Genomic DNA, 144,179 nt, shown 5'->3' with positions numbered 1-144,179 from the left:
AGTTGTGTATAAATTACTGAATGGAAAACTAATTTGCTTTGTAAACTTTCACCTAAACAACAATAAAATGTTCAAAAAAAACAGCTGATGACCAAGTCAGGCAGGCCAATGGTCATCATATCAGATGCTGGCTTGGAGAGTTGAAGAGTAAAGCCTGACGCCTCCTTCATGTACCCCCACCAATAAGCCACCTGGCAACGAGGGCAACCTGGAGGGAATGAGGGGGATGCCTCAATTGATGAAAGCTAAGTTTCCTTCACTTGGCAGAATGAATGCTTTAAAAAATAAGTTGATCAATAGAATAATAAATAAATCAGCTACATTTCCCTTGCTCCTGAGCAGGTGGACCTAGATTTCTGCCCTTCTCATTACGTTTCTATGATGGGGTATAGTGATGGTTAAGGTTGTGCATCAATTTGGCTGGGCAGTGATTCTCAGTGGTTTGGCAGTTATGATGTAGTTTGGCAGTCGTATGATGATGTGATCACCTCCAAGATGAGATCTGATATAATGTAATCACCTCTATGATGAGATCTGCTGTGAGCAGCCAATCAGTTAAAAAGGAGTTTCCTTGAGGGTATGGTCTGCATCCAATATATGTGGACTTTCAGGCAAAGCTTGCTGGCTTTTGCTCTACTCTGGGTCCTGAGTTCAGCTCGTCAGCATCTGACCTCTAGTTCTTGGGACTTGGGCCAGCAGCCTGCCCTCTGACCTGTGGATCTTGGGTTCATCAGCCCCTACAGCTATGTGAGTCAGCAGAAGTCTTCAGCCTGACACCTGGCCCATGGACTTGGGACTTGCCCACTTCTACAACCACGAGAGCCATTTCCTTGAGATAAACCTCTCTGTATATAAATAGAAAGAAGTACAACCAGAATGCTCCTTAGAAGCAAGGCTGATGAGACTACGTCTTACATACTTTGGACATGTTATCACGAGGGATCGGTCCCTAGAGAAGGACATCATGCTTGGTAAAGTAGCGTGTCAGCTAGAAAGAGGAAGACCCTCAAAGAGATGGATTGACACAGTGGCTACAACAATGGTCTCAAGCATAATAACAATTGTGAGGATGGAGCAGGACCAGACAGTGTTTCGTTTTGTTGTATGTGGAGTTGCTATGAGTCGGAACCGACTGAATGCCACCTAATGGCAACAATATATATATAAAACTGATAACCCATTGTTGATGAGTCAAATCCAACTTATAACAACCCTATAGGACAGAGTAGAATTGCCCCATAGGGTTTCCAGGGAGTGGCTGTTGCATTCAAACTGCCGAACTTTTCGTTAGCAGCCAACTGCTTAACCACTGCACCATATATATATTCATGCTTCACTGGTTTTGCTTCTCTAGAGAACCCAGCCTAAGATGAGTATCCTGGTGCCACATACCACATCCACATGTACTTCACATTGTAGCTACACTAAAGATTCCACTCTTCCCTGGGCTTGCTTCTTTCCACTTCCACACCTCTCTGTGTACACGCTGCTTCCTCTGCTTGGAAGTCTCTTCCCCACTCTCCCTAGGCAAATCCCACCAAGCTTCTCTGTGCTGCCTCTTCCGACTTTCCTTGTCAAACCCCATCATCCCTCTCCTACACTCCACTAAAAAAAAAAAAAAAATTATATATGGCCACTAAACCCTTATCACACCGTGTGGTAGTTAGGAGTGTGTCTGTCCCCTCCACTAACTGAAGCCAGCATCGTGTCTCACTCATCTTTGTACTCCAACCTCTCGTACACAGTAGGTGTTCAGCAGTTTGCTGAATGAATGAATAAAAAAACTAACTAGTGTGATACATAGTTAACATGCACAGGTCACAGTGCTACTCCTTCAAAATAAGAGAAAATTTTCCAGAATCTTTTGAAAAGATCACTCATAATATCCCTAAAATGTATAAGGAATAGATTGTTCTCCCCATTGTCACCATTCCTTATCATGTAGACTACATCCACTTAATCAGAATAGATGGACTAGCTGGACAACCAAAACCCAAGAAAATTATTTGTCTGGCTCTTTAAACCAAAAATCCAAACCCGTTGCCATTGAGTCAATTCCAACTCATAGTGACCCTACAGAACAGAGTAAAACTGCCCCAAAGGGTTTCCAAGGAGTGGCTGATGGGTTAGAACTGCCAAGTGTTTGGTTAGTAGCCAAGCTCTCAACCACTGTGCCACCAGGGCTCTTTAGACACAGGTTATTTCTATGTTTCTATATGATGCAACTGCTTTTGAACAGTTATTGTTGTTAGGTGCCATTGAGTTGGTTCCAACTCATAGTGACCCTGTGTACAACAGAATGAAACACTGCCCGGTCCTGTGCCATCCTCACAATTGTTGCTATGCTTGAGCCCACTGTTGCAGCCACTGTGTCAATCCATCCCACTGAGGGTCTTCCTCTTTTTCACTAACCCTCTACTTAACCAAGCACGATGTCTTCTCCAGGGACTGGTTCCTCCTAATTAACATGTCCAAAGTAAGTGAGACCAAATCTCACCACCCTTGCTTCTAAGGAGCATTCTGGCTGTGCTTCTTCCAATACAGGTTTGTTCGTTCTTCTGACAGTCCAAGGTATATTCAATATTCTTCCCCAACACCATAATCCAAAGGCATCAGTTCTTCTTTGGTCTTCCTTATTCATTGTCCAGCTCTTGCATGCATATGAGGTGACTGAAAGTACCATGGTTTGGGTCAGGCGCACCTTAGTCCTCATGGTGACATCAATCAGTAGAATGCCAATTAAGCAACTGACCATAACCATGGGATTCCAAAGTGGCAGCGGCCAAATTTGCATCTGGTAACAAACAAATCTGCTCATGGAGCAGCCATACCGTGGCCATCTACTCTCAAAACTACTGACTTGCTTAACAGCTGTAGTGTCCTGTCTTATATCTTAATTTCAAGAAATTAGCCAAAGGGATACAAATGACCATCAGGTACACAAGAACAAACTACACACTCAACAAAGTAAATAAAATCGAAACAGAGAAAATTAAATCAGCTTCACGGGGAAAATGCCTATTCATTTGACAAGTCAGTGGTTGGCAACGTGGTATGTGCATAAGAGCTGAATGAGTCGTCCTTTATGACAGGTTACCACAAAGTGAGTTCATTGGATCATCTACCTTTAGGCATAGGTATCTCCGAGATAATCCACATAACTGTGTGTTTGTTGTAATGCAGACACAATTATAGGCTCCAATTCCCAATAGTGCCTTCTTTCATCCCCAGCTGGTCCCGAATTCTACCCTCTCCTTCAAGATGAAGACCTCACCTCTATGACTCACCCTGGTCATCCCTCTGGCCTGGGAAGTGTCAGTTCTAATGAGCAGGAGGAGAAGGACTGAGATTCTTCAATGAGCCTAGAAGAATGCAGGGACGCCTGCTAAACGCCATTCACAGCTTTAAATGGCCATTGAGTATAGGAGACGTGGTTCCTAAATGACAGATCCCACAGTGATGTGTGTGCAGACTCCTTTCGAGGTCAGTGATCCATGCAACTCGAGTGGTAATGGGATCAGACCCTTAGTGTCGAAACCTGCACCTGTTAGGCTGGGAACAATGGGTCATTCTGAAGTCAGCCACTGCAACTTGCTCTTTTCCAGACCAGTGAAAAGAATATCCCATTTCTCTTGGAACTTGGTGACCACCAGGCAAAATACTTTGGCGCTAGATGCAAAACAGCATACAAGCCATGAAAGTGATGCTATTACAGATGTAAGCAGAGACCTGCTGGCCTCCCGTTTTGAGAATAATGGGCATTAATCGTGTCTTCCCTCACTTGAGTGGGCTGTAAATTAAGCTCACGTGAACGGCTGGGCTGAGGAGCACGAACACATACATGCGTGCAGAGGTTTGTTATTATTATTGTTTAAACATATGTGAAGAGCATGTTACCTCGTAATTTGAAGCTCAGGATCCCAGTCTCCCTTATCTCACTGGCTGTGTGACCTGTGGTAAGTCAGGTCCTTACACCTCTCCATGAAATGTACAAGAGCACCCACCTCCGAGGGTATTGTAGAGGCTCAGGAAACCCACCTTCCCTTTATTTTCTGTTTCATCACTTATAAACGCTTTGGGTTAAATAATTCCTAAGGTTTCTTCTAGCTCTAAGATTCTATTATTCCATTTAGTTCTTCATTTAAACCATTTTTATGATTCAACGTAAAAGGCCAAGCCACCCACTCCTTCCTTCCAACAGAATTGTACCAATATCTTATACCACCGAACAAAATGTATATCAAGCAGTCGCTTGAATCTCTACGTTCTAATTTTTCCAAAATGAACATTGGTTTTTGTGTTGTTTTTGTATAATTGGTTTAAGAAGATGACACTGTCAACTGTCTTGGCTCAAGGTAAATAAACAGAATAATTTTGCAATACATTTTGAGGGCGGAAGACTTCACACCCTCCTTGTCTAGTTTGTGTTAGTTTGTAGTCACACTCCAAAAGAGACTGGCTGATAGTACACACTCCCGGTTCCTTTTTCTGCCCCATTACACAGCTGGACTACATTTCCAAGGCTCCCTTGTGTTGGGCACAATCACCTGACTCAGTTTTAGCCAACAGAATGTGGGCAGAAGTGATGAAGTACTAGGGCGCTACTTTAGTTCTGACCCATAAAATCCTCCCACATGGGATACTCCACTCTCCCTGTGTGCTCAAGGAGTTGAAGAAGGGTGCGGTCACAGATGGAAGATTCCTGTGTCCCCAAGTCACAGCTTTGAGGACAGCTGCCCAGAAGAGCTGCCTGGCAAGGAATCCCCATGTTGGGTTATTATTTGAACAACAATAACAACAAAACCCAAACACTTTGTTGTTGCTGTTGGGTGCCGTGGAGTTGATTCTGACTCTTAGCGAACCCATGTGACAGAATATAGCTGCAATTGGCTGGGTTTGAACTGCCAACATTTTGGTTAGCAGCTGAGCGCTTAACCATTGCGCCACCAGTGCTCCTTAAAACTCTGTCAAACCTCTTAAATTTGGGTTATTATTACAAGAGTTAAATAACCCTGGGTAATAATGCTATGTGGAAAACTACCTGGATGCAGTGGTAGCCCTCAGGTACCCTACCAGTCAAACTACCTCAGAGATCACTGGACAGAAAGGCTCACAGAGCAAGTTACAATGCTCCAATCACCTGGTTTATTTAATTAATTTAAAACACACAGTAAGAAGCAAGAGGAAAAGAGAAGGGGTAAGAAAACACACCCCGGAGAGGGTGCAAGAACAATGGAAGGACCATGCTCCCTAAACCTCCGGTGCATGACGTTCTCGTCCTGCCTCTCTTCTCTGACAAGCTTCCCTGGTGATGGTGGGGTCATGAGACCAGAGTTGGGGTTCAAGCAGCACAGAGGCTCCAGGATCTCACAGAGCCCTGTCTGGAGCCCCCATGGTGCCCTAGGGATTCTCTTTGCAGCCTAGTCCTCTGGAATCACTTGATCCACCAAAGCCAAGAATAGGAAAATTCTAGGCCCATATTTTGCCACCCCCAAAAGTGGGAGATACAAGAAATGAAGGCCCCTAAGTCATTTCAAATTTCCTTCATTTCTCCCCACCCTGAAGAAAGGACTCAGAGGGTGTGCCATGTAGTCCTTTTGTCCTCGTGGTTGGTGTTCCAACAAATGACGAGGAGGCAGTGGTTTACATCATGAAACCTGAGAGATCATTCTCTTCCCATTATGTAGCATGGCTAGACCCTCTAGGAACTCTTCAGTCACCTGCAGCTATTTTCCTAAAGACAAATCAAAGCGAAATAAATGGTGTTCTACATACCGAGAGGATAATGGCAACTGTCCAAAAATTCCCCTTCTAAATTATTCTACCGCCACTTGTCAGTCAGCTTGTCATACTGTGGTGGCTTATATGTTGCTATGATGCTGAAAGCTATGCCACTGTTTTTTCAAATACCAGCAGGGTCACCCATGGTGGACAGATTTCAGGGGAGCTTTTTTCCAGACTAAGACATACTAGGAAGAAGGACCCAGCAGTCTACTTCCGAAAAGTAGCCAATGAAAACCCTATGGGACACAACAGAATATTCTCCAAAATGGTGCTGGAAGTTGAAACCCGGGTGGGCAGTTACTCTAAACACAGTGGCAGCAACCGTGGACTCCACCACACCAACGATCAGACGAGAAGACAGCACAGGACTGGGCAATGTTTTGTCCTGTTGTTCTTGCAGTCACCGTGACTCAGAGCTGACTCGATGGCAACTAACAACAACGTATTATTCTAAATTAACCTAATTTATGTTCTTTCATTAAGACGGAGATTGGCAGCCTGTAAGAAATTCCTTATCAGGCTGTAAGACTTTGCTCAGGGGCCTAAAGCTTATACAATTGATGGCCTTCTTTGAGAAAATCGATATTAAAGACTTTATTTTCCAAATTTAACACAAATATGTGACCATGTGCATACACTGCTAGGCCCTTTCCCAGGGCCTTAAAAGCAGCCTATGAGAGTGGAAGCTCTGACGTTTAAGTTTCATCCATTTATGCTAAGTCCACCTCTGAGGGAGGCTATTCTTAATTTGCAGATTTATTCCAAAAGTATTTGGATCTAGTTCCACAAAGGAAATCTGAAGCGAAAGTGCAGGGAGAGATGATGTCAGTAAATTTAAAAACTGAATTTCTACATTTCCAAATAATTAAAATGACAGCTGAAAACTGATTATTTCAATAGCACTCAGTTCACAGCTCTTCTTTGTCCCTCAGAAGTTATCAAATAACCAGGTGATACATGAAATGCCTTAAGCAAAAATAATGGTGGTGGGGTGACCACTACTGTCCAACTAATCCAAACCCATTGCCATCAAGTCATTTCTGACTCGTAATGACCCTATACAGCTTACTGGAAAAGTCCTTGTGCTCCACTTTATGACCCTGGCTGTGGTATCAGGGGCACCCACACCCACTGCACCTAATAAATCAGCCTGAGAGGGAAATTCAGAGTCTGCAGAGGTATCTACATCTTTCAGCATGAGTCCTTCCCAAGCACACCCCCACCCCCACCCTGGTCTAGTCACAGATGCTGGGTGTTTGGGAAAAAGGCCAGGCTCAGAGCAGACCAGGTCATTTTCCTGGTGCTTTGTCCCTGGCTTTTATTTTCTGGGAATCCCACAGAGTCAGCACAGCTAGGATAAGCTGAGCTCAAGTGCAGACAAAGAGCAGGCTAAGTCCCCTCAGCACGGCGCTTACCCACCTCCTTTACAGAGCTCATGGTGGGGATGAGGGGAAGTGGGGGGTAAACATTAGGGAGCAAAGCTTGGGTGTCTTCTGGCTTAGATCAGTTCTTCACATGGAAAAGAAATTTTGATGGAACAAACCAGTTTCTCCAAGACAATCAGATGAAAACTACAACATTCAGTCCATTGCTTTGTTTTCCCAACAACAAATATCTGTGTCCTTGGAAATATCTGGAAAGCTGACTGAACTCAGTTTTAAGCCAGATGGTAAACATGCCATAGACATGGCCTCTGCCACCATCCACCATTTCCGTATCCAACAACTTACCAGCCCCTTCAGGGAGACCTTGTAAAAGAGGCTTAGTTTGCTAGAGCTGCCACACAAAAACTCCACAAGTGGGTGACTTTAAAGAACAGGAATTTGTTGTCTCACAGTTTTGGAGGCTAGAAGTCCAAATTAGGGTATGAGCTCTAGGGGAGGGTCCTTCCTTGCCAGCAGCTCCAGGGCATTCCTGGGCCTTCCTTGGCATTCCTCGGCATCTGTCTCCCTGCTGTGTCCGCCTCTGTGTCTATTCTGCTCCTTTCATAAGACATCACTAAGAAACAATTAGGCTTAGGACCCACCCTGCTCTGGTCTAACCTCAGTAACATAGCAAAAGAAAGCCTTTATTTCCAAAAAGGGTCACACTTATAAGTACAAGGATTAGGACTTCAACACATATTTTGGTGGACATAATTTAGTCCATAACAGAGCCCCAGTGTGCCACCAGTCCTGACCAACAGTGTGGGCTGTGAGGGTAGTGAAATGTACATCAGTCCCTCACGTGGTCCTGCTGCAAGCTCTGTCACACCTGAGCCTGGTGCTGGGTCAACACAGCACGCTTTCTCTTTTATTCCCAAAACAAAAACCAAACCCGTTGCCATCAATTCTGACTCATAAAGACCCTAAAAAACAGAGTGGAACTGCCCCATAGGGTTTCCAAGGAGCGGCTGGTGGATTGAACTACTGATCTTCTGGCTAGCAGACAAGCTGTTAACTACTACGTCACCAGGGCTCCTTTGGACAATGTAAAAATGACAGCATTATGCTTTCTTAATAGCATCAGTCCTTCACTCAGGGAAGGGATCTACCGTCAGGACAACTTAGCAACATCAATGGTTTGTGAGTTTCTGCAGTTGAAGTCTGCTTCCTACGTGTGAAATGCCGGTCAGCACTGGGATCCCAAGCAAACTGGCTCAGCTCCTCAGAGCTCCCCTGGCCAAGGAGTCCCTGCGTTAGAGCCAGAGGAACACAATTACCTCTTATCCACCTTTAAACAGCCTCTTCCCTTGCAAATATCTCCTAATAAGCACAGCTTATCTTTATTTACCAGGTAGTTCAGCTCTTTTCTGAGATACCAGAAGGCCCAATGAAAGGAAACAGAGAGAAAAGCGTTTTCTATAAAATGACAAGGAGACAGCACTTTTCTATCTAAAAATACCCAGATGTCCTTCTCCTTAGTGGATGCTGACTTGTTATAGTTTAGTGACAGCTTTTTTAAAAAAAAAAAAATTCTTAAGAGAACTCTGTGTAGCCTGTAATTGATGGCAATTCCCACTTAATCACTCAGTGTTCTGGTCATCCTTCCACTAAATGAGCTAAACACCGCAATGCAAAAGAAACTTTAGTCAGCTCGTCCGGACTCTACCTCTGAGCAGAGTTACACTAAAACATCCAAAATTGTTAGATAAAAGGAGCTCAATGAGCAATCGTGTGCTTTTCTTTCTTCCACAAATCAGTGTTGCTGTTGTCAGGTGCCGACTCATAGCGACCCCATGTACAACAGAACAAGCCATTGCCCAACTCTGTGCCATCCTCACAATCATTGTGTATTTGAGCCCATTGTTGCAGCCACTGTGTCAATCCATCTCATAGAGGGTCTTCCTCTCTTTTGCTGACCCTCTGCTTTACCAAGCACAATGTCCTTCTCCAGAGACTGGTCCCTCCTGATAATGTGTCCGAAGTATGTGAGACAAAGTCTCGCCGTCCTCCCTTCTAAGGGGCACTCTGATTGTATTTCCTCCAATACTGATTTGTTCATTCTTCTGGCAGTCCATGGTATATTCAACATTCCTCACCAACACCATAATTCAAGCAAGAAAGCCCTTATTCTGAGTTCAGATATTAGGAACTCCCAATATCTGAACCAGGAGCCCGAATCTGTAAGGCTGCCATTTGCGTAATCATCAAGACTGAGCAGGGTAAGTTTCAGTCCTGTAACAGCCAGCAGGCCTAATACTGCAAAGTCCAAAGCCCTGTCCCAGGTTCATAAGAGGTCCAAAGTGGGTGTGGCTAGGTGACAGCAGACACTCTCCTGCCTGGATCACCTGCCAAAGGCTTCATCCCTGAATCTACTGAGCTGTAGGTACTTCTGGGCAGGGATGTATCTTACTCACTTTATAAATCCCTGGTACCAAGCACAGGGACCAGTGGTGATGATGGTCATCATGACAACAGTAGCAACCACGATTTGTTAAGTGTGCCAGGCACTTTGCTAAACCCTTTATTCACATCGATTCATTTATTTCTCACAACGACCTATGAGACAAGTGCCGCTAACAGCATCATATTACAGAAAGGAAACTTAGTAACAAACTCAGAGAGTAGTTGAGTAAGTAACTGTCCAAAGTCACTCCTCTCATAAGTGGCAGAGATGGGATTCAAGTCCAGATCCTTCTGACTCCAGAATCTGACCACTTAACTCAAAAAACAAACAAACAAACCAAACCCATTGCCATCGAGTTGATTCCAGTCACAGGACAGAGTAGAACTGCCTCATGGAGTTTCCAAGGTGCGCCTGGGGGACTTGAACTGCCTCCTCTTTGGTTAGCAGCTGTAGCACTTAACCACTACACTACCAGGGTTTCTGACCACTTAACTACTATGTTAATACAGCCTGGTAGATGGACAGCAGGGAAAGGACAGGCTATCACACCCTTAATCTGGTCTGGCTGTCTGGTTTCATTTGCTTGGATGGGCTACAGAAAATCAGTGGTAGGATGGGGGTAGGTTGGAGGGTCTGTGTATGTGAGAAGGCTGGATGCAGGAGGAAATCCTTCTCTTACACTGTCCCTAGGGCTGGCACCATCCACTGCTGGCAGGGCTGACGGTGTCCCACAGAGCCTCTGTGCCTAGGGTGCCCTTCAGGTAAGCAGTCAATCTCTCCAGCAGCCACTGCTCCCAGAGTGTCTCCTAGCTTCTGACACAGTCTTGAGCTCCCTGAGCTTCTGGGGCCAGGGTGTACCCGACGATGCAACCATGTTTTACACCTCCTGGCTGTCCAGTTGCACTTCCCTACAAGCTGGAAGTAAGGGATCTGGCACAAGGGACGGGTGTTTTTTGAAATACTCCTGTTAAGAGGTAACAATTTTAACTTCAACTAGGAACCTTCTCCTTGGGGCAAATCAGTAGCTGGGGGTGTGGGAAAGGGTTACCTTTCCTTGGCACTTGGTCCTCTTTTATGAAAGAATGCAAGAGTGAACCTAACAACAATTAAGACCAGAAACAGGGATACATTCCTCGGCCATTCAGCCCTTCCATTTCTGAAATCATCCGAAGAGATCGGTCTGAAAAAAAGATATTTGAATTGTCTCTCCAGAGACCTGCATGAAATGCACCTAAATTAAACCCTCATACTTACTGACACCTCTTGCTCATATGCTCAAGTACCCAGTCCATGTTTACACCCAATAGGATACACACACAGACACATGTGCACACACACATACACACATGCATGTACACACACACGTCATTGCTCTCAGGACTTTTCACATGGCTGTGAGGGAGAGGGAGGCCCTATCTTCCCTGTGGCCCCAGCACAGCGTCTAGCCCACAGTGGGTGCTCAATAAGCATTTGCTGAATGAACGTTGAAAGTCACTGACAGTGCCTCATTTGGCAGCGGACTTCAGGAGCCAAGTACAAACAAGTAACAGAAAACAACTGAGTAGAGAGGCCCGCAAGGTCCAGGTTTTCAATAGAGCTAGAATCTATGTATCTATTAAAAGGTCAAGGGCTGTTCTGATGGGACTCTGTGGCCCCTCAACAACGACTAAGGAATATGGGGAACACATATTTTCATATCGAGACCCCAAGTATTAGCCATTTCAGAACAAGCGAGACCGACAGTAAAAGCTGGGACGGCAGAAATGAGGAACTTACCATCAGGCTGTAAGAATGAAGCTAAATGAGACCTGGCTCGAGGCAGGGACCAGCTTCAGACCTTTCCTCCTGGCTCGAGGCAGGGACCAGCTTCAGACCTTTCTTCCTGGCTCGAGGCAGGGACCAGCTTCAGACCTTTCTTCCTGGCTCACCAAATTAGTCTTCAGCAGGTGGCTCCATTGCTTATGAGCTGAGGGTGAGTCTTGCTCCGCTAGTTGTTTCCCTTTATTATCCTTCATGCATACCCTCGGCAGGTCACAACACCCCTAGCCTTGAATTCTAGTCCCAGCTGTACCATGACATTTAACTTGGTGCAAGCCATCTATATAAAGAGAAAAATTCATCTCTTCTCTACCTGACTCAGGATTCCTGGGAGGGTCAAATGAGATTTTCATTCATTCCTTCAACAAATATGTATTGTTGTTGTTGCTGAGTAGGTGTTGTTAAGTCAGTTCCAACTCATGGCGGCCCTGTCTACAGAAGAAGGAAACACTTTCCAATCCTGTGCCATCCTCACAAGCGTTATGCTTGAGTCCATTGTTCTGGCCGCTGTGTCTCCTCTTTGAGGATCTTCCTCTTTTTCACAGACCCTCCACTTTCCCAGCATGAAGTCCTTCTCCAGGGACTGGTCCAATCCTGATAACATGTCCAGAGTACGTGAGACATGGTTCCTAAATAACATCACATTGTGAGAGACACTATGAGAGAAACAGTAATGACTCAGTCTGGTTCTTACCCTCAGGGACCCAGGCAGTGCACAAAGTGAGACGGGTACCCAGATGTCTATATTCCAAGGTAAAAATCGTCAGTCCAGGAGAGGCCAGACATTGTGGGAGCTCAGAGGGGAGATGGACTATTCCAGAAGGAGGTACCAAGGAAGGCTCCATGGCAAAAGCTGCTGCTTTTGAGCTGTCTTGAGAGGTAAAACGGACACAGTTTGGAAACAAAATTGCTCTATAAGCATTGGGCATAGATTGATTATAAATAATAACTAAGTTATGGAACACTCTGTTTTCAAAGTAATGCCTGCCTAAAATCACAACATTTATTAAGGGTTTATGAGGTGCTCAGTGCTGTTGTACACACTTTACGTATGAGAACTCGTGTAACCCCAGCCAACACCACCCTGTAAGGCAAGGTCTAGTACTATCCTCATGTTATAAATAAGGAAACGGAGCGTATCAGTCAGGATTCTCCAGAGAAACAGAACCAGTGGGATACACACACACCTTTACATATGACATACATCTATATATACATTTATAAATATATGTATGTGTGTATATATATATAAATATATATTTTTTTAAGGAATTAGCTCATGCAATTGTGGGGACCGGCAAGTCAGGAATCTGTAGGATGGGCTGGCAGGCTGGAAACTCAAGCAGGATTTGACAGCGCAGTCTTGAGTTCAAAATCTGTAGGGTACTTCAGCAGGCTGGCAACTCAGCCAGGATTTCTATTACAGGCTTGGGGCAGAATTCCTCCTTCTCCCCGAAACTTGGTTTTGCTCTTGAGGCCATCAGCTGACGGGAGGCTCACCCACATTACAGAAAGCAATCTCATTATCTTAAAGTCACCTGATGGCAAATGCTAACCACGCCTACAGAGCACCCTCACAGCAACACCTAGACTAGTGTTCGGCCAAACAGCTGGGCACCATGGCCTCGCCAAGCTGACGCATGAAATTTACCATCACACAGAGCTCAGAGGAGTTGAGTTTCTTGCCCATAGTCACAAAGACAGTAAGTTGTAGAGCCAAAATTTAAACTCAGGTGGTCTGAGTTCAAATACTGCCTCGCAGATAAGAGAACGAAAACCCACGAGGCCGTTAGCCAGATACCTCAGTGCTCTCAGAGGTGTGATTTAGAGAGAAGTAAATTTTGAATCCTGGTGAATTAGAGCACAACTTATCTGGGAAATGTCATTGGAGTTTTTCCTCATAGGCACAAAAAAAGAAAAAAATTCAAGAGTAATTTGTGCTGTGGCCGGCAGATGGCAGAAAGTGACAAGAAAAGCCTGGAAACAACAGCGGGACCCCAGCTCCCAGCTTGCAGGACAAAATGCATTTTATCTACAACAAGGTTGGTTTAAAACAACAAATCCTTACTTAAAGCAAGCTCCGGGTAGAACCTGTAATCTCGTGCTTGGTAATCTCCAGCCAGAAAGCCCCGTAAGATGCAAAGTGACAGCGTCATCCGTGAGGCGTTTCCTCAATAAAGCTGTCGTCGGCTCTGGACGCTGCTGACCAAGTCACCTGGGCCCGTCCCCAGCCTCTTTCTGCAGGAAAGCTTGGGGCTGAACAGCGATAAGGTCTGGAAAGTACTTGGCAGCCTATGAAGGGCAGCGGCGGAAGCTATTCACTCACTCCTTCCCTCACTCCCTCCCTCACTCCCTCACTCACTCCCTCAGTTACTCACTCACTCACTCGTGCATTCCTCCAGCGAGGGTTGGTCAGCACCTGCCGTGAGCTGGGCTCTGGGCTCACTCGAGCTCCCCCGTGTTCACCAGCAGCCCACTGTCGCAGAACAAGCTGGGAAAGGAGAGGTTCCACAGATTTGTTTCCTGAGTAGTTCTGCCACTACATCAGAAGAAAGGAAGGATACACTAGACACTGTAAGAGAATTACAGGAAAATCTGAGAGAATCCTACCATCATCTTAGATTATAGATAGATGATAGATAGATAGGCAGGCAGGCAGGCAGATAGATAGATAATGACAGATGGTAAATAGATAGGTAGGAAGATAGGTAGATAGATGAAAGGTAAGTAGGTAGATGATAGACAGATGATAGATCAATAGATAATGATAGATGATAAATAGACAGGTAGGTAGGTAGCTAGATAGGTAGATAAATGATAGGTAGGTAGGTAGGTAGATAGATGATAGAGAGAGATAATGATAGATGATAAATAGGTAGGTAGGTAGATAGATTGAAGATGATAGATAGAGGTAGCTGCCTTCGAGTCAGCTCCAACTCATGGCCACCTTATGTACAACAGAACAAACGCTGCCTGGTCCTGCGTCACCTTCCCGATTGCCAGCATGTCCAAGTCCATCGCTCGCTAAGGCTATTGTGTAAATATCTCCCACTGAGGGTCTCCTTTGCCCTCGCAGACCCTCTACTTCACTAATCATGATGTCCTCCTCCAGCAGCTGATCCCTCCTAATGACATGTCCAGAGCAAGCAAATGGGACAATGTTCAGTTGTGATCCACAAGGCTTTCATAAACTAATTTTTGGCAGTAGATCTCCAGACCTTTCTTCCTAGTCCATCTTAGTCTGGAAGCTCCACTGAAAGCTGCCTGCTACGGGTGACCCTACCGGTATTTGAAATACCAGTGGCATAGCTTCCATAATTATAGCAACACACAAGTTACCTGAGTACGACAGACTGACAGATGGGTGGTGGATCTTAGATTATAAACGACCTTAAAGAAAATTCATAAGCTATAAAGGAAAAAATATTATTAAACTTGACTACATAAAACTTTTAATCTTCTGAATTGCAAAAAAAAAACACTTTAAAAATATCAAAAGGAAAAATTTACAAGAGCAAAACATCATAAAGTGCTGATTCTTAAATACTAGTATTTTAAGAACTCGTAAGTCAATAAAATTTATATATCAATAAATCTTGGAAGCCCCGATGGTGTAGTGGTTAAGAGCTACAGCTGCTAACCAAAAGGTCAGCAGTTTGAATCCACCAGGTGCCCCTTGGAAACTCTATGGGGCAGTTCTACCCTGCCCTAAAGAGTTGCTATGAGTAGGGATCGGCTCGACTCGACGGCAAGGGTTTTTTGTTATCAGTAAATCCTATAAATCAATAAAATAGGCAAAGGATCTGAACAGGCAGGTCACAGGTTAAACACATGCAAAGTGTCAATAAAGCACTGGCCACCTGATCAATTTCATTCATAATTAAATAAATGCAAATTTAAATAGAATAATAGTTTGTTTGTGGGTATGGGAGCCCAGGCCCCTCGTGCGGTATTGTTACGCATAAGTTGGCAAAGCTCTTTCAAGAGCAACCTGACCACATTTGGAAATAGGCTTTTGCCTTTCTTTGACTCAGAAAGGTCGCTGGTCTTGGCTTCCTTCTCTTGCTGGGCGGGCTCAAGCAGTCCCATACCTTTAAATGTCTCCTACAGGCCAACGAAATCCCTGCGGGGTAAAAAAACGGTCACACTACTAACCACAAGGTTTACAGTTTGCATCTACCCAGAGACACCTCAGAAAAAAAGGCCCAATGACCTGTTTCTGAAAACCCTACGCAGCACAATTCTGGCTTTAAACACACAGGGGTTGCCGTGAGTTGGAGCGGACTTCCCGGCTGTTGGTTTGGACTTTTTGGTGTAGCCTGGGATCCCCAGCTAGGTCTCCAGGCCTGACCTCTCTTTTGCACTCCCACAAACCTCAGTCTACAGCTGGACTCATTACCATTCCCCACCTTCTTAAGCTTGCTCCTCCCCCAAGGCCCCCCTCAGGAGAGGGCATCACCACTCACTAGGCTAACACAGGTCCCAAACCGTGGAGTCTTCCTCCATACCTCTTCCTCACTTTAAAAATTCCGGGCACATTTCCATCTCAGGGCCTTTGCACTTGTTCTCTCTGTCTAGAATGTTCTTTCCCCTGTTCACCTGGGTCTCTGACCAGAGAAGCCTTCCCTGACCACCCTTTCTGAAGTAGCAACCCTATCACCCTGTATCCCGTCGCCCTGTTTTATTGCTCATCAGTCCATATCACTTCCTGACATCATGACACATATTTGCCTGCTCCTTGTCTGTCTACCCACTAGCATGTATTCACCATTTAAGCAGGATCCATGTCTGTCTTTGGAGCCCTGGTGGTGCAGTGATTAAGAGCTTGGCTGCTAACCAAAAGGTCAGCAGTTCCAATCCACCAGCTGCTCCTTGGAAACCCTATGGGACAGCTCTACTCTGTCCTATAGGGTTGCTATGGGTCAGGATCGGCTTGATGGTAACAGGTTTGATTTTGGTTTATATCTGTCTTCTACAGTAGTTCCAGTGCCTGGGACATTTCCTAGAGTCCCCACATGGCAGAAATGGTTAAAACGCTCGACTACTAGCCGAAAGGTTGGTGATTCAAACCCACCCAGAGTTGCCTCTGAAGACAGGCCTGCTTCCAAAAGGTCACACGTGTAGTCACCGTGGGTCAGAATCGACTTAACAGCAACTGACAACAACGACAACAGAGCATTTCCTGGCACAAAGCGGTTCTCACACACAGGTGGTCATAAACGGATCTGGGACTTTATCCTGCAGATGCCAACTGCAAAATGTGTACATATTATCCCAGAGTCGCTACGAGTTGGAATCCACTCAACGGCAATATTTGTAATAGATACAAGACATATATATATATATATATATATATATATAATATATTCAATTAAATATGTCTTAATCACAGACTCATTAAACAAATTATGATGAAAGGACTCAATTTCCTCCTATAAAAAAATAGAGAGGAAAAAAGTACCTACCTCACATGGTTTTTGTGAAAATAAAATGTAAAATACTACTCAGTATTTAGTATATAAAAATCCATTGCTGTTGAGTCAATTTCAACTCATTGTGACCCTGTAGGACAGAGTAACACTACCCTATATGGTTTCCGTGGAGTGGCTGGTAGATTCGAACTGCCGGCCTTTTGGTTAGAAGCTAAGTTCTTAATCTATAGACGCACTCAAAGTGTTAACTGCTGGCTGCTGGTCACTGCTTTGCAGCCATTAAAAAGGATAAGGTAAATGAAATGAACTGCCATGAAAGATGCCTACAACACATCACCAAATAATGATTTTTAAAAAGGTATAAGGTAATAGGAATAAAGTGATCCTAGAAAAATGTCTGGAAGAACACGCTAAACTGAAGGCTGTGGCAGCTGCCTATGGGAATAGAGTCCACAGAGGCGACCTTGGGAAATGGTGTCGCTTTTTCACTTAAATGTACTTCTGTACTGTTTGAATGTTTCCCAAAACATCTTCCTTACTTTCACATTAAAAAATTATTTGTAAACTTTGAAAGAAGATAGGCCACAGAAGCTAGAGGATTCCCAGGCTATCTGGGAACTATTTTGTCATTGGGCTGCAAGAGAGAAATGTGTTGAGCGTCCAGAAAGTTGAAGTCAAGCTGCTAAAGGAATTTTTGCACCAACCTGCCCTGAGTTTTCACAGCCAAAACCTGATGCTATAATAAAAGTTCCAGACACGTTAGCAAACGCAGTCTTACTCCAGTCTGGTGAGAAAATTCTTGTTGTTAGATTTGAATTTAGAAGCAAACATAGTCTTACTCATGTGTAGTAAGAAAATCCTTGTTAGATTTGAATTTATAGCTGCACTCCCATGGCGGCTATGAGAGTCAAATGAGTTAACAAATGTGAAATGCAGAGCCTTGTACATAACCAAAAAACACCAAACCAGTTGCCTTTGCGCCAATTCTGACCCTGTTGACACTGTGTGTGCAGAGTAGAAATGCTCCTTAGGGTTTTTCAGGCTGTGACCTTTAAGAAGTAGATGGCTAGGCATTTCTTCTGAAGCCCCTCCGGGTGGGTCTGAGTCACCAGTCTCTCAGTTAGCAGCCAAGCACTTAGCCATGTGTGCCACCCAAGGACCCCTTGTACAAAAAAAAAAAAAAAAAAAAAAACCAAACCCGTTGCTGTCCAGTCGATTCCAACCCCCACAGCAACCCTGTAGGACACAGCAGAGCTGCCCCATGGGGTTTCCAAGGAGCAGCTGGTGGAGCCAAACTGCTGACCTTTTGGTGTGCAGCCGTATCACTTAACCATTGCCATCGAGTCAGTTCTGACTCATAGGGACCTTGTGTCTTTCTCCTGTGGCGTGGCTGGTAGGTTCATACTGCCAACCTTTCAGTTAGCAGCCAAGCACTTAACCATTGTGCCACCAGAGCTCCATAGAATCTGATGCAGAGATGGACATTTTTAAGGATTGGGGAGAGTTATTCAATTGCATGTACTGTTCACTTTCCTTCATTGAAAAGCTATCTACTGAGTGCCTGCTATGTGCAAGGCACGGAGCCAGCCCTGGGGTACGCCAGGCCAGGTGGGCGTCCTCTTCCCCTGGCGATAGCGCCCTCCCTTAGCGCAAGTCCAGCGATCACTTCCAGAGTCAGCCAGGACCCCTGGCAGCCTGGCGACTCTGGTGTCCCGCTTATCTGCAGCACAGCATTTTTTGTCTACAATTAAACACGTAAAGTGAAGAAAACATCATGGCTATCACATCTTTATGTCAGGAAACTTAGCCAGTACCACAAGTGCTTTCTTGAGCCATGAAATGGCCTGAGAGCAGCCCTCAAACACCAGTATTCCAGAAGGGTAATGCGGATGAAATCACAGACCTCGCCGTGTCAGCACTCTCACGGCTCCGCTCGTGTGTCAGGGAAGGAGACACTGTGGGCTCCCAGGAGAAAAGTCTGCACCTTTGGAGTGAAGAGATTCTCTCCAAGTAAGATGAGAAGTCTCACGTCACTATCCTCCTTCATGAGAGTCTCCTGGAACATTATCTACTTGAAGAGAGACATGTGTCCCAAGCAGCAGCCAAGAGAGGAGGTATAAATGGGGAACGGAGGACTGGGATACGATTTCAACATAATCCGTTGAGCAGCTTCCTAGGTCCAAGGTTGGAGGACCCCCGTGGCAACAGCTTGGTTCATACAGAAATGGGCACATCTGCGACCATCTGCTCACACACAAGACATACATTTACAACAGACGCGATATATTCAATTAAATGCTCACAGGGGTTTGCTGTGTTTGTCTCCATTCATTCATCTTACAAGCACTTTTCATAATCACCACCAGTCTCATGAGGAACAGCCTGATGCCTGGCCTGGAGTTAGTGCTTCTAAAACATCTGTAGACGTTGCAGACAAAACAAGTGGACGTGAAAATACCTAACCCCCTAAAACTGCAGGAAGCATTGCTAGAGCCTGCGCTGTTTCCTCCTGCTCCCTTGTGCTCAAGCAAAGCCCTGAGTGGAGGAGACAGTGACCACAAGGCTGGCCATGTGTCACAGCACCACACATCTTCTCCCCAGAGCTGCGGCGCCTCAACGCAGCCACTGCGTCTTTTGCACACACAGTGTGCTCTCTGCAGTATCCAATACACAGCTGAACATAAAATATGTGCTTGTTAACATCTGTGAAAGGGACTGTTATGGATTGAATTGTGTCCCCCAAAAGATATGTTGAAGTTCTAACCCCACCCCGGTACCTGTGAATGTGACCCTGTTTGGAAATAGAATTTTCCTTTTGTTTTGTTAATGACATTATATCAGAATAGGTTGGTCCTAAACCTAATGCCTTCTGCGTGCTGTTTTATAAAAAGGGAGTACAAACACGGAGAGACACACACAAAGGGGAAGATGCAATGTGAGTATCTGTCCACAGCCAAGGAATTCCCAGGGTTGCCAAAAGCTGAAAGAGACCAGGTAGACTCTTCCCGTAGAGCTGACAGAGAGAGCAAGGCTCAGCCAACGCCCTGAAATCAGACTTCTAGTCTCCAAAACTGTGACATAATAAATCCCTGTTCCTTAAAGCATCCCACTTGTACTGTTGTTAAGGAAGCACTAGGTGACTGGACTCACCGACACCCATCATTCTGTGACGGCTTCTGTGGAAACAGGAGACAGGCAGGAAAACATCAACTCAAGGTCATCTGCCTTCTACAATCCTGTGGGACTATGAAGTGGTGTTTTTACCTAAGGTTTTAACTAACCCAGATCTCCCAAAAAGTTGGTTTTGTTTTCAATGTTGTTCTTCCGTTTGAGGGTCTGTTGTTGTTAGGTGTAGCCGAGTCAGTTCTGACTCACAGTGATCCTGTGTACAACAAAATGAAACGTTGCCCAGTCCTGATTGAGCCCACTATTGCAGCCACTGTGTCAATCCATCTCGTTGAGGGTCTTCCTCTTCTTCGATGACCCTCTACCAAGCATGATGTCCTTCTCTGGGGACTGGTCCCTCCTGACAACATGTCCAAAGTATGTGAGATATAGTCTTGCCATCCTTGCTTCTAAGGAGCATTCTGGTTATACTTCTTCCAAGGTAGATTTGTTCGTTCTTCTGGCAGTCCATGGTACATCCAATATTGTTGCTAACACAATAATTCAAAGGCATCAGTTCTTCTTTGGTCTTCCTTATTCATTGTTCAGCTTTTGCATGCATATGAGGCAACTGAAAATCCTGTGGCTTGAGTCAGGAGCACCTTAGTCCTCAAAGTGACATCTTTGCTTTTGAACACTTTTTTTTTTTTTTGCAGCAGATTTGCCCAATGCAATATGTGATTTGATTTCTCGACTGCTGCTTCCATGGGTGTTGATTGTGCATCCAACTGAGAGTCTAGATCTAAGTAATGAGTCCAGCCCATATTATCTCACATAAGGAGTTGCCACAAAGACACTGGAGGGAAAAGTCTATGGTTGGCGACAGTAACCAGAGAAAAGAGAATGAGAGACAAGCCCTCAACTGTCTCTTTAAAAAAAAACAAAATACTTTGCAAAGCAGAGCCTGCTGTTCATTTGCAGGAAAGTCTGCTTAGCTCCTAAAAGTCTTCAAAAATGCTTCTGTTCAGTTCCACTCAGGCATCTTACTTATTACTTACTCTAAAATTCAGTGCCGAGTTTTGGGGATGAGAATATTTCTGTTCATTTTTTTGAAAGATGATGTTTGAATATTCCTCTTTTCCATAACCATAAAGCTTTCAAGCTTCAATCTTGGGATAAAAGATAAACTACCCCTGAAAAGAATCACAATGGGTTTCCATTTAAATTCAGCAGTTCCTACACTTCCTCCTCCTTTCTTTGGATTTTCCTGACAGGTCTGTGCATCCTTTCCGGCCGTTCCCTCAACCCCAGCCTTTCCCAGCCATCAATATGTGCCTTAGCAGCAGTTCTTTCCAAGGGCAGGTCAGACAGGAAAAGGCTTCCATCAACTGAGCAGGAAACTAGTGGACTCATCTCCACCGCCTTCTTCCTTGAGCACCCCCCATGGAAAATCCAGCATCGTGTGGGAAGAGACAGGGGATGACGAGTTAGCTGAGGAGGAATAACTCAAGGGAAAGCTATGGGTGGTTTGGGAGCACTGATGTTAACAGGGAATCATTCTGAAATCGAGCTGGAGCAAACCCTCTGATGAAATAAGGGGTCACCAGGAGAGCCGTTCTCTCAATGCTTTGAGCGTTTTGTACCTTTGATGAGAAATGTGACAATTGTGGCCATAAATCTAAACCCGAGATTTAAAGTGGGCAAGAAGCTTATCTCCATTCTGTTCTGCTTAACAGCAATTGTTGAGCACCAATTATGCCCAGTGCTATACAAGGTGCTAGTGATAAAAAAGTGATATGAAGATGTATATTTCTTAATGTTTTGCCCCAAGGGCACTAAGAGGCTCCATTCCACCATCCAAAGAATCATTCTTCCCAGAGGAACTCATCATAGAAACAATTGAGAAAATTTCCTACAATTAAAGGATATAAAGAGCCCTATAGGGTGCAGGTCAGTGGAAGACTTTAAACCAACACGAGGTATAATCTGGTAAAATTTCAGAACACTGGGGACTAGGAGAAGATCTGAAAAGCTTCCAGAGAAGAGAAAAACAAAGTACGTACTTATTAAAAAGATTTGGGAATCGATTTAACATTGTAAAACAATGGTGCAATGCTTCAAAATTGCGAAGGAAAAAATATTTCTAACCCAGCTTTCTATACCCAGTGAACCTACTGAATGTATTTTGAGGGTCTCTTTGTTTCTACAACTTAGCCTACACTCCAACTCAAGCTGAATCAGATCAGTTTTACCACTGGACCTTATGTGGCTTCTCACTCCAGTTCCAGTAACCCTTGCCTTGTTCCAGTGAGATTATTAAAATTCTTAAGCCATACTTTCTCACAGATCCCCAAAGTGTTCCCTATAAATGACCTCTACTTCTCTCCCACCCCCAGGCATCTCAGGAGCCATAATCCTGCCCTTAAACGCTAGTCACCCAGAGCTGCGTCCCTGCTCCATGGCCAGGCTTCCTTAATATTGACTTCCATTCTTCTAGTACTTTTTATCTCTGCTATTACGACTTCATGACTGGTTCACTCCAGTTGTTTTCTCTTCTTTCCCTGGCTACCCAAAGCTAATCTTGTCCCACCTTTGAACCTTTGACTGAGCTGTTTTGACATACCACTTCTGGCTGTCAGGGCCAGTTGTGATGGTGCCAATCTATTGAGAAGATGAGCAATTCCACGGGAAGTGGGCACCTGACTGGTGCTGCTGGGGGCTTCTAGATGGAGCCCAGTCTTGATGCTTGCCCCCAATGATGTTAGATAAATGCCCTTTGGAAGTTTATGGCCAAATCCAATAATCCAGGTGACTTTTGCCCGAAGTACAACTACACAATCAGATTCTTTGATTCTTTTACCGGTTTATTTATTGTAAAAACTCATTTCTGAAATTTATTTTAAAACACGCTAGTTGTCAAGGACGGCTTTAATGAATTCTCTTCCTCACTTCAAATTTGTGAGCCATCTCTACCTACCAACTCATGCCTCTGGTATTGTTTAGTATAGCCATTGTAGTAAAGGTGATAGAACAGATAAGAATGACAAAATGGACCATTGCCATGGGAAACTATGAAAAAAATAAAGCTTTCTGTTAGGTGGGAAAATCACTTTAGATCAAAGCCAATATCTATCAAGCTTATCCACAACAAACCAAAGATAGAAGCTGTAACAAAAAGGCTGCTGACTCTTGTCATTAATGACTTTCAGATGATCAGTTCTATTGATTACCCATCTTCCCCATTAAATAATTTGGATTCATCAACACATGGAGAAGGAAGAGGATGTTTCACTCACGGGAAGCAGGGAGAAGACCGTGAACATTAATTAGGATGGGGAAGTTCATAGTCTGTGTGACAAATGGCCAGAAGTGGCATACCTAAAACATCAGGTGCCTGAGGAAGAAGGAATCCTGTAGGGGGTGGTTTGTAAGCAGATTCTGGAAGATGAAGAACTAGAATACGAGTTTTTAGACAGAGTGGCAAAAAAAACTCAAATGTTTGTGAGGAGCAGGGAGTTGACATAAATTAATCCCAGTAGAAGGTGATGTAAGTGAATGCTGCACCTCAGATGCGATGGCGAGGGTGGCGGACCAGCAGCTCGTGGACAGGCTGTGTCCTTTCTAAGTGGTTCTAAATGCATCAAGAGCTACCGGCTCCAAGTAGGCTCACTGGCACCCATCTCGTTGTAACCATCTTGATATTCTTCCAAAGAAGCCAAATCCAGTCTTTTATGTCACCCTTCAGATGTTTAAACGATAGCCTGAATTTTTAAAAAATACAATCAAGTCAATCAACACTCATTTCCTGACCGAGTTTGGACCCCAGATCATGAGTTTTTAACCTCGCTTTAGATGTTGGGTTGCCTGTCCTTGTTTCTGAGCTAGAAAGTAACGCCAGGGAAGGAAACAAATATTCATATTGATTGATTGCATACACTTAGCACTGCCCAGGTACTGAACAAAGTTTATTTTAATTAAGTCTTATCATCCTAAGAGGAAGGCATTATTATCGCCTGTTTTAATGGATGAGAAAACTGGGGGCTCCGATAGCAAGCAGCACACACAAGGTCAGGGTGGGCTTCCAATCCAGCCTGTTCCAGCTACAAGGCCCACACGACCGTTCTCCTCTGTCAGTTGTTCTCAACCTTGGCTGGCACGCTGGGATCACGTGGAGAGCTCTTAAAACTCTCGATGCCCAGGCTACACCCAAACCAGTTACATCAGGATCTCGGAGGGTGGGATCCAGGTATCTGTGTTTTTAAAGCTCCCCCAGGTGGTTCAAGGGGAACCTTGCTCTTCTAAATATGCTCCAAGGACCAGCAGCATCAGCATCACCTGGAAGCTTGCTGGAAATGCAGAAGCTCAGGCCCCCCCCTCCAGACTTACGAAATTGGAATCTGCATTGTAACAAGATCCCCAGGTGATCCGAATGCATGTAAAAATCTGTGATCGAACTGTGTTCCCCAAAAAATATGTACCGATAAGTAACCTCTGTTCCTGTAAATATGGAAAGAGCAGATTTCTTTTATCATGTGAATGAGGTCATACCAGAATAGGGTGGGTCCTAAACCCAATCACTTCTGAGTGGCATCACATAAAAACAGCAGCCTAGACACAGAGGCACACACACGGGGTAGAAGCAATGCAGACATACGCATCTACAAGCCAAGGCATGCAAAGGGTTGACGGCAGTCATCAGACACTCAGAGAGAGGCCCACAGAAGGACACCGCGGAGACCTTGATTTGGACTTCTGGCCACCAGAACTGTGAGAAAATAAACTTCTGTTCTTTAAAGCCACCCACTTGTGGTATTTGTGTTACGGCAGCAGTAGGAACACAAGACAAGAAGCACTGGTCTAGAAGAGAAGTAATGAGGGCCTCAGCTAGGCTTCAAAATTCCAGCTTCATCTTCAAAGCCCTGCTTTTGTTAATTACCCAAATGTGATGAGGAGGTGGGCGGTAGGAGAAGAGGAATTTACAGGAGAGCACAGAAAAGTAAAACACGCTTCGGATCCGAACACTGCGCTCTCACTGCTGGGGATTTCCCGTTTGCCTCATTTCACTCAGCTCATTCTCTTTGGTTTTTTCCCTGGGTTATCGGTAGATAACTGTCCCTCTCCTCCCAGCTTCAGACTTGAGAATAAGGAAGCAGAGAAATTACCACCAGTCAAGGCCCAATTCAATGCAGATCCAACTCCATACAAACTTCCTACCAACTTCGTTTCTCCACACCCACCAAGCTCCTCTTGGGCAAGCACTAAGCCACCTGGGAGGCCAGAGAAAGAAGAATGGGGCAGTGGGCTAGCCCTGAGGCCGACACGGCCCTCCCTGCAGGGTCTTCACCCCCTCAACCTCTGCAAGGTAGTGGTGTTGGTTTGGAGGGAACATAATCTGCAGAGACTCCAGTGACAGTCAGTGACAGCCCGCTCCTTCCTCCCTTCCTGGTTACAAGTAGCCCCGAGCTCTCAGGTGGCACTGAGTGTCTTAACCAAAAAAAACCCATTGCCATCGAGTTGATTCCGACTCATAGCAACCCTCTTACACTCTTTAATTCTGTTCCAACAACCCGGTCTTTGACCTCTGCTTTCGGTGTGTTGTCGGGTTTCTCTTTGATGCCTAAATTAATACTAATGGGAAGGGCTCTCAGCTGTTTGCTTGCTTTCCTTTCTGCTGTTTCTCACAGTTGTTGAATATTCCCTAGTCCGTGCTGCGCTCTCATCTGTCAGCCCTTTCTTGGATCTGTTTTAAAAGGAGCTCGAGGTCTGCCGCTCTGAGCTGGGGAACCCAGAGGGCGAGTCTAGAGGAAAGGGCATGGAGATCTGCCTATGTGGCCACCCAGATGCAGACGGCGGTGGCTTAGCCTCTGTCGCTGGCTGGATGACACTGCCTTCACACTTACTAGTGTTTCTCATGTAATGGTTCTTCTAAAGGCCACCCCCCTGTCATCTGAGAAGCCCAGGAAAGCTCTTCTGACCCTAAATACTTCTTTCCTGGCCTGCTAATACCTTATATACAAATGATACATGATGTCCGGTAGATAGAAACAAGTATAAATAAAATAACCCCCTCCCTCATTATCACTAACGGCAGAGTTTGAAGCCTGTGGGTTTACTAGTCTCTGATAACTTTTCTTTAGCAGCCTCAGCTTATGGCAATGTTCTTCTATTCTTTGGTTTATTGTTGCCTCTCCTCCATCTGTTCTGTTTTCTCCTTCTTATACTTCTGGTAGTTGCATGTTACCTATTCTGAATCAATCCTCCAAGCCTCTTATCTTTCTACTTATGATTTTCTCCTTTTCTTTTTTTTTTTTTTTTGTTTGGTTGGTTGGTCGGTCTTACTTTTTGCTTTGAAATTTTTTTCTTCTACTTGGTCTTCCAAATTGCTAATGCAAATCTCAACAGTGGCCATTCTCTCCTTCAAATTGTCTACTGAGCATTTTACTTGGTTGACCTGAGTTTTTATTTAGAAAGTTCTTTTTTTTTTTTTCCTGAGCTATCCTTGAATCCCCCTAAGTGCTCTTGCTTTCTTAATTAGAGTTGACAAATACCTCCCATGTTGCTCTATCTCATGGGGACCATCCCGTTTGATCTTCACCTGTTTGGCTGAGGGGTGCCCTTACATGTGTTTATTTTTCTTTGCCTGCTCTTTGGGGCCTCGCCCATTGTTGGAATCCCCATGTAGCCCAGGTCTTTAATTGTGCTGAGCTGCCTGACAGCTGCCTGGCTCAGAGCTGACAGCAAGGTTTAGAGCTGGGGATCAAGGGGAAGTGGGATGAAGTCAGGTTGCCATCACCCCTAAACCCCCTGGAAGCAGAATATTAAACCACTCTCAAGAATTTCCAAGAGTCCATGATCTGGATTCAAGTGCAGCATTTAATTCACCATCTGTGTGATCTCAAGCATGGTGTTTAAAACACGGGCTTCCACTCCCTCGCCTGTATATTGGCTTATTGTGAGGACAAAGAGTGGCAATAACTCTGTCTTGTAAACACTGGTGTGTCTCTGTGGTTGCTGCTGTTCCAGTCCTAGCTCCAGTCCTAGCTCCTTCTCTTTCCTGAACTAAAGTAATAAGGATGGAAGAGGATAGAGCTGGAAAAAATACGACATGCGTCCAGCTCATTTAAAAACGACTCCTAGAGTCCCACAGAGAAATGTCTACAAACCAAGCAATTATAACATGTTTTCCAGAAACTATGAGTTTATCTATTCAGCACAAACTGAAGACAGAAAGCAGAGAAGGGCAACTGTAAACACGTCAATGCGTGTCCCCTCTCTGCCTACAAACCAGAGGTGAGAAGAAGGCCCAAAGGAAGGAGAGTAGGGGAGCTGAGAGCGACAGCGATTAAAGGGTCAGAGGGACTAGGCTGTAGACTCTGCTTACCAGTTACCCCTCCTGTGCCTCAAGCAAGCCCTCGTATCTCTTGGAAACTATTGTTTCATCTGTAAAATGGGGAAGTAATACAATAGCTTTGCCATAGGGTTCTTGTGAAGATCAAGTGGGATACTACCGTGTTACACACAAAATACCTGGCACGTAATAAACCCTCAATAAATGGGGTAATGAGCACCCGTAGTACAACAGTGAGGCACTCAGCTGATAACCAAAAGATTGTCAGTTCAAGCCCACCCAGCGGCTCCATGGGAGAAAGACCTGGCTATCTGCTTCTGTAAAGATTAAAGCATAGAAAAAACCCTATGGTGCAGATCTACTCTGTCACACGGGTCACTGTGAATCAAAATCAACTCAATCGGACCTAACGACAACAGCAAAGTTTATATGTCTTTCTCTTTTCAAGCTATGCTCACTGCATTTGCTTGACTTTACAAGCAGGCTGGCCTTTTCTCAATTTTTTAATTTAAATTCCCAACCTATTAGCTGTCATTTAATTGGGGGAAAATCCCATCCCTTTCTTGAGTTATGAAGCGACAGGCCTGTGACGGGCTGGAAGGGTGAGTTTTTCCTAGGCCAAAAATAAAAACAAAGCAAAATTAGCATTCTCATCAGCTGAGCACAGGCCCCAGAGAGATCAGCAACTGTCACTACGTCATTGCCACCGTCGGGACACAGAGTGCCTGGTGCAGCACTGTATGTCTAATTATAGTCTTTAATTCGTGGGTCTATCTTGGCAGGGATGGCCCCCAGGACAGATTCATGAGGAAATAAAGCTTCTGTGTCTTAGCACTTGGCTTGACAGCCGACAGGCACTTACTGAGCACCTGCTCAGTGCTAAGCACCAAGTATTAGGGGGAATCAAGAGAAACTGAAGAGGGGGTGTCTGTCCTTGAAGAGCTTATGGTCTGTACAGTCAAGCTGTTTCTATACTTTTTCTCAAAAAGAAAAAAAAATTCAAGCCATTTGGATTTTATAGACAGTTATTTTAAAAAACCTTAAATTTATATATGTTATATAATTGGACCCTCTTGGTTTCGTGGCTTAGATACCTGTGAGGTCTGCAGAGTTTGTGTGACTTGTTCACGCCAGAGTCACATTACTTAAGGGGAAATATGGATCAATGACCTTGTCCAAGCCTAGGTCTGAAGCAGTTCTTAAATATCAGATTAACTTCCTTTGAGTGCTTCAGGCATGCTGAAGGGGTGTGTGACCCAGTTTTTATCACCGTCTTATTCTTCCTTTTCACTAATACGCAGATACAGAGGAAAGCTGATGTAAATGAACTTTAAGGACAGCTTCTGAGGGAAAAAGGATGGAGGGGCAGTGTGTGAGTTGGCCGTCAGCCTCAGTGTTGGGGGCAGTGGGCAGGCCGTTTGGGTCTCCTTCAGCAGGCCTGGAGGCCACTTCTTTCCCCTTTCACCCCACTGGAGCCTCCTGAGGTTGCTGCAGCTTAGACAGTATTGAAGGACCACCCCCAAAAGAGCAGGGGGAGGAAAAGCTCCCAGAATGGGGGTCTAACTTTGGAAATTTCCTGGCTGAAGAATTCTCAGAAGATAACCATTTTCTTAGGGAAATTCATCCAAAACTTTTAAAACATTTTAATTTAAGTTAATCCCAATGCCTCTGGCTCTAGTTGTCATGGAATCAGCTCCAACTCGTGGAAACCCCATGTGTGTCAGAGTAGAACCGGGCTCCACAGAGTTTTCGACAGCCTGTTTCTCAGAAGTAGATGGCTAGGCTTTTCTTCCCTGGCACCTCTGGGTGAATTCGAACCTCCACATTTCCGTTATTAGCATATTAACCATTTGCACCACCCAGGGACTCCAACCCAGATGGCTAGACCAGCATTAAGTCCCCTTCCTCAGAGCTGTCCACACCACCTATCACCTTGGCTGACATTAAACACTGGGAGCTATTAAGGGTCCTTGTGAAACAGGCTGCTGAGCCAGATCTTGAACAGCACCTGAGCCAATTTTTTCCTTCCTTCTCTCCTTTCCCTCCCCGAGCCCATTCCTGCCTCCAAGTAAGGTCCTGATGTTAGCTCTCCAAGTTATTAAGTGTTGACCAATGTTTCCTCTAGGACTGTAAAAACAAGTGATATTGATCTAAGCCTGTCAAATTGGACTAAGGATGACACCAGCCATCCCCTGGTCCGATGGGATAAAAAAAAAAAAAGTGGCAGGAAAAGATCAACATGTGTGAGATACGACCACTGAAACCAAACAGAGAAAAGAGAATGCACATTCCACAAGTCCCTAAAACTTGTGGCCCCTTTCCCCTTAAAAAGGGGAGCTGACAGGTAGTCTGGGGAGACAGACGACTTTAGGAGGAGGTCATTCCCCTCTGTCTCCATATACCGATATATTTAATAAAGTTCTTGCTGCCCACCTCAGCCCCCGTCTCAAGAACTGGCTGTTTGCAGCAAGCAGCTCTAACTCGCGAAATTGCGGTAACACTTGCAGCTGGACAGGCGTGGTCTCCCATCCCCACCCAACACTAATTGGTTCTGTATATTTAAACAAATTACTGGACTTCTCCCAGCCAGGGTTTCCTCATCTGTAAAGTCTGGATCATGATACCTCCTCAGAGGGCTGCTGTGAGCTACTTAACAGGTGAGGAGGGCCTGGCACTCACGAGGCCCTCAGGGAATCACAGCTCCTCTTACCTGCTCAGGCTTCTGGACTGGTTTTCTCAGGTGACCTTGTCTGTTGTGACCTCTGTTTAGTGAGGTGAGTTCAGTTCTGGGCTTAACAGAAATATGCAGAGTAACTCCAGAAAACTCCTGGAGACCAAGGGCTGCAGAATCGACGGAGTAAAACCCGGGCTCAGAATCACAACCCTGGGTGGGACTTGGAGATCAGGTGGGCTTTTTCAGCAAGTTATTAGCGTCTGAATGCATTAGTTTTCAAGTGGGCATAATATTAGCACACCTATGTCAGAAGGTTACTGTGAGGTTTTAACAGGGTTAAGATATATAGTTTTTGGAGTCCCTGCATGATGCAAAGGAGCCCTGGTGGCGCAGTGGTTAAGTGCTCAGCTGCTAACCGAAAGGTCGGTGGTTCTAACCCACCGTTTTTTCCTGCAGAAGAAAGATGTGATGGTCTGCTCCCATAAAGGTTACAGCCTTGAAAACCTATGAGGCGAACTTCTCCTTTGTTCTGTAGGCTCGCTATGAGTCAGAATCAACTTGACAGCAACGGGTTTCAACGGGTATGGGTTAACAGCTAAGCTCTTGGCTGTTAAATGAAAGGTTGGAGATTTGAGTCCACCCAAGGGCACCTCAGGAAGAAGGCCTGGTGGTCTACAGCCACGGAAAAGCCCTGTGGCGTGCAGTTCTACTCTGACGCGCATCGGGGCGCCACGAGTCGGAGCTGGCTCTGCGGCACCGGCTCCTGCGGTGTTTAGAGGACAGCCCTAGTGCACAGCACGTTCTGGGCGAGTGTTTGCTCGGAATGCTGTGATCCATTGGGCCTGTCAGACCTGGCTCGAGCCGGGGTCTGTGGCGGGGGCCATGGGCAGCGATCTGGATCCCCCTCCCTGCCAGCGCTCCCCCCAGACCTCGTGTTTTTACTTCTCTAAACTGCATCTTCCTAGCTCTTCTTGTAACTTGGCGGAGGGATTAGACCTATACTTACTGTTTGTGTAGCAAGGTAAAATTCCTGACACAAATCTTCCATTTTCCACAAACCTATGGTGAAATATCAGACTAGATCAATCCGAGTTAGGATTTAATCTCATTTCCCCCCGCCAGGAAATTGTCCTTTAAAACACGTAGATAGCAACAAGAATTAAAGCAGCGGAAGAAAGTGCTAGAATAAACCTGGGTTTTCTTTCAGGTTTTTCAGCTTCCCATCAATACCTAACTCTTCCTTCTTTTCTATCTCAGTGGAAGAGGTGTTTTATCTCCCCTCAAGGGCAATCCTTCAATCCCTGCTTAAAACTCTTCAGCCACTCCCCACTGCCTTCTGCTTAAAATCCAAAGTGCTCAGCAGGGCACACGAGGTCCAGGAAGACGTGATCTGGCCGGCCTGTCTCTCCTTCTCCCTTTCCACATGCCCACAACCGCCCAGGCCGCCAGCCACCCTGAGTGATGTGGAGTTCCCTGGACATGCTGTGAAGGGTGGTATGATTCAGTGACAGAATGCTCCCCTTCCGTGTGGGAGACCTGGTTCATTCACTTCCCTGCCAACGCACCTTGTTTGCACCCACCACCCGTCTGTCAGTGCAGGCTTCGTATGCTCCTATCATGCTTAACAGGTTTCAGCAAAGCTTCCAGAGGAAGTCAGACCAGGAAGAAAGGCCTGGTGACTTGATGGCAGCTAGCAACAACAACAGCCTGCTAGCTTAATTAAGTTGGGAGAACAGGAATCTCTTGTGCCGCAAGGGCTTTATGTCAATAATCTTAGTAGGGTCCTACCCAGCCTGCTCTTCTCTCCCCCAAATTTCCCCCATTTCTGAGTAAAGTAATATTGTTTTAAATTAAAAAGGTCAGTTTTCTAAAATGAATGTGACTGACAGAGGAAGAAGATAATATTTAATATTTTATAATTTTTGAGCGTGGGCATATATTATGCGCATCATTAAATTTTCATTTAAAAAAATCTATTTTTACAGAATGATCGGGTCTATAATGATGGGATTTTCCCAAAAGAAAAGCTGAGCACTACTACAACAAATATGACTAAAATTAATATCTCCAACATCTAAAACAGATTTCTCAGGTAAAAGCTACGAAGCCAAACCCGTTGCTCATTGTCCCAGAGTCAGTTCTGACCCATAGCGACCGTATAGGACAGAACAGAACTGCTCCACAGGATTTCCAAGGAGTAGCTGGTAGATTTGAACTGCCAAGGTTTGGGTTAGTAGCTGAGCTCTTAACCACTTCGACACCAGGGCTCCAGTAAAAGCTAATGACTCGCTAATTTCAGGAACTCGTTTATATACTAACATTCCAATGAAGGAGGAGAATTGATAATTTGCTGAGACATGAGTTGATTCAATCATTCATTCAGAGGCATTGTTACTGGGGTATGGCATATTTTTTAAGAAAATGTCTTGCAAATGTAACTGGAAAGGATATACAGCTGTAATTTTGTCTTGGCTCTTTGCACAGGTAAGTGAGATGAGATATCAGCATTAGAAGTCCAAATCTTCATGAACACCGTTCTCTCATTCTTGTCAGTAAAAGAGCGTACACTTGCAGAACTTCGTCACCAAAGATCTCGGTCTTGGGCATGTTAGGACTGAAGTGTTCACAGAAATCTGTAGCTGAATTGTAAGGAAGGGGTACGAGCTCTGGCCCCGTAAGTATTTAGATTTTTCATTTCAAGAAAGTAAAAAATGACAAGTCCACAGATGCCTAAAATGTGTTTTTCCGAGCCATGTCTATGGTATGTCAACTGAGGCTTTGTACAAACGGTTAACATTCTTGGCTACTAACAGAAAGGATGGAGGTTCAAGTCTACCCAGAGGCTGCACTGAAGAAAGGCCTGGCAATCGACTTCCACAAAATCAGCTATTAAGACCCCTACGGAGCACAGTTCTACTCTGGTGCACGTGGGGTCACCGCGAGTTGGCGTCAACCCAACTGTACCTGATGCTCAGTCAGACTCGGGAACATCCACCTGCAGAGATCTGTCTCCGCTTAGATTGAGTGAATCTTATTTGATTCTACTGCTTTATTTAAAAAAAAAAAAAAAATATGGTATTGGCAAAGAATATTGAATTTGCCATGGACTGCCCCAAGAATGAGCACACGTGTCTTGGAAGAAGTGCAGCTAGAGTGCTCCTTAGAAGTGAGGATGGTGAGACTTTGTCTCACATACTTTGGACATGTTATCAGGAGGGACCCGTCCCTGGAGAAGGACATCATGCTTGGTTAAGTAGAGGGTCTGAAAAAAAGAAGAAGACCCTCAACAAAATGGATTGACACAGTGGCTGCAGCATGGGGCTCAAAACATAGCATGGATTGTGAGGATGGTCCAGGGCTGGGCAGTGTTTCTTTCTGTTATACATACGATCACTATGAGTTGGGACCAACTTGATGGCACCTAACAGCAATTGGTACTTTATATTCCAAGTCATTTTTAAAAAATTAAACTCCTTTCTCTAAACATTCCATATGAATGTAATCATACCTCCAGAAAATGAAAGCCAGCCTACTCAGACCTGACAAACACAGTCACAGGGATTTGTCCTAAATTTGTCATCAGAAGTGAGTGACCAGGAAGATACCGGCCACTTACGTGGCACATGTTCTCCCAGGTAAGAGGTGTTCTCAGAAGCAGGTTAAGGAAAACGGCCAACTAGTCGTGAATCATTGAGGTAGGGTCTGCGTGGGAGATTTAAAAGGAAGTCTTCTGAATCTTAAAAGCAGATAGCAACGTTTGCACTTGTCTTGCTTATTTCCAGAGAAATCTGTAATAGCTGGAAAAACCAGCTTATGGGCCAAAAATGAAGAAGAGTCAATAACGAGGCACTTCAGGCAAGGAGCCTGGAATGACCCCTGCCAGGTGATCCAGATGTTTCCTCCCGCCTGGTCTCATCTCTTCCTTTTATCTGTGTTGCACTTTTGCCAATTTCTTCTACCTAATTGCACGAACCCTCCTCCCTCCCCGGCGACTAATACTCCCCATAACGTCTTTAAATAAGCCAGAGGCTGAGAGTCGAGAAAGGACGTGTTGACAAAAGTGACTGCTGTACTCCAAGCAGGATCTAGTTGTCCACAAGTGTAAAAACACATCCTTATCTGTCCTCCACTCACTGAATGACATTTCCGCACCATCTCCAGAAGGTGTTGGTGTGTCCATGGAAAAGGTCTTTCTGAAGCCAGGGAGTGGAAAAAGAAACGTCCCAGAGGACAGAAGATTGTTTATGTCGGAGCCAACCAGATATTTCACAGGACCTGGTGTTGTCGATATAACTGGTGATGAGCGGAAGTTAGCTTCTTCTGATACACAAAGAAAAAAGCAATGTCCTCACCATCCTGATGTCATCTCTGACTGCTGTTTCCATTGTACTTCCAAATAATAGGATTTCTGGCATAAAGATTTATCTCAGGATTCAGCAGAGCAGTGTTCTGGGATCAAGGGCCTGGATGATGGATTTACACCGGTTAACCGTGACTTTCTGACTAATTTGCTTTGAATGAAATGAATGCTCAGGAAAATCTAAACGTTGTTCCCAAGATTTCACATCCTAACTAAAAATACAACAGGAAATATGTTGCAGAGCACGATTTGTTTTTCATCTCTGAATATCAAAATTGACTTTTTCATCTGCTATTTAACTTTAAAAATAGATAATAAACTCAGCTCTACTTCTTTCTTTAACCAAAAACTCACAAGAGCTCATGGAATTTTTTCTTTTATTTTTTGCTAATGTATATTGTTTTCAGTGCCTTCCATTTCCCTGGAAATGGTGACTGTTTTCATGACATCCCCTCTGTGACACGTGAACATGTATGTCAGTGTCTCAACATCAGGGAGCTCAGTGCACCGCTGGGATTTCGACGGTAACTCATTATCGGGCAAAATAAAGAACATGCTGATAAAGTTCTGACATTGCTGGAAGGAGGCGGGGAAGGTCACTGTCCCTGGATGAATGTGGGTATTTCGCTGGGATTTCACAGATTTTCCCAGAGGAATTAAGGAATTGCGATTTCCCTTCCAAGGTCCCTGGGGGCACAAACAGCTTGTGCTCGACTATTTACCCAAAGGTTGGTGGTTTGAACCCACCCAGTGATGACACAGAAGAAAGGCCTGGAGACCTGCTTCTGTAAAGAAGAAAACCCTGTGGAGCCGTCCTACTCAGTAACACGTGGGGTCATTCTGAGTTGGAATGGACTTAGCAATGGGAGTGTTTTGTTTTTTCCCTTTTGCCATAGACGAGGGGCAGGGTGCACACTGGGGCCCTGGTGGCAGTGAAACAGCAGCTGGACAAAGCCCTCACAAGCCAAGGTCGAGGCAAAGCAGTTATACCAACTGTTGGGGTGTGAGACTCCAGCTGAACCCAGTAATCTCTTGTGTAAGATTTGGGAGACTGGTGCCCATGGTTATCCACCAGTCTTTTAAGATACTAGGACACTAACTTGATCATATTTTTTAGATTTTTCTTATTCCCTTCTGGTTACTTGCATAAAACACAGATGATTTTTTAAAGCTTAATTAAAATGAGAGCAGTGGCGGGAGCCTGGAATGTGGAGCCATGTCTCCGGCACTCACTTACAAGTTAGCCAGGCAGCTGGCTCAGCCACCTTTGCTATAAAAGGAACTCCACAACGTCCACCTCTTGCAGTGGTTGTAACTAAATGACAAACTCTAAAAAACTAACAAAGCCATTGCCATCAAGTCGATTCTGACTGATATTGACCCTATGTCTTAAGAGTAGAACTGTTCCATAGGATTTTCTCGGCTGTAATCTTTACAGAAAGCTTCTTTCATTTTATTTTACTTGCATCCGCAATTAACAGCCATGGAAGCAAACAAAGAAGCAGCAGTCAAGAAATCAAAAGACACATTGCATTGGATAAATCTGCTGCAAAGGACCTCTCTAAAGTGTTGAAGAGCAAAGATGTCCCCTTGAAGACTAAGGTGCACCTGACCCAAGCCATGGTATTTTCAACTGCATCATATGCATGTGAAAGCTGGACAGTGAATAAGGAAGACCGGAGAAGAGTTGACGCCTTTGAATTGTGGTGTTGGTGAAGAATATTGAATATGCCATGGACTGCCAAAAGAACGAACAAATCTGCCTTAGAAGTACAGCCAGAATGCTCCTTAGAATCAAGGATGGCGAGACTACATCTTACATACTTTGGACATGTTGTCAGGAGGGATCAGTCCCTGGAGAAGGACACCGTGCTTGACAGAGTACAGGGTCAGCAGAAAAGAGGAAGACCCTCAACGAGGTGGATTGACACAGTGGCTGCAACAATGGGCTCAAGCATAACAACGATTGTAAGGATGGCTCAAGACCGGGCAGTGTTTTGTTCTGTTGTGCACAGGGTCGCTATGAGTTGGAACTGACTCGACGGTACCTAAGAGCAACAACAACAATCTTTACAGAAGCAGATCACCAGGCCTTTTTCCCCAGCACCACTGGGTGAATTCAAACTGCCAACCTTTAGGCTAGTAGTTGAGTGAAAACCATTTTTGCCACCCAGGGACTTCCGTATAGCACTCTAGGGACACTTAATAAATGCATATTAGTTATGCTTTATGTCTTACCAAGTGACATATATGCTGTTGTTGCTGTTAGGTGCCCTAGAGTTGGTTCCAACTCATAGCAACCGTATGTACAACAGAACGAAACACTGCCCAGTCCTGCGTCATCCTCACAATTGTTGCTATATTTGACCCCATTGTTGCAGCCACTGTGTCAATCCATCTTGTTGAGGGTCTTCCTCTTTTTCTCTGACCCTCTAGTTTAGCAACCATGATGTCCTCCTCCAGGGACTAGTCCCTCCTGATAACATGTCCAAAGTATGAGAGACAGTCTCACCATCCTCACCTCCAAGGAACACTCTGGCAGTATTTTTCCAAGACAGGCTTTTTCATTCCTCTGGCAGTCCATGGTATATTCAATATTCTTTACCAACACCATAATTCAAAGTATAAATTCTTCTTTGGTCTTCCTTATTCATTGTCCAGCTTTCACATGCATGAGGCAATTGAAAATACCAAAGCTTGGATGAGGCACACCTTAGTCCTCAAAGTGACATCTTCTCTTTTTTTTTTTTTTTTTTTTAACACTTTAAAGAGGTCTTCTGCAGCAGATTTGCCCAACGCAATACATCATTTGATTTCCTGACTGCTCCTTCCATGGGCATTGATTGTGAATCCAAATAAAATGAAATCCTTGACAACTTCTATCTTTTCTCCATTTATCATGATGTTGCTTATTGCTCAGTAGTGAGGATTTTTGTTCTCTTTGTCTTGAGGTGTAGTTCATACTGAAGGTGTAGTCTTTGCTCTTTGTCAGTAAGTGCTTCAAGTCCTCTTCACTTTCAGCAAGGAAGATTGTGTCATTTGCATATTTCAGGTTGTTAATGAGTCTTCCACCAATCCTGATGTCCTGTTCTTCTTCATGTAGTCCAGCTTCTCAGATTGTGTGCTCAGCACACAGGTTGAATAAGTATGCTGAAAGGATACAACCCTGACACACACCTTTCCTGATTAAACCACTCAGTATTCCCTTGCTGTGTTCAAATGACTGCCTCTTGATCTATATACAGTTTCCACATGAGCACAATTAAGTGTTCTAGAATTCCCATTCTGCGAAATGTTATCCATAATGTATTATAATCCACACAGTCAAACACCTTTGCATTTCAATAAAACACAGGTAAACATCCTTCTGGTCTTTTCTGCTTTCGGCCAGGATCCAGCTGACATCAGCAATGATATCCCCTTGTTCCACATCATCATGAATCCAGCTTGAATTTCTGGCCGTTCCTTGTTGATGTACAGTTGCAGCCATTTTTCAATTACGTTCAGGAAAATTTTGCTCGCCGTCTGAAATGGATTAAACACACAACCAAGGTGCATTGATAATTACTAGCGATTGGAATGCAAAAGCCAAAAATGAAAAAGACGGCTCAGTAGTTGGAAAATATGGCCTTGGCCTATATGCTAGGTAGTAGCAAAAACAATTTTTATTTTTTATTTTACAAATAATATGAACCAGCACGGCACTTAAACATTTTCAAATCCTGGCTTTCCGGCTGTGAAACCACGGGCATGTTAAATGTACCCTCTCTGAAGCCGTCTCCTCATCTATAGGATTATGTTACAGAATTGTTGGGAGTAATAAATGAGAAATGCTTCTTAAAAGTGAATAGAGCCAGAATCATTTAAAACGCTTGCCACACAGCCTGGCACATAGTAAACAATCGTTACATTTCAGCTATTATTACTATTATTCTGGGGTCAGGTGGTAAGTAAACAGGCCCTTAGGTCTGGCCTCATTCTTTCCCTAAACTCCAATCAGGTTTCAGCGAGCAGTTGTTTCTTTCTTTGGCAAGAAATTAATTCATCTATTGCATTATTCGTTGGGCAGCGGTGGTTCACTGGTAGAATTCTTGCCTTTCAGGCAGGAGACCTGGGTTCAATTCCCGGCCATGCTCCTCGTGCGCAGCCACCACCCGTCTGTCAGAGGAAGCTCGTGTGTTGCTAAGATGCTGAACAGGTTTCAGGGGAGCTTCCAGATTAAGGCAGACTAGAACGAAAGCCCCGTGACCTACTTCCAGAAATCAGTCAATGAAAACCCTGTGGATCACAACAGTTCAATCCCATTGTGTATGGGGTCGCCACGACTTGGGGCAGCTAACAACAACAATACCGTATCATCAGCAAAAAAGTGAATTTAATGCAGTCAGGAAAAGTTTAAAGAGGCCGCTCAACCTGTGGCTGCTTCTCCCTTTTTAAGAACCTTCTGTCCAAGATGGTGATTCCAGATAAAGTATAAAGTATGGGCTTTGTCCTCAGACCTTCTTGGCTGAGACCTGATGGTGGGACCTGGAGCTGGCCTTGTCATCCACAGAACCTTGTTTTTCCCTGATGGGAAGGGAAGGGGTTTCACTAGATAGTTTATAAAGATCCTGGCAACTGTGCTATTTTACAACTCTGTATTTTCAAAGGTAAACATTATTTCCCTCAAAGAAAGCAGCACAATATTCAGTGTGCTCATGACACTAATCTATGATATTTTATTTAAATAAACTTGAGTAAACTTTGCAAACAAGAATTATAAGCATTACAAATTATCAACACAAATGTATTGTTCTTTACATTTTCCAGGTAAAACACAGATTTTAATACACACATGGAGTTTCATCCATTTTCTTGAGAATTTTTGATTTATCAAAGAACATAATCTAATCCCAGACTGATTTCCCTAAGGGATTAGACAACATTTATTTAATGGTTTTTAAATCTTTAGGTTCATGAAATCTTACATCTCTCAATTTAAATCAAATCTTCATTTCCTGGAAATCCTGGTTAATGTTAACAATCCCTTGAGTCCTTAAACAATAGCTGATAAGTCATGGAAGTATTTGGAGCAAATTAATACTTAGCGGTCATAGCCTTCCCACGGAGAGCAATGCGTTTTTGGCTTTGTTTACTGACAGGTTTTAATGTGGAAAACAGAAACAAACTTTTCAGTTAGCCAGTCATCAAATATTTATTGCACACTTTGTTTTATGATGCTACAATATTAATGGGCTAATTTACTCAATTCAGTTCATCCTTTGAATCTAAATTGTTTTAATCATTCCTTTGTTTTTTACTCTTCGTCACTGTTATTTACAGAAATTGTGTTTATATCATTCTCTTGTAAATGCTTTTCAGTCCATTTCTATTCCAGTTTCCTATCAAGCTGTCCAAAAATGTAAAGATGAGTAAGATATTATATAGATATTGGAAACCCTGATGGCGTCGTGGTTAAACAGGTACAGCTGCTAACCAAAAGGTTGGCCGTTCGAATCCACCATGTGCTCCCTGGAAACTGTATGGGGCAGTTCTACTCTGTCCAATAAGGTCGCTATGAGTTGGAATAGACACAATGGCAATGGGTTTGGGTTATATAGATGTAGATAGGTATATAAAAAAAAAGATATACATAAATGGAGAATGTATTCATGTTTATTTGCTTATCTACCAGTTGCTTTGAATCAGCCAAGACTATATCATTATGTTTATTGTATCACCTCCTCCCTCTCATTGCTAATGAAGTCCTAGGTGTTGCAAACACTTAACATTCTCAGCTACTAACTGAAAGGTTAGAGGTTTGAGTCCACCTAGAGGTATCTTGGAAGGAAAGCCAGGCATTCTACTTCCAAAACATCAGCCAATGAAAACCCTATGGAGCACAATTCTATTCTTACACACCTGAGGGTCACCATGAGTCGGAACTGACTTGACGGCAACTGTTTTTTTTTTGTTGCTGTTGTATGTTTCCTGTGGCTAATAAAACAATGTTCTGCAGGGTGAGAGAAGACCAGCCATCACTGATTCACTGCTGCCGTTCTGCACAGGACAGCCCCAGTGCTAAGAAACTGAACCCAGCCCATGACGTTGAAAGGGAAGCTCTTGCAGCACCAGCCAGGGGACATTCACCGCCATCATCATCAATATTACCACCAACCAGATATAATAACCTGGGATCTCTTTAACTGGACTGTTCCAAGGTGACATTTGAGTCTGTTTTGCTCACCTGTGCTCCTCTGCTCAGGGAGAGGAAACCATGGAAAAGAAGACAGCCCAACAGTCATGGGGGTTTTTAGAAATCCCTTCTAAAGCATCTCCTCTGAGAACTGAGACAAGCTTGGAAGATGAGGGCAAAGTGGGAAAACACACAAAGACATTGTAGAAAGGAAAGTATTTGTAAATAAGAATGCAGCTCATCTGAACAAGAGAATCCTGGGAAAGGACAAGGAGAGGGGAAGCAGAGAGAGGAGGATAGGATGGAAGGTGACCTGGGAAGGGCCCTGCCCTGCACCCAAAGGGTGGTTTCTCAGGAGTGGATGACATTCGTCACAAAAGACGAGCCTGCAGACTGTCCTCTGGTCTTTAGACAGTGGTGTGGACTGGCTTATTCAGAATGAGAGTCTGTGGATTAAGCGTTCTACCATACCCCCCAAATTTTTATTTTATTTCCCATATAGACTTTTAAATACATTTAAATAGAAGCTGGGCCTAAGATTGTTCATGTAAATGTTCAGAAATTTTGATTTGCTGCTTATAAAAGTGAAACCTTAATCCCATTTTGAAGAGTGACTTCCAGGGTCTTAAACGCTAGCAAGCAGCCATCTAAGACACAACAATTGGTCTCAACCTACCTGGAGCAAAGGAGAATGAAGAACACCAAAAACACAAGGTAAGTATGAGCCCAGGAGTCAGAAAGGGCCATATAAATCAAAGACTACATCAGCCTGAGACCAGAAGAACTAGAGGGTGCCCACCTACAATTGATGACTGCCATGACCAGGAGCACAACAGAGAATCCCTGAAGGAGCAGGAGAGCAGTAGGATGCAGACCCCAAATTCTAGTAAAAAGACCAGACTTAATGGTCTGACTGAGACCAGAGGGATCCCGGAGGTCATGGTCCCCAGATCTTCTGTTTGCGCACACCAGACAGGAACTATTCCCAAAGCCAACTTTTCAGACAGGGATTGGACTGGATACAGGATAGAAAATGATACTGGTGAGGAGTGGGCTTCTTGGATCAAGTAGACACATGAGACTATCTGGACAGCTCCTGTCTGGAGAGGAGATGTGAAGGCCGAGGGGGAGAGAGGCTGGCTGAATGGACACAGAAACACCGGGTGGAGAGAAGGAATGTGCTGCCTCATTAGTGGGAGAGCAACTAGGAGTATACACTAAAAACCAAACCCACTGCCGTTGAGTTGATTCCAACTCATAGTGACTCTATACAGCAAGGTGTATATAAGATTTTGTATGAGAGACTGACTTGATTTGTAAACTTTCACTTAAAGCACAATAAATATTAAAAAAAAAAAAAAAGGGGCGGGGGGAAGCCTTAGATAGGAAAATCCCATTAAGTTAGGAATTATCTACATGGCCAACCAGACAATCAGCAGCCCTCCTAGCCTAAGTCAGACAACTCCCCCGACCCAGGCAGGTGAATGACCAGGATGTGCCCTTTCCCAAGACTAACACTAGCATAATTTCTTATTTACCCCACGAATGTGCAGGATACATTTGACCTTGAGAAAATACCAAACTCCCATCCCCATCCTGCAGAACAAGGTAACTGAAGTCAAGGGCCAGCCTTAAAGGCAGCATCATAAGATGGAATAGATCTTGGCTCATCAGCGATGCCTCCTGTTCAACCTTTTAAGTGGAAATAGAGCTTTTGGAACATTCTCGTTCCGTGTCCTAAAGCACTAGATCCTAAATCATATTGTGCTTCAGAATTTCTTTCTTGGGCTGCTTGTTGAAATTTAAGGTTACTTAGAACTCCCTGCCCCACCTCTGCCCCCAGCTATTAATCCCTCAGGTCTCAGGCAGGTCCAGGGGCCCTGGTGGCACAGCAGTTAAGCATTTGGCTGCTAACCGAAAGGTCAACAGTTTGAATCCACCAGCCACTCCTTGGAAACCCTATGGGGCATAGCTACTCTGTCCTATAGGGTTGCTATGAGTCGAAATGCAGTTGATGGCAGCAGGTTTGTTTGTTTGTTTTGATTTGGAGCAGGTCCAGGAATCAACACTTCTAGGTGGTTTTGAATCAGGTGGTCTAAATGCTTGAAGAAAAAATGCAGACAGACATCTTGTTGTTCTTGTTATTGTTGGGTGCCCTCAAGTCAATTTGGACTCATAGAGATCCCATGTGACAGAGCAGAACTTCCCCATAACGTTTTCTTGGCTGTAATCTTTACAGGAGCAGGTTGCCAGGTCTTTCTTGCAAGGAGATGGGTGGGTTAGAACTGCCAACCTTTCAGTTAGCAGCCGAGGCATCTGTAAAATAAACTTTCTGATACCCCTTCAATTCATTCAAACCCAACTCCTATTGCCCATGAGAATGGTGCAGGCATGAGGCTGCAGGCATCTCAGGCTGCATTTCCTTGAGCCTTGGTTTCTTTGGGCAGCTTGGGCCCCAAGGATTTCCATGGTCAAGACCGGCCACCTGTGAGAAGAGGTTGGTGTTACTGCCCGGATGGCAGAGAGAACAAGAGAGCTTTCCCTTGCTGTCGCCACAGGGGATAGAAAAATGTCTGGCACATCATACATCAAAAAAAAAATAGGAAATTAGTAATTATTTATACACACTGTAAATTTTCCCCTTAGCTTCGTTGGGATAGACGTAGAATGTTTTCATTATCATTGTAATCCAGTGTGTGCTAACTACAGTTCAAAACTTGTTTCCTGAATCTGAGTTTCTTCTCCAAAAACGTTCTGCAGAGCCACCAAGAGCCCTTTCGTTTCTCTCACATGTCGGTGACTATCCTCCGCACCTCCAGCACCCAACACTGTCCTCCTTCAGCCCACCTACCTGCAGTCCATGGCTTTCAGGAGGCTTCGCCATTAAGTCCTGGTGGCACAGTAGTTAAGAGCTCGGCTGCTAACCAAAAGGTCTGCAGTTTGAATCCACCAGGCACTCCTTGGAAACCCTATGGGGCAGGTCTACTCTGTCCTATAGGGTCACTATGAGTTGAAATTGACTCCATGGCAATGGGTTTTTTTTTTTTTTGGACAGAGAATCAAGTGGAGAGAAGTTTGTATCAGTTGCCTAATGGCTGCCTAAGAATTTTTCTTGGGTAAATTCAGCCAAAAAGATTGTGTTGTCCTTTCACCCTGCTTTGAAGCTACTTGGGTTTTGAGATTGACTACCCCTCTCCTCAGCTCACTTCCTGCTCCCCAAAACACACGCAGACACCATAGTTGTCTCAGATGAGGTCCAACTGGCTGCCCCTGGGACTGTCTCCTCAAATCTTCATCTTCCCTCAGAAACAGTCTTACGTGACCCCAAGGGACAAAAAAGCTAAGTTTCCTGTCTTCTTGGCTATGGCTCTTTTTTAGTATTTATCTTTTATTCAATGTGGTCTTAAATTAAAAATGATCTATACTAGATATCCTTTTAAAAAGAAAAAAAAAAAAACGTAGCAGAGACACTTTTCCATTTTAGATTTCAGATTTTTTAAAGCCTTTATTAAAATTTTATTTATTTCATTAAAAGCCTTCATCAATCCCAGATGGCTGTGTCAAGCCCTGTCTTGAGTCCTGGCCTTTGCCTCGCAGCTATCACACGGCCCAGCCTTTTCCTGGTGTTGCAAACAACCTAATGTGACTCCAAGTTTGCTATGTAAGGAGGACAGAAATCACCCTCTGACTATCAGCCATGGCCAGAAAGAATCTGGATAAGAGCAGCTCACCCAGGTAAGACAGAAGACCACAGCTTTCTAAATTGTCAGTCAGTGAGCTGGCTGACAATGCAAAACTCAATGGCCAGAGGGCCAAACATCTGACCTTCTACTGTTCTTTGCTCTCTGTGGTTTTACTCTCTTGATTCTCTCCTTTCCGACCATCAGTGTGGACCTCAGAATACACATATAACAGAGGAGAAAAATACTGTGGAAAAAACCACATGAGATTGTGAGATGAAGTAGTTGACAACATGCTACATAAATATAAGGAATTATAAAAACAATCATAGCTTTCTTCAGGAAAATGTATAAAACAATATTGTAAATCAAGCATGCTTTTTTTTTTCTGGATTTACATGACCTTTTCAAAGATGCTTTATCTTTACGTCTCACAGGCCAAGGCCGGAAAAAAGCTTACTCTCCTCACTCCACTGTCTGCTAAGGAGCTCGCCATGAGCCTTCTATTTCAGGGACTCTTGAAGGCAGGTGGACGTTTGAGCTCATCCGGTTCACTGGTTCTCAAACTCGACTTTCTTGGTCCCACAATAGGGTTCTGAGGAAGGAGGCTGTGCATACGTACATTTAAAAAGCCCCGCAGTTACCAGAACTGAAATAGTGACAGTGTTCACACACTGGGAAGAATGTAACCAATGCCACCAAACAACATGTGTAGAAATCGCTGAATGGGAACCTAAACTGCTGTGTAAACCTTCACCAAAAACACAATAAAATATTATTATTTTTTAAAGTCCCACAGCTGTTCTGATATCCGGTCAATTAGGGCAAAACCTAGTCCAAAATCTTACTTTTTTACTCAAGAAACTAAAAACCAGAGGGACTAAGTGAATCATTAAAAAAAAAAAAAAAAAACCTCAAACCCATTACTGTCGAGTCAATTCCAACTCATAGACCCTACAGGACAAAATAGAATTACCCCATAGGGTTTCCAAGGTTGTAAATCTTTAAGGAAGCAGGCTGCCACATCTTTCTCCTGAGGAGTGGTGGGGCGGTTTGAACCACCAACCTTTTGGTTGGCAACTGAGCACTTAACCACTGAATCATTAAAGAGACATTTAAAAGCTCTTTTGAAATAAAAATACTTTTACTTATTCAACACTTACGGTGTGTGTACCATGTGCTCTACTCTACGTTATGCAACCTTCCATCATCTTATCGAGGAAAATATCCAATTATCAAATGCATTATCACATATTAAAAGCATGTGTAAACTACACAATGTTATACAGATGTAACGTGTAATTATTGATTCTCTACATTTGAGTCCTGCAATCCTATGTAACACAAACGCCCCTGCACCGGATTGTCTTTTCAGGCAAAAATAGCAACTGTTTTGACAAGTGAGGAGTCACCGAAGGGTATAATCACCCATTTGGGAAGGTTGATTAACAGCCTCTTGCATTAGCTGAACTAACCTGCCAGAAACTACCGCGGACTTCTCTCAGTTGATCTTTGTGTATAAATGCTTGCTCCTCAATGTGAGAGGGGGGAAAATTGTCCAGAGCTTGGAAAAAAAACAGACTGCGGACTTCAGCTTTTCCAGACTGTTCTGTGGTCCTTCTGCAGGAGATGTCGGAATAACAACTATGCATTTTTATGCATTGAGATCCTGAGCACACATTTCCTTTCCAGGGACAAATAAACATTTTTGCTGAGTGTTGTCCTGGTGTTAGCCTCTCAGCTGCCCCCATTTGTGCTTACAGCTCCTGGTGATCTAGGCTGCTGCCCTGCAAAGCCTGACGGTGGGAGCACATGCCGCTGTCAGCCTCAGGCTGGGCAGGACTTGAGTTCCTTTTCCATTCGCACAGCTACCGTGGGTGCATTTACTCCCTGATAGAATGCTCTAGAAGACTAGGAAGGCATTGGTTTTCCGCTAACTGCACAGTGTGAGCCCATGCTGCAGATAACTCTGTCTTCCAAGTTTGCTTCTCACTCTTCTCTGTCTTTTCTTGTGCCATTTGGCACAGCGTCTCAACTCTGTAGGAAACTGGCTTTTAGATTTTTTTCGTTTATATTCAGATTCTCTTATTTCCCATTCTGGGCAGAATTTTACTAATAAATGCTTAAACAGCAACTCCACAGCTATGAGCAGCTTTTCATTGCTGGAATAAACACCAGCCTAACTAGTTATATAAGCAGGTCCTTGACCGGCTTGGGAAAATTTCACTATATTGTTACGAACAAATAATAAAAGGAAAATTCCACGCTGACAGAGCCATAATGTTCGATAAGGGAATGTTAGGGATATATTTTTGGGTACGTCCCTAACATTTTGAGAACAATATCCTAAAGGATGATAATCACCCTCTTTCATGAGCCACCCTTCAGTCCTATTGTTGGGAAAGTCCTGAGATGGATGGGCCCTAAGACTCACTTAAATTGCTTCCAGTGTGCTTGTTTTTATTCAAAGAACATAGATACAGAAACAGGCTGGATGCCCCCCCCAGAAGAGAATTACTTTTGTGTTTCAAATGTTCAGTTATCCTACAGCTGATCTTGCTCACTTTATTCTTGTGTATACTTTTTTTTTATACTTAAACATAAATGAAATTTACTGAGCTTCTGCTAAGAGTGATGGGAAAATTTGGCAACACATAGTGATCTTGGTTGAACAACATGATAAACCTAACTAAAGCCACTGCATTGTTGAAAAGGCAAACTATTTGTTACATATATTTATCTCAATTAAAATATATATGTATGTGTGTGTGTGTTTATATATATAAATGGGATTGTCCCAGTCTCAGATATGGTGGGAACTTTAGTCCATGACAAGGAATCCTCTCACAGCATCTGAATAGCTCATTTCTCCTCTTGGAGTCTAATTCTGGAGAGAGTTGATCCTCCCTGGAGACAATGCCTCCAACCCACCACTCTTCGGAGCCAAAGTCTTATCTCAGCTCTGCTCTCACACAGTGCGGACCAAGTGTCCGTGGCCATCTTTCAAGCCTTTTTCCTGTTTATCGCCTGGAAACTGGGAAATGGCTCACTGAACAAAGGCAGGCTCCCAAGGCCAAGCAGTGTGCAACGCTCCAACAAACATTCAAGCCAACGTCTTTCAAACGTTGCCATGAATCAGCTTTCCCTCCTTCCTTCCCATGGTTCAGTCATCTTGCTGGCTCCAGATTGTCACCTTTTGTCTCAGGCCTCAGCTGCCTTCAGTTTACTGCGTATGGCTGCAATTGTCTTTGTCTCCTCTATCCGCTTCGCTGTGTCTCATTTTCCTAAAGTATCTGGCACCCACTTTTCCACAACATTGTTCCTTTGTTCCAGGAAAGAAATAATTTTTGGAGGCAGCAGAAACATAGTTCCAAAGGCCACAGGGTGACATCCCCTCACCTGATCTTTATTCATATCTGGCTTTTAATGTTTTTTTTTTTTTTTTTTTTTTTCCATTTCTCAAGCACCATGCACCTCCCTTCCTCCCTGACAGGAAGGAGCATTTTATTTCTCATTCAAAATGCTTTCCTACTGATCTCTATTCTTCAGAAGCTCCAGAGGCCCCTTGTCACATGTTGGTTTTTCTCCTGTTGGTGATCTGTTGGCCTTGCTGTAGTTTATTACCTTTTCAACCTTTTTTTCCCTCTTTCCCAACTTAGGCCAGGACTTACAACCTGCTGTCTTTTCTCATCTTCACTATCATTATCTTCAGACCGACTCTTCCCAAAATGGATTTTTTTACCAACCCCGTGCTCTTTAAAGAAACAAAGAGGAGAATTGTGTGACGGCCTCCACCGTCTGAGCGTCTGTGGCTTTGTTTGAGGGAGAGCTTCAAATCCAAAGCTAAACCTTGACTTAACACATAAACTCAATTGACAAGAGGAGTGAGTACCCGTGTTCAAGCCCACCAATTGGCCGAGGACACAATCAGAGGGTTATTGGCAGGTATCTTCTTATCTCCCTGGTGCACAGAAAAAACTCAATTCATTAAAATAATAAAAAAAGATCTTGGTCCCTCATGTGAGCGGCATGTGATTTTCCATGAACGTTCGGCTCAGAAGGCATCGTGCCTATTATACATTCCATTTATAAATCAAACACCCCTCGCCCTGCGGCTGCACGCTGACATGTCAGCGAGGTTTGGGTCAGCCGCACACACTTCCACGTGAACAGCAGATTAAGGCAAAGAGACAGGGAAGCGGCTCTTTTCTTCCCCCCCTTTTCCACCAGTAATAGGCAGTGTGAACGTTAAAACTGGGCTGAGACTCCAAAACCAAAGTCCCGTGAACCATAGAAGCAAAGAGACTTGAGATGAAAGAACGGATCTGTCCGTTCCCTTGGATCCTTCACCTCTCTTTCTCTCCCCTTCATCGTGTGCATTGGAAGGTAAAGTATGTGCTTGCATGTGTGATGTAAAGAATATATCCAGGAAAAGATGGATAAAATCTAGCCCAAGAAAGACTTTGGTTTCTAAAGCCTGTGAAGGTGGTTTGGGGCCTGGGAGTCTAGGGCTTTGTCCATTCCCAGAGGTGACAACAGGGAGAGGACTTTCAGGCCCGTTTTCAGATGGTTGTCCATAAGAAGGCCTTGGAGGACCCTGCGGAGTAGCTCCGCCATGAAGGCAACATGTGCCAAGCCAGCCAGCCGTATTCTTAGTCAGTATGCAGGTCCCTTACTGCGTAGGAACTAGTTTTATCTGTGGTCTCCCATCCATATCAAAAACATGCAATTCATCAAGATCTACTGGGGAGAAGCCTTCATAAGGAAAAGCTCCTCCAGAAAAAGGTATGTCAAAACTTTCCAATCTTCACTCCCTTGCCCTCACCCCATCACTCATAACCTTATTATCTTCTGTCATTTGTGACACAATCTACCCCAATACAACTAGAAATCAAATGTCAGAGGGGGGCCGGAGGAGAGGAGATCTACTTGTAACTTGTACTTCCTGTGGATTTTTTAAAACCTACTTTACTAGATAAGAACCAGGGAGAAAAAGGGCTGAGAGGATCTGGAAAGATAAGAACCTACAAAAAATGGGAGGGCCTGAAATTACATTTTATCATCAGAAAATGGTCACAGGTCATGCGTATGGATCCTAAGTACCCTTAAGGTCAAGCCAGCAATAGGAATGAGATATTGAAAAGTGCTGGTGACATAATTTTTTCCCCATTTTTTTCATGTGTCCTGTCCTAAAACTCATAGATCGCCTCCTTGCTCCATATACTAAGAAGAATATAGAGTAAATAATTTGGTAAAACTTCCTAAAAAGGAAAGTCCAGATAATTACAGCAGAATCTATTTATTTTCATTGAACAATGGTTATACCGTAGAAGCAAGTAGACCATGGCGTGGTAAGCCAACAGGATGCATCACTGACATTCCCTTCCCAAAAGTCAGGTCTGAAGTAATGGTCCAGAATTCAGGTACGTTAGAAGACAAGTTGGTTGCATCAGAAATGTTTCACTGAAGGGTTTAGCTGCCGTATAGAACAGTCTTCTTCAATCTTTGGTTCATAACGGAATCAGCATTTAGTATAGTTTTGAGATACTATAGACTGAATAAATCTATAGAAACACATTGAGCAAAATATCAAGCGGTGGAGTCCAGGCAAAGGAATTTTGAAAAAAACATCCTTAGATAGTTCTAATGTGTGTCAAAAGTTAAAAACTATTGAGGTAGTGACCTAGCCCATTTACAACAAATGGCTCTAAATAATAAGTCATGTGCTATTGTCTGAACACCCATGTTATTTTTTGTAGTAACAGGTGAGAATCCCTCTTGTTCACCTAGTTCCCATTATGACGTGCCATTTGCCAGAGGTGGTAGACCTGAGAAAGGAAAAGCTAATTGCTCTTCTAACTGTAACTCAATTCAACTCTCATAACACAAACATCATACTGCCTGGACTTACCGATAACAAAATAAGCACAGTGTAGCCTCGTCGTTCAAGGCCATGTGGATTTGGTGTAAATGTTATTATTGGCACCACCACCAGCTGCTGTCGTGTGGACTCCAAGTCATGGCGGCCTCATGTGTGTCAGAGTAGAACTGTACTCTACAGGGTTTTCAATGGCCGATTTTTTGGAAGTAGATCCCCAGGTCTTTCGTCTTAGCTGTCTCTGCATGGACTCAAACTTGCAATCTTTTGGTTAACAGCCAAGCATGTTAATCATTTGCACCACCCAGGGACTCTATTATTTTTAGAGGCAATGCTTATTACTGTTTTCATTAAATGCAGTAACTAAATTGAGAATATTTTTCATAGGTGGTACATATCTCCTGAGCATTTTTATGTCATAGTCTGACCTTTTCAGAATTTCTTCTAATTATTTAATTGAGTATAGATAACTTCATCATAGAAACCCTAGTGGCGTAGTGGTTAAGTGCTATGGCTGCTAACCAAAGGGTTGGCAGTTAGAATCCGCCAGGCACTCCTTGGAACTCTACGGGGCAGTTCTCTATAGGATCGCTATGAGTCAGAATCGACTCCACAGCACTAGGTTTGGGTTTTTTGGGTTTATAGATAACTTATGTTTTCAAGGTAGCCATTCATCTGATTTTGCAAAGTCAGCTTCTGCCTTGGACGGCAACATCATGGGGTACGATAACACAAGCAGTGACAGTTGTGTGGTGTGTGTAGCAGGGTAAAATCCAATGGATTACTATTTAAAGCAGGTAATTTGCTTAGAAGCAACATTTAGGAAATATTTGCCTCTTTGCTCACAGATGTGCTTCGACCAGCTAAGAAGCATTATCCGCAGGATATCATGCTGTACGTAAGCCAGCAGCACAGGAGCCGGCCTAATATGGTTTTTTACTTTGAAGAACTCTATGTGCTCATTACCTGGTTAGGTTCTCTCCCCAGTACTTTGTCTAGTTCTTTCTTTTAAGTCCTTATTTGCCAACCTGTTGCACACACTGAAATCCAGAGCTTAATCAAAAAATCACAATTAATTCCTACTGTGGTTTAGTCTGGAAACCCTGCTGGTGTAGTGGTTAAGTTCTACGGCTGCTAACCAAGAGGTTGGCAGTTCGAATCCGCCAGGCACTCCTTGGAAACTCTAGGAGGCAGTTCTATTCTGTCCTATAGAGTCGCTATGCATCGGAATAGACTCAACAGCAGTGGGTTTGGTTTGGGTTTGGTGGTTTAGTCTACTGGTAGTGCGTCTAGATAAATCCACATGCCCAGAATCACAGAATATTGTAACCGGAGGATTAGAGAGCTCCTATTCCATTAACAAGTGAGAAAGTTAAGGCACAGAAAGGTGATTTGCTGAGGTGGCCCAGCTGGATAAGAATCAAGTCTTCTGACTCCGGGTCTATACTTTTGCCATTAAACTCATGCTGCCCTGGTAGTTACTAATTAACGGGTTCACATTAATTAAGAAATGGAAGATACTAGCTCTTGACCACAGGAATCTGATCCCCAAGCGTACTCCCACACGGAGGTAATAAATTGCAAGGCACGGAGTTTTATCTGCAGATTATACAGAGGAGAAGTCTTTGGGGATTAGCTAAAAGCCCAGCCAGGTTCTACCCATAAATGCCTTCATTAGTAAGTAAGATATTTAGAAAAAGCTTTTTATTTCTATGCATTTAGGGTAACTACAAGATTATATCTCAATCAGCACACAAAAGTTCACTTTCAGTAGCAACACAGGTGTCTTTCTTAGTTCAGTATAACGACGTAAGAATTGCACTCTTACAGGTATCATATCGTACTGATATCAAGTCTTATATATTATGCCTGTCATTATAAAATTATTCCTGAGATGTTTTAAGTGTCAAGTGAGACTGGCAGAACTGTCACATAGTCTACTAAGAATGAAAAATGATATCAGAAAGACTTGTATTTCCACTAATCTTATTTTAGATTAAATTTTTGTATTTATCAAATTTATATGTGTATAGATTAAAATTACAAATAGTTTTCAAAGGCTCATTAAAAATAAAAGAGTCTGTTGTCCCCAGAACTGTTCCCAGGCAAACACTCTCAATTATTTTAGCTAGTTACTTCTTTTGCACTCAAAAACAATACTATGGCAAATATATATGTATACACATATATATACATTTGTTTTACATATGTACATAAAACAAAATTTGCCGTTTCAACATATTTACAAGTATAATTCAGTGAGTTCTTTATTTTAATATTATATTTCTTTTTTCTAATTTATCTTGTTATTGTTATTTTTGGTGAGAATAAACAGCAGAACATACCAAATCAGCAAGTTCTGCACGTACAACTCAGCAGTTGTCTTTCAGTACCGTGTTACTTGTACATCACGAATTCTCAAGATTAAACCTGTTGCCATGATGTTGATTCTGACTTATAGCAGTCTTACAGGACAGAGCAGAACTGCCCCACAGGGTTTCCAAGGCTGTAATCTTTACAGAAGCAGGCCGCCACACCTTTCTCCTATCAACTGGCTGGTAGGTTTGAAACGCCTGCCTTTTGGTTGACCTTTCAGTTAGCAGCCAAGTGTTTAACCACTGAGCCACCAGGGCTCACTATTACTGTTTTCATTAAATGCAGTAACTAAATTGAGAACATTTTTCACAGGTGGTACATAATATATACCTACTGAGCATTTTTATGTTATAGTCTGACATTAACGAATTAGCTTTCCCTCACCACTGCTGCATCCCCACTACCAAAACATATATGTAGACTTTTTCACCCCCTAAGCCACTGCCATTAAGTTCAGACCCTGGTGGTACAGTGGTTAAAGCACTCGGCGACTAACCAAGGGGCCGGCGACTAGAACCCACCAGCCACCCCATGGGAGAAAGACGTGGCAGTCTGCTTCTGTAAAGATTGCAGCCTTGGAAACCCTAAGGAAGCAGTTCTACTCTGTCCTGTACAGCTGGTATGAGTCCCTCCCCCTAGCCTCCCCATACAGTTGCATCTTAATTTTTGTCAGTTCATATCAGTATTTATAATGTTATTACTATTTTTACCCATTTATAGATGAACTACCTTATTTCACTGATTCTAAAATTTTTTTCACATTTTAACATCTCTGAAATTTGGACGTAACTTTCAATCGTGTTGAAACAAACGGCTGTTATTAATAGAGCTGCTGCTGAACATGCACAAATGTGGCCAAAGCCACTGCGCCATCGTCACTGCAGATGAGCGTGCATTGTTGACACTACACATGTTGAGTTTAACAGCCATATAAAATATTTTCAAAAAGACTACAATAGGAATTGACATTAAACAAACCACTTATGTGTACATAAAAACCCACTGCTGTTGAGTCGATTCCAGCTCATTGTGAGCCTGTAAGGAAGTGGTAGAACTGCGCCCATAGGGTTTCCAAGGCTGTAAATCCTCACAGAAGCAGCCTGCCACATTTTTCTTCTGCAGAGTGGCTGGTGGGCTTGAACCACTGACTCTTCAGTTAGCAGCTGAGCACTTTAACCACTGCACCACCAGGGCTCCTAATGTGTACATACAAAGGCAAAATAAAAAGAGCAGTGGAGCATAAATTTACTATTGTAATGCAAATATTCTTGAAGGAATGACAATTCAATATTTTCTTGCAAAGCACAACCAAATGCTTTATCAGATTTAAGGAAAAAAATACCAACAAGTAGATGAGACTATGTTGTTACTGAGAAGGTGGAAAGGATTTCCTATCATAGCAACACAACTGAAGACACAGAAATTTACCAAATCCCTCAGTGTAGATGGAGAAATTTGAAAGCAACAAGGGATTGATGTGACTGACTCATACATCACACAGGACATCGTTCGATGACAGAGATTTTTTTCTTTCTTAGTGGTACATAAAATATTGGTACATCTTCTAATTAATGGCATCTCTGAGTCAACAAAATATGGAATATGATTTACTGTGTTTTTGTACAATTTTTTATTTTCCTAGAATTATTTTTTCCACTTGTGCTGGCTTTTAATATTTATATATTCACCTTTAGATGGTTCTCTAAAGTGTAAATCTCCTCTGAAAGAAACAAATCCACGTACACGCCCAGTTTTGTCTGCTGGGTTCCAGTGTGACCTGGTTGCTCTATAGCTCTGTTGCACAGATGTCCTGGGATCTTCTTTCATCAACGTACTAGGAATTCTCTTTCTCCCCAATGTATGCATTCTAAATATCATGTCATTCCCTTTTCTTGATTTATTTCCTTGTTTTGGTATACCACATCCTCTTATTGCTTCTGGGAAAAGGGCTACTAGAAGTCATGTTTTTTTGAGACATTGCATGTGAGAAAATAGGTTTTCTCTGAATGATAGTTTGGCTGGATATAAAATTCTGGGTTGAAAATCATTTACCCTCAGAATTTAAAAACATTTTTTTTTTTTTGTCTTCTAACTTCCAGTGTTGCTATTGCTAACTCAAATGCCGTTCTGAAGTTCTATGTATGTGACAAGAGGCCTGGTGGCACAGTGGTTAAACACTCAGTTGCTAACTGAAAGGTCAGCAGTTCAAACCCACTAGTCATTCTGTAGGAGAAAGATGTGGCAGTCTGCTTCTGTAAAGATTACAGCCTTGGAGGAAAAAAAAAAAATTACAACCATGGAAACCCTATGGGGTAGTTCTACTCTGTCCTATAGGGTCACTATGAGTCATAATTGACTCAACAGCACCAAGATCATTTTTTTTGTTTTTGTTTTATGTATGTGACTTGGCCCCCCAAATCAAGATTTCCCCTTTATGTCCATGGTGCTAAAATTTTATTGCACTATCTCAAAATGTAGGTCTATTTTCATCCATTGTGCTAGCATCTCAGTGAATTCTTTTAATCAATGATGAAAATTTTCATGACTTGTTCCTCTGATAATATCCACCCCTTTCTTGTCCCCTCTCTTTCTAGAACTCCTATTATTTAAATGTAGGAATTCTTGGACTGATCCTCTATGTATTTTAAATCATTTCTATTTTCCATCTTTGTTAAATTGTTTTACTTTATTGGAGGTTCGCACTATTTTACCTTCTCTATTGAGGTTTTTTTTCTTAATTTTTATTTTCTGCTTTAAGTGTTCTTTTATGTTCTCTGAATGTTCCTTTTTTATAGCATCATGTTCTTGTTCCATGGATACAATGACTTCTCTGTATTTCTGAAGCTGATTTTTCCCTACAATTTTCTTCTCTACATGTGATATCTATTTCTTTCAAATTTTTTTTGTTATTGTTGTTTTGTCTCCGTCTTCTCTGTTACAGCTTTCGCTCTAATATGTGATGATCTGCTCATATTTAAAATGGAGAATGAAATTGCTAATTGCAAGTTGTGAGGGAGTGAGGCTCTGTAAGTGGTAGACTTCACTACAAGGTGATTTTGCTTGGCCTTTTCATTCCTGGACCCTTAGTCATATTTTTAGGTCTATTCTCTTGGGCTAGGCAGAGAAGAGGTTTCCAATCTCTTGCCTAAAAGATATGAGACTGGCTTCTAGCATACTGGGAGTCCAGTGAAGTAAAGTCAGGATTCTCCCTTTTTAGTAATGCAGACTTTCACCTGATCATTCTGTTTTCAGAAGGTTACTCCTACACCCAGTTGTGCCTGTGTTCCCCAGTCCAGAGACCCCTGGGTTCACTTCTCCAGAAACAAACCTCCTGTCTTTATGTTATGATGTGAAGGAACGAAGCTTCAACACCTCTGACATCCACAGATAACACATGTCAACATCTTGCTCACGATGCCAAAGCCAGCACTCTTCCCTAACCTGTCACCACCTGGTCCATGACGATATAGCAGATGTATCCATGGCTGGCAGTTATTTGGGATAAAGTTTATTTCCCCTCAACTTTTTATTCTAAAAATTTTAAACCTACAGAAAAGTTGGAAAAAATAGAATAATAAACATACACTCTTACATAGTTTCATTAATCTTTTACATTTTGCCACATTTGCTTTCTCCTCTCTTTCTCACATATATTATTTTTTTCCTGTACTGGTGACAATGATTTGCTGATATCATGACATTTCTCACCCCTAAATACAAGTATCACTTAAGAACAAGGACATATTCCTACATGGCCACAATAAAAGAATCACACTTAAGAAATTAAACATTGATGTAATATTAGTATCTAACATATAGTCCATAGTCAGGATTCAGGTGGCTGTACATGCCAATAATGTCATTTACAGCTTTTTTTTTCTTTTTTAAATTTAGGCTCTAACCAAGAACTATGCCTTATATTCACTTGATATATGCTGATTGTACTTAGTTGATATACATATATGTGTGTGTATATATATATATATATATGTTTCATGTCATTGATATTTTTGAAGTGTCTAGGCCAAAGGTTTTGCCGAATGTCCCTTTTGAATAGTGTGACTGATTCTTCATGGCTAGCCTCAGGTTAAATTTTTTTGCCAATAGAGATTGAACGGGCCCATAAAACAAAACAACACTAAAGGGGTACACCAGCCCAGAGGCAAGGACTGGAAGGCAGGAGGGAACAGAAAAGCTGGGAATAGGGAACCCAAGGTTGAGAAGGGAGAGTGTTGACATGTCGTGGAGTTGTTAATGTCATAAAACAATATGTGTACTAACTGTTTAAAGAGAAACTAGCTTGTTCTGTAAACCTTCATCTAAAGTACAATAAATTTTTTGTTTTTGGCAAAACTTCTACCTTAAAATTAGGCTTTTAATAAATGCATCAATCCCTATAAGGACAGCGAGGGATTACAAGCCCAGCCTATGCAGCCGGACTACCTGGGTTCAAGTCCAGCTGTACCACTGGGTAGCTGGGAGAAGGACTTCATAGCTCTTCGCCTCTGTTCACCTGTCTGTAAGATGGAGATGATCATACTCTGTGTAGATTAAATGGGTCAATACATGTGAAGCATTTACAGGGGACCTGGCGTGTGGCAAATGCTCTGTGTTAGCTCTTTTTATACTTTTAAAACTACCTTAAGTAATCTCCATTTAGTGACGGGAACGGGGAGGGGAGGTAGAGAAACACAAGACGGAAGCTTAATATCTTCCCCGAGTACAGAGTGACTATCAATGGCCTGGCTTGGAATTTTAATTAAGCCACATTATGCTGTTGTTTTGGAAGCTCAGTGCTTTCCCCCCATCCCTTTTGACAAAGGGCATTTATTAGAGGTTCAAAAGGGAGAGGACACAGTCCAGGAAAGACTCAGCCATGCTCAGTCCCGATCTCACCCATAACCAGCAAGCAACGCTAACAGCTCTCTGGATGAACCCACCGAGAGTCACTCCTGCCCACAGACCATCAACGGACGGGAGGTGTGCTTTCCTCAATAGAATAAACAGGCTTGCAATCGTTTACACGGGGAGATAAAGCAAATAACCGGGAATAATAATTATGACGTACATTACCTTTTTGGGTAATAAAGCTAATCTTAAATGTAACTGTTTCTGAAGACTAATATAGCACGCTCGCGTGCACACCTCATCCAAACCCTGGCAACGTGAGGCTCACTAAATCTGGCTCTTAGCAAGCAGCTGAGTGTTGAGAATGACTTTGTCACACAACTACTGCTGGCGCCAACGGCGGGGGGACCAGTGTCTCCGTTAATAACAGGCAGAGCACCTGCCCCACTGCCACTGCTTGCTCTGCTTGTTTAAACTTCGTAACACGTACAGGGGTTTCCTACTTTATATAAAACTGACGACCATTTTGTAAGTGGTTCTTACTGCCTGAATTCAAGCTTTCCCCTATAGTTTAGTGATTACCATGGGTTGCAATAGAGATCTCTTAAAAATTGCACAGCGTTCAGAAATAGGTTCAACAAGAAACGATCGTTAGCAACACGGTCAGCCCATTCTCTGCATTCCAGATGGGGAGACAGGGAAAGGAACAAGAACAAGGAATCTGAGTGCAGGCAGCCTGCACTCACGTCCCAGCTCCACGACTAACGAGCTGCATGACCTCGTGTAAGTTTTGTAGCCTCTCTCTGCCTCGGTTTCCTCTTCTGTAAAACACAGTAGCAGTACTTACATCAAAACGTCATCAGGAAAATTTAAGGAGCTAATACATGTAAAACTCTTAGAACAGTCTCTTGCATTATATATTGTTGTTGGATGTCTAGTTGATTTTGACTCATAGTGACCCTATGTGAGAGAGTAGAACTGCACCCATAGTGTTTTCTTCGCTGTAATCTTTACGGAAGCAGATTGCCAGGTCTTTTTCCCTTGGAGCAGCTGGATAAGTCTGAATTACCAACCTTTTGATTAGCAGCTGAGTGCTTAACCATTGTGCCACCAGGGCTGCTTACGCGCTACATAAGTGTCATCATTAAGTGCCATCTAGTTGGCATCTAACGACAACAGAACAAAACACTGCCTGGTCCTGCGACATCCTCACAATTGTTGTTATGCTTGAGCCTACTGTTGCAGACACCGTTTCAATCCATTATGTTGAGGGTCTTCCTCTTTTTTGCTGACCCTCTACCTTACCAAGCATGATGCCCTTCTCCAGGGACTAGTCCCTCCTGATAACATGTCCAAAGTATGTGAGATGTAGTCTCACCATTCCCACTTCTAAGGAGCTTTTATTATCTAGGACCTCACAGTCATTTGCAAGCACTCATTGCAGTTTTTGGCCTTTTCTTCCCTCGTTCTCTCCTTATCAGAGCATTACCCTTCACAGATACGTGCAAAAAAGGGGAATTTCCCCCCTTTATCAGTCTTAGTCATCTAGTGCTGCTATAACAGAGATACCACAAGTGGATGGCTTTAACAAAGAAAAGTTTACTCTCTCGTAGTACAGTAGGCTGGACGTCCGAATTCAGAGCCCTGGCTCCAAGGGAAAGCTTTCTCTGTTGGCTCTGGAGGGAGGTGGTTGCGATACATTAGTCTTCCCTTGGTCTGGGAGTATCTCAGTGCAGGAACCTCAGGTCCAAAGGATGCGCTCTGCTCCGAGCACTGCTTTCTTGGTGGTATGAGGTCCCCAATTCCCTGCTTGCTTCCCTTTCCTTTAAGGGAAATTCCCTTTACATTGGATCAAGGAGGTGACCTGAGTAAGGGTGGTGTAACAAACCCACTCTAACCCTCTTTAACATAAAATTACAATCACAAAATGGAGGACAACCACACAATACTGGGAATCATGGCCTAGCCAAATTGATACACATTTTTGAGGGGGATATAATTCAATCCATGATAACCCCTCCCCCCAAAAAACAAACAAACAAAACCATACCAAAAAAGTAAACAAATACAACAGGAAGAAAACTGTAACGTCTCCATTCCCTCAGCCTCCTCTTTGAACGGCTCTTGCTGTTTGGCCCCTCTTTTCCTCCCTGGCTTCACCTCCTCGGGACCAGGAAGGTTCTATCTGATGTTCCTGGTGCAGGCTGGGTTGCATCTGGTTTCCCTCTTAGCCCTCTGCTCCACAGCCACTCTCAGGCTCTTGAGGAAGTTGCTTACTTGGTTACCCACCATTTATGCACAAGCTTTCTTTCCTTTACCAAGTGGAAAGAGATAAAAAATATATACTATATACCCCCCTCTTTTAAAAAGAAAAATATAGAGAACTCCTTCAGTAAAAATAAAGAGAACTCCTTTAAGGTGAAAAATAAAATTCAAACATGTTTCAGTAAACAGATACAGCAGAAAATATACTTAGTTAAAAAAAAAATAGGAGATTAAGAGTGTGATTGTTGTTGTTAGGTGCCATCTGGTCGGTTCCGACTCATAGCAACCCCATGTACAAGAGGACGACACACCGCCTAGTCCTGTGCCATTTTCATGATGGCTCATAGTGACCCTGTGTGCCAGAGAATGAAATACTACCCAGTCCTGTGCTGTCCTCATGATCGTTGCTATGCTTGAGCTCATTGTTGTAGCCACGGTGTCAATCCATCTCATTGAGGGTCTTCCTCTTTTTCACTGACCCTCCACTTTACAAAGCATGATGTCCTTCCCCAGGGACTGGTTCCTCCTGATAACATGTCCAGAGTGAGACAAAGTCTCAACACCCTTGCTTCTAAGTAGCATTCTGGCTGTACTTCTTGCAAGACAGATTTGTTCATTCTTTTGGCAGTCCATGGTGTATTCAATATTCTTTGCCAAGTGGATGATACATATATAGAAAATCAGGACAGCCTTTATTTTAAAATGAATGGCACTATCTTAATGTAAATATGGTATCCGTGTGAATACATCTTGTTAAGAAAGACTTGCAGAATCACTTGTCACATAATTCTGTGAGAGTGGTCAGCTTCCCACTGGTTAGGACAGTTTGGGAACAGTACATTCTTCAGTGTATACCAACTGGATAATGTTTGACTCTGCTCCCTAAGCTTACTTTGGCTTTAAGGCTGTGTATTTGAAGTCTAGTCCAGTAAACTAATGGATTTCCCCTCAGACAAACTTTACTTTCAGCATTTTAGAAACTCAATAAAATAGTCCTTTGTGAGAACTGTAGAAGACGTATTGATAATACTGCAAATCCAGTTGCCACTGAGTCAACCCCAACTCACGGCGACCCCACGTGTGTCAGGGTAGAACTGTGCTCCGTGACGTTTTCCACGGCTGACTCTTTGTACGTAGATCACCAGGCTTTCTTCCCACACGCCTCTGGGTGGACTTACACTGCCAACCTTTTGGTTAAAAGCCAAGCATGTTAACTACTTGCACCATTCACAGTACGACAAACTGACAGACAAGTGGTGGCTGTAATACCATAAAAAAAAAAATAGCACCCTGTAAAGATATGTTCTTATCCAATGTATCATAGAGGTTAAGCACTTGGATTTTGGAATCAATCTGCAGGGTTTCAAGTTCCAGCTATTCCACTTACGAGCTTTGAGATCTTGAGCAAACCTCAGCGTCCATAACTGGAACATGGAAATAACAGTACCTACCTGTAGCAGAAAATGCAGATGTTTCTGTCCCCCTTGGTGTGCACCTGGTGCTCTTCTTCATGGATCTCCCCACACACGTTTTTCCCACCTCCAGCGACTATTAGCCAAGGTTGTGCAGCAGGATGAAAGCGAGCTCCCTTCCCGGGCCTGCACTCCAGGGCTGCCCCAAACGGACCAGGCTGAAACGACCCTCTGGAGGACTTTGGCCTGAGATATCACCCTTGCTTGACTGCCTCCCTTTTTCTGTCCTGCTCCCCCCACTCCATTACTGGTCTCTTCTGGGACCATCTCCTGAATAAATCCCTTGCGTTTGCACCTCATCTCAGTGTCAGCTTCTGGGGACCTAACACTTAACACTTGATCCTTACACAGTTTTGAAAGGAGGGATTAATATATCCAGCCTCCTCGGCATCCATTTCTCCCTATTCACCTTAACACCCCATATTCTGTTTTGGGACTCATGTGGCTCTGGGACAGTTGGATGTACCTCCAGTCCCAGGAGTGGAGATTGTGACTTAGGATAAACTATTCAGTGCATTCCCTCCCCAGGCCACAGAGATCTGTTCAAGATGGGCATATTAGTTAAGCTCATCCAGGCAAAGGGAACCTTAAAGCTTTTGGTGGGAAAATGCCATTCGCTCTTTCCTGATGGACATGAACACAGAAGGAGCTGGTAATCATCTCAGGGTTAGCAGTAAAATAAAGCAAATACTATGGAAAAATGAAAGAAACCAGGGCCCAGATGGCATCATTGAGTTGTTGGATCAAGTGTTGCCTGAAGATCTACCTCTGGACTATTTAGTAATATTAGCTAATAGATCATATATATGTGTGTGTGTGTGTGTATATATATATATATATATATTATGAACATCTGACTTACAGACAACTCTTGTCGTTGTTAGGTGCTGTGTGGTTGGTTCCAACTCATAGCGACCCTGTATACAACACAACGAAACACTGCCCAGGCCTGGACCATGCTCACAATTGCTGTTATGTTTGAGCCCATTGCTGCAGGCACTGTGTCAATCCATCTTATTCGGGGTCTTCCTCTTTTTCACTGACCCTCTACTCTACCAAACATGATGTTCTACAGGGACTGGTCCTTCCTGATAACATGTCCAAAGTACATGAGATAAAGTCTTACCATCCTTGCTTCGAAGGAGCACTCTGGCTGTACTTCTTCTAAGACAGATTTGTTCATTCTTCTGGCAGTCCATGGTGTATTCAACATCCTTTGCCAACACCACAGTTCAAAGGCATCAATTCTTCTTCGGTCAACTCGTGCTTGTCCTTTAATGTTATAAAAATTAGCCCTTACTTTAAAACGATTGAACCAACCCCTACTTGCAACAAATTCTTCATCACAATCACCTTCGCTGCTGCACGTGCAGCTTTTAGAGGCTTTTATTGCTCTGAAGTAGGCTAAGAACCATGTGCACCAGCTCTGACGTAGCTACAAATTCTTACAGACACGCTCAGGAACAGATCTCGTCCATAACCCGGGGACTGCCTGTATATCAAAGTACCGAAAATGGTGCCCGGCATATATTAAGTGCTATATACCTATCCCCAAACCAAGAACCAAACTTGTTGCCGTCCAGTTGATTCCAACTCGTAGTGATCCTATATGATAAAGCAGAACTGCCCTATAGGATTTCCAAGGATTAGCTGGTGAATTAGAACTACCAGCATTTTGGTTAGCAGCTGAGCTCTTAACCACTGCGCCACCAGGGCTCCATACAGTATAAGCTTTTGTCATTATCTGAAGTTGGACCTACAGAACCAGGGAAATATGGAGAACCAAGGGAGCTACGCGGGGACTTTGGAAAAACATAAAACCACAAACTCTTGAGAAACATTAAGGGAACAGAATAATCCACATAATTGCTTCTGTTCGCATCACTGGTTGCACCTCCGGCCTTAATTACAAGGGCGTAAACGCTTCTGGCTGAGCTGTAGGATACAGAGCCTGCTACCGTGTGCTCCCACGAGACCCACTGCAGGCATTGCATTTTTGTTAATAAGTGTAGATACTGGAACACTTGAACATTCTCCTTCACATGTGCTTTTTTTTTTTTTTAAGTGGAAACTCTGGCTTGTCCTTTAACTAGGTTTCACGGCGTAGTTTCAAGGTTGCTTGCTTGAAGGTAAGCAGCAGGAGCCTTAAGAACTTAATTTTAAGAAATTCAAAGAGCAAAGAACGTACTTTGTTCTCTGAGTTTCTTAAACTTACATTTCACATCCTTTCATAATAATTTGTCTTTTATGGATAAAATACACACAAACACTTAGGAAAAAGGCATGTGAAATGACCTTGGGTGGCCAAGTTTTTCTGGTTTTACGCAGCAGCCACAGAGGATGAGATTTCTGGCACTTGGAACAGCTCAGAGAGAGGATTTACCAGCTCTTTATTTTTCTGTTCAAATATAAGGTTAATAAGACTTGCTCACAGCGTTTTTATTTTAAGGTTTGCATTTATTAGCTCCTGGAAAAAACTGATAGGGGCAAAATCCCAATATGATAAAATTGGAGCTAAGGTAGTGGGGGGGGGGTGGGGGGGGTGGGGGGAGGTGGGTCCTGGGTCCTAGAAAAAACTATTCCTCTCTGCTTCTGTCATTTGACCCCACTGCAGCCTGCACTGGAGCGGTGAATGGTCCCCTCCAGGCCACAGTGAATGGTCTCTCTTCCACCCTGACCCACCCTGGTCCAGGCTTTGTTTGACTCACCACTATCTTCTTCCTCCCGTAAGACTCTCTTCTCCTAATTTTATCTGATACTTCAGTATTTCTTTTCTTTTATCTTTATTATACATTTTAAAAATAAAAATGAAAACGATAATTAGAGGAAAGGAAAAAAAAAAAAGCAGCCCAACCCAAACACTATTATTTTATCGTATTTCTCATTTTTTCTTCTCGGTTTTTGCGTATTACAAATATGATTTTGTACCCTTCTTTTTCTACCAAATATTTTAATTATTCCATAGGCTGTCAATAGTCTTCATAATCTCCATCCTCGATTCCTTCTAGTAATTTCCTTTCAATCTTTGACTCTCCTTCTCAGTCAATCCCTTTTCCCCATGCCAATTCATTCATCTCCCGCCAAACAAGCTCAGTGATCAGTAAACTACTGATATCCCACATTCCCTTTTCATGCGCAAGTATGTCTAAGGAGCCCTGGTTGCACAGTGGTTAAGTGCTCAGCCACTAACCAAACAGTCAGCAGTCTGAACCCTCCAGCTGCTCTGCAGGAGAAAGATGTGGCAGTCTGCTTCTGGAAAGATTACAGCCTTGGAAGCCCTCTGGGGCAATTCTCCTCTGTCTTACAGGGTCCTGTGAGTCAGAATTGAGTTTATGGTAGTGGGCTGGTTTGGTTTTGGTGTGTTTGTACTAATGATATGAATACCATAAAACAGAAAATAATAATTTTTAAAAAACCTCCAATGTTCCCACCAAAATATTCATACTAAATACTACTTACTTTGGAAGATAGTCTGTCGATTTTCCTCTAAAAAATTTCCAAGATTTTTTGCAGAGTTCCTAGAAAAATAACAGGTAGGTATAGGCACTTAATTCATAGTTTTCAACAACAAGATTGATACTATATTAGTATTCCAGATAAAGCTAGAGAAATTTAAGTTGATGTTCTATTAAAAAGGGCAGGGGGGGTAATATGATTAAAAATGATTGTGGAACCTTAAGTCAAACAGAATTAAACAGGCTTCTTTACTGTAAGAATTCTCAGAGCCTTCAACATTTTAATCCCAGCACCTAGCACGATTTACTGTATTTTTATGCAAATAACACATGCCTTCTATGTCTGTTTGCCAACCACGCCCTCCTCAAGGTATTTCCATAAGCACTGCTATGCCAACTTTTTTTGTGTTTTTATATGTTGCTGTAAAACAAAAACAAAAATCAGCATACTGCGCTTACAAAAATACCTCGCCAGGGGAAGGTGTGGTTGGCAAACAAACTGAGAAGGCATGCGTTATTTGCATAAAAATGCAAAAGCAGGTGTCCAATAAATACTTGCTTAGTAAGTGAATATGCATTGTGAATCTCCAAGAAGTAATACTAACTACATACAGCATTTCCCAAAAGAAAATAGCTTATTTGTTAAAGATATTTTAAACAACTGTTTAAAAGGTTCTTTATTGCAGCATTGTTTAGACTGGTTAAAACCCCAAACACTGCCAATGTCCATCAACTGGGGGTTGCTTAAATTATGGTACAACAACAGACCATGTAGCCTTTATAAATTATTGACATTAAAATACGTCAGTGAGTGAGGTGGGAGACAGATTACAGAACAATATCACATTTTGTATCCCACCTTGATAACCAGTAAGTATGTGTGCTGCAGAGTAGAACCACTCTCAACTGGATTTTCAAGGTTGAGACCTTTCGTAAATCTCCAAACCTTTCTTCCCAAGATCCTCAGGGTGGATTTAAACCGCCAACCTTCTGGTTAGTAGTCGAGCGCTTAACCTTTCGTGTCACTCACGGACCCTTAAATATTTTTCTATGTGTTTAATGTCTCTGTGATGCCATTCTTGAGGCTCGTGTCTCTAAATTTCAGAGACTACTGGTAGTATAATTTTAGAAAAATAAATGTAGTGGATTCCACAGGAGTTGACGATTTTTATTTTGCCTAGAACATTAAAAAAGAATACCATCTACAGCCCCCATCATTTAAAAAAGAAACTATTTTAGCCTTGTTAAGATCCTAATCTCAGATTCTTTTAACGCCCTTTAAAATCCATCTGCTTAGCTTTGTAAAATAGAAGCATTACGTTGTAGTCACTTTTCTCATTTTGCTGCAGATGGCAAAACTTTTAGCAGGCACCACCTCACCACAGCCATAGTTCTCTACTAGAGGGGTCCTCGGTAAGAAACACCTCAGACAGGAAGTCTACTCAGCGGGGTGTTCAGGAAACTGTCGAGAGACGGAAGACTTATGAATGTGAACTAAGTTTAACAGCACTTATGTAGTAATTTTTTGGTTGACATTTCTTTAAACAATACAACAGCAAAACTAAAATGACCTTAATGATCTTCCTTCCCGTGTTTTCTAAACTCCAGTCATTCACGTCTTCAATTTTCTTGTCATATTGCTTAATACCTGTATTATTTATTTAATATTTTTCCCTAAAGCAACCTTAAGTCTTCCTCCTAGGCAATAAAATCATAATTCAAAGGCATCATTTCTTCCTGGGTCTTTCTTATTCACTGCCCAGGTTTCAAATGCAAATATCACGGCTTGCCTCAGTTTTTTTTGCCTCAGACACACCTTAGTCCTCAAAGTGACATCTTTGCTTTTCAACATTTGAAGGTCTTTTGCAGCCGGTTTGCCCAATGCAATACATCATTTGATTTCTTGACTGCTGCTTCCAAGTGGATCCAAGAAAAATAAAATCCTTGACAACTTCAATCTTTTCTCCAGTTATCATCATGTTGCTTATTGGCCCAGTTGTGAGGATTTTTGCTCTCTTTCTGTTGAGGTGTAATCCATACTGAAGGCTGTAGTCTTTGATTTTCGTCAGTAAGTGTTTCAAGTCCTCTTCACTTTCAGCAAGCAAGGTTGTGTCATCTGCATATGGAGGGTGGTTAATGAGTCTTCTACAATCCTTCTTCATATAGTCCAGCTTCTCGGATTATTTGCTCAGTATCAGAAGATACTGAGAAGAAATAGCTGCAAACATCCACTAATAATTGGAACCTGGAATGTACAAAGTATGAATCTAGGAAAATTGGAAGTCGTCAAAAATGAAACGGAATGCATAAACATCAATATCTTAGGCATTAGTGAGCTGAAATGGACTGATATTGGCCATTTCAAATCAGACAATCCATATAGTCTACTATGCTGGGAATGACAACTTGAAGAGGAATGGTGTTGCACTCATCGTCAAAAAGAACGTTTCAAGATCTATCCTGAAGTACAACGCTGTCAGTAATAGGATAATATCCATACGCCTACAAGGAAGACCAGTTAATACGACCATTATTCAAATTTACGCACCAACCACTAGGGCCAAAGATGAAGAAATAGAAGATTTTTATCAGCTGCTGCAGTCTGAAATTGATCGAACATGCAATCAAGAGGCATTGATAATTACTGGCGATTGGAATGCGAAAAGTTGGAAACAGAGAAGAAAGATCAGTAGTTGGAAAATACGGCCTTGGTGATAGAAACAAGGCCGGAGATCGAATGATAGAATTTTGCAAGACCAATGACTTCTTCATTGCAAATACCTTCTTTCACCAACATAAACGGTGAATATACACATGTACCTCGCCAGATGGAACACACAGAAATCAAATTCACTACATCTGTGGAAAGACATGATGGAAAAGCTCAATATCATCAGTCAGAACAAGGCCAGGGGCCGACTGTGAGACCATCAATTGCTCCTATGCAAGTTCAAGCTGAAACTGAAGAAAATCAGAGCAAGTCCACGAGAGCCAAAGTTATGACCTTGAGTATATCCCACCTGAATTTAGAGACCATCTGAAGAACAGATTTGATGCATTGAACACTAGTGACGGAAGACCAGACGACTTGTGCAATGACATCAAGGACATCATCCAGGAAGAAAGTAAGAAGTCACTGAAAAGACAGGAAAGAAAGAAAAGACCAAGATGGATGTCAGAGGAGACTCTGAAACTTGGTCTTGAGCGTCAAGCAGCTAAAGCAAAAGGAAGAATTGATGAAGTAAAAGAACTGGACGGAAGATTTCAAAGGGCCTCTAGAGAAGACAAAGTACAGTATTATAACGACATGTGCAAAGAGCTGGAGATGGAAAACCAAAAGGGAAGAACACGCTCGGTGTTTCTCAAGCTGAAAGAACTGAAGAAAAAATTCAAGCCTCGAGTTGCAATAGTGAAGAATTCCATGGGGAAATTAAGCAACGCAGGAAGCATCAAAAGAAGATGGAAGGAATACACAGAGTCATTATACCAGAAAGAATTAGTTGATCTTCAACCATTTCAAGAGGTAGCATATGATCAGGAACTGATGGTACTGAAGGAAGAAGTCCAAGCTGCTCTGAAGGCATTGGTGAAAAACAAGGCTCCAGGAATTGATGGAATATCAATTGGATGTTTCAACAAACAGATGCAGCGCTGGAGGTGCTCGCTCGTCTATGCCAAGAAATAAGGAAGACAGCTTCCTGGCCAACTGACTGGAAGAGATCCATATTTATGCCTATTCCCAAGAAAGGTGATCCACCCGAACGTGGAAATTATAGAACAATATCATTAATATCACACGCAAGCAAAACTTTGGTGAAGATCATTCAAAAACGGCTGTAGTAGTATATTGACAGGGAACTGCCAGAAATTCAGGCTGGATTCAGAAGAGGATGTGGAACCAGGGATATCATTGCTGATGTCAGATGGATCCTGGTTGAAAGCAGAGAATACCAGAAGGATGCTTACCTGTCTTTTATTGACTATGCAAAGGTATTCGACTGTGTGGATCATAACAAACTATGGATAACACTGCAAAGAATGGGAATTCCAGAACACTTAATTGCGCTCATGAGGAACCTTTACATAGATCAAGAGGCAGTTGTTCGGACAGAACGAGGGGATACTGATTGGTTTAAAATCAGGAAAGGTGTGCCTCAGGGTTGTATTCTTTCACCATACCTATTTAATCTGTATGCTGAACAAATAATCTGAGAAGCTGGACTATATGAAGAACGGGGCATCAGGATTGGAGAAAGACTCATTAACAACCTGTGTTATGCAGATGACACAACCTCGCTTGCTGAAAGTAAAGAGGACTTGAAGTACTTACTAATGAAGATCAAAGATCACAGACTTCAGTATGGATTACACCTCAACATAAAGAAAACAAAAATCCTCACAGCTGGACCAATGAACAACATCAAGATAAACGGAGAAAATATTGAAGTTGTCAAGGATTTCATTTTACTTGGATCCACAATCAACACCCATGGAAGCAGCTGTCAAGAAATCAAAAGACACATTGCATTGGGTAAATCTGCTGCAAAGGACCTCTTCAAAGTGTTGAAGAGCAAAGACGTCACCCTAAGACTAAGGTACGCCTGACCCAAGCCATGGTATTTTCAATGACATCATATGCATGTGAAAGCTGGACAATGAATAAGGAAGACCGAAGAAGAGTTGACGCCTTTTAACTGTGGTGTTGGCGAAGAATATTGAATACACCATGGACTGCCAAAAGAACGAACAAATCTGTCTTGGAATAAGTGTGGCCAGAATGCTCCTTAGAGGTAAGGATGGCGAGACTGCGTCTTACATACTTTGGACATGTTGTCAGGAAGGATCAGTCCCTGGAGAAGGACATCAAGCTTCACAGGGTACAGGGTCAGCGGAAAAGAGGAAGACCCTCAACGAGATAGATTGACGCAGTGGCTGCCACAATGAGCTCAAGCATAACAACAATTGTAAGGATGGCTCAGGACCAGGCAGTGTTTCGCTCTGTTGTGCATAGGGTCGCTACGAGTCGGGACTGACTCGACGGCACCTAACAACAGCATCAGATTGAATAAGTATGGTGAAAGGATACACCCCTGATGCACGCCTTTCCTGATTTTAAATCACACAAAATCCCCTTGTTCTGTTCACAGGTTCTGCATGAGCACAAGTAAGTGTCCTGTAATTCCCATTCTTCAAAAAGTTATCCGTAATTTGTTATGATGCACACAGTCAAATGCCTTTGCATAGTCAATAAAACACAAGTAAACATCTTTCTGGTATTCTCTGCCTTCAGCCAGGGTCCACACGATATCAGCAATGATACCCCTTGTTCCATGTCCTCTTCTGAATCCGGCTTGAATTTCTGGCAGTTCCCTGTCGATGTACTGCTGCAACTGCTTTTGAACGATTTTCAGCAAAATTTTACTTTCATGTGATATTGCTGACATTGTTTGATAATTTCCGCATTCTGTTAGATCACCTTTGGAATAGGCATGGAACGGATCTTTTCCAGTCGATTGGCCAGGTAGCTGTCTTCCTAATTTCTTGGCATAGACTATTGAGAACTTCCAGTATTGCTTCCGTTTGATGAAACACCTGAATTGGAATGCCATCAATTCTGGGAGCCTTGTTTTTCACCAACGTGTTCAGTGCAACTTGGACTTCTTCCTCCAATACCACTGATTCTTGATCACACGCTACCTTCAGAAACGGTTGAACATCAACCAATTTTTTTTGGTATACTGACTCTGTGTATTCCTTCCATCTGCTTTTGATGCTTCCTGCATCGTTCAATATTTTGCCCACAGAGTTCTTCAGTACTACAGTTGAGGCTTCAATTTATTCTTCAGTTCTCTTCGCTTGAGAAATGCTGAGTGTATTCTTCCCTTTTGGTTTTCTAACTCCAGGTCTTTGCATGTTTCATGATAATACTTTGCTTTGTGTTCTTGACCGCACTTTAAAATCTTCTGTCACACTTTTTTCATCATCTCTTCCATTTGCTTTAGCTACTCTAGGATCACTGTCAGCTTAACTACCCGTCATTTACATAAACAATGTCAAAGAAGCCGGAAGGTAACCTCTCCCTCCTATTATCAATTTTACTTTTTTTTGCAATTCTTACATTGCTTAACACCTTCTTCCTTACATTGTCCATTCACCCAACAAGAATTTACTGAGTGCCTACCTTGTGTCTAAGGAGACCTGATTGCTCAATGGTTAAGCGCTTGGCTGCTAACCGAAAGGTTGGCGGTTCGAACTCCCTACCAGCCTCTCTGTGGGAGAAAGATGTGATAGTTTGCTTCTGTAAAGATTACCCCCCTCAAAAGAAAGTAAATAACATTGCATTCAAGTTGATTCCGACTCATAGCGACCCTATAGGACAGAGCAGAGCTGCCCCATAGGGTTTCCAAGGCTGTAATCTTTATGGAAGCAGACTGCCACATCTTTCTCCCAGAGAGGCAGAGCAGCTGGTGGGTTCAAACCATCGATCTTTTGGTTAGCAGCTGAGTGCTTAACCACTGCGCCACCAGGGCTCCTCCATAAAGATCACATCCTTGAAAATCCTATGGGGCAGTTCTACCCCATCCCATCCAGTCGCTATGAGTCAGAATTGACTCAATGGCAATGTCAAGATTAAACTCGTAAAGCAGATAGAATTAGGCTTGAAGGCTTTAAATAACACCTCTCGTCTCTCTCCTTCTTGTGGAACCCTTCTTCACGTGCACAAAATCCGGGAATTTCACTGAACATGCAGCTCCATGCAAGCTGGTCAAGGTCAGCAGCCTCTGTTTGGCAAGAAAGTCAAACTCTGTACCCGGTTCCCCGTCCCCCTCTTCCAGCCACTAGGTGACACTGTCTTCCCCAAATAAGAAAGCTTTAACATAGTTCTCAACATGGTAAAACTACGAGATACCTGTGAACTTCATTAAAATCGGTAATTTTTTAAGGGGGGGAGTACTGAGACTCTCCAGAGATAAAAAGTTCACACGTCTAGATCAGGACCAAACATGTCAGTAGCAGGGTCTTTTCCCTGGTCCTTGTTGTCTTTTTATTCCATTTTTATTACCTGATTAGAGCTACTATATTGCCTGAATCGTGAGGACAAAGCCACCTTAAGCTCCCCCCTCTCCCCAAATGCAAGAGAGCATGGCTGGTAGTTTAAAAGCTGATCAACCTGACCCTCAAATAGTTATTTAAGTACTTTCCTCTGGCTTTCTTACTCCTCCCACTGATATAAATAGTTTCCTCGCCTTGGGTAGTTCTGCCTCCAGTAAAGATGCTGCAATGCGGCTGAGATGCTGGTGTTATGGCTGTAAACTACATTTAGGGGTGCTCCTGCTGCTCTTCAGCCTGGAAGCCAAGGTTTATTTCTGTCTGAGTCCACAATCTTTGTTTGCCAGCTGGACAACAGAGCCTGACATGGGTGCCTTTGGCCATCTGAATCTGTAGGCATTGTAAGCCAACACTTAGGATTTCATAACCTGGGAACACCAATACAGCCCCCTCTAAATAGCACAGAATACGGTACTCACTTTAGACTCACAGGGCGACACTCATCTCTGTAAGCTCCTCACAGATTCACTACCTGGAAGTTCTTATTCACTCTTTGATAAAGTTTAATAAACATTACCAGTGGAACATACTCTTAAAATCAAGGTGTCACCATCCATCAAAATTTAATCAGACCTTTCAGTACATCAGTCACTCAGAGAATGTTTGAGAATCTAACACATTAACAAGTATTGAGCTAGCCACTGAAAAGATTACCAATAAACATACAGCATCATGCTTTAAAGACTTTTTAACTTACGTGGGAATATATAGATGCAGATATACAGTAATTTATAATATAATTTATTATATAATTATAATTGACTATAGTAATATAGTATAATCGATTATATGTAGCAGTTTATAATGGAAAAGATAATATGGGTGAAGGAGAAAGTGTACGTGTGTGTGTGTGTGTGTATGGCAAAACCTGCAAAAGCTGGAACCTACACAAGGCAGAAACCTGTCAGAGAAGGAAAGCTCAAATATTTTCCACCAAAACAAGCAATGGAAAAGTGGCGACTGCATCGTATCAAAGGTGGAAAACTTGGGAGACCCGGGAAATCAAGGCAGTCCCGCTGAGTTCCTGCTGTCACAAGTTTCGATACCTAAATCATCACTTTATATATGTTAGCATGGTACACATGAGACTTAACTTAGTAAGTAGCAATTGTTATGGGCAGAAATGTCTGGCAAAGGCTTCTCGAAATAGATAGAACTTAAGCTGAAAAAAAGAACAATTAGAGGTTAGGTTTTTCAAGTCAGAAAGAAAAGCTTGACACTGATAGTAGACAACAAAGAGCAACTGAAAATTCTTGAACAGAGAGGCTCATTATTAAAGCAGTTACTTCAAGACAAGGTGTTTGACAGCTAGTAACAAAGGCCCAAGACACAGGAAGGGACCCAACAGATGAAGCTCATCTACAAACTCATGCGTTCAAGGAACCGTAACGATTTCAGTCAGGAGCCCTCATTTTCCCTGGGTGGTAAGATATAATCCGTCAGTTCCCTGCGCTTGCCTCTCGGACGTGGGGGCACGTGGGGTGCTAAGGCACTGAGTGGTCATGGGTGGGAACGTCAGGTCCTTGGTCATCGTGCACACAGGTGTCTGCTGGGTTGTCCCTTGTTCTCATCCACAATGGCTCTCCTGGGTGCCTCACTATTTTACGGCCCGCTTTGGCACCAGTTTTTTTTTTTTGGGTGCATGGGACAGTGGCGATTCCGCGGCAGAATCCTCATCCACGTGGGAGACCCAGGTTTGTTTCCTGGCAGATGCACCTCAAGTACCGCCACCACCTGTCTGTCACTAGAGGCGTGTTGCTATGATGCTGAACAGGTTTCAGAGGTGCTTCCAGAATAAGACAGACTAGGAAGAAAGGCCTGGCAACTTACATCCAAAAATCAGCCAGTAAAAACCGTATGGATCACAATGGTCTGATCCCGTTGTTCAGGGGATAGCCATGAGGCAGGGGTCAAGTTGGCAGCAGTTAACAACAACTTGGCTGCATGGGAAATCACTCTCCTACGTCCCACGAGAGATTTCTGAGAGGTCCCAGGACTTTCTCCCACACAGCCACTTCTATGATGCAGGGGAATTCTGGGGTCTACTTGAGAACAGGACACATGTCGTTTCTGTTCTGAATTCCCCCAACCTATGGGGTTTCTCTTATGTCACCCAGCTCCTCCAGGGTTCAACCTGGGGGGAGACTAAGGTGCATGCCGTTTCTTACAGAAGTACCCCAACTTCTCTCGGCCTTTTCCTCCAACTCTGCCCCTTAGCCTAGTCCTGGAGAATCCCTTCTGGGCAGGGGGAGTCCTCCTTCCTACACCATCATCATGAATTTGCTGACTGGAGCCCTGAGTCCCCTTAGATTTTAGGCTTTTGCAACCCAAAACACTAGGCTTTTGAAGCACAAGCATCTTTTCCCTCCTAATCGGCAAAATCATTTCTTCTCCAAACCAATGTCCTGACTGAACAGGAGATAATGGTACGGGGTAAAAGGAAATGCAGGCAGGCAGTGTATGGTCGTTGCTAAGATCACAAAAATTACCCCCCCCCCCCCCACTTCTTAGGAGGCTCCTGCTATGATCCAGACATACAGCTACAAGGGTCGAGAGGCGTAAGGATGGAAATGAAGAGGGATTAAACAAGAAATCCAGTGAAGTAAGAATTAACAGGGTTTTGTTTGTGGGATGCAGGGCCGAGAGGGGGGAGGCAGAAAACTTGAGGGACTAGGTATAGGACACCCCATTGTCACTGGACATACTTTCCACGGCTCATATTCTCCCCTCCCCAACCCAATCACCAGGTCCTGGTATTTAAAAGTTATTCCTGTCAAATCTATTCCTCCTGACCTTCACCACTGTCTCCACCCTTCAGGCCAGTGACATCTCCTCTCTGGACCATTTATTACATTTAAAACCAAACCCACTGCTGTCAATTTCAACTCTCATGATGACCTAGTGGGCAGAGCTGAACTGCCCCACAGGGTTTCCAAGGCTATCATCTTTACTGAAGCAGAGTGCCACATCTTTCTCCTGCAGAGTTGTTGGTGTGTTTGAACAGCTGACCTTTCAGTTAGCACCTGAGCACTTAACCACTGCTCCACCAGGGCTCCTTATTAGACTCCTGTCTTAGTCATCCTGTGCCGCCATAACAGAAATACCACAAGTGGATGGCTTTAACAGAGGGAAATTTATTCTCTCACAGTCTGGTAGGTTACAAGCCCAAAATTCAAGGCGTCATCTCCAGGGGAAGCCTTTCTCTGTTGGCTCTGGAAGAAGGTCCTTGTCCTCAATCCTCCCCTGGTTGAGGAGCTTCTCAGGCACCGGGACCCTGGGTCCAAAGGACAAGCTCTGCTCTTAGTGCTGCTTTCTTGGTGGTATGAGGTTCCCAACTCTCTGCTTGCTTCCCTTCCCTTTTTATCTCTTGAGAGATAAAATGTGGAACAGGCACCCCAAGGAAACTCCCTTTTGGATCAGGGAGGTGACCTGAGTAATCTTTATAACCACAGGCAGAGATAAGAATTTATAACATACAGGAAAACAAAACAAAACAAATCACAAAATGGAGGATAAGCACACATGGCCTAACCAAGTTGACACATATTTTGGGGGGCCACAATTTAATCCATTACAATTCTTTATTTCTAACTCTGTTCTCAGTCCCTGCTAATGTATCTTCTGTGAAAATATCCTTTCTAAAGCGAAAATCTGAGCATGTCAGTCAAATTCTTCTCTGGTTCCATTCTGCCCGTACAGTACAAACTAACTATGCACACGGCCTTCACCCTGCAGCCCACACTGGCGGGTCCAGTCTCACCCTGAGATCCCCTACCTGGGGCTTTGTTGTTGTTAGGTGCCACAGAGCTGATCTCACCTCTGATAGCATTGAGTTGTGTCCTCCTAACCTCTACGCCTGCGGTTATAATCCCATTTGGGAATGGGTTGTCTTTGTTAAACTAGTGAGGCAGGATTAGTGTAGGTTGTATCTTAAGTCAATCTCTTTTCAGTTAAAAAAAAAAAGACATTAAACAAGCAAGCTAGGAAGCAGAGATGGTGGGAGAGAGAGGCCAAGCCACATGAAGATCGCCCAAGAGGGAAGCTCAAAGAGACCTTCCCCTAGAGGCAACACCCTGAATTTGCACTTCTAGCCTCTTAAACTGTGAGAAAATAAATTTCTGTTCGTTAAAGCCATCCACTTGTGCTATTTGTTATAGCAGCGCTAGGTAACTAAGACAAAGTCCTAACAACGCCATGTGACGGAGCAGAACTGTCCAAAAGGGTTTTCTAAGCCATAATCTTTATGGGAGCAATCGCCATGTCTTTCTCCCTGGAGCCGCCGGGTGGGTTTAAACAGCCAACATTACAGTTAGTAGCCGAGCGCTTAACCACTGTGCTGCCAGGGCTCCTTACCTGGTGCTTTACCCAATCATTGCTGTTGAATCCATTCCAACTCATAGCAACCCTACGGGACAGAACAGAAATGCCCCATTGGGTTTCCAAGGCTGTAAATGTTCACGGGAGCAGACTGCCACATCTTTCTCCTGTGCAGCAGCTGGTGAGTTCAAACCGCTGACCTTTCAGTTAGCAGCCGAGCGCTTAATCAGGGCCTTAGCGCTGGCCAGAGACAGCACTGTGCAGTGGCCCAGAGTATGGACCCCACTGTCAGGCTGCCTCGCTCTGAGTCCTGAGCCCACCATTCACTGGGACAAATTACTTAACTTCTGTGATTTAGTGTCCTCCTCTGCAAAACGTTGTTAAAAAAAAAAAAAAAAATTTTTTTTTTTTTTTAACAAAACGTTGTTAGGAGAGTTAAATGAGAATATATTTGAAAAGTGCTTAGCAATGCGCCTGGTACATAGTATACGCTACGTTGGGAAAAAAAAAAAAAAAAACATTGCCATTGAGTCGATTCCAACTCATAGCAACCATATAGGACGGAGTAGAACTGCCCATAGGGTTTCCAAGGAGCAGCTGGTGGATTCAAATTGCCAACCTTTTGGTTAGCAGCGGTAGCTTGCTGTAGCTCTTAACCACTGTGCCACTGGGAAGTGTTTATTAATTAAAGTAAAAGTAGTTCCCTGGATAGTCAAGTTCTTTCCTACCCCAGTAAATTTACACCTTCAGTTTCTTAAAACCTGTAACGGAATTAGGTTTTTTCCCTTGGCACTCCTACTCTTTCTTCCAAAGGAGCTAAGATGTCAGACCTGAGAAGTCTTTGTACTGCGCTTCGTTCAGCCCCCTATTAAAACGTTTATTGAATTACAATTTGTATCTGTTTCCCGTGGCTGCTGCAACCAAGTACTACAAACTTGATGACTCAGAACAACGGAAATTCATTGTACCCCAGTTCCAAAGGCCAGAAGTTGAAAATCAGCATCCAGGATAATCTCCCCATCTCAAGGTAATTAACTTGTTCATATATGCAAGATTGTTTTCCTACATAAGGTAACTTTTGTAGGTTCCAGGGATAAGGACCTGATGTCTTGGAGGGCCGTGATTCAGCTACTATATCATTATCTGTGTGTATATGTTGGTCTCTTCACTGTTCCCTAGGGTCTATCACAGTGTATGGAGCCCTTGTGGCACAGTGGCTAAGAGCTCAGCTGCTAACTAAAAGGTCGGCAGTTCAAATCCACCAGCTGCTCCTTGGAAATCCTATGGGCAGTTCTACTGTGTTCTATAAGGTCATTATGAGTCGAAATCAACTTCATGGTAACAGGTTTGGTTTTTGGTTTATCACAGTGTAAAGGAACCCTGGTGGTGCAATGGTTAAGTACTGGGCTGCTAACTGAAAGGAGCAGCTTCAACAAAGAAAGACCTTGCAGCCTGATTCTGTCAAGATTACAGCCAAGAAAACCCTATAGGGCAGTTCTACTCTGTCCTGTATTTGCTGCTAGAAGTCAGTATTGACTTGAGGACACACAACAACACACAGCAAGCCTGTGACCTCTATCCAATAAATGAAATGCGTGCAGGGGTGTGGCAGTATACAGCTCCACTGTCTACATTTATTGGTACTCTTTCTTTGCTAAGGCTTTATTTCCCTGAGCCACAGCGATTTCTTTCATGCTCCAATTTGTGGTTGGAAAGTTACTTTACTCAAGTTAGATCAACTTCTAGTTTAGAGAAATTTAGCAAAGGGGGTCTCTGTTCTTGTATTACTTCTTTGTAATTAATTTCCTTCAAACTCTATTCTTTCCAAGTCACAGTGGAGAGGGGCGGACAGGGCGGATGGCCCTAGCAGCTGGAAAGCGGACGTTCGTGGAATGTGAGAAGGCCGAGTGGCAGGCTGACAAGCTTGAGCTGCGTTAAGAGTGCTGTCACCGGTCCGCCCTGGGCTGGTGTGTTGCCATCCCTTGGGTGTTTATTTTAAACAGTTTTCTTGGTAACTTAAGCTCCTAAATTCATGGCTATCCTTCCCTGGCCATTTACCCATCTTGAACCACTTGAGTTCAGCCCAGGCATTTTTCTTTACAACAAGGCTGCTGCTTTTCCAGTGTTGTCAAGTCATATCTCCTTCACCCACAAGAGCATGTCTGTTCCAACCACCATTTCTCTGGAAAGACAGACAATTCGGTAGTCATGTTATTATTTTTGCTGAGCTGCAGAAATATTTCCCAAGGAAAGAAAAAAATTACCAGCAATAAAAAAGTAAACAAGTAGGCTACTTTGCACAACTAATCCTTGAGAAAGCATATCATTTACTGTATTATAATTGTTTATTTACTTCTATATCACAGTCCCTTCATGGTGGCTAGAGCACTCAGAAATCAGAATGTTAAAAAACTACAGTCCATTCCAAAATTGATCGTGGTGATGGCTGCACATATCCGTGAATATGCTTAAAACCACTGAATCGTACACTTTAAATAGGTGGATGGTATGGTATGTAAATTATATCTCAATAAAGCTGTTTAAAAAAGAAACCAACAAAACTCTATGGCCCTAGAGTTTATCCAAGACTTGCCTGGGTAGAGACATATTCAGAAAGTTCTAAGGTTTCAGAAAATCCTTTCATTGACATACAATGTCCACCTATAACTGGACACAATTGTCAGCAGCAACTTAGGTAGCATGGCTGGAGAAACACTTACCTAATACCCTTCAGGCTCTATTGCTTAAAGTCCCACAATCTGGCCTACTTACCTTCTAAGATGATCTTGACTGATACTTCCCCTCCAATGCATGTTTCAGTTACTCTGTTTTAGTTGTTCATATAGCATTCTTCCTACCAATGGAACTTTGCACCTGCTGTTCCCTCTGCTTAGAATGCCTGTCCTTCCTCATGATAAAGGTCTATTCATCCTTTAGATCTTAACTTAAACATTACTCTCTCTAACCCCTGATTGGCTGCCTTAGCACTTGAGAACTTGACAGTTTGTATTTGTATCCCCATAGGACATTTTGTGCAGACCACTATACTAGCACTTAATCCAAACCAAAAAAGCCAAAACCACTGTTGAGTTGATTCCAATTCATGGAGACCTCACGTATAACAGAGCACAACTGCTCCATAGGGTTTTCTTGACTGAAATCTTTATGGAAGCACATCACCAGGTCTCTCTTCTGCAGTGCCACTGGGAGGGCTCAAACCACCAACCTTTAGGTTACCAATCAAGCACAAACCACTTGTGCCAACCAGGGACCTTACACTTAACCCAGTGAACTGTGTTTGCAGTAACGCTCTGGTTAAGAGCATGGCCTTAAATCCAGAATGACTTTGACAGCAAATTCTGCAATATACTGTGTGGTCTTGGAAATTATTGAGTCTGTTTCCTAACGTTGGAACCATAGTTGGGCACCATACTAACAGCTAACTCATTAGGCCATTGCAAGATTGAGATGTGTTTAATGCACTTAGCACAACGTCTGGCCCATGAAAGTCAGTAGCCCATGGTGATTATCAGGCTAAGAACTTCTCCAGGGCAAGAACTCAGGGCTACCTCTTGTCTTTCTATCCCACTGACTGGCATATAGTGGGTGCTCAGTGCTTCTTGAAATGTGTAAGTGAAACGCATCTACGACAACACCCTTCCCCTGCAGGGCGGCTAGGAGCTTATTCATTTTGCCATGAATATTGGAATTTTATTGAAGTGTCAAAAATTCCACTAGTCTTACTACATACATTCATCTTTGCCTTTGGTAAACTAGTCAAACTATGACCTCAACTATGGCTAAGACCATAATTTGAAGTATTAATATTTTCTGCTTAATTATCTCTGCAACTTTGAGCCTTTGCTGTGTTCACATCAACTTCAGTCTTCACACAATTCTATGTGGAACACAGACTTTCTTCTCACACAAAGAAAAAAATAGCTCGTATGTGTATGATTTCCCTGCTAGGCTCTGCTCTACGGAGTACGTGTGTTATGTCTTCAATCCTGAGTGACTCACAGTATAAACGACTCCTCTAAAACGGGCAGGGGGTCAAGCAGACGGAAACCATTGACAGTTCCAGCACAGAGTCCTGCCACAGCGTCCCACTGGCCTCCAGCCGTTGTTCCCTACAGACACGGCTGTATCCCGCTCCCTCTGCAGCATCCACGCAGTGCGCACTCGGGTGACCTGTGCGCCCCACTTCTGTGCACGTAACTCACTCCCTCTGAGGGGCAGAGGGCAAAGCACGCGGACACCGAAGGTTGAAAGGCTCCCCAGCACATCCCGGGGGACTGAGCACCCACTAACTCAGCGCAGCCAAGTCTCCTCTGTTGCTGCCTTTCCCCGGTTCCTCCTCGGTATCGCCCAAGCACTCCCAGGGGTTCTGGCAGGGACCGCGGGGCCGACAGACGCCCTCGCCCCGCTCCCTTCACCTCGGGCTTGCCCTCCGGGTTGTCCGGGGACCACCTTGGGTACCTGCCCTTCTGGGCGACCCCGGCCCGCCCACCGGGGACGACCCGCGTCCTGCCGGCTCCGCGGAGGCACGGCGGGGTGCAGCCTCCTGGCGCCCTGCCTCCGAGAGCCGCGGGCCTGCAGTCCCCGGGGCCGCCGCACCGGAAACGGCCCGGGAGGCGCCGGGTCTGCGCCCTCTCTCTCCCCGGGGCGCGCGAGGACCGGGCGGGGCCGCGTCCCTTCCGGGGGGAGCGGGCAGCCGCGTCCGCGAACGGCGTCCCACCCGCCCCGCCGCCGGTGACGCGTCTCCGCCAGCAGCTCGCGGGCGCCGGGCCGCCACCATGTGGGCCGACGGCGAGGGCGGCCTGGAGCGCTTCTGCAGCCCGGGCAAGGGTCGGGGGCTGCGGGCCCTGCGGCCCTTCCAGGTGGGGGACTTGCTCTTCTCCTGCCCGGCCTACGCCTGCGTGCTCACGGCCCAGGAGCGGGGCAACCACTGCGAGCACTGCTTCGCCAGGTAGGGGGCCGGGGGGGGCGGGGGCCGGGGGGCGCCAGGGGGCGCGGGAGCCGGGGGTGGGGCGCGGGAGCCGGGGGGCGCGGGAGCCGGGGGGCCGGGGGGCGCGGGAGCCGGGGGGCCGGGGGGCGCGGGAGCCGGGGGGCCGGGGGGCGCGGGAGCCGGGGGGCCGGGGGGCGCGGGAGCCGGGGGGCCGGGGGGCGCGGGAGCCGGGGGGCCGGGGGGCGCGGGAGCCGGGGGGCCGGGGGGCGCGGGAGCCGGGGTGCGCGGGAGCCGGGGGGGGCGCGGGAGCCGGGGGGGCGCGGGAGCCGGGGGGCGCGGGAGCCGGGGGACCGGGGGGCGCGGGAGCCGGGGGGCCGGGGGGCGCGGGCGGCCGGCAGCCGGGGGCCGGGGGGCGCGGGCGGCCGGGAGCCGGGGGCCGGGGGGCGCGGGCGGCCAGCAGCCGGGGACGCAGCGCGGGGCTGGGCCGCGGCGGGAGCAAGTGCGCACGCGGGGTCCTAGCGCCGGCGGCTGGGGGCAGGAAGGGCGCGGCGCCCGGCGCTTCACCCCGCGCGGGGCGGTGCCACGTGCCTCGGCCGAGGGCAGCCACGTCCCCGCGGCGCGCGGGGTCCTAGCGCCGACGGCCACGCTCACTACGCGCCGGCCGGTGCCACGTGCCTCAGCAGAGAGCTGCCACGTGCCCACCGTGCGCGGGGTCCTAGAGCCTGCGGCCGCGCTTCACCCCGCGCGCGGAGCCACGTGCTGCAGCAGGGAGCCGCCACGTGGCCGCCGCCCGGCGCTGTCAGAGCTGCGCACGCGGGGAGGGTCCTGGGCAGCGGGGCCGGAGGGGCAGAGCCGGTTTGTCTCCGCCGACTGAGACCGCCTGCGCTGCGGTCTGCCCTGCACCGCCCATGCCCCCTGGACTCCCGAGGCGGCCCTGGGTTGGGGCAGGAAGACACGGTCGCTGCAGATCTGTGGTTAGAGACTGTCCAGTGGTAGCCTACGACATGTGTGTTTACAGCCACGCACATGCGACTGCAGCCGCAGCCTTAGGAGTTGCAGAGCTGGAAGGCACATTAGAGCTCACCCTTTAAACCTCATCTCCCTCCATTTTACGGATGTGAAAACTGAAGCCCAGAGAAGTGTGATTGTGTAAATTTACACTGTAGTTAAGGGGAAGAAACCGACTCCCGTTCTGTTCCCCCGTTTGCCACCTAGCCAGGTGCTCAGTAAATTGACTAATGAGGAGACATGGTTTCCACTGATCTTGGAGAAAGGGGCCTTGCTTCAAGGCCCTTTGAACCTCAGTTTCTTCATCTTGGAAATGGAGATTCCTGAGCTAGACTAAGCAGACCTGCAGGCCTTGCAGGTAGGTATCTGTTAGGTACAGTCCTCAAGTGCAACATATACCGATGTATTCCATCTCAGAGACCTCTATGTCTTATTCTACAATAAGATGTAGGAAAGGGGACAAAGGCTAAATATTATAGTGATCTTGCCCAGACTCCCTGCCAGAACTGTCTTCCACTTGGGAGACCTGGAAAGGAACTAGACACAGACTCATGCAGTGGGCAGATACAGGGCTGTATGTGATGTGGCTCTTTGAATTGGTAAGCCAAGAGCTAAAGGGTCATGGCACCACTTTGCGACATTTGAGTGAAGTGAGCGTTGGGTTTTCCCAAAGTTACAAAGGCTGCAGTGACTGGTCCCTTGATCTTCTGAGCCTTGCTGTGGCTCAGAGTCTGCAGCAGTGTGGGCGTCTGCAGTGGCGGGAGCAAAGCAGGGTCCTCCTAGCCCAGAAGGAGCCTCCGTCGGGATCCTGGTGATTCCTGGGCCATCTTGTGAGGTCCGGTGTGAATGCTAGGCACTAGTAGGTGTTCAGATAATAGTTGTGCATCCACTCCTCCAGTGAATTAAAGATCAAATCCCTCTGGGTTCAGAGGGGGAAAAGAGGAACTGAGCGATTCTTCTCTTTAGCTGTGAGTCTCCTAACAGTATCTACTACACACCCCCTACCTTAGAACATTAACGGACAGTGAGATGCAACTCCACAAATCATTCAGTCTCAGTTATGCTGCCATAGGTAACAAAGTTTGCTCTTTTCCTTTCTTCCTTCCTTTTCCTGGTGGGCATTTGTTAGTATCACTAACTGTTAGGCCCCTACCAGGCTGCCACATGCAGTGAGGTGGTGCTACGGTACCCACCCACCCCAGTTTGGCCTAGATGAGCTTTTGTCATTACCCACAGCTTGTTTCCTCCCTCTCCACGTTTGAAATCAGCTAAAATACTCTAGAAATAATACCTATAATACCCATGGAATTGGAAGTATCCTTGTACCACACTCTATGATTTCTGTTAAACTTATTAGTTAGAACTAGTGGTTGGATTGGTCTGTAGTGTTAGTGTTAGCAGCACCTTATCCATTGTCAACTCTCTGTGTGCCACCAAGGACAGGCCAGCTCCACGCAGCTGTGCAACAGGGGAATGCCTCCACGGTGCCTCCAAGGCGTAGGAGCACAATTCTGCAGACGTTGATCATGCAGGCCAAAAGCCACTACCTCCTGCACACCCCTCCCCAAATAAAGGACCACCTACCCTTCCTTCTTCCTTGTGCTAAAAGTGTAATGGAAACATGATTGCCTGACATAAAGGAATCACCAGGGGTTTTCCCATGTTAGATTAATTATATCAGGATTAACTTAATTCAAAGGGAAAAAAACAAAAACTTCAGGAGTAAACAAGTTCTGTAAATTGGAAATTAACAAGAACTTTCTCAGGTCGCAACAGAATGGGATTCTTCTCGTCAAGGCAATCCAGACAAAGTCTTGTTTCTGGGAGTTTTCAGTTTGTACCACAGTTTCTCAGTTCAGTGGATGGCCCTTGGGAAGACATGTATCCTGCCCCTTCTGTCAGAGGACAGCCCATCTGCCAGAGGGCAGCTCCTAAAAATATAAATGTCTACAGTTGGATGCTGTCTCTATTAAAACAAACAAAAAAAAAAAAAACCCAGTGCCGTCGAGTCAATTCCAACTCATAGTGACCCTATAGAACAGAGTAGAACTACATATATTTCTGTGTGTATATGTGTATATGGAAACCCTGGTGTCATAGTGGTTAAGTGCTGTGGCTGCTAACCAAAGGGACGGCAGTTCAAATCTACCAGTTGCTTCTTAGAAACTCTATGGGCAGTTCTGCTCTGTCCTATAGGGTCACTATGAGTCGGAATCGACTCGCTGGCAATGGGTTTTTATATGTGTGTATGTATATATATGTATATATGCACACTTACACATACGTAATCCATGCATATGCATACAGTTTTGGGAGGCTGTTGGTCAATTTTTTTTTCTTTTTTTATTGTAATAGAACAACAACAGTGGGGATCTTTAAAGTACAGAGATTTATTTTCTCTCAGGTCTGGAGGCTAGAAGTCCAAATCAGGATCTAGGCAGTGTTGATGCCGCCTTTATTGGTAGCCCTGGGCATTCCTTGGTTTCTTGGAGTTCCTTGGCTTATAGATGGTCCTCACAGAGTGTCTATCTTCCAATATGTGTATTTGCCTAAGCTGTCTTTTTTTTTTTTTTATTGAGCTTCAAGTGAACGTTTACAAATCAAGTCAGACTGTCACATATAAGTGTATATACACCTTACTCCGTACTCCCACTTGCTCTATCCCTAATGAGTCAGCCCTTCCAGTCTCTCCTTTCGTGACAATTTTGCCTGCTTCCAACTCTCTTTATCCTCCCATCCCCTCTCCAGACAGGAGATGCCAACACAGTCTCAAGTGTCCACCTGATATAATTAGCTCACTCTTCATCAGCATCTCTCTCCTACCCACTGTCCAGTCTCTTTCATGTCTGATGAGTTGTCTTCGGGGATGGTTCCTGTCCTGGGCCAACAGAAGGTTTGGGGACCATGACCGCCAGGATTCCTCTAGTCTCAGTCAGACCATTAAGTATGGTCTTTTTATGAGAATTTGGGGTCTGCATCCCACTGATCTCCTGCTCCCTCAGGGGTTCTCTGTTGTGCTCCCTGTGAGGGCAGTCATCGGTTGTGGCCGGGCACCAACTAGTTCTTCTGGTGTCAGGATGATGTAGGTCTCTGGTTCATGTGGCCCTTTCTGTCTCTTAGGCTCTTCGTTGTCATGTGACCTTGGTGTTCTTCATTCTCCTTTGCTCCAGGTGGGTTGAGACCAATTGATGCATCTTAGATGGCCGCTTGTTAGCATTTAAGACCCCAGACGCCACATTTCAAAGTGGGATGCAGAATGTTTTCATAATAGAATTATTTTGCCAATTGACTTAGAAGTCCCCTTAAACCATGGTCCCAAAAACCCCCGCCCTTGCTCCGCTGACCTTTGAAGCATTCAGTTTATCCCGGAAACTTTTTTGCTTTTGGTCCAGTCCAGTTGAGCTGACCTTCCATGTATTGAGTATTGTCCTTCCCTTCACCTAAAGCAGTTCTTATCTACTAATTAATCAGTAAAAAACCCTCTCCCACCCTCCCTCCCTCCCCCCGTCTGTTGGTCAATTTTTTATGGCAGTTTTTTTTTAAAGATACATTATATTTTAAATTTGGTGTTAAACATATTTAATACTTGATATTATTTATCACAGAAAAGGAGAAGTCTACTGTAAGCAGGTGTTCCATCTGAATTTTCATTGTGTGTGTAGCTCCTCAGGTGGGCAGATGTCTCCTTCTTGACCTTTATTCTCTGGGCTCATGGGTCATGTAAGGGCGAGCATGTTGTCTTTTTTTTTCCCCCCCTTGGTATGGGGGAAAAGTAGGAAGACCCACTTAGCTCCTTACAATAGGACTGTTGGAGCCCAGTGTCAGTGAAATTGTAGCATGCCTGGCTCACTCAGTGGTTGTTTTAAAAATTAAAATGTTTGCAAGAGCAGAACACTATAATTAAGATGTCCTATTTTATTTCAGCAGTTATAAAGACTTTCTAACTAACGTCCTCCAGATTTATCCTGTAGCGGTATTCATTCAAATTGTTTATATACCTGGTTATCCTTAGTCGATCTTGTTCAGTGTTAAGGGCCATAAAACCCTGATGCTGCCTTCTTGAAGTTCTCTGAGAGCCGCCTGGCCCTGGTCAGCTGCAGCTGTGTGTCAGGAAGGGACATTTTCCCTGGGGCTGCTGGGATTCTGGCTGTTCTGAGAATGTTCTCTGAGGATTGTAGTGTCTAAGGGGAGAATAGCTTCAGGCGTTCTCAAATTATCATGTTCTCTGAATAAAGAGTGGACAGATGCTGTAATGGGGGGCTCCCCTTCTTTTTAGAGGCATTTATATAAAATGGGTAGTAAGATTAAAACACAGACAACAGATTTCCTTTACAGTTACTTTAAAAAATGCAAATTCAGCTATACCTTTGTTAGGTAGTTACATCGATAGCTTCGTGGATGAGAGTCAAGCTAAAGCCACTTCCCAGATATATCCCCACTTTCCCCCTTCCCCATCATTCCTGACACCAGCTGCCCACACAACACGTACACTGTCTGTCCCTGTCCCTAGCCATCCACTTAGGTCAGACCTTACAAGTTAAGAGGACACCATCCTCGAGCTCATTAATTCGCTGGAGCAACTGACAGGACTCAGAGAAGATACTAAACTACTGGTTTTGTTGTAGTACCCACTGCTGTCCAGTCAATTCTGATTCATATCGACCCTGTAGGACAGAGTAGAACTGCCCCCACTTGGTGTCCAAGGCTGTAGTCTTTACGGAAGCGGACTGCCTTGGAGTGGCTGGTGGGTTTGAACTGCCGACCTTCCGGTTAGCAGCTGAGTGCTTAACCACTGCACCACTCATCTTTTGTTCTATTAAAAGGATATAAATCAGTGTCATCACAGGGAGAGACGTCCCGGCGAGGTCTGGGAAGGTTCCCAGTGTGGAGCTGCTGCGTCTTAGGGCACCCACCCTTCATGGACTAGGAAACCTCTGGGCCTTAGTGTCCCCAGGGGCTTTTAATGGCCAGGCCTGCATGATAAGCCGAATCATTCCTCCCAGGTGAGGCTTTTCTGGTCTAGCTAGCCACCACTCCCCAGCACAAATTCTCAGGTGTGGCCTGCAAGTCCCAGACCAGGCACCTCAGTACTCTAAGAGTTGTTTCTCCAGAGCCAATGACAAAGGCCATACCACATAGGATAAAAGTAAATCCTTTCCCCCACAGCAGTGCAATATTGTCACTTTCAACATGTCAGTATTTCCGGTTTATTTATTTATATAGACAGTAAAGCATAGACTTTGAATTCTGGCTTCATCCTTTCCTCATGGTATCCCTTTATACAAATTGCTTAGTCTCTGAAAAACGTGCACACTGATCCCCTGTTGGAAACCCTGGTGGCATAGTGGTTAAGCGCTACACCTGCTAACCAAAAGGCCCGCAGTTCAAATCCATCAGGCGCTCCTTGGAAACTCTATGGGTCAGTTCTGCTCTGTCCTGTAGGGTCACTGTGAGTTGGAATCAACTTGAGAGCAATGGGTTTTTATGGGTTCAATCTCCCGCTACCAAGTTGTAAGAATTAAATGAGATCATGGAAGTCAGCACAAGGCCTAGCACATGGTAACGGAACCCGCTGCCGTAGAGTCCATTCTGGCTCATAGGGACAGGGTGAAACTGTAGGACTGGGTAAAACTGCCTCACAGAGTTTCCAAGGAGTGCCTGGTGGATTCGAACTGCCGACCTTCTTGGTTAGCACCCATAGCACTTATCCATCACGCCACCAGGGTTTCCTAGCAGGTAGTAGGCTGTCACAATCAGCTGAGGTTTTCACTCGTACACGTTTGATGAGCTCTGCTTGCTAAAGGTTTGACTTAATTGCATCATTTGGTAAGATATTGTACTTTGGGGACATTTTTGTGGTGGTGGCAGTGGGAGAGGGGCTGCTGGGGAGGAAATGGAGGGAATTACTGTGCGGTGTAGTCATCACTCAGATGGCTCCCTGAGCCACTAAATCCGGTGGTTTCCAAACTTCAGTCCCCCAGAATAGTGATGGGAATCTGTGACCTGTTTTCAGTATTTCTCAAAACCTAATGGAAAGGATACAATGAACCTACACAGATAAAACATCTAGAAAAAGGGGCTTTTCTAGCTCCAAAGTGTTTAGATACTTCAGTGCTCTCTTAACCCTGAGATTATGCAAATATTTGAGAAGAGGAATGGAGGAAAACAGGATTTTCCACTGCAACAATGAGCTCAAGCATAACAACCATTGTAAGGATGGCGCAGGACCGGGCAGTGTTTCGTTCTGTTGTGCGTAGGGTCGCTATGAGTCGGAACCGACTCCACAGCACCTAACAACAACAACAAGGATCTGGGGGCTCCTCTCTGCTCTTCAGCTGCGGGACGCTTCTTGGAGCTGTGGCGAGGAGCTGTCCCTGAAGACTTCACGTGTGCTGGGCGCCGGAGCACGCAGATTCTTCATATGCGGGAAATGTAATTTCTGTGGCAGCTTCCAGGGGTTAAGTGACTGAGCTGCACGTTTGGAGAGGATTTCAGATGAAAGAGGCAGCACAGAGGCAGACTATCCCGAGGTGAAATTCAAACCCTGCTGAGTTAAAACCCCTTTAACACCTTTCCCTCCCTAAAGCAATGCCACAAAATCCTCTCAAAAAAATCTGAGGATCCCACAGAAAGTCACATTCCTTTAAATCCTACTGCTCTTGGCAGCTCATAAAGCATTTCCAGGTACATGCTCTTTTGATCCTCCCTGGGCTGAGTGGTGCAGATAGGGCTTCAGCCCATCTTACATCGGAAGAAGCGGTGTGGGGAGCTTGAGTGGTTTCCACGAGTTTCCTTTTTTGTTTTTGGTTATTTATGGAGTGCCTCCTTAGGGCCAGGCTCTGTGCCCTTAGAGGACTTAGCCAGGTATTCCTGTTCCAAATATAATCTTCCTTTCTGTGGCCCTTTATGGCGGAGCCTACTGTGTGGTTTTCCCTGGTGTCTGTCTTACTGTAAGTGGTTGGCTTTAAAGAACAGGTACTTATTTCCTCATAGTTTAGGAGGCTAGAAGTCCAAATTCAGGGCACTGGCTCTAGGAGAAGGCTTTCTTTCAGCTCTGGGGAAAATCCTTGTCTCAGCTTCTCTAGCCCCAGCACCCTTCCTTCCCTTGGTGATCTCCAGGTGACATCCACCTTTTCCCCTGCTTGTTTCAGTGCCTAATCAGCTCTTTTTACATCTCAAAAGTGGTTAGGTTTATTTAAGACACACCCTATACTGATAAGGCCTCATTAACATACCAAAGAAAACCCTATTCCCAAATAGAATTACATCCATAGGTACACCCATTGCCATGGAGTAGATTCCCACTCATAGGGACAGAGTATAACTGCCCCATAGGGTTCCCAAGGACCAGCTGGTGGATTCGGACTGCCGACCCTTTGGTTAAAAAAAAAAAGCATCTAAAAAAAAAAAACAAAACTTGCTTTCAGGCAGTTCCCACTGACGGAGACCCCATGTGTGGGGTAGGATTTACAACACATATATATGGGGGGCACAATTCAGTCCGTAACACCTGGAGACCAGGGACTTCATCCAGCTCTGACTTCTCCTCCGGAGAATGTAATTTTTATCAACACTTTTTTTCTCACCTTCCCAAGCAGATAATCCAACAAAGTATTGTTAAGGAGCCCTGGTGGCACAGGGCTGCTAACTGAAAGCTCGAAGCCACCAGCCACTGGACACCCCGGGGGAGAAAGATGTGGCAGTCTGCATCTGTAGAGATTTGCAGCCTTGGAAGCCCTGTGGGCAGTTCTACCGTGTTCTGCCGGGTCGCTGTGAGTCGGAATCGCCTCGATGGCAGTGGGTTTAATGCATCATTTCCAGAAGTTTAATGATTTGATTCACCTGCCTTGGGTCTATGTATTACACTGAATGGTGGGTTCAGAGTTGTTGGTTTTGTTACCATGCTTCAGGATTTACATAGGCTATTTATTAAATATATGTAAATTTGATATGCTTTTGTATGTACCAATTATTTTATAATAAAATATAAAAAGAACATGAGGCTTTGGACGTTCTGCAGATTTGGAATATTTTTAAATATCATGCTAGAACTAAACCAGACTTCATCATCTCAGTCTTTATACCTACATGTAAGGAGTTTGTTTCCGTGTCTGGTAGGGCAACATCACAGTACACCCTCTTCCCTTTTTCTTAAACGTATCTGTTCCAAAGAACTTCTCTGCAAAAGTTAAGTTGATGAGGTCTGGACGTGGAATGTATGGTGTAGCCACCCTAGTCTTCTGGGCGGTATTCCTTCCCGTAGGACGAGCAGGTTGCACACTATTTGTCAGATGTGGTTGTTGTTTTTGGGTGCCATCGTGTTGGTTCTGACCCATAGCAGCCCCATATACAACTGAAGGAAACGCTGCCCAGTCGTGTGCCATCCTCAGAGTCACTGCTATGTTTGAGCCCATTGTTACAGCCGCTGTGTGAGTCCATCCCATTGAGGGTCTCCCTCTTCTTCTCTGACCCTCTACTTTACCAAGCATGATGTCCTTTTTCAGGGACTGGTCCCTCCTGATAACAAGTCCAAAGAAAGCGAGACTGAGTCTCACCATCCTCACTTCTTCCAAGACAGGTTTGTTCATTCTTCCGGCAGTCCATGGAATATTCAATATTCTTTGCCAACACCATAATTCAAAGGTGTCAGTTCTTTTTCAGTCTTCCTTTATCATTGTCCAGCTTTTGCATGCATTTGAGGCAGCTGATAGTTCTTTAAAAATCCTTAGCAATCCTTAAATTTCTCTGAAAAGAGCCAGGACTCCATGCTATATTTTGGCAGCCACCTGATCTTCCAGAGATCTGAGAATTGGTGAGAACATAAGAAAGGAAGGTTGTCTGTTTGGGAATTTGATACAGCGAGAGACTTGCAAAGAAAATTTCTTCTGTAGTTCCGTGTCTTTGACTTAACCTCTTTGGGTTTAGGTTAATATTCATTTTCCTGTCAATATAAAGAACATATGAAATGTTCACAGTTTTACACACTTTATTTCTGACTTCCAAGGAGGCAATCAATAATCTTAAACAGCCTTTTTATTCGTGGAGTCGTTAATGACCAAAATCATTCCCTCCCACACACCCGCTTTGGCCCTCAGACGCAGAGTAAGGGAATCATACCTCTCAATTCAAGGTGTGCTTTCATCTGGTTTGTGCAAGGCCAAGCTTATTTTCAAACCTTTCTCCTCCATCCCTGGTTCCCCATTCCCACTGCCCGCTCCCCTCTCACAGCCAGCCCCTCTCCTGGGCTTTGCTACATCACTTTGAATGTGTGTTTAGGTCCTGGTCATCACCAGGGACCTAGACAAGGCCTAGAGCAGGACTCTGTGACTGTATTCACCTGATTCAGAACTGGAGCCCTTCCTTCCCCGGTCAGCCTGGTGCCCTGTGGTGGTTTTCTGTAGCAGTAGTCAGGGGGGCTGCCCTGCGCCAGCCCCCTCCTGCTGAGGTGGGGCCTGCTGTGGCACCAGAGGAGGTAGGTATTCTGGGGGCTCCTTCCCTCTCCAGGGACTTGCATTGTCAGCCTTTCCCACCCACATCCCTCACCCTCACATCTTTGGCTTTCCAGAAAATCTGCAGTAGTTTAGGGGTGCAGTCCTCTGGCAGGCAGGGGAATCGACTGAAGTGACTGTCTTTTCAGGGCTTGAACCCGCGACCTTGGCCTCATTAGCACCAGTGCTGTATCCAGTCACAAAGCCACAGGCTTCACTTTGTGTAACTTCCACCGACTCCCCTTCCTACCACCCTCAGCGGCCGCCTTTTCAATTACAAAGGCGTTCTCACCAACACAATAGAACAGAAAGAATTGGAGCTCTTCAAGACTCCTCTGAAGGACAGAAATATGCAATTTAGCAGGAAAATAATACCAAAAAAAAAAGTCTTGAAAGTTCAGGAAACAACTTATCTTTCCAGTCCACCCGTTCACTGGGGATCCAGCTAAGCTTCTCTTCTTCAATCAAAAATGTAAAAATAGTGTGGAATTCCTTGTGACAATTTATTAGCATAAAATCCAGTGATTATACGTGAAGTTTCAGATGACTAAGTAGAAATATTGTTGAAATGGATTGGTCTAGCTTTTTTATAGGAAGGGGTGGATCTGAGAATTGCTAAGTGCTTATCTTTGGCAAGTTTATAGTCCCTGAACCCAAACCCATTCCACGGAGTCAATTCCAACTCACAGGGACTCTACAGGACAGGGTAGAACTGCCCCCATAGGGTTCCGAAGGCTGAAATCTTTACGGGAGGAGATTGCCACTTCTTTCCCTGAGGAGCGGCTAGTGGGTTCGACCTTTCGCTTAGCAGCTGAGAGCTTAACCACAGCGCCACCAGGGCTCCTTCTTATAGCCCCTGGAGACCCAAATCCATGCTTATAATAATAGCTAAGATGGTGTTGTGTACCAGCTGGCGCGCTAAGATGCACAGGGTATGTCCTTGCCAGCGGGAGACATCGTCACCATGGAGGCAAGGATAAAAAAGGAAAACCCACTGGAGGCGTGGATTTCAACCAGGGCTGGAAACCATGGGCCCATCCTGGGGAGGGACCTGGAAAGAATCCGGCTGGCAAACAAGATACAGTTGTTGATCTGAGCCAAATAAAAACCTCAAAGATTTTGTATTCTGGCACTTGAACGGAGTTATATTGAAATGTGTTGACAAAATGGAAAGTTCTAGACTGGAGATTTTTTTTCTTCAGTCTGTCGAGTGCCAGGAAAAACTCGTATGTGTGGTAACCAGTAAGCAAGGTAAGCACGGACTTACATGTGCTTACTAACGTGTAGTGCACAGTTTCACCTGTTCTTTGTTTTTGTGTGTGTGTGTGTGAAAAACAGTTGAAATTGTGCACTACAGACAGTATGTGAGCACAAGTAAGCCCATGTGTACCTTGCTTATTGGGTAACCCGTCCCTGATACTGGCTCCCATTTTGGTGATTTTTCTCACTGTGGTCACGTGTGTAGAGGAAACGCACTGCCTGCTGGAAAACCTCTTATTCCACAGATCCCTAGTAGAGTGATAGTTGCTGCCGGTGTTCTTAAAACCTCCACAGTAAGAGGCATTTGATGATGAATTGTAAACTCATTGAGGTTAGGGATTGTATTTTAAGTTATTCAATAAATATTTATACTTATGGGGCACGAGTTGGGTGCCGTTGAGTCAGTTCTGACTCACAGTGGCCCCTCGCGACGGAGTAGAGCTGCCCGTACGGTTCTCTGGGCTGTAATCTCTATGGGAGCAGATCGCCAGGTCCTTCTCCCATGGAGCTACTGGCTGGGTTCGAACTGCCAACCTTTTGGTTAGCAGCCGAGCACTTAACTGTTGCACCACCAAGGCTCCTTATGGAGCAGTTACTGGGCTCTAGATCCTAGGGAAACAAGGAAAGGAACAGAAGTCTCTGCCATCATGGAGCTTATATTCTAGATTGTAATCATCTTTATCTTACTCAGAGTACCTTTGACTTTTCAAGGGTTCGCCAGGTGTGTTGAGGACAGCCATGTTTTGGGGCTGCGTATTTGCTTTTCCTTTCTTTTACTCATTTGAAAACTGGTAATCCATGTATGTCATGAAGAAGATTCTGTTAACCAGAAATTTTAACTGCAAAACCTTGGCCTATGACTTACGCAAGCAGAGAGAGCTTTGATCAAATAATGCTTAGATCTAGTGAAATTGAAGTATCCCTACATTGTGTTAAAAAACCAGTAGCATTGGGTAGACATTTTGGGTGTTAATGAAATGTAGCCTGTCCATACACCTGAGTAAATAATTCCAGCTATCACTTAAAAACAAAACTTTCAAGTTCTGTAAAAATGGCTTGGGGGCAGTGTCTGACCTCCCCCGACCCCACAAGTGGGAAGGAGAACCAAGGTCAACAGCACAAGGCCGACCCCCCCCCCCACCATGAGGTGGAGCCTAGACAAGCCTCCTCTCTCCCATCTTTACTAATTTTGACACCAACTGTCCCTCCCATGGCACTCTCTACTTTTTTGCTGGGTTTGATAATTCACTGTAATGGCCACACAGATGGGGTTTATTAGGGAAGTAACAGCTACAATCCAAGCTCAAGAACACTCAGGATACAGTTCTTCCATCGGTACAGCCTCTCCCCGGCTGTGCTCGTCTCTCGGTGGCCCTCAGTCTCTGCCCAACGGCGCTCAGCTTTCTCTTTCTGTGGGCTGGGAAGCCCACCGGGGAGTCTCCTGCTGCTGGGTCTCTTCTTCCTTGGTGGTGGAGGGCTCCTCCTGCTGCCCTGTAATTGGCTCTATTTTAAGACAGAATTGACCAATCCCCTTGGTAGGCCACAGTTACCCAATCACACAATCACCTGGGTGGGAGTTACAAGACCATGGCTAGAAAGGCCACACACAAAGTAATTAATCCACCACAGGTCCACAAAGAAGTAAGGATTTATAAAGAGTCTGCATACTTTGCCCAATATTTAATTTGTTCCTCCAAAATGTATTTCAGCACGTGTCCAGGCCTTACAAGACACTCAGCTACTAAATATTTCTTAAGAACAGAGCAGGGAAAAGAGGCCCACCTTCCACTTCAGAGAATGGCCCTGATTGAGCTCCATTGTGGAGTCAGGGGTGCTTGATGGGGGTACCCTGTACCAGGTACCAGGCACCGCATCTGACTGGCTTGATCTGCCGTGTTAGTTTTACTCTGGCAGTCCTAAATTGCATACATATAGTGACTGACAGACAGACAGGCGCACGCACCCTGCTGTCTCCCATCTGTGTTCCCTGTCTGCCTGGCTAACTCCTGTCCATTGACTTGGGTTCTGAAAAGTCTGCCCCGGTTGCTGCAAACTTACTCGTTCCTTCATCTTTGCTCCCATAGTTCCTTGTACACACCTCCTTCATCACAGCTGCTCCTTGAGTACAAGAATTAGATATTATTTATCTCTGTAACCCCAGCGCTTGGCATGGGAACTGGCAGTCTGTTACCTCAATAAGTAATACCAAAAACCAAACCCACTGCCACCGAGTGGATTCCGACTCATACAACCCCATAGGGTTTCCCAGGATGTAAACGTTAGTGCAGGCAGACTGCCACGTCTTTGTCCCACGGAGCCTTTGGTTAGCAGTCAGTTGCGTTAACCACTGTACCACCAGGGCTCCTTCGATAACTAATAGTTAACTCAGTGGCTAAATAAACAGTCTCATTTCTGCAACTTACTTTATTAGTGGTCTTTGGACAGGTTCATCATCTATCTAACGCTGTTCATTCTTTGAAGTGAATCTTATAAATATCTCAGAACCCTTCATGGCCTCCCTGTTTGCTTCAGGACAAAGTCTGGGCTGATAAGTCTTCTGTGTTGTGTCCCTCTCACCCTATCCAGCCTTTCTCTTACTACTTTTTATTTAAGCCCTAAACTCAGTCTCACTGTGACCCCATGTGTGAACAGTAGAACTGCTCCATAGGGCTTTCAAGGCCTTTCAGAAGCAGATTGCCAGGCTTGTCTTCTGAGGTGCTCTGGGTGGGTTCAAACCGCCAACCTTTCAGCCAGTAGTGGAGCACTTAAACGTTTGCACCACTCAGCAACTCGATGGCAACTAACAACAGGAGCTCGATCTGGTAGTCTTCCCAGTGCCTACTCAGGTGCCGTGTGGCTCTTCTCTTGCCCATTTGCAGCCTGGAGTACTTCTCTCACACTGTCCCTTCCTTTGCCTCGGCCTCCTCTTAGGAAAGGCCTCTCTCCAAACTCTGCTCAAACCCAGACAGATCCAGCTTACACTGCATCTCTTTTATGAGGTTTCCTCCTGAATACTTCAGCCTACACACCTCTTCATTTGTTTTATTTACCATTTTATATTTACCTTGCCCTCTTCTACTATTTTGGAAACCCTGGTGGCTAGCGGTTAAGAGCTACTGTTTACTATTTATGTTTGTTGAGCACCCGACTATTCCAGGCATTGTGCTCAAGTCCTGGGGATGCAAAGGAAGCAAGACAACATCCTTTATCAGGTCTGTTGCCCTAACTCATCAGTCCTGGTGGTATCTTCCTGATCTGAATTCGGTGTCATCTGGGCTGTCTGGATGCCGAATCCTTCTGCCTAGTATTTACGTTTACCACTGTCACGTAGACGGGCCTTATTTCCTTACATAACTTGTTGTTTTACAAAAAATACATTTGCTACTTGTTTCTTAAGAACTCAAGAGGAAAGACACATCTAATGTCCTTTCTTTGTGTCAGTTCTTTAATAGAGGAACAGACAGTAAGTAACATCTACCGTTTCTTCCAGTGGTACGGTAATGGTAGTTGTCGTCTGTCGTCGTTAGTACCTTGTCCGTCTTTCCCACAGAGCCTAGTACGGTACTGTGCACGTAGAATGTAATACTTTTTGAATAGCAGTTACTCGACTAAGGTGGATTAGCAGATATTTCTTTACTGCCTTCTGCAAAAGGCTTTCTAGTGTGCAAACGTTCTTCATTCAGAAGTAAAAAAGGAACCAATAAGGATTTAAAGAAAAATATTTGTTAAATCTGTTCAAATAATGTCTGGTAAGTTAAAGCTGTTTTCTTACAGAAAATCGTCTGCAGGAATACGATGTCGAGGGGATGAAAGAGGGACATCTCTTCAATTCTCCTATAAGCATTAAAAAGGTGCATCTTGTTTACTGGAAAGTAAACAAGATTCAGAAAGGTCACCTGTATGTCGGAGGAGGAGCGCATACTCAGGTTTGGGCCGTGGACGACCTGACCGCATTTAGCATTAACCTATAAAGGTTTAACGTGGATTTTTTTTTTTTTTTTAAATCATTCTCTGGCCACACAGATCTATCATATCACCTTCACTCTGTGAGATATATTGATAGGAACATTTTACGTTTTTAAATAAGTTTTTATTTCCATTTCCTTGGTACTTAATCACCTGAGTAGTGTTAACACTTAGGGCCACAGTGGTTATAGGGGGATATAAGAAAACCAGGAATCACTGGGTGGTGGTCAATGTGCTCGGCTGCTAACCAAAAGGTTAGAAAGCCACATCCACCCAAAGGTGCCTCAGAAGAAAGGCCTGCCGACCTGTGTCCCTAGAAATCAGCCATGGAGAACCCTGTGGAGCACAGCTGCCCTCTGACACACATGGGGTCAGCGGTACAAAGTACTAATGACAACCACCACTATGGTACCATCGGGAGAGATGGTAGATGTTACTGTCTGTTCCTCTGTGAAAGAACTGATACCAAGAAAGCCCAGTAGATGTTTCTTTCCTCTTGACTTCTTAAGTCAGAAGGCATTAGAGAAGCAAAGAAACAAGAAGCAAGGAAGTGCCACTTCGGATCTTGCATAAAATGTAAGACGTAACACGTTTGCAGAGGAGAATGTTCAACTTTGAAAAGTACATAACATTTATTCTCTGGGCAGGCTTTGACTGTTAAGAGATTTTTACAGCATCTACAAATTGAGGTTTGATGTAGGTGTTGTTCAGTGACTAAAGAATAGTTCACTGTTGGGGTGGCTAAATATTTCTCTCATCTATACGTGAGCTTCGTGACCTTCTCTCTTTGTATGGCAGAGGTAAATTTCATCTCTGCCAGAGCCTTTGTTAAAACAAATTCTAAATTAGTGTCATCCTTTTCACAAGGCCAGCCATTGCCCCAATCACCAAGCTCTGCTTCCTCCTTGTAAATCATGGCCTCACTTCCAATAGTTGGGAAAACCTATTAGTTGCTGCCCTAAATATTTCCTGGCTCCCTTAGAGGGCCTGGGCTCTAACTTTTAACAAGCCTAAGAACAAAGCCCCAGACCTAAGGCGAAGGTTCAGCAAAGCTCGGGTAAGAAGCTCCCCGCTGCACGTGGGTCCTGTTCCACTGTTACATTGTGGATTAAAGTGATGTGGGGCGTATCTTTCACTGTTAGAAAAAACCTATAGCCTGAGTATTATCCTTGTCCCCTGACCAGGGCTATAATAGGGCCCTGCCACAATTCCTCCAATTTTAATTCTCTCAAACAAGATTGGAGGCCTTGCTGGTGTAACCACCCTCGCTGGGCGGAAGGCTTTTCTGATTGTCTTATTTCAGCCTATGGTGAAGGTATGTTGTGCCGCTGGGCTTTTTTCCTTTTCCCTTTTTCATTTGGCTGGGGCTGCCTCTGTTCAACAGCACGGACTTGTCACTTCTTCTGTCACCGTTAGTTAAAAGTAATTGTTATTGCAAACCCCTCCCTGCCGGCGTCACTTTCTTTCATGGTGGAGCCCACCAAGCGTTCATTTCAGGAGCCGAAAGTAGGGAGCTTACGGTATCGGGTTCCTTTTTATCTGGAGCAACAGCACCTGCGGCAACCCATTAACTAGCGGGAGTTGTTAATTACGTCTCGGACTTGTTGGTCTTCACGGCTCCTGAATTTCAAAAGCGAGGAAATTAATCACCGTGTGTGCATCTCATTCAGCAGGAAATCGCAGGCGCGTGCATTCTAAATTCTGTTCTAGTCAACTAATAATCAAATACTTGCAATCTTCTGTAACATTTCTCTCTTTGTGGAAGGAAGCATTTCCTAAATTCCAAGGGTCCTTCCACTCACGGCCGGGTAGATACCTGCCCCTAAGACAAAGGCTTTAGAGACAGAATTCTCTAAGTATGAGTCGGCGTGAGACTGTATTGAAGACGCTTCAGTAATTGACGTTAAAAAAACAAAAGGGCAAAGGCGAATTAAAAGCATAGTAGTAGGACCTGGCATTTATTGAGTACTTACTGTATTTTTTTCAAGTGGAACGTTAAAGGTGTCACTTGGTATTGTCTCCTTTCATTTCACACTAAACGAAAGAGGTGGGAGCTGTATCTTTGTTTCAAGTTGAGGAAACTGAGGCTCACAAAGGGTTAATAACTTGCCTAAGATGACACAGCACCAGAGAGATAAGAGGATTTGAGATGGGGAGGTGAACAAAGTAAGCCATCTACACCAAGACCAAAAAACCAAACACGTTGCCGTTGAGTCAATTCTAACTCCTAGCGGCCCTACAGGACAGAGTAGAACTGCCTCATAGGGCTTCCAAGGCTGCAAATCTTTAGGGAAGCAGACTGCCACATCTTTCTCCTTAGGAGCAGCTGGTGGGTTCGAACTGCTGACCTTTCAGTTAGGAGCTGAGCACTTAACCGCTGTGCCACCAGGACTCCTTAATCCATCATGTTGTTGTTAAGTGCCATCAAGTAGGTTCTGACCCATAGTGACCCTGTGCACTACAGATCGGAACACTGCCTGGTCCTGCGCCATCCTCACAATCCTTGCTATGTTTGAGCCCATTGTTGCAGCCATGGTGTCGGTCAGTCTTGTTGAGGGTCTTCCTCTTTTTCAGTGACCCTCTACCTTACCAGGCATGATGGCCTTCTCTAGGGACTGGTCCCACCTGATAACATGTCCAAAGTGTATGAGATGAAGTCTCGCTGTCCTCACTTCTAAGGAACATTCTGGCTGTATTTCTTTCAAGACAGATTTGTTCGTTCTTCTGGCTGTGCGTGTGGTATGTTCAATATTCTTCACCAACGCTGTAATTCAAAGGTGTCGATTCTTCTTCCGTCGTCCTTATTCATTGTCCGGCTTTTGCAGGCCTAACCCATCACATTCATCCTCAGTTATGAAGCAGGGGCTCAGGAAGAGGCAGAAAGGAAGCTGAGGCTTCCTCTCATCAGCTCACGCCTGGCTTCTAGAACCCATTCTGTCAGAGTTGGAAAATACAGTGTAAGCCACTTCATTCTTGCTGGCCGTTCATCAAACACCAGGGTAGCTAAACAACTGAATAAATCTAGTGTATGCCATTCATTTCTTAAAACGAGTTATACTGTAAATAATCTGCTTTGCAGTGAAGAGTGCTTCAACGCTTTATGCAGCAAATTCTGTGCAAAATAACCATCCAACTAGAATCTGTCCAAGAGGCCGGTGGTCCTGAACTCTGCTGCGTGTTAGAATCTTCTAGGGAGCTTTCTAAAAAGCGCAAGGCCTGGATCCCACACGGACTCATCAAATCAGAATCACTGGGCCCTACCCCAGTCATTGAAGGCGTGCTTGGCTGCTAACCGAAAGGTCGGCGTTCAGAGCCACGTCGCAGCTCCATGGGAGAAAGACCTGGCAATTTGCTCCTGTAAAGATTATAGCCCAGAGAATTGTGTGGGGCAGTTCTGTTCTGTCACACGGGGTTGCTATGAGTTACAGTCCACTCGATGGTGCTCAGCACCCCCCACCACCACCCCAGGCTTCTGTGTTTTTAAAACTCCCAGATGATCCCAGTGAGCAGGCAAGGCAGAGAACCGCTGTGAGACCCCATTAGTGATTCTCCTTCACTCTTCTTCACGTTCCATTCCTTCTGGGTCGTTTCAGTTCATTCCTCCAGTTGACCTTTATAAATCTTTCCCTGATGGAAATTTTGTTTTGTTTGCTATGCACAGCCTTTCCCCAAATCTCCTGGACAACTCAGATCAGCTTACGTTGCAAATGAAAGATTTATGGCTGCTGCTTCTGTAGGAACCGAGTTTATTCTAAATGCCTTGTTTGTTCCTACAGTGAAAATGGCTTCTCAGCAGCAGTCAGATAGTCACAGGATCACATCCCTTTTGCTGTCTCTCTGATGCGCGCGCGTGTGCACACACACACGTGCAGTTACCAGCTCAGCAACGTTTGAGTTGGAGTTTCAGCCATTCTACTCACGACACGCTTGCCTCTCACTATAGTTGTGGACAGAATTGAAGCCAGTATCTGCATAATTTAAACAGAGTGCCCCTCCTTTCCCCTCTCTCAAACTCTTCTGGAATTGCTCTGACCAAGTAGACCAGAGTCCACCCTTAGGCTATTCACTACTGGAGATGGTTTTGCCTTTCCCCTTCTCTACCCTGAAGGGGTCAGGCTTGGGAGGATTTACGGTAAGAAAATTCACATATAACCAAACAGTTGACCCAAGGGGCGGACAGTAAATTCTGTGTCAGTGCTGGGAAAGGCTGGGAATGGAACACTCTAGCTCTCACTAATAACTGAAAAACACAATTGGTGACATCATCATCTTACCGGGAAAATCTTTTTTAAATATTGGGAAGCTGTCAGGGTCAGGTGGCAGGTAAGTATTTTCCAAACTTCTAATTTTTGTTCGAAAGCCCAGTTGTATCCTTGGCCACAAATACTGCCAGTTGTTTTTTGAAGTGATAGGTCCTCTTTATCCATTTCAGTAACATGCCTGCAGGATACTCAAGTCTGAATAACCAGTTTGTCTGAAGTCATTTTTTTCAAGTAAAAATGATATTCCAAGAAAAAGGTGGCTTGTTCCATCATCACAGGGTGTTCTTCCTTGCGACAGTTGCAGTGGTTCAGTATGCAGCAAAGATACTTTGTGCATACTTCCTGGTCATCACACAGAATGTTAAAAAGCTGCATAGTCAGGAGGTAAAAATAACATTACTGTGTGTCACTGCTTCATCAGGGACATTCCTAGGTGTGTCTGTCTTTTTTTTTTTTTTTCTGATTGTGACTGTTGGCAGTGAAGGATACAGTGATTTCTAGGACAGTTTGGGGTCACTGCTTTGATTTGTGCAAAAGCTCCTGAATTTACCCTCTGTTGCTTTTGTAGTAAAATTGTCAAGACAGTTGGGGAGAAAGCAAACAATGTCTTAGTATGATGTTGAAGTCATTTTGAACTTGTGGACCCCCTGAAAGGGTCTCTGAGACCCCAGCGGTCTATAGACCACACTTTGAGAACCACTGAGACGGATAACAGACGTTGCATAATGTATAAAAATGAGTTTTTCTTGTGCTTCTTCGTTCCATGTGGCTTGTGACCCTGGAGACTAGCTGGGAGCTGGGCCTCTGGGAGTTGTGTTATTTGATGAAATCCCACGCGAGTCCTTTCCTGGTTCTCCGGAGCCCAGTTGCCTCTGCTGTCCTCTGGGATGTTACTCTGAGGCAGAAAACAACCCTGATTTCCTATTAAATTGACTGCTAGCTTCTGTGCCTGAAAACCTATGTAATCCTTTCTTTTTTTTTAAATGTTGTGGAGATAATGTGTTTTTGAACGTGACGTTTTCCTAATCCTCTCTGTCAGGGGGTCTTAACTCAGGGTTAAGAGGCCCTTTGATGTCTGCAGATCGGCTTTAGGTGACTCACAAGCCCTTGACCTTTTACAAAATTTCTGGTTGTTTTTTGTTTTTGTTGTTTGGGGAAGAGGTTGTTGGGGAAGTTAATAGCTTCAGTCAAATTCTCAAAGATGTACTGTGACCTTTCCCCTACAAAAGCAAACATTAGAAAGTGACTGTTTTACCAAGAGTTACACACGTGAGGAACCTGCTTAATACGAGACCAAGGGCAACATCTGCTCAAAAGCAAGAGAAGGCAGGAAGGGACCGGAACTAGACAGATGGACACAGGGAACCTGGGCTGGAAAACGGGAGAGCGCCCTCACATTGTGCCGAAGGCAGCCAGCGCCACAGAGCAACATGTGTATACATTTTTGAATGAGAAACTAACTCGAGCTGCAAACTTTCACCTAAGCATACTAAAATTAAAAAAAAAAAATTACTAATAAAAAAGAAAATGACGTCTTAGACTGCCATTTTTATGGGGTGTTACCTGCCCGCCCGTTATCGATTTCTAAACGCACATGTTTTGTAAAGAACTCTGGGCTCCCTCCCTGCTCTGCCCCGCTTTACTCCACGCCCTTGGCATTTCTTTGGGTCTACACCATTTCACGCCTACCTGCTTACCCGTGGCTTCGCGGTGGTTTCTGAGCTCACCTTCTCTTCCACCTTTCCCGCAGTATCAAATGAAGGAGCGTGGTGACCAGGCCCTTGGCTTACATCCCCAAACGCAGAGTCATCCCCACACAGCCCCGCCCACCCTGGGGGTACTTCAGGCCAGAGAATACACGCAGCTAGGTTAGTGGGTTCTTATTTGAACTGTTGAGATGTGCAGACTTGGGGTATTTATGTATGCCTCAGCCGGGAGAGGCGTTTTCCTACCCACGTATTCTTCAGCGTGCTCCTTGCAATCCAAGTGCTATGATGAAAACTGCAAGGCAGTCTGTTTAGTCCTGACGGCAGCAGTTTTGGAAAACTTCCTTGGTTCTGTGGAGTAATGTGGTGACGACCGCCCGCTGACAAGCAGCAGCAGCTCTGCAGCCTGGTGATGCAGTATCAGCCCGGTCGTCCCCCAGGTGTGGCGTTTGCGCTGCAGGTGCGGAGGTGGTTCTGTGCGTGCAGCATGCTGCAGACAGTGTGGGCCCCTGTGGACAGAGGCATGCACACAAGCCAGGGAGGGGGGTTCAGTGTGGTCCCTGAGAAACAGACAGCAGCTTTTGCAGGTAGTCTCTGAATTAAACAATGCACTTGTTTCCCACTTCAAAAAAAATTTTTTTTTTAAATAGTTTCATAGTGTGGGGCTTACTTCAGCGGCATCACAGTTTTTGAAAAGCTTTGGCTAGTCTGACACAGCACACACACGAGCACCTAACAATTGAGAAGTAACAATGCCCGTGTCCTTTATGGGAAGCCGGGAGACAGTACTGTAACCAACAGGTAGAGCTGACCTAGCTGTGAAGAGGCAGAAGAGTCCCAGCCAAGTAGAACGCTGACAGAGGGTGGGGTGTGTCCCACTCGTGTCCGAGGGTGTTTTATTCAGCAATGCGTCTCTGCGTGCTGGGGGGCCTTGTATCTCAACCTAGCTTTCCGGACAGCATTTGAATTATTGACGTGTTGTGTTCCATCTTCTGTGTGTCTTGCAGTTTCTAAATACTGAGGCTGGCCACTCACAGTGCGTTTTCACCAGGGTTCGTAGGTGTATCAGACACACTGCCTCTGTGGGGTCCCACCCACAACAAACAAAAAGCCAGTTGTCACTGAGTCAGCTCCAATTCACGGCGACCCCACGCGTGTCACGGCGACCCCACACGTGTCACGGCGACCCCACGCGTGTCACGGCGACCCCACGCGTGTCAGAGTAGAGCTGCGTTCCATAGGGTCTTCCATAGCTGATTTTTCAGAAGTAGATTGCCAGGCCTTTCTTCCAAGGCACCTCTGGGTGGACTCAAACTGCCAGCCAGTTGGTTAGTAGCCAAGTGCTTAACGCTTTGCACCGCTCAGGGCTCCTTGTCCGTCTTTAAAGCCATTGCCGTCACGTCGATTTCGACTCATAGCAATCCTATAGGACAGAATAGAACTGCCCCTTAGAGTTTCCAAGGAGTGGCTGGCAGATTTGAACTGCTGACCTTTTGGTTAGCAGCTAGGAGCCCCATGCCACCAGGGCTCCTGTCCCTCTTTAGCAGGTGAGAAAACCAGGACATAAGAGCCTTTGACTCGTCCAAAACTAGTGAATGACTGATAGACCATGCTGACCACAATGGCTTGCCCGGCCAGGCTCGCTCTGAGTCAGAACCGCGTTCCTCCTTTCTTGGGTAAGCGCCCTTCACGCTGTGGGCTTGGTGAATGTCTGTGTGTGTACTATTGGCCAGGCCCACTTCTACTCAAGGACTGAATCTGGTCAAAGTCTTCTCTGGGAAAAGGCCCCTTCTGGGTGGGAGAGGAAGGTAAGGCGAACCTTAGCTCTGCTGTGTAGCCAGATGGCTTTTAGGATTGCATGATAAAATGTGCAGCTTCATGTCTGTCCTCTCGCCACTACAGTGCCCTTTCTGTTTTCAAGGAAAGAAGGATTGTCCAAATGTGGAAGATGCAAGCAGGCTTTTTACTGCAATGTGGACTGTCAGGTAGGTGCCGGGCGGGCCACTGGCAGGGAGGGCCTGAGTCCCCAATGTCCCTCTCTTTCTCATCCTGGCATTCCCTAGTGCCCTCTGCAGCCAAAGCCGGAAAGTTCAGTGGTGGTGTTGGATGCGTGTGGACCCAGGACCCACAGGCAGCCGGTGATAGGCAGAAATGGTTTGGGGCCACATGCTGCGGGACTAGAAATGGGGGCAGGAGTAGTGGACACCTAAGGACAGCCTGTTAGCTACAGATGGGTCTATTACCAAGGTTGACAGCTTGCCCCCAAGGGTGCTGGCAAGAGGTAGAAAATGCAGATGTGACAAATGAAAAATATTAAAATGCTGTCTTTAAAAAGTATTGTCACGGGTCTGTCTTTTATAAATCCACACCTCGCCCTTGGGCAGTTTGAACCCAGCCTGATTGCAGCTGGACTTAGCTGACCCTTGGCATAGCCTTTATATAGTCAGAGGGTGGGTGCGCCCTGGACCTGGTGCCTCCGAAGCATCCATGCAGAGGGGCCCAGGAGGCTGGTGGCGCGTCGGCCACACACCATCCTGCTGGATGGCTGTCTCAGGTGAACCCTTTAACGGGGAAGCACAGGCTTGAGGAGCTCGGAGGAGGTCTAGCTAGGCTCTTGGAGGGACAAGGAGCAACGTTTCCCCAAACTATTCTGATAGGCGCTAGTTCCATAGTGTCTGTAGGTGTTCTATGGAATATGAGTTCCGTGTTTAAACAGTTTGGGGGAACATGGTCTCTTTCCTTCAGCACCTTTCGGAGTCTTCAGAATACCCGTGTGCATGATGAATTCTTCAGCACTTTTGATCTTCGTCACCCCACCCAGCCTTCCGTCTTCCCTCTCTTGTGAGGAAACCTATCAGTGCAGCTGCAGGGGGGCTGTCATACGTTTTCTGCACATCGGTACCTCTTTTTGTTGTTGTTCCTTCCACATCCAGGGTCTTCTCCTCTCTGCTTCCCAAGCCATCTATATCTGATTACTACCGTTTCATTTTTTTCTTCCACTCCTCTTTTTCTGTCACCTCCCTACGTCTTTGGCCCCGAAAGTCCCCCAAAACCCATTGCTGTTGGGTTGATTCTGACTCCTAGTGACCTTATAGGACAGAGTAGAACTGCCCCATGAGGTTTCAAAGGAGCAGCTGGTGGATTTGAACTGCCAGCCTTTTGGTTAGCAGCCTTAGCTCTTAACCACTGTGCCACCAGGGCTCCCCAGAGGACATTATTTAGCAGCACAGAGGTTGCTGAGCCCTGGGGTCTCGTCTGACTGTTGTCGGTAGGCCAAGGCATGGCTTGGGAAATTTAGACCCCTCCCTTGGCCCTGAAGACCATACACGTAATTCACTCCCTGTGCCTCGTGGCCGGCTTCCGTAGGTTGTCAGCTGTGTCACAGGGAGACTACACATGGGGCTTGTCATTGAGTTTTCGGAGAGTATGCCTTCTTTGAGGAGATCATGCTTTGTTCCCACCAACTGAGGCTAGATTATCAGTGGTTAGACTGTAGAGATCAGTGGGCCCTGAGATGGTCAGGGGACATGATTTGAGACCAGGACTGCCAGATAATTTAGCCGTTTCTGTACTTAAGTTAGACACTTCTAGAAAAATTATCCCATTAAGTCCTGCCTTAATGAACCTTAATGATCCTTAGAGAAGCAAACGTAGTAAATCAAATACAGCCCAGGCAACGTGGCATGAAAGAGTAGGAAGACATGGTCCCCGCTGTGCTGCTTACCAGCTGAGCTTAGCAAGTCGCGGGACGTCTCTTAGTTTCAGCTTCTTTAAATGTAAACTGAGGAGAACAGTGCCCAGCTTGAGGAGTTGTAAGGGTCAAGTGATAGGGTGGGTACGAAGGTTCTCTATAAACCAGGAAGCTCTGTACAGATGTGAAGAGTTATTATAATAACGCTGAAGTAGAAATCAGGCCGACGGAAACAAAGCTTTGTGCAAAGAATAAACAGCAGATGTTAGATTTGAGGACTTGTTTTGTTAACTTAAGGGAATGGATGGATTCTAAGGACCTGAAGGCAGGAGTGGCGTACGTTTGTGTGAGCGATGTCTGTTACAGAGTGAACCTTAACTGTTGCGCTTGGCTGCAGACACATCCGTAATATAGAGTATCGGAATGTTGAGATGCAGAGAGATGTACCTCTGGTCTCCCCAGCCGCTGAGCTGCCCAGCTGCTTTACATGAGGCCTCACCAGGTGGCCTAAAGCCCCCAGACCCTATTTTTCCAGACTGGCAGACTCAGAAACCTCATCTATTAGCGTACAGTGAACGGGCCCTCCCCTGGGAGAGGGCTCACATTAACCAAATACACCAACTTGTATGTACTGGAAACCAAAACCAAACCCACCACTGTCGAGTGGATTCCAACTCATAGTGACCCTATAGGATGGAGTAGAGCTGCCCCATAGGGTTTCCAGGGCTGCAGTCTTTACAGATGCAGACTGCCACGTTTCTCCCATAAAGCGGTTGGTGGGTTTGAACTACTGGCCTTTCTGTTAGCAGCTGAGCGCTTTAACCACTGCGCCATCAGAATGTCTGTTTATAGCACACAGTTTGAAGTCTGCACATCAGGGTTCAAATCATCATGAGAAGATTTATGGTAGAAATAGTTATATGATTGTCGTGTTCAGAGGCCTCAGGCTAAGACAGTGTGTGGTTCAGCCTCCTGGTGGGGAGTTTACCTGCTACTCACCCAGTTCCGGGTCCGGATCGCCTCAGCCCTGGAGAGCACTCTGGCGAGTCCATTTTTCTATCTTCTGTTACGTGTCTAGTGACTGAAGTGCCCTCCTAATCACAGGTGATGATACAACTCTTGAAGCCTCTTATTTCCAGAGGTGGGAGGCTGGGCTTGACCTGTAAGTTTCATTTTTGCTTGATCTGTATCCTTTTGCTGAGGGAAGAGGCTAATGGCCATTAAGGTTTTTGCGTCCTTTAATACTGAAGAACTAAATGAGTGTGAGACACTGTATTATTATAATGAGATACATTGTTGTTGTCGTTAGGTGCCGTCCAGTTGGTTCCAACTCATAGTGACCCTGTGTACAGCAGAACGAAACACTGTCTGGTCCTGCACCCTGCTCACAATCGTTGTTATGCTTGAGCCCATCTTTGCAGCCACTGTGTCAGTCCATCTTGAGGGTCTTCCTCATTTCCGCTGATTCTCTACTTTACCAAGCATGATGTCCTTCTCAGGGACTGGTTGTTTCTAGTAACATGTCCAAGATATGTGAGATGAAGCCTCACCATCCTTGCTTCTAAGGAGCACTCTGGCTGCACTTCTTCCAAGATAGATAATGAGACATAGCAGTCATAAGGTTAAAAAAGAAAAAAAAAAAGTGGCTAGAAATAAGAGGACGTAAAGGGCTTCACATGTGGAATCATTAGGGAGGAACCAGACATTTGCTCCAGATAAAAATGTATTCAGGGTTGAGCTTAAGGTAATACTTGGATGGGATCAAAGTAGAGGATAAAAAGTGTCACACAAAGAGAGGCGATGAAGGTAGTTGGCGTGGTTCTCCACCTAAGAAGGCGTGGTGCTCAGCTGCTGGCAATTAACTGGGCCTTCTTCAAAGCAGGACCTCACCCACCTGCAATCCTTGGTGCTCAGGACCATACCGCAGGTTGTTGACCTGGAACAGAGGCTACCTGGTCCAAACCCATCATTAGATAAGAAACCAGTGTCCAGAGTGGTTCAGTGACCTCCCACACAGTGGCAGAGCTGGACTAGACTTGTACAAACTGCTAGGGAGTGCTTTCAGTACCTTACAACACTGTGCGTGGGAGTATCCAGGGCCCTCTAGGAGAGCAGGCATGATTCAGGGATGGGTTACCCAATAAGCAAGGTGCCACCAAACCAAATCCGTTGCCATCGAGTTGATTTGGACTCATAGCGACCCTATAGGACAGAGTAGAACTGCCCCATAGGGCTTCCAAGGGGAGGCTGGTGGATTCCAACTGCCAACCATTTGGTTAGCAACCAAGATCTTAACCACTGTGCCACCAGGGCCCCAAGCAAGGTATGCACAGGCCCCATTGTGCCTTCCCCCTAGTCTGCAGTGCACAATTTCACCTGTCTCCTACCACATCGATGATGTGGTGAGAACCATGTGAAATTGCTTACCACGGATTAGCAATAAATACAGTTAAGTCCATGTGTACCTTGTTCAGTGCAAGCCGGTGCATGCTGTGCTTACTGGTTGGGCCACCCCTGTATGGGAATATGTCGGAGAAATGGAGGTGGCCTTTAATGGATGTGAAAGGGAAGAGCCTCCCCCAGCGCCCTTGTCTTTACCAGAAACGCCTCCAGGAGCCCTAAGATACGCTTTCGTTCTTCAGAGTCGCATCTTCCCTCTGCACAGGACGTCTTAGCAAATCCCAGGCCCTGTGTGTACCCTCCTCGAGCCCACCACTGCATTAGGATTCTCTTTATTTTACACAATTTGGTTCTGTTTTGTTCTCTTTACTTCCCTCTCAGTTCATTTGTCGCAGTGTGGTCCTGCAAGAGGAGAGATTTTAACTGACAATGCCTAAAAGGATAAAGGGGAGAATAGAAAAGAAACCAACTGCCTTTTTACCAAGGCTTATTACTTTGTAACCTACGGGTTTTAACAAAATCTATTTTTATAAATATGCCTGGAAAGCTAAATATATTGTTAAGTCGCTTAGATTTATTAAATTGTACCATGTCATGTTTAAGAGTTTCAGGATGTTATTGTATAATCACTGAATGTTCTGGGGTATATTTCTCAACTGTAACCAATAGAAAAAACCTATTTTTGCTAAGTAACTGCAGCAAATGGGTTTAATGAGTGTGCTTTTGAAAGTAGGAAGAGACATCCCCTGATGGGGACAGAAAGAGCATGTGTGAAAGACTGAAGATACGGGAAGACTCTAGATGTGTCATTGACTAAAAAAATTACTCAAGTGAAGAAAAAATTTAATAAATGCTCACATGACCATGTCATCTTTGTGGGTGGGGAGTGGGTAGGAAACCCTGGTGGCGTAGTGGTTAAGTGCTATGGCTGCTAACCAAAGGGTCAGCAGTTCGAATCCACCAGGCGCTCCTTGGAAACCCTATGGGGCAGTTCTACTCTGTCCTATAGCGTCGCTATGAGTCGGGATCGACTCGACGGCACTGGGTTTGGTTTGGTAGTGAGTGGGTCTTGAGTCATGTGTTCAGTCGTGGTTAGATTCACTTGTCTCTTAATCCAGACTTTGGAAGCATCTTAAATTTGGATGACTTTTTTCTCCATGTTGAACGTCACCATTAGGGAACAAGCGAGTTTGAATGACTGAGCTCAGCTGTCACATGCTTCCTGGGAAGATAAAACGGAGCGTATGTCCTAGTGATGGCTCAGCGGCATCCTCCATCTTTGTGTGAGGTGGTCAGCAGGTACTGGATCTTTTTTGCGCTGTCCCTCTTGAAGATAGTGGTAGTGGTACCTCAGGAATCTTATGAGATTTCCTTACTGTTCTACATTTTAGGAACTCACACATACACATATACAAGTAGACTGTGCTTGTTTGAAAAGCTCCAGGAGAGCAACGTTGTTGTTAGAGGCTGTCAAGTTGGTTCCGACTCGTAGTGACCCTGTGTACTACAGAGCAAACACTGCTCTGTCCTGCGCCATCCTCACAGTCATTGTTATGCTTGAGCCCATTGTTGGAGCCACTGTCAGTCCATCTCATTGAGGGTCTTCCTCTTTTTCTCTGTCCCTCGACTTTACCAAGCATGATGTCTCTCTTCAGGACTGATCCTCCCGATAACATGTCCAAAGTATGTGAGACGCAGTCTCGCCACCCTTGCTTCTAAGGAGCATTGTGATTGTACTTCTTTCAAGACAAATTTGTTTTTTCTTCTGGCAGTCCATGGTTTATTCAATATTCTTCCCCAACACCATAATTCAAAGGCATTGATTAGAAACACCAAATGCTAAAGTTAGAAAAAGGAGCTTCATGATAAAATCCAATCTTCTTATCCAGAAAGGCAACACACCATTTCTTTAGCAGAAAACGATAACAAAACACTCCTTTCTTTCAGTGTCAGAAATGTTGGTGCATCATGAGATAATTTTGCAACTTTTTATACATCCTTAGGCATTTTTGTTCATGCACAAAATGAAAGTCCTTCAGAGTAGTTACTCCACTGGCCAAAAGGAGTTAGAAGTTTTAAAAGAGGACCATCCGTGCCAAAAATCCCGTATCTTACTTTCATATAGATTTGATGACTGAAGTTTATTACCAGAAAATCTGTGCTCATTATGGAAAAACCAGAAAGGACAGAAGAGAATCTGCTAAAGAAGAACAGAAAGAGCTGCTTCCCCAGAGAAAACCACCAGTAACTCTTTGGTGTAAGCCTTTCTGACCCTTGCTCTGGATTTCTATGGGTATTTTTTTTTACTGGAAAATGGAATCCTCGTTTACATAAAATTTTATATAGATTGCATTTTGAAGAAAATAGAAAAAGTCTTAGAAAAACTGAAAAAATGTTTTAAAAAGTATAAAGTGTTATAAAATCATTTTGTGTACCCCCAAACTATCAATACTCACAAACAAAACTACTAATTGATAGCATTCATGCATATTCATCAGATTACCCTCATTTTTTTTTTTTTTTCAATTTTGTTGTCTGGTTGTTTGTTTCTTAGGATAAAAAAAGTAGGGCAAGTGACTTGTCAGGTTGTCTAAAGTGTGTGGAGTCTCTATGATTGTTGTTAGTTGCCATCGAGTCAATTTGGACAAATGGCAACCCCAGGGTGTACAGAGTGGAAGAACTGTGCTCCATGGAGTTTCTAAGGCCGTGACCTGTCCGAAGCAGATTGCCAGGCCCTACTTCCGAGAGGGCCAACCTTTCGGTTAGTAGTCCAGCGCTTACCTGTTTGCCCCCCATCCATCTCATCTCTATGATAGACGATGGTTATTGAGTTGGTTTTGAAACGTGTCTAACAGTTCTACCAGATGCTATCCTTTTGTTTTCCTTTCTTTTTACAATTAAAGCTAAGCAGTGCTATACCCCACCCCTCCCTTACTGCACCTTCAAGAAAGAAATTCAACACTTGTTACTCTGGTCAGTTTCCCTTGACAGAACTCATTCTGCATTTTCTAAATTTGTCCAGCTACCTGGCTTAACCGCTGTCTGTGGGGCTGTGTCAAATGTTAGGCACTCTTACCTTTGTCTCGTCTCTTGACAAGGTCATAAACCACATTGAAGGTGAAAACCTCCTCCCCCGCCCCCCACAGGTCCACTGGCAGGGCTTGTGGAGTGAATGAATGAACCAATAAGTGAACAGTGCCCAGCAGTTTTTGAGAGCTAACTGTGTGCCCAGCACTGCTCTCGGGGATTTCTGTGGATCAGCTTGTGTACTTGGGGAAGGGGGCTCTAGCCAGGACCCTCTGAGAATGCATGAATGCCTGGTCCTTCCTAGCTCAGGTCCTACTGGTTGGTAGCCTTCAAGCTTTGTAGCCGATTATCACTGGCAGAAGGTGTAAAATTGTAGACTCAGAATTCTAGACTTGCTAAGTAATTTAGGGATCAGGTTGTTTACAGCCAAGGAGACAGGCCTAGAGGGATTAAGAGGCCCGCCTGGCGTCACATAGCTGCTTTGCTGCAGAGCGGGGATAAGAATTCAGGTTTCCTAAGCCCAGTCCAGAAATCTTCTACTTGGCAGCCCTCTGCTTTCCTCCCAGAGTATTGCTTGTGGTTAGCTCCCTTCCCTTTGAGGACACTGATATTAACAAACACTAATATCATTTTTTCTTTATAGTTGCATTAGTTTTATATTAATGGCATTTGATAGATTAACTATAGCAATAAATAAACAATAAAATTCATTATATTAGTAAACATTAATGTTAAGCTCCTTCTTTCTCTCAGGTGTTTACTGTTGTCGTTAGACACAACGACAGCACCCATAACTCAGAAAACTCACGGCCTGAAGGCCGTTCAAGGACAGAGATCATGTCTTAAATCATACTTTTCTGAGAATTCCTGGGTCATCCTGGGCACTTGTCAGTGGTTGTTGAATTATCTGTCAGTCCCCAGCTGCTGGTCCCTACATCCTTCAACTGTCCTCATGCCCTCCTTGTCTTTTCCTCTGTTCTGCAGCTGGGGAGGGAGCCGGACCTGCCTGCTCCTCTGTGCCTCAGCCCCATGCTCTCATTTCAGGTTTGGCGAAGAGCAGCTCTTCCTCTCCCTGGTGCATCTATCTTGTCATTTCTCTCTCCCAGCTCTTAGTTATATTCAGCGTAGTGTTATTTAACCCTGCAGAGCATCTTGGCACAGAACTGGAGCCAAGGGGCTGTGGCACGCACTGGGTGGAATCATTGAGTGACACTGTGTCCTTCCTTCTTGCGATTGGTGTGGAGGGCGGGGGTCGAGGGGTATCTTCATTTATTCCATAACTCTATCGAGTACCTAGTAAATGTCAGCCACTATTACAGGTCCTGGGGTTACAGATGTGAATAAGACACACTAAGTTATTTTAATGATGGCGACAGATACTAAACAAAAGCAAACAAAAAAATCTACCAAAGCTGTAATGTGTCAGAGGGTGAGGAGTACTAAGAAGAAAAATAAAGCAGGGAAAGGGGGAGTGAAGGAGAAAGTGCTCTTGTAGGTAGGGTGTCTTGACAGGGTGACATTCATTCCTGCAGAGGCTTGGAGGGTGAGAGTGGGGGCCATGTGGATATCTTGGGGAAGGGGTTCTTGCCAGGAAATACAGCAAGTACAAAGGGCCTTGAGGCAACAGCATGGCTGGCGTGTCCAAGGAACTGCAGGGAGACTGCTGTGGAGAACTGGCATGTTCTGAGTGTTGTTTAACGGGACCGCTCTGGCTGCTCCACTGAATAGTCCCGGAGGGGGCAAGGGCAGCAGCAGGGATCCAGGTAGAAGGTGATGGCAGTCACCGTGGTGAGGGATGTCGGGGTTGCAACAGGGCAGGATGGTGGGGGCAGAAGAAGAGATCAGGTTCTAGATACATCCTGAGGGCCGAGACCAAGGGTTTTCCAGAGAATTGAATGTAAGAATGAAAGGGAAAAATCAAAGATGACCCAGGGTTACTGGGCTGAGTAACTGAAAGAATGGATTTATCGTTTCCCGAGACAAGGAGGCTGAGGAAGAACTGAACAGGACCTAGTCCCATTGTGAGAATGAGTGAGGACTCCCATCAATATGCAGATGTCCCTCATCCCTCTCAGGGATGAATGTCCCGTTCTTCCCACTTCCTGTGTCTCCTTCCATTCTCTCTTGAGCCCATTCCAACAGGCCTTCACCCACCCCCATCACTCCACCCAAACGGGTTTTTATCAAAGTCAGCAATGACCTCCATGATGCCAAGTCAATTCCCAGTCATGACCAGCACCGGCATGATCAATACTCCCTGCTCCTGAAAGCACTTTCTTCCCTTGGCCTTGAAAACCATTGCGCCCTTCTCCTTCCCCAGTCTTCCCCATCCCAGCCAAGGGCACGGTTCAGGAACGAGAGCATGCTCTTCTCCTGTCTCCTTGAGCCAGAAAAGCTTTCAGATCCGTGATCGGAAGGAACACAGCTTTCCCATTTTATCAAAGAAAGAATGAGAAAGTCTGTTCCTAACTGTTCCCAGTGGTTGCCCTTGCCTGACTCTTTAAGGGCCCTTGAGAAAGCCCTTATTTGAGCTCCTTTATAGCCTATGAGATGGGACTAGTTATTGTGGAAGTCACCTTTCAGTTATGTGCCCTGACGTGAGACCAGAGCCAGAGCACGGCTGCAGGGAGCAGAGCCAAGCCAGCAGCTACTGCCCAAGCCACTCACTCGCCCCACCACATGACGACGTACAGACAGATGACGGGAAGGTATACCTGCTGCTTGCAGTAATCAAGGACCGTGGAAGACACGAGATGTTTGATGAAAAAACACAACGCAACTCTTCTCACTTCGACAACCAGGCCTGAGTCAGGGTTACAACACAATCACATCTATCTTAAAAGATGTTTGTATCTTTAGCTCTGGTGAACAGCCTCATGTTTTCCAAAAGGAAACATATTTCACTTGACCTTAACTACGAGGACGTACGTCATCCACTCTTCTTGCGCTTTATTCCCGTGTTTTGTTAATGTTTGTCATCTTCCCAGAGAGAAGACTGGCCCATGCACAAACTGGAGTGCACTCCCATGGTTGTTTTTGGGGAGAACTGGAACCCCTCGGAGACTGTCAGGCTAACAGCAAGGATTCTGGCCAAACAGGTGAGGAAATAGGATAATGTTCAAATGGGTTTTATTATATTTTTCCTTAAAGGTCAGAAGATGAGTGACTGATCCATGGTATCCATCTCTGTTAAACATCCTTGGACTCATTTCCTGTGACATCCAGATGGACAAGGAGAGGAAAAAACACAGAGGCTCTGGCTGGATCACTGTCTGCTTTATGCATTAAGGGCGTCACTTAGCCGAGGCCAGAAACGTGGCCAAAACCAAAAAAACTAAACCCATTGCTGTCGAGTCAATTCCGACTCATAACGACCCTGTTGGACAGATTAGAACTGCCCCGTAGGGTTTCCAGGGAGCACCTGTTGGATTCAAGCTGCCAACCTTCTGGTTAGCAGCCATAGCTCTTAACCACTACGCCACTAGGGTTTCCGAAACTCGCCCAGGAGGGTGAAATTCTGAGCTTTTGAGGGGAGAGGTTTGCATTGAAAAACAGCCTCAAGGCGTGAAGAACCTGCTCAAAGTACGTAAGAGCTTCGCAGGGTAGCAGGCTGGTCTGAGAAGTGTTTGGCTGTTTCCCGCCCTCCTTTCTGTCACAGAATGCCCCTGCAGACACTCTGTGTCCCTGTCCCCTTCCTTAGTTGTCCTTCCATGAGCAACACCGGGATTACATATGCAGAGGAGATGAGAAAGCGTGGAGAAGTCCAAATAGAGCAAGAGGGGTTGGGAAGAGAGTAAAAAAAAAAGGGGCAGAGAAAAGACAGAGGTACCCTTGGTGGGGACAAATGATAACCATCAACAATCTTAGCCATAATGATGCTAGGACTGAACATTACTGTGACTAACTAGTCTCCCCCTTGCTTGGTTAGTACTCATTGATCACATGATAATTACAGACACCTGGTCTCTGGAAGGACTGGAATGAAAAAACTGGAATGAAAAGAGGGTAGGAAAATGCATAGGACTTGTCCGTGTGTGATATAGTGAAATAAGCTGGCAAACCCACTCCCATTGAATTGATCCCGACTCATAGTGACTGCACAGGACAGAAAAGAACTGTCGCAATTGGGTTTCCAAGGCTGTAAATCTTTACGGAAGCAGACTGCCACGTCTTTCTCCCGTGGTGCAGCTGGTGTGTTCACACCATCAACATTTCGAATAGCAACTGAGTGTTTGACCACTGCAACACCAGGGCTCCTGCCTGGAGCTTAGAAGGCTGTCTCCACAGAGGTTCTGGCTAGTAATAGAGGTTGGGACCAGGCCTCTGTACTATAAACCCTTTAAAGCTAGCATTTCACCTCCTCCGTCCCCCTACCTCTCCCTCCGCCCTTAGAAGCATTCTGTCCTTATGGGACGGTCATGATTAGCGTGTATCTCTCCCCAGACCAAGTTAGGATCCTGGGCTGCATCAGCAGAGGCAGAACATTTCAGAACCCTGAGGTCATGATTCCACTATATTCAGCGCAGGTCAGGTGCTTTCTGAAATGCCACTTTGCCAGCTCAGAGTAATCAAAGCCACTGAAGGGTTGCCTGCAGAGTAAGACCATAAAGTCAGAGTTGTTTGCCTGAATGAGGAGCAATTAACTTTCAGATCCTTAAAAGCAGTTACCTTTAAATATATGCACAGTATTTGGATAGATGGAAAGGGCCAGGGGAAACGGGGTGACTGGGCCATTATTGGGGGAGCATGTCGGCATTGTAGGAGGGTTGGGAGTGCCCAATCTGCTGGTTCTTCCTTCCCCGCCGTCCCGACTTCTTAATGTTATTTATAGTATTGTGGTTAAGAATTTAGAAGAACCTGGTGTACTTTCCTGAATGAAAAGATGACTTATTAGTCTTGTAGAGACGCGTCCTGTGAATGGAAGATTTCTGCCCCACAAAAGAACTATGGAAAGGCTCTGGCACTACCAGGGAGTCTGAGTGTGCTGATGAGTTTATGCGAGCTTCATTCAACTTTTATTATAATTACTTCTACTACTAATAGTCAATTTAAATGAAAAGTTACCAGACCACCTTTTCAACTCCTCAGGAGTCGATGATTAAAAAAACAGACCATTTGTATTCTAGTGGCTTGCAAAGGATTAGGGGAGACAGGCTACGAAACTACCAAGGGGAAGCTTAACATGTTAACTAGGGAGGTGAGTGAGCCCTGTGAGACCACCTGTATCCCCAAATTGAATAGCCAGATTACAAAGACACGGCCTCAGGCCAGCTCTTGAGCTCTGCTTTTGAACTCTTGTCAACACCAAGTTTATTCATGTTCTCAAAGCCTGGCAGGTTTACTATTGTTAGCTGCACTTGGGGTGTCTAGAACAAAGCCAGAAACACGTTTAAAGTGAATCTGGGCTCCCAGATACAACCAAAAGGGTCTTTTTGAAACACAGAATTTGAGATCATTTTAGTCTATGCTTAAAGAAAGTATAAAATGGATGGGGGGTTTGATTTTGTTCCTTTTTAGAAGGAGAAATAATAAATAGGATGGTTGGTCTGTAGACATAGTCCTTTTAAGTAAGGGCCCTAAAAAGTTGTTTTCCAGCCCTAATTCATTCCCATAACAAGGTTTTTGAGCCTACTGTGTGCATAGCATTATCAGGTGTTAGGAACATGGCGAGAGCAGGCTCACAACAGACACTTTAAAAGGATTTTAAAAGCGTGTTTTGAATTTGGGTGTTGGGGAAATGCTGTCACAGCCCAAGTTGTGGACTCCCTGCGTAGCTTTCTTTACTTCATTGAGTAATATCAATATATTGTTTTTTTTTCCTTCATGTTGATTAAAAAGTTGAAAGCGCTACTTTTTGCACTCATTGGTAAAACCTGCATCTGTGTGATTTCTTCCCCAATTACTAGAAAATCCACCCAGAGAGAACACCATCAGAGAAATTGTTAGCTGTCAAGGAGTTTGAATCACGTAAGTCCTAAAAGCGCACCTTTTTCTCCACCTAGCTGGGGAGCCATTTTATCCGTAAATGTCATGTGGAGTAGTCAGGATGGAAGAAAGAAGGCAGCTTGGGCACTGGGGAGCAGTGGTGAGATTTCTAATGACTTGTTTTTATTTTGGCTCGTGTGCTGTTTCCAAAAAACATTCTATTTAACTCTTTTCCTGATTTGACAGGGTTACTAGGAAATAATTAAGGGAGGTAGGAACCTGCAGGATGAAATATGGCATCCCTAACTGGCTCGCTGAGTATTTCTGGGTCTTTGCTGAGTCGCACTACTGTAAACAGCTGATGTCCTTACTGGAAGGCCTTAGATCAGGGGCTGCCTCATTGCCCGACTGTGGCACAGACTCTGGGGCCAACTGGGGCCCCAGATGGACTGAGGCTGCTTGTTAGTCATAGCCACCCATTCCTGGCCTCACGGCTAGTGGTCAGTTGAAATTTCACATCCTGAGTGACTTCCAGTTTTCAGAGGGAGGCAGGAAAGAAATGGCATGTTTTTGTTGCCCCAGGGTTTGCCATCTAGACTGGTGCTCCCTGGGGCGGCGGGGGGAGGGGAGGTGTCTCTTCTTTGTCAGTTACAGGAAGAGAAGAAGGAGGTAGCTAGGAACCCAGGGTTTTCTCTCTGGTGAGTAATGGATTGAACTGTTTACCCACAGATCTGGATAAGTTAGACAATGAGAAGAAGGACTTGATCCAGAGTGACATTGCTGCTCTCCATCACTTTTACTCCAAGCACCTAGAATTTCCCGATACCGAGAGCCTGGTAGTACTTTTTGCACAGGTAAGAATTCCAGCCTCAGGTGACACACCCTCTAGCCTTTTCTTCTCTGAGCCCTATCCCAGCATGGGCTCAGTGAAGATGAATGGAAGTGGAATGAAGGCATCCACTTGATGACAAGGCTCTTGACCTGTCTGACCCTGTTTGTGTAGCCCTGCTAGGTAATCTCTAGCAGACCCACTTCCCCTCTGGGCTGGTCCTCCCTGATGAGTTGAGCACAGAAAATTTGCCCCTGCCTCAGAGTTTATGAGAACAAATGAGTGCCCAGTGACCCAGTTCTATTGCCTGTTTAAGAAAAACCCCATTGCCACTGAGTTGATCCTGACTGATGATGGCCCACATGTTACAGAGTAGAACTGCTCCCTGGGGCTGTCTGGGCTGTGATCTGTACAGAAGCAGATTGCCAAGTCTTCTGTGGTGTCACTGGGTGGATTTGAACCACCAACCTTTAGGTTACTAAAAAAGTTGGGCACAAACCCTTTATACCACCCAGGGACCATTGCATACTTTCAGCTCTCTGAAAAAAAAGAAAAAAAAAAAAAAGACCCTTTGAAGAAAAAAAAAAAAAAAACCATTGCTGTCAATATAGTGAACCCTTTGCAGTTGACTATATTAAATTTCGGAGCCCTGGTGGTACAAGTTAAGACCTCGGCTGCTAACCAAAATGTTGGGAGCTTGAATCCACCAGCTGCTCCTTGGAAACCCTATGGGGCAGTTCTGCTTTGTCCTATGGGGTTGCTATGAGTTGGCATCGACTTGACTGCAGTGGGTTTGGTTTTTGGGTTTTTTTTAATTAAATTTTACTTTTCATAAGTCTGCTGTTCTGACAGAAAATGTCTTCCTATCTTTTTTTTCCCCCGGACTCCTACCAACACTGTGTTGATAAAGCAGAGACTATCCAGGTCCCCACTGAGGGAGGCCCTATCTGATTGCCTAAAGACAGTTGTCACAGACAGGAGCCCGAGTGGGCCTAGGAGTGGGATGTCTTCCCTGGCAATGGCTAAGAGATCTTGTTTAGAGAATCCCAGGTTTACCGAAACCAGAAATAATGAAAAATTAGAGAGGCTTCTAAGCAAGAGTAACTGGAAAGTGATTAAAGACTTGGAAGGGCCCAAGCTTGGGCATCGCTGAAACATGAGGAGGGAGGCCGCAGGGGTCACCGTCGGCTGCAATTGGCCTGGCTGTGTCCATCTTCCTGTTCCTTGTGAAGGTTGCTCCTGTTGACCCGACTTGCTAGATGGGAATTCTCTCCCTGACACAGCCAGGCCTGTTCCCTTCCAGCTCTGCACCTCGTTGAAGGTGGCTGTCTCAGAGAGGAGTCCTGGATACTGTTCCATGAACGCAGGTAGCTACATTCCCCTGCTGGCACCTTCAGTGTTCCAGTGTGTTTAAGAGTTTGGCTATGAACAGCTATTTTTTTTTTTTTTTCCTGAGAAGACAGTGGTATCACCTATGTAATCCTTTTGACCCAGTAATGCCATTTCCAGGAGTTTGTCCTGAGGAAATAATCAGAGATTGTGGACAGACATTTACATGCAAGTTGGGTTCTTTCAAAAGCCAAAAAAAAAAAAAAAAAAAAAATAGGAAATATTAGAAATGGCCAGCAGTAGTAGATTGGATAAATAAATTACAACAGAGCCATACAATGGTGGCAAGTTACGTAACCTTTAAAAATTGTTTCTGGGAATTTCTGAGACGTGGGAGAATGATGATGGTAACATTAGTGTAAAAGCAGGGTGAAAAATGTGTGTGATGAAAACACACCCACAGTTAAAAAGATTCAGTGGAAGTTCACAGTTGAGTGTCTTCTGAGTTGTGGGGAAAGCTTGCTTTTCTTTGTTGGTGATTTTCTCATTGAGCAAGTATAACTTAAAGAAATATGAAAAAGAAGGTAAAAAGCACTTACAACCCTCCCACTTAAAAAAATTTACACATATAGGGGCAGAAATGAGTCCCTGCTTCTCATTGGACATTGCTGATCATTCAGCCCATTCCTTTATGGATCTTACGTTTATACAGACATATTGCTATGGTATAACTTAAAATCAGAAAAAAGTGCTATTTTTTTATAAAAACAAAATGGATTAAAGTTATGCTTGTGAAGTGAAAAGTAATGAAATGCCTTCCTGGTTTTCGTAAAATTATCCTGGTTTTCGTAAAATTATCCTGGTTTATACCACAGTTTCCTAAGGGTCCTAAGATAGTAGATTTGGGTGACAATAGAAAGTCGAGGAATTACCTCCTTTTAAAATTTTTGAGAAGTGGATACTTGATTTATTTTTTTCTGGACTGGATAAGGCATGGTTATGTGGGAAAGCAGGAGAGATGAAGTAAATGTAAGGCATCTTCTCTTCACTCCTAACTGGCAAGCAGCTGGCTTTTCCTCCAGCACAGTAATAATGCAGGCTGATGGGACTTCAGTGTTGCCGTGGAGACATGGGACCATATTTTCACATCCCAAATCAAGGCATTTGATCCCACAAGTAGAAGTACATTTGTGGGGAAAGTGGCTCAGAGTCTTTGAGGTTTGGACTGACTCAGAACATCCACGGTGTTCTTGGTATTTGCCACGGTTGTGCTGTATAAAGCCGCCTCCGACGCTAGATCAGCACGTACCGGGCTCTTGTTCCTGAGAGAAATTCTAGGTTAGGTTCCTGCCAACTTCCCATCACGATATTTTTGTCAGCCGATCAATACATAACCTTTTTTTGTGTGTGTTTCTATTTAAAGATACCTCATACATTGTCGATTCATTAACACTGAGCTCACGGCCAACAGCGCCGTAACTCGGGCCAGAATGAAGCTTCCCTAACACACACGTTTTCTCCACGAGGCGCACACGCCACAGCCTTCCTGCGCTTAGCAACACCAGACGTGCTCCAGCACTATGTTGGGGGATCATTGTAAGCGGTGACATCACCAGCGAAAAGCACAGAAACGCAGAAAAGCTGGCGGTAAACAGACCACGAGGGGACACGCGTCTACGGTGGAGGGCCGAAACGAGAAGGCCGGTGCCACCCTGTCCCACCTCAGCTGGGAACGCACGTGTCGGGCGACTCGAAGTTTTCACCACTCCGTGCCTTTTGTGAACGGCAAAGTGCCATGAGTATTGAGGTTGTGGTTACGAATAAACTATCAAGTAGGTGAATTTGCAAGGAGCCCTGTTGGTGCAGCAGTTAAATGCTGAACTCTCAACCTAAAGTTTTGCAGTTTGAACCCATCCAGCGGCCCAGGAGAAAGACCTGGCAATCTGCTTTTGGAAAGATTACAGCCAAGAAAACCCCGTGGGGCAGCTGTACTTTGTCACGTGAGGTTGCTGGGAGCTGGAATTGACTTGATGACACCCAACAACAACAAGCGAGTTCCCAAGCACGGCACCTGTGGATTATGAAGGCTGACTAAATGCCTTTATAGACTGCTTCTAATGTATCAAGTCACAGTGTCCTGAGATTGTGTGTGTAGGTGTATATGCACACGCATGGATGCACAAACGCATCATTTTTTCTTATATAAATTTTTTTAAAAAGCCCCTTGCTGTCGAGTCGATTCCTACTCGTAGCAACCCAGTAGGACAGAGGAGAACTTCCTCAGGGTTTCCAAGGAGCGCCTGGTGGATTCAAACTGCCAACTTTTTGGTTAGCAGCTGAGATGTTAACCACTACGCCACCAGGGTCTCCACATTTCAAAAGGGGCTTCAATATCCCCAAAGAAAGCTCACTCAAAACAAACGAAGTCCTGCTCCAGTGCCATGCCACCCGCTGGCACTGCCTCTGAGCACCCAGCTGTGTTTGTCTCTTCCAGCCTCAGCTCTTCCCTCTCTCTGGGCATGGGACGGGTTGTGGGTGAACCGCGGCCCAGCACAGGTGCGCCACAGGTGGCTACACTCCTTCAACAGCATTGAGGTGCCTTTTAATCCCTGGGAACATACCGTGTGATGGGAAGTATATTTTTGGTGTGCAGCTTCCATCTAGTCTAAATGCTAATTATATATTTAGCAAGGCTCTTACACCTGATTTGACTTGAAACAAAGGACTGTGGCCCATTTGTCTTAATATGCAAGTTCACTTTTCTTCTCTAGGGATATTTTAAAGGGAGGGGCAGCTGGCAAGCTAATTGCCATGCAGTTTGGCTTCAACACGGTCACTGCCTCCCAGAAGGGAACAGTAGTGACACTTGTGCTTACAGGGACCTTTGCGAATGAAGGAGCACCGCACACACTTCCCGAGTAAGAGGAGGAGGAAGGAGAGGCAGTGAAGGGGCTGATGGTCATACACACTCATGTCAGAAGGAATCTGGGGTCAGAGAACTGACCCATTTGGGCTGGCGTCAGGGGAGGAGACTAAGAAGCAGCCCCTCTGCAGAAACACCACAGAGGTGTCTGACTTCCTCCAGCCCCACAAAGGGGAAGGAAAACCAAGATCATAGCACAAGGCTGACTCCCGTAAGGCGGAGGCCAGACAAGCCTCCCGTCTCAGCCATCTTTACCAATTCTGACACCAACCGTCCCTCCCACAGCACTGTCTGCTTCTCTGCTGGGTTTGATTATTCATTACAGTGGCCACACAGAACTTACCACACCACGATTATGGGGCTTATTAGGGACTTCAGGCTCAGGAACACCCAGGAGACTGTCTTCCACCAGGACAGTCACTTCCCAGCCGTGCTGTGAGCATGCCGCTCCCTGGCCCTCCGCCTCTGCTTAAAGGCACTCAGCTGTCTCTCTCCGTGGACCAGGAAGCCCACTATGCAGCCTCCTGTTACAGGGTCTCTCTTGATGTCTCCCTCCTTGGTGGTGGTAGGACCCTCTTACCTGCTCTGGAATTGGTGCTTTTTTAAGGAAAAACTGACCCATCCCCTTGGTAGGCCACCATTACTCTATCACACTATCACCTGGGAGGGAGTTAAAAGCCCCTGGCTAGAAGGGCCACACTCAAAAGTAATTAATCACACCCCACCCCACCCCACCCCACCCCACCCTCTGGAATTAATCAGGAGCTGTCTGTCCCTCGATCAGTTTTGAAAATTGTTGCTAAAATTCACTCATTATTTTCATTCTGCAAATGTTCATTGTCATCTCACGGGCACCAGACACCACTGAGGCGCGCTCACATCCATTCTGAGGTTGTATATGTATGTGCTCACTCAGTACCCGCTGAGGTGCGAGACACAGAGTTGGTGTGCCAGTAAATTTTCTTAAATCCTAACGTACTCTCAGCTGATGCTGGTTGATGGCCATTGATCCATGTCCTGAACACAGGTAGGTCAGGTGCCTGAAGAGGGCACAGAGGCTAATGGTATGCTGAGCCATCTGCTTAGGAACGCCCAGCTGCCTCAGGTTTCAGAGGCTGGGACTCTTTCACTAACCCACAGCCGCCTCCCCTGTTCTTCTCTGTGTTGAGGTGTAAACATTGCAGGTCCAGCCATCACAGCCCTTACTCTCCTGTGTAGCAAGGTCTGCATGCCTTTACCATGAGCCTGTTAATTTTAAGTAAAACAAGCCATATCAACATTGAGTGGACCAGAGCAATTTTAGGAGAAACCCAGAATGGTGTGAGGAGACCAGGCTGGGCTGTCAGAATATCTAGTTGAATTCTGACTCTTGTTCTGCCTTGTGTGGCCTTAAAGAAGTCACTTAATCGTTGAACCTCCCTGAGCCTCAGTTTCCACATCTGTAAAATGGATTATAATGAAGCCAAGTGTAGTGTTACAGGCTTACCCGTTGCCGTTGAGTAGATTCTGACTCATAGAGACCCTAAAGGACAGAGTAGAACTGCATCATAGGGTTCCCAAGGAATGGCTGGCGGATTCAAACTGCTGACCTTTTGGTTAGCAGCCGTAGCACTTAACCGCTGCACCACCAGGGCTCCGTTAACAGGCTTGGAAGGTGGTGAGTAGCGCAGCATGAGGCTGACTGTCTGGCCCAGAGCGCATGCTCAGCAGGTGCTGGACCTGAAATGGACCAGCGGGGGGTCCCCAGGTGTGAAGACAGTGTTCCAGTCCAGCGTCCCTGCGTCATAGACAGAGCCCTCTCAGCACAGGGGGACAAGCAGGGGTCTCTGCCTTTGCCTGCTACTCGTTTTGTGACCTCAGGTCTCCGTTCCTCGCTGGACCTCGGTTTCATCATCTGAAATGTGAAGGGAGAGAGTTCCCGTCCAGCTGTGAAATTTTAGATGCATGTAGAGAACACCCATTGAATTGTCTTCCAGTATCCTGGGCATTCCCTGAGGGCACAGATTCTGGCCTGTTCATCTTTCTGTCCACGGTGCCTGGCATGTAAGGGCTCTCAATAAATGTCTGCGGAAGGAATGGATGTATTGAACAGTCTAGAATTTGAGGATGCATATTCCTCATTTTACGGAGCCCTGGTGGTGCAGTGGTTAAGTGCTCAGCTGCTAACCAAAAGGTCAGCAGTTTGAATCCACTGGCCGCTCCTTGAAAGCAGTTCTACTCTGTCTTATAGGATGTTATGAGTTGGAACTGACTCGACAGCAACAGGTTTGGTTTGGATTCCTCGTTTTCAGCCTGCTTAGCTCTAAGTTGGGCTTCCAAAATGATGAGGGTAGCCCTTGATATCGTTCTATGCAACGTTTTCTTTCAAAGGATGACCAAGTGGCTGATAGTTGGTTTGCCTGAGACAAGGACCACAAGGTCTCAGTTCCTGAGCCTCAGGCCCTCGGTCCATCTGCCTCTGGAGGGGATGGACAGTCATTGGATGAGATGGATAAGGGATTTTTGCATTTACCACCTCACCTTAGGGGACAGGCACTAGATGAAGTGGCTCCTCAGTGGGAGAGAATTGAGGAGTGAAGGACTTGGTGAGGGGCTCAGGACCAGGTTACAGATCCGTAGCATGATTGGGACTAGACTTCAGGTACCCTGACTCCACGCATATATGCAGACCTCAGGTACCCCGACTCCACGCAGATACACAGACCTCAGGTACCCCGACTCCACGCAGATACGCAGACCTCAGGTACCCTGACTCCACGCAGGTACGCAGACTTCAGGTACCCCGACTCCACGCAGATATGCAAACTTCAGGTACCCCGACTCCACGCAGATACGCAGACCTCAGGTACCCCGACTCCACGCAGATACGCAGACTTCAGGTACCCCGACTCCACGCAGATACGCAGACCTCAGGTACCCCGACTCCACGCAGATACGCAGACTTCAGGTACCCCGACTCCATGCAGATACGCAGGCTTCAGCCCGTGGAGCCTCGGGGCTCTCAGTGGCATTCGTGGATCACTCTATGTAGCTCGGTGGGTAGACCACACTAAGGGGTGCTTCAGCTCTAACTGTACATTTATTTGTTTATACCTGGGACTGATGGCCAAATTGTAGAAAGAGTACCGTGGTCAGCAAGATAGGTCTTAAAACCACTAAACCAGAACATCTTCCTGGGTAATTTGTTAAAGGTCAAAATTAAATGATTCCTATCCAGAGAGAAACTTTAGCTCATTTTTTTTTCTTTCTCCCCTTTCTCACACAGGTTAACTGTAATGGCTTCACGATCGAAGATGAAGAACTTTCTCACGTGGGATCAGCAATATTTCCTGAGTAGGTTGAGTCTGACTTCGTTTTACTAATTTAACACTAATTTGATCTTTTTGATATTTAAATAACATACCTAGCTGCATGTGGCAGACATAACACTCCAAGTGAATTAAGACAGCTCTTTAATTCTGCCAGATTTCAAAATATTTCCCTGCACTCAAGGATCTGAAGGGAGTGGTTAAGAGAACAGTTGCTTGTGGAACCCTGCCAGGCAGAGAGCTGTTCTGAAAGAACGTTTTATGGTGTGCCTAGAAGACGCAGCCCGCGTCCTGCTGGGAAGTTTGCTTTCTGCGTATCTGTGATTCCGGAAATCTTTGGGTTTTTTATACTCAGTGTGAAACATTAATTGCCAACCAAGAATTGACCACAGGCTTGCATAGAGAATATATGAGCTTCTTCTTCGTCTCTTCTTTTTGAAAAATACCAGTCCAGAAACAGCAGTTTGGAGGGAGGGTAATGAACTAGAGAAAAATTTCAAAGAACTGTGGTATTTTTCTCTCTGCTTCAGGAGTACTCAGGTAATTCAGGAACGGCTAGCCAGCTGACAGATGGAGATGGTTGTAGCTCTGACTTCAACGGAGCACCAAGAATGGCTTTGCCATGGTCTCTTTGACGGAATGGATATTTCCAAAATGCTTCAGTCCCTTGAAATCAAATCCTGGCTTCATAGATGGAGCAAAGGGGCCCCTCCTACACCCCCTGTGAATTATACACTGGACGTTAGTCCCACCCAAAGGAATGTCACCTTCTCTGTACAAGAGAAGTCTCGGCTTTAGGTTGACGCGTGTGGGGACCCTCATCACCCACGTGCTTGCCATGGATGAAGCGTTGGCTCCTAGCGTGTCTGTTTGTTGCAGCCACGCTCTGTGCACCATACAGGTCAGAGACGGAAGAGTGTGTACAGGGCTATGTCATGTGAGCAGCTGTTTCAGGCTGGATTGAACCAGAGAACAGGAAAGTGTATACACCTCCTGTAACTGCCCTCGGGGCCAACATGGTGTCCTCTGCAGTTTGACTTCTGACAGCGAGGAAAGAAGTACTTTTTGGGGGAAGGCTCTTTGGGATTTTTGCCTCTGGGAAAAGGAAAGTGAAGCAGAGAATGTGGAGGCCCACCGTAGAGGGCCTGTGATGACGACCCAGTGCTAACACAGACGCTGGCGGTGGGGGGGGGGTCTCTGCTCCCAGTGTCTGCTTGGTTTCATGGCATTGCCAGAACAAAGCACCATGAAGTAGGTGGCTTTAAAGAGCAGAAATTTATTGTCTCGCAATTCTGGGGGCCGGAAGTCCAAATTCAGGGCGTGGCCAGGGTCATGCTCTCTCTGTCAAACAAAAAAAAATTTTTTTTTTTTGTTCAGCTCAGGGGAAATCGTCTCTTGTCTCCATCTCTTGTTCTTGCCTCTGTCAGCTTCTGTAGCCCCTGGTGCTGTTTCATTGTCGTGGGGCTTCCCGTGCTATCTTACCCCTGCGTGTCCGTTTCTGTGTCTCTGTCCTTCTCTTAGGAATTAGGATTAGGGCCTGGACAGAGTGGGGGAAAAGTATGGAACAAAAAATTGAATTCGCAAAAAAGACCAGACTTGCTGGTCTGACAGAGCCTGGAGGAACCCCCGAGACCGTGGCCCCAAGACACCCTTCTAACCTGAAACTGAAGCCATTTCCCAGAGAATGAGCCATTCCCACCTTTCAGCAAACCATAGACTGGCCCATAAAATAAACACTGATACTCGCAAGGAGTGTCTTCCTTACAACAATCAATTACACGAGATCAAAAAGACATTTGCCCAAAAGCAAAGATGAGACGGCAGGAAAGGATTGAAAATCCAGTTGAAAGGAAACAGGGAACCCAGGATGGAAACGGGGAGAGAGCTGATGCACTGAGGGGAATACACCCAAAGTTGTGGAACATTTATGTGCAAACTGTCGAATGATAATTTGCTCTGTAAAGTTTCACCTAAAGCACAATAAAAAATTAAAAAAAAATTTTGGATTAGGACCCACCTTACTCAGGTGCGACTTCATTAACTTACCTGATAATATCTGCGAAAAAAAGCCCTGTTTCCCCCAACAAGGTCACATTCACCAGCAGAGGCCGGGACTCCAACACATCTTTTTTTTCGGGGAGGGGGGCACAATTGAATACGTAACAGAGCCTTAAAGACTAAAAGCAGGATGAAGAGTGATGTGGTCTGAGGTTTTCATCCTCTTCAGCAATTGCCAAGAGAATTGTGGCTGCAGGCACATGAGTTGTTTTGGGCCCTTTGCCTTACTACATTTCCCCCTTTTGTTAAAGAGATACCCACGAGTCTGTCTTGAAATGAAGTACTGAACACATCTTCCATACGATGGGCCTAGTGGTCTGCTTTTCCTTTTATAAAACTATCCCCTGGATGCATTGACCAACTGGATTTCCTAGGGCCTGGTTCACCCTTAGACACTTGCCAAGAAGTCAGGTGGGCTATAGTGCAGGTCCCCAAGGACCAAGACAGTGACATCACTGCATGTTTGTCCGGGGCACAGGCTAGCCGGACACCTTACTGTGGCCCCTGGAGCTAGAGATGGACCATTCCGCTGTTGTCCATAGCATCATTGCCTACCCAAACCCGGGACAGCTTGCTCCTGGCCAGGCATGGCAACCACTCTGCTTTCTCACATTCTAGGGACAAACAGGAGGGGCTTTGGTTCCTGAAGACGAAAGGAAACGGTGCCAGGAAGGTGCACCAGCCACCACAGCAATTACATGTATGGATGTGCGTGCCCACAGGGGTGCGAGCCCCAGTTTCCGGCAGTTTTAATTGGGGGAAAAATCCCTTTGGGCTGAAATCATGTCAGCATTGTGATTTCAAAGGCAGCATTTTCAGAGATCAAGCACTTTTTCCCTGTAGTTTAGAAATTTCTGTTCTTAGAACTTTGACCTTGATATAATCAGAAAGCTCAAAGCCCCTCGCATAGGCGAATCTGTCTATCTTCCTTGCTGTCCCTGAAAAGCAGACAGTGACAGCAGGAGCAGCAATGTCCCAATTTTCCAGATGAGGAGATTGAGGTGCAGAGAGACTTGGATGGGCTTCTGCAGGGCAGGGGGTGGGTTCACAAGCAGCCCTTAGGGAGCTGGAGTCCTGCAGGGTGGGGGGCAGGGGTGGGGTTCACAAGCAGCCCTTAGGGAGCTGGAGTCCTGCAGGGCGGGGGGCGGGGGTGGGGTTCACAAGCAGCCCTTAGGGAGCTGGAGTCCTGCAGGGTGGGGGGCGGGGGTGGGGTTCACAAGCAGCCCTTAGGGAGCTGGAGTCCTGCAGGGCGGGGGGCGGGGGTGGGGTTCACAAGCAGCCCTTAGGGAGCTGGAGTCCTGCAGGGTGGGGGGCGGGGGTGGGGTTCACAAGCAGCCCTTAGGGAGCTGGAGTCCTGCAGGGCGGGGGGCGGGGGTGGGGTTCACAAGCAGCCCTTAGGGAGCTGGAGTCCTGCAGGGCAGGGGGCGGGGTTCACAAGCAGCCCTTAGGGAGCTGGAGTCCTGCAGGGCAGGGGGCGGGGTTCACAAGCAGCCCTTAGGGAGCTGGAGTCCTGCAGGGCGGGGGGCGGGGTTCACAAGCAGCCCTTAGGGAGCTGGAGTCCTGCAGGGCAGGGGGCGGGGTTCACAAGCAGCCCTTAGGGAGCTGGAGTCCTGCAGGGTAGGGGGTGGGGTTCACAAGCAGCCCTTAGGGAGCTGGAGTCCTGCAGGGCGGGGGGCGGGGGCGGGGTTCACAAGCAGCCCTTAGGGAGCTGGAGTCCTGCAGGGCGGGGGGCGGGGTTCACAAGCAGCCCTTAGGGAGCTGGAGTCCTGCAGGGCGGGGGGCGGGGTTCACAAGCAGCCCTTAGGGAGCTGGAGTCCTGCAGGGCAGGGGGCGGGGTTCACAAGCAGCCCTTAGGGAGCTGGAGTCCTGCAGGGTAGGGGGTGGGGTTCACAAGCAGCCCTTAGGGAGCTGGAGTCCTGGAGGGTGGGGGGGGCAGGGGGGAGGGGAGTTCACAAGCAGCCCTTAGGGGGCTGGAGTCCTGCAGGGCGGGGGGGGGGCAGGGGGGAGGGGAGTTCACAAGCAGCCCTTAGGGAGCTGGAGTCCCCCATGGTGGCAGTTTCTCAGCATCAGAAAAAAACACAGTGGAAACAGTCCACTATGTAAAACGCTGCTGGAAAATGACAACCCATTTGCCTTTTACAGTGTGCACTGGAGTAGCAGTTTTCTATAGGTATTGGGGAGCTCTGGTGGCACAGTGGTTAAAGCGCTCAGCTGCTAAGTAAAAGGTTCTGTCATCAAATCCACCAGGCACTGCAGGAGAAAGATAGGGCAGTCGGCTTCTGTAAAGATATGCAGCCTGAGAAACCCTGGGGGGCAGTTCCGCTACATTCTGTGGGGTTGCTGTGAGTCGGGATTGACTCAGAGGCGCTGGGTTTGGTTTTTTGTTGGGTTTTGAGTCCGGTATCTCACAGGAATGAATTTTTATGGGGTTTTATTGTTGTTTCTTTTTTGGCTTAGATGTCACTGTTTTTAGTGGTGGATTTCACTTTTCGAAGTTGTTAAAAGTGGTTGTTGTTAGTTGTTGATTCAGATTCATGGTGACCCCGTGTGTACAGGGTAGAACTGCTCTGTAAGGTTTTCTAGGCTGTGACCTTTCAGAAGCAGGTTGCCAGGCCTTTCTTCCGAGGTGCCTCTGGGTGAGCGTGAACCACCAACCTTTCAGCTGGTAGTGAAGCACATAACCGTTTGCGCCACACCAGGACTCTGTTAAAGGTTAAGACATTAGACACGATAATAACTGCATGGAGAACAACCCCTTAGAATATGACAGCCGACTATTAGAGTTTTTTCTGTGTCACAAAGATGCAGGTGCTCTAACTTAGCAAGTGAGCAGCCAAGTGGAGTCACTTAAACAGCCTCCCTGCCTCGCTGAGAAAGTACAACTTTCTCTTCTGATTGACAGTGTTGCGCTGATGAATCACAGCTGCTGCCCCAATGTGATTGTGACCTACAAGGGGACCCTGGCAGAAGTAAGAGCTGTACAGGAGATCAGCCCAGGAGACGAGGTGAGTGATTGACCACGGGTGGAGGTGGCAGTGTGCTTACAACGGGCGCTTTAACACGACTGGTGGGATATACGGCTGCCCGCCCGCCTTTTCCGCCTCTCAGGCTCCTTGGGACGCTGCTTTCTCCCTGACAGTGTGTGCTGCCGTAAGGGGTCTTGATTACTGAAACTGAAAAACAGGCATGTGCTGCAAATTACTGTTTCTACAGGGTGTTGTATGAGGTGTGGGTATTTTTGGTGGGAGAAAGAAATTTTGAAAATTTTTATTTGGGACATCGTAAGTCCCTCTGGACTCTCAGGGACATCCAGGGTAGAATTACTGGCACAACGTATATTCCTCGGGACTTGGAGGGTAGGATTTTTGGAGGGGGCAAAAAAATCCATAATACCTACCAAAAATTCAACGACATTCAATAATCTGGCATGCTTCCATTAATGAAAACAGGTAGTATCAACAAAATTCAAAGCAGAAAAGAATTGGGTCTTGAAAGGGCTAAAGGGCTGTTAGACCATCTCTGCAGTCACTTGAAAGCACTGGCCCTGAGCGATTCCAGGTCAGTCCTTGGGCTCTCCAAGGGGCTGATGACCACATCTGTGACCTGCGGCTGGGGTCCCTGGAGCCGCACACTTCAGGGCTTCCATCTGGTGCCCACCATTTCTTGTTTCATCAAGAAGAAACTGGAAAGAATGAATTCAATTGAGCTGTATTTCTTGTGAAGATTCATAGAGATTTGCAGAGAAAGGAAATTGCCAAAATAACCAGAATCAACTTTTTGATTCTCTTTAGAGTCTGTGTATTCCTATTGCAAAACAATTGAGTTTGAGCATTTTTTGTTTTAAATAGTGAAATTTTGACTGTTTCCCTCCCCTGCCAAAAGCAGTGAAAAGCACCATTCTTTAACAGACAGCAAGAACCCAGTAGTAACTGAAGAGCTACAACTCCAAATGACACTTGGCATTTTGCACTGAACCTATTCCATGCCTGTAATTCACTTTTTAGAAATGTAATTCAGACGGCTGGTTGTATGCATGATTGGGGGAATGGGGCAAGCTATGAATTAGAAAAACACCTGTTGCTGTCGAGTCGATTCTGACTCATGGCAACCTTATAGGACAGAGTAGAACTGCTCTATCCGGATTCCAAGGGGTGGCTGGTGGATTTGAACTGCCGACCTTTTGGTTAGCAGCTGAGTTCTTAACCACTGTGCCACCAGGGATTAGAGGCACCATTTAACCAGTTGCCGTCAGTCGACTTCAGCTCATGGCGACCACATGTGTGTCAGAGTAAGAACTGTGCTCCACAGGTTTTCAGTGGTTGATTTTTGGAAGCCAATTGCCAGGCCTTTCTTCTGAGGCACGTCTGGGTGTACTCAAACCTCTAGTCTTTGAGTTAGCAGCTGAGCCCATTAAGCGCTTGTACCACCTGGAGACTCCCGAGAGGCATCATCAGTGTTGTTTTTGGAGAGCGTAGCAGGTGAGTGGCCACACCTGTCAGAAGAGCTGTGTTCTGTCGGCTGCTCAGCGGTTCCCTGTCCTCTCCTCCCTGTGATACCAGCACTGATTCTGTGACCACCTTGGATGTTACCTCACCCTGAAAGGCCTGCCAGGTGCATTGCTCTGTATATGCTGCATGTCCTTAGATAAATAATAAAACCCCTAGCCAGACCCCTGAATTTTTAAGGGATGTCATTGCACGTTTTAGACTGAATTTCCGTTTAATAATTTTAATGCTATTTTGAGGTGCCTGTCTGGATATTTGAAATTTCAAATATAACTGTCAGTGTGCTAAATGGTAAACGCAATGCTTTGATTTCTCTCAAATTGCTGACTAGTCACAGCTGAGCCGGGGCCAGAAGCCAAGTATACAGATTGGATTTCGTGTCCTTTGCTAAATTCACGGTGACGAGGGTATCCCGTGGTGGGTCAGGGTGTCTGGGTTTCTGAGTGTCTTCTGGAGACTCCCCGATGCCTGTTTTATTAAAACAGACTTCCCGTCAGAATGTAAGTGGTCAGGCCCCAGTGTTCTGTGGCTGACGAGAAAGGAGCAGGTTGTTGTCACCTGGACTGCCTGGCTGGGCCGTGACACTGGCCTTTGTCGCCATCCTCTGGCCCTTCTGCTCACTGCATCACGTGTCTCAACCGTTGTGGAAGGAAATGTTCAGGCTCTCGCCATGTGAGGCAGGGCACGCTGCATCCTGTTTGTTTGCCCCCTGTTCTCGCAAATCTAAGATGCTGTAACTTTGTTGAATACCTGGGAAGGTAGTACTTTGGGGGTTACAAGCTCTTGAAAGAGAAAGGCGCCCATTGCCCAGGGTGTCCAAATGAGCCACGAGGTCCCCAGTATTACCCTCGGGTTGAGGAGAGCTTGGGTGCCCTGCCCGCACCCAGCTCCGAGCCTCTTCTCCTGCCAGCCCGGTGGTGTCTGGGGTGCCTGGCTCGCTGACGGTTTTTCAAGCCCATCTGTTCAGTCAGATGTTCGCCTCATTGTGTGGGATGGTCAGCAAGTGCCATCCCAGCCAGTAGGTAATGGACGTTTAAGTGCTGGTCCCATCCATATACTCCAAGTCTTAGCTACAGACCCGAACAGAAAAAAGCAGGGAGCCCAAAGGTAAGGGTTTTCCAGCTCTCTGGCCCAGTTGGAAGGGCCGGGAACTGCCCACAGGGTCGGTTAGCAGCAGACTGGTGTTTTAGAAGCTGTGTCCTCTCTAGATGGACTCACAGCGCCACCCAGAGCTGCCGGTCACCAGCCCGCTGTGCTGAGTGTCTTGCTCCACTGCCAGCTGACTTAAGGAGAAAGGGAGCCCTCTCAGGGTTTGCTTCCCCGGGCTCCCCTGTGCTCATCCAGCAGCGAGGGCACTGAAATCGGCATCGGAACATTCCCAGACCACAGAATGAACGAGGCTAGGTGAAGGCCAGGCAGGTGGAGGCCAGGCAGGTGAAGGCCAGGCAAGTGAGAAGGCCAGGCAGGTGAGAAGGCCAGGCAGGTGAGAAGGCCGGGCAGGTGGAGGCCAGGCAGGTGAAGGCCAGGCAGGTGAAGGCCAGGCAGGCAGCACAGGCCCAGCCCCGGACAAGCTGGCTCTTCGCCCTCTGTGGCCTGTGCTTCTATACACGAGGTGAAAACACATGCTGCCGGGACAAACACACGGTTTGCTCTCTTTGGGGCAGAAAAGAGGCAGGGATCCTTTCAGCCTCTGATGTACTGTTTTAGGGGCTCCTTCATTCTCTAGAAGGTGGGACGAGGAGGCCCACGTTGCAGAATTTCTTTCCACCACAAGGAGGAACGTTAGGTGGTTTCTTAGTTTAAAAGGAGTCCCTGGGTGTGGTGTCAACAGTTAACACCCTCGGCTGCTAAATGAAAGGTTGGTGGTTCAGAGGTGCCTCAGAAGAATGGCCTGGTGATCTGCTTCTGAAAAATTAGCCACTGAAAACCTTGTGAAGCACAGTCCTGCTCTGACATACGCGGGGTCTCGGTGAGTCAGGACCAACTCACCGGCAGCTGGCCAGTTTGAGGAGCTCGGTATGTTAAAGCAGACAGCGTCTGTTTGCAGAATGTTTGCAGGATGATAAGGGTTGGGTGTAAAAACCCCAAAACCAAACCCACTGCCGTGGGAAACCCTGGTGGCGTAGTGGTTAAGTGCTACGGCTGCTAACCAAGAGGTCGGCAGTTCGAAACCGCCAGGCACTCCTTGGAAACTATGGGGCAGCTCTACTCTGTCCTCTAGGGTCGCTAGGAGGATTGGGTGTAGCTGTAGCAAATTAAAGCTTCAATGTTTTGGACTCCTTAGGTATTCACCAGCTATATTGACCTCCTGTATCCAACAGAAGACAGGAATGACCGGCTGAGAGATTCTTATTTCTTCACCTGTGAGTGCCAGGAATGTACCACCAAAGACAAGGTAAGCTCCACTGATGCAGCCAAGGCATGGCGACGTCCTCCATCTCAGACCTCTGCAGAGCGAGGCCCTCTTGTCCCACTTGGAGTATGTCCTCAAGGATACGTTTGACCCTTTAAGCCAGCCTTATCAAGACAGCCAGACGGAAGAATCCAGTTAGACCAGGTGTCTGTTCAAACCTGCTCCTGGTAGCTGGCGAGAATGTTTCCATTCGTACGAGTAAGAGAAGGATCTGCCAAGTGGCTATTTCTTGAGACGAAATGACTCTCAACAGAGAGGGGAAGGAAAAGGGCACATGGGAATAGTTTTCAGGCTTTCCAACCCGTTCACCAGGATACGTGGAATTTTCCCTGCCTTTGCCTGAGTTCTTGCTTTATCGGTGCCGTTCATCTTTATTCTCTTGGTTTGTAGATGTGGGAACAGACATATCTGCTCACAGCAAACACGTTCTAGGTAGCCTTCCCAAATAAGGGTTGTCTAGATAATTAGTGAGCCCTGGTGGTACAGTGCTTAAACGCTCAGCTGCTAACCAAAAGCGGGGTGGTTTGAACCCGCCAGCCGCTCTGTGGGAGAAAGATGTGGCCGTCTGCTTCTGTAAAGATTACAGCCTTGGAAACCCTATGGGGCAGTTCGGTTCTGTCTTACTGGGTCACTATGAGTCCGAATTTACTCAGTGGCATTGGGTTTTGGGTTAGATAATTGGGTTAGATAGTATTTTTCTAGTTTGTTTTGAATGTCTTTTAGATGGATTGCTTGGTTTCCTTTTGTTCCTTTGTAACCCTGGAAGAGCAAGTCCATCTCCCTTCACAGGGAAACATGGGTTATTTGCGAGCTTTCTCCATCAGTGTGGTTTCCCTGGGAGGTAACCCTTTGCCTTTTTGGACATTTTGCTCAGGATAACGCCAAGGTGGAAATCCGGAAGCTCACTGATCCCCCAAAGGCAGAAGCCATCCGTGACATGGTCAGATATGCCCGGAATGTCATTGAGGAATTCCGGAGAGCCAAGCACTACAAATATATCCTTCAACTGTCCTGACAGTATACCGCCGCCCCTCACTGATAGGAGGGCGTGGGCATTTGAGAAGGGGGGATCAGGAGAAAGATGGGTTTAAAATTCTGAATTTTGGAGGAAGAATGTCTCCTGGTAAGTGTGTGAAGGTTTATTGACCCCATCAGTGGTGCCAGCCATAGGCAAAGTTAATGAAGTTCTTATTTCTGCTTATTTGACAAGTTTGCTCAGGAGCTCAACCTGGTGGAAGAGTTTCATTCTCTAAGACTGTGAAGAACTAGTTTGTTGAAGGCCATTACTTAGGGTATTTTACTTCGGGCAATGCACAGTGCCAAGTAATTTACATACATTATCTCTACCAACCTTCACACAGACACCAGGAGGGAGGGGTGCTATGGCTGCATTTAGCAGATGACAACACAGGCTCACAGATTATCAAGTAATGGCCCAAGGGTACGCAGCTCACGTGGGAGAACCGAGATTTTGCCTCAGGCATGCTGACGACCAAAGTCTCTGTTCTTAACCACCACATTGGAGCCCTGGTGGCACAACAGTTAAGTGCTCTGCTGCTAAACGGAAGGCTGGTGTTTTGAACCCACCCGGCAGCTCCACAGGAAAAAGTCCTGGCAGTTTGCTCCCATAAAAATTAGTCTAGAAAACCCTGTGGGGCAGTTCTCTGTCACATGGGGCTGCTATGAGTCGAAAATCTACTCAGTGACACCCAGCGACAGCATGATAGCATTCTCTTGGCAATCGAAAAGGAATTGGATTTGTACTCTAACATGTAGAACTAAAACCCACAGAAGGAAATTTGAGAAAGGCTTGGTGTCTCTCCCCACTTTCCCGTGGTGGGGCCCCTTCCTTAATTATGCCCCGTCTGTAGTGCTCAGAGCTTCCTGCTTGAGTGAGGGTTTGAATTCAATTAGGAGATTGCAGGTCTGTGATTCTAATCAGTGTTGTTTACATCTAATCTGAGGGTCTGTTCCTTGTGGCTGAAATTCTTTAGTTTTGTTTCACATTTGAGGTTTTGAGTTTTTCCTAGTTTGTTCCTTCAAGAAAAATGTCATTCCTTTCACTTCTGCTTGGTTTTATGTAATTCACTTTTTCAGAGGGTGAGGGTGGGGGTCCAGCGGACGAAAGGAACCCCTTGAACCCAGCCTAAGCCCCCAAGCGGCCTGCACCTGGCCTGTCATTTCCTTGACGCCACAGCGCCCCCTAGTGAGCTGCTGGAGATGTGCGCGCTCAGCCAGGAGAAGATGAGCTCGGTGTTTGAGGACAGTAACGTCTACATGCTTCATATGATGTACCAGGCCATGGGCGTCTGCTTGTACATGCAGGACTGGGAGGGCGCCCTGCGGTACGGACAGAAGATCATCCAGCCCTACAGGTGACTGCAGTGGCTTTTCTCCCGTCCTGGGACGGAACGGAGCGTGTTGGTTTGGGATGTGTACCCCGGCTCTTTCTCTGCTTCCTGCACCCTGCTGGGACATGCCTAGAACAGCTGTCTCCTTTCTGCACCCACATCTGGAGGGACAGGGTAGGGTGCTGCTCCGTCTGGCCAGGCTCGTCCCTCCACCATCTGGAGGAGACCCCCAGGAGGCAGATCGAGGTTATTCGGGGGCACTGGGCACAGGGCCATCCAGGGCTGTATCCATAGTAGTTAATACAGGGCAGTGATGGAAAGCCACTGCTTTGCCTATTTTCCCATCACCCCTCCCGAGTTAAATGGCACTTACTAATCAGTAATTGGTGGTCTTGGAAACCCTCCTTTTCCATCATTACTAACACCTTTTGCTTTTTCAGATTGCAGCCCCTGTTGGCAAATGCGGGGCCTCGGGGGCAGTTGGTTGGAGGTGATGGTTTGCTGCCATCCCTAGGCAGAATGAATAAATTGGGTTTTAATTTGGAATGGTAACAAATGGTGACAGTGAGATGGACTGACACAGTGGCTCAACAATGGGCACAAACACAGCAACGATTGTGAGGATGGCACAGGACCGGGCAGTGTCTCGTTCTGTTCCCAGGGTCGCTGTGAGTCAGAGCGGACTCGACAGCACCTAACAACAACAGCCACAGGAAGTCGCCTGGCCAAGATGGTTATACACCGTACGGTGGGTGACTGGGGGAAGTCGCGGCGTTGTCGCTGGTCATCCGACCAGCCACTTCAGGACTGGGGGAAGTCACGGCGTTGTCGCTGGTCATCCGACCAGCCACTTCAGGACTGGGGGAAGTCGCAGCGTTGTCTCTGGTCATCTGACCAGCCACTTCAGGACTGGAGGAAGTCACGGCATTGTCGCTGGTCATTGGACCAGCCACTCCAGGACTGGAGGAAGTCGCAGCGTTGTCTCCAGCCATCGGACCAGCCATTCCAGGACTGGAGGAAGTCGCGGCGTTGTCTCTGGTCATCCGACCAGCCACTCCAGGACTGGGGGAAGTCGCGGCGTTGTCTCCGGCCATCCGACCAGCCACTTCAGGACTGGAGGAAGTCGCGGCGTTGTCTCCGGCCATCCGACCAGCCACTTCAGGACTGGAGGAAGTCGCGGCGTTGTCTCTGGCCATCGGACCAGCCACTTCAGGACTGGGGGATGTCGCGGCGTTGTCGCTGGTCATCCGACCAGCCACTTCAGGACTGGGGGAAGTCATGGCGTTGTCGCTGGCCATCTGACCAGCCGCTCCAGGACTGGAGGAAGTCGCGGCGTTGTCTCCGGCCATCGGACCAGCCACTTCAGGACTGGGTGGCCTGGATCTGAAGCACGGGGTGCTGTTACGTGAGCTTACATTATCTATTTACAGAGCCACCCCAAGATGGAGTGGATCAGAGTCTCTCAGCATTAGGCCTGGAAACCTGTGTGCTCAAGAAGCACCCCGAGTGTTTCCAGCTAACTTAGGCTCCCCCAATATTCTTTCAGGTTCTAAGATTGGAGACTAAGGTTTGTTTAGTCTGAACTTCCACTAACTCTGTCCTCTACTTATCCCCGTGTTGCCCTGATTAGCCAGCAGGGGGAGCCCAGGGGAAGCCAGGTCCTCAAATCAGCTCTTAGAAATGGAATTTGTTAAATTGGGTGTGATCTCAAAGCCTTCCCTTCCTTGTAGGGTGGTAAGGAATTTCTCTGGTCTCATGCACACGTCCCTCTTGAGATCTGTAGGGGAGAGAGAGAGTAGAGATTGGGAGCATCTCAGCCTTGAGGTTGTTCTCACAGCAGGGCCTTGCTGGCTTGGGCTCTTAGCCTAGTGAGTCCCACCCAGAGGTCCGGCTACCTCCAGCCCACCCAGAGGTCCAGCTCTACCTCCAGCCCACCCAGAGGTCCAGCTCTACCTCCAGCCCACCCAGAGGTCCAGCTCTACCTCCAGCCCACCCAGAGGTCCAGCTCTACCTCCAGCCCACCCAGAGGTCCAGCACTACCTCCAGCCCACCCAGAGGTCCAGCTATCTCCAGCCCACCCAGAGGTCCAGCTCTACCTCCAGCCCACCCAGAGGTCCAGCTCTACCTCCAGCCCACCCAGAGGTCCAGCGCTACCTCCAGCCCACTCAGAGGTCCAGCGCTACCTCCAGCCCACCCAGAGGTCCAGCTCTACCTCCAGCCCACCCAGAGGTCCAGCTCTACCTCCAGCCCACCCAGAGGTCCAGCGCTACCTCCAGCCCACCCAGAGGTCCAGCGCTACCTCCAGCCCACCCAGAGGTCCAGCGCTACCTCCAGCCCACCCAGAGGTCCAGCTCTACCTCCAGCCCACCCAGAGGTCCAGCTCTACCTCCAGCCCACCCAGAGGTCCAGCTCTACCTCCAGCCCACCCAGAGGTCCAGCGCTACCTCCAGCCCACCCAGAGGTCCAGCGCTACCTCCAGCCCACCCAGAGGTCCAGCGCTACCTCCAGCCCACCCAGAGGTCCAGCGCTACCTCCAGCCCACCCAGAGGTCCAGCGCTACCTCCAGCCCACCCAGAGGTCCAGCGCTACCTCCAGCCCACCCAGAGGTCCAGCGCTACCTCCAGCCCACCCAGAGGTCCAGCTCTACCTCCAGCCCACCCAGAGGTCCAGCTCTACCTCCAGCCCACCCAGAGGTCCAGCTCTACCTCCAGCCCACCCAGAGGTCCAGCTCTACCTCCAGCCCACCCAGAGGTCCAGCTACCTCCAGCCAGCATGGCTGCCTCCTGCTCAGGAATAGAGCTAGAACCTGTCTCTTTAGGGCAGGCCTCCAGGACACAGTAGAGCAGAATTGCCTGTAAATAAATACCTCCTTCTCACACACAACACACACACACACTCTGACAGTCAGCTCTGAGCTGCCTCCTGGACCCTGTTTCTAGAGAAAAGGCCCTTTTCTAGGCAGGCCTCTGTTAAAACCAGGGAGAGTACCTACTGTATATAAAGTGCTCTGCGGGACAATGGAGAAGCCGTCTCTAGAAGATACAGCTCTTCTCCTGACTTCAGACAGCTTATGGCTTTGTTAAAACCAACTGACAGTACAAGGCAAGACAGAAAGCAGCATCTCTAGAGGCATCGGGGTGTGTGTACTTTTAAGGGCACACTCTAATGTGAGTGCTTAGGCCTACTTGCTGTCCTTGTGAATGGGACATTTCCTTTAAAAGATGTTTTCTCAATACCCTGCTTAGGGTATACCTGAAATACAGAAATCTGCATGTGGATTGGCCATTGTGTTTATCGATGTTTTGGGGATAGAATTTCTCTGTAGTTTTTTACATAGCTGTTCAGAAACACATAAACTGCATAAAACAAAGGTGTCTGTGATGGGTAGGCAGTGGCGAACCATCCACTCTCACCTCCCTGGAACCTGGCGGGGTTTGGAGGTGCCTGGCTGCTATGGAGAGTTTGGCCATGAGCTCAGCTGCCGCAGGCTTAGTGGTCCCGCGCTGGGTGCTGCCCAGCAGCCTTTGACCAGGTGGCCTTTTGTCTCTTCTTTTCTTCCAGTAAGCATTATCCTCTGTACTCCCTCAACGTGGCTTCCATGTGGCTGAAGCTCGGAAGACTGTACATGGGGCTGGAAAACAAAGCTGCAGGAGAGAAAGCCCTGAAGAAGGTATGTTTTATGACATGATGTTTTATGACGGCCTTCTTAGCAGGCTTCCCTCATGCCCATAAACTGAACGGCTGTGTACAATGGAGAATGACCAGCTCTTGACCCACCCTCTGGCCATAGGAGCGGAAGGGGGTGGGGTAAGGAATTGAGCCAGGGCAGTGTTTGCACCCGTGCCCTCTAAGGGAAGGATGCTCACACTGGGAGGCCCATCCCAAAGCCGGGAGGAGAGAAGCAGGTACTGCCGTCTCCTCTGTGAAGCCTGGAAGTGGGCCAAGGCCACTGGCTGGGCCAGAGACCTTGGGGAGGGAATTCTTCATTTGTCTGCCCTTTAGGACTTATGGAGCCCTGGTGGCGCAGCGGTTAAGCGTTCAGCTGCTAACCAGAAGGTCAGCAGTTCGAATCCACCAGTTGCTCCTTGGAAACCCTATGGGGCACTTCTGCTCTGTCCTGTAGGGCCACTTTGAGTCGATATCAACTGTGCTGCAGTGGATTGGGTTTGGGTTAGGATTTACAGGATTACGGCACCCGTTTGCGGTGAAATCAGAGGGGTTGGATACAGATGCTTGATGTGCTAGTCACACACCAGAACCCTCAGTTACATTCTTTTAATTCTCACACAAATCTGATGAGGTAGATTTTCCCGATGAGGAAATCGAGGCTCAGGTTAAGTAACTAACCAGCAGAGGGTATGTGAGGGGCCTTAATTCAAGCTGGGGTCTTTGCGAGTCCAGGGCTGTGGCTACTTCCCCCTGTGCCGTGGCTCAAACGCATGGGGGGACCGAATTCCTGAGGAGCGTTTGCCTTTCGGCGCCTGAGCCACCGTTGTGAGTACCAGCTCTCATTGTTCACTCTGTGGAAGTTAACAGTGATGAAATGTAATCCTTGGGAAAGTCTGTTAACATACCCCTATCAGAGCAGGTTTATAAACGCTGGGGCCAGGAGGGGCCTGGAGGCCTCATCCTCTAGGTTGCCCAAAGCTTCCCAGGAGGCTGCTTGGGACAATGGGAGCAAAGTCACCTATCCCAAATGGAAGGGTCTGGGCCCAGCCAGGCTAGGAGTGCCGGTAAAGCATGAAATTTTAAACCATGGGATTTTCTTCTAAGATAACATATTTATTGCCTTAGTGAAGTAGAGGGAAAACTAACCAGCCAGGTCCCGTTTTTGGCCTTTTCTTGCCTCTTTGGAACTGTGAAATGCTGGTAGGTCGTTCAGTAAAGGATCAGAGAGGGGCAGGATAGATCTGAACAAGGAACATGAGCCTTGAGACTAATGCAGAGGGGAGGGGAGGCAGGAGAGAGCAGGATGCCTTTTAAAACAGGTGATTCCTGGTGGCCTGCCTCTTACTGGCTTGAGATTTAGGAAGAGAATAGTATAATAGAAAGGAATGGGGGAAGAAAAAAGAAAAAGAATGCCTGTCATAGTCACGGGCATCAAAAACTCCCTGTTTGGGGAATAATTTAAGTCTTTCCATCTGAGCCTTATGGCAGAATTCTAAAGACCAAGATCAATTCTAATGGATCGCATCTGATATCTACATCCTGTATGTTAGGCACCACTCTGAACACTTTCTGAGTGTTATTTCTGTTTTACAAATGAGAAGACGAGGCACAGAGTGGTTAACTACGTTGCCCAAGGTCACACACTTGGAAGCCGTGGAGCTTCTGGACACCCCACCTCTTTATGTTGCCTCACTATAAAGGAACCCTAAGGAGCCCAGGTGGCACAACGGTTAAGTGCTTGGCTGCTATCTGAAAGGTTGGTGGTTCAAACCCACGAGTGGCTCTGTGGGAGAAAAGACCTGGCAATCTGCTCCCGTAAACACTACAGCCTAGGAAACCCTACAGGGCAGTTCTACTCTGTCCTATAGGGTCACTATGAGTCAGAATCAATTGATGGCACACAACAACATAAAGAAACCTTAGTAAATATGTTCTCTGTAACTTCTCAAAATAAAACCTGCATCTACTTTAAAGTTTGCTAGACTATTAAGAGGAAACAATGAAGTTTTTTGAAAGAAAAACATGGTTTCATGTTACCTACATCATTTCTCCAGGTACCACCTGCACGTACATGGTTTTGCTCAATGGTAGAGACTGGGTGGCTAACTGGTTACCAGGTGATGTTGGGTCGCAGTTTAAAACGGCAGGTTACGTAGGAGAACACAGGTTCTGAGAGCCAGGTTGCTTGCATCCTGGGCCTTAAAGCAAAGGGGTACAACTTGCATTAAAGTTACCCCAGATGGAGCTGTGGGGCATTTGCCTTCGGGGCCTGACCTCTTATGTGTCTCTTCTTCCCCAGGCCATTGCCATCATGGAAGTAGCGCACGGCAAAGACCATCCATACATTTCTGAAATCAAACATGAAATCGAAAGCCACTGAAACTATGCAACATCTTAGTTTGTATTTAAATGCTAGTGCAGAAACCTTAAAGATTTCAAATATTTCATATCTCACACATCAGTCCAGTATTTCTGTAAAGAAAAAATTGGATTGAAAACACTACATGCACTTAAACCATTGCTTTCCTGGAGGTTGGCCTTAATCTTTAACCTTAATATCGAATTAATATTCAAATGCTATTTTTTCCCTAAGAGATACACCGTGGCTTCACGTAATATACTTTGGACACGTCGCGTTTAAAAGATGCAATTATTTTTTCTTTTGCGCCTGTTCTTTGGATAGATTTTTAAAAATGTGATTATTTTCCCCTTCATGCCTGTTGTAATGTTCTGAACAAACCTGAATGCTGGAGGAGAATAAAAAAGATAACGGTATTGGAGATTGGTGTTGTCTTCTTCCTGTGGGAGGATTTGTAAAGTGGTGGGAGCCCACCCTTGGAGTGGAAGTCAGTCACACTTGTTCCGCACACAGTGACCCCAGGTGTCCTGTCAGCTGGTGCGGACAGGGCCTTGGTAGTCTGCAGGTGGCACACCACCTGAGGAGGAAGAGGGAAGGCACAGGAAGGAAAGAAAGGTGGCTGGCAGAGAATGACCAGGTGACTAGAATGTCCCCACCCTCGTCCGAGAGCATGCCTTTTAATTCTTCTGTCCAGGGCCCAGTATCCCTGAAACACAGAAAGGGTGCTTAATGCAAGCTTGGCTTTCTTGGCTTTTTTTTTTTTTCAGTCTGTCCAAAAGCAGACTTTGGATCTCACATTCTCTTGATTGTTCTGAGCAGTACTCTCCTT

The 144,179-nt window shown here is 45.6% G+C and overlaps 1 protein-coding gene across 2 annotated transcripts; it reads left to right on the top strand.

Annotated features, from left to right (window-relative positions):
• Positions 1-80,703: 80,703 nt before the first annotated feature.
• SMYD2 (SET and MYND domain containing 2) lies at positions 80,704-143,771 on the top strand. 2 transcript variants are annotated; one of them, XM_064276913.1, is made up of 12 exons: positions 80,704-80,894; positions 104,485-104,548; positions 114,669-114,779; positions 117,588-117,648; positions 118,336-118,460; positions 125,953-126,020; positions 130,956-131,058; positions 134,843-134,953; positions 135,846-135,966; positions 137,172-137,346; positions 140,884-140,992; positions 143,291-143,771. In XM_064276913.1, exons 1-12 carry the CDS (start codon positions 80,722-80,724, stop codon positions 143,369-143,371), a joined length of 1,302 nt encoding a protein of 433 aa, XP_064132983.1. In that variant the 5' UTR covers positions 80,704-80,721; the 3' UTR covers positions 143,372-143,771. The 2 variants fall into 2 exon arrangements, with proteins under 2 accessions (XP_064132983.1, XP_064132984.1); XM_064276914.1 differs by lacking the exons at positions 80,704-80,894; positions 104,485-104,548 and adding an exon at positions 104,585-110,911.
• The last annotated feature ends 408 nt before the right edge of the window (positions 143,772-144,179 follow it).

The sequence above is a fragment of the Loxodonta africana genome, chromosome 25 (genome assembly GCF_030014295.1).
Source record: "Loxodonta africana isolate mLoxAfr1 chromosome 25, mLoxAfr1.hap2, whole genome shotgun sequence".
Lineage (NCBI taxonomy): Eukaryota > Metazoa > Chordata > Mammalia > Proboscidea > Elephantidae > Loxodonta > Loxodonta africana.
The sequence above is the reverse complement of the archived record's forward strand: the minus strand, read 5'-3'. Positions and strand labels throughout refer to the sequence as shown.

Bases quoted from the DNA above. Each gene is read 5' to 3' on its own strand.
- SMYD2 (XM_064276913.1), top strand. From the start codon at position 80,722: ATGTGGGCCGACGGCGAGGGCGGCCTGGAGCGCTTCTGCAGCCCGGGC. The intron at 114,780-117,587 runs GTGAGGAAATAG...CCCAATTACTAG, and splicing joins CAAGGATTCTGGCCAAACAG to AAAATCCACCCAGAGAGAAC. The intron at 126,021-130,955 runs GTAGGTTGAGTC...TCTGATTGACAG, and splicing joins GGATCAGCAATATTTCCTGA to TGTTGCGCTGATGAATCACA.